Source organism: Amphiprion ocellaris, chromosome 6 (genome assembly GCF_022539595.1).
Source record: "Amphiprion ocellaris isolate individual 3 ecotype Okinawa chromosome 6, ASM2253959v1, whole genome shotgun sequence".
Taxonomy (NCBI): Eukaryota; Metazoa; Chordata; class Actinopteri; family Pomacentridae; genus Amphiprion; species Amphiprion ocellaris.
Genome location: NC_072771.1, coordinates 19,859,273 through 19,989,846, shown reverse-complemented (window position 1 = coordinate 19,989,846; position 130,574 = coordinate 19,859,273). Strand labels below are relative to the sequence as shown.

The 130,574-nt window shown below is 41.2% G+C and overlaps 3 protein-coding genes across 13 annotated transcripts; all 3 read right to left on the bottom strand.

Moving 5' to 3' along the window:
• Positions 1–16,435: 16,435 nt before the first annotated feature.
• Positions 16,436–56,426, bottom strand: adgra2 (adhesion G protein-coupled receptor A2). Its single transcript, XM_023290696.3, has 19 exons — positions 55,364–56,426; positions 37,812–37,883; positions 26,754–26,825; positions 24,908–24,979; positions 24,736–24,807; positions 24,048–24,211; positions 23,435–23,648; positions 23,165–23,329; positions 22,877–23,075; positions 22,625–22,774; positions 21,723–21,884; positions 21,318–21,518; positions 20,979–21,168; positions 20,093–20,301; positions 19,881–20,008; positions 19,678–19,801; positions 19,442–19,590; positions 18,682–18,771; positions 16,436–18,531 (listed from the first exon to the last, which is right to left on the bottom strand). The coding sequence occupies exons 1-19, from the start codon at positions 55,663–55,665 to the stop codon at positions 17,112–17,114; spliced, it is 4,155 nt and encodes a 1,384-aa protein (XP_023146464.2). The 5' UTR covers positions 55,666–56,426; the 3' UTR covers positions 16,436–17,111.
• Positions 56,427–60,530: 4,104 nt separating this feature from the next.
• Positions 60,531–98,365, bottom strand: pdlim2 (PDZ and LIM domain 2 (mystique)). 3 transcript variants are annotated; one of them, XM_035957460.2, is made up of 10 exons: positions 97,995–98,365; positions 88,764–88,893; positions 86,660–86,811; positions 83,415–83,484; positions 82,637–82,788; positions 79,596–79,659; positions 67,630–67,748; positions 62,908–63,053; positions 62,002–62,113; positions 60,531–61,672 (listed from the first exon to the last, which is right to left on the bottom strand). In XM_035957460.2, the coding sequence occupies exons 2-10, from the start codon at positions 88,854–88,856 to the stop codon at positions 61,480–61,482; spliced, it is 1,101 nt and encodes a 366-aa protein (XP_035813353.1). In that variant the 5' UTR covers positions 88,857–88,893; positions 97,995–98,365; the 3' UTR covers positions 60,531–61,479. The 3 variants fall into 3 exon arrangements, with proteins under 3 accessions (XP_035813353.1, XP_054867296.1, XP_023146460.1); XM_055011321.1 differs by having other exon boundaries at positions 62,908–63,056; positions 97,925–98,359; XM_023290692.3 differs by having other exon boundaries at positions 62,908–63,056; positions 97,995–98,357.
• A 2,736-nt stretch (positions 98,366–101,101) lies between these two features.
• sorbs3 (sorbin and SH3 domain containing 3) lies at positions 101,102–126,134 on the bottom strand. Of its 9 annotated transcripts, none has more exons than XM_055011579.1 (21): positions 126,116–126,134; positions 117,035–117,107; positions 116,098–116,286; positions 115,809–115,881; positions 114,857–114,990; positions 114,692–114,755; positions 113,653–113,691; positions 113,478–113,565; positions 111,582–111,690; positions 109,577–109,630; positions 109,309–109,419; positions 108,570–108,625; positions 107,086–107,156; positions 106,459–106,520; positions 106,241–106,287; positions 105,933–106,047; positions 105,709–105,834; positions 103,653–104,204; positions 103,417–103,520; positions 103,186–103,292; positions 101,102–102,535 (listed from the first exon to the last, which is right to left on the bottom strand). In XM_055011579.1, the coding sequence occupies exons 2-21, from the start codon at positions 117,044–117,046 to the stop codon at positions 102,474–102,476; spliced, it is 2,175 nt and encodes a 724-aa protein (XP_054867554.1). In that variant the 5' UTR covers positions 117,047–117,107; positions 126,116–126,134; the 3' UTR covers positions 101,102–102,473. The 9 variants fall into 9 exon arrangements, with proteins under 9 accessions (XP_054867554.1, XP_035813351.1, XP_035813348.2 ...); XM_035957458.2 differs by lacking the exon at positions 126,116–126,134 and adding an exon at positions 125,348–125,505 and having other exon boundaries at positions 104,103–104,204; XM_035957455.2 differs by lacking the exon at positions 126,116–126,134 and adding an exon at positions 125,348–125,504 and having other exon boundaries at positions 101,102–101,951.
• Positions 126,135–130,574: the final 4,440 nt, after the last annotated feature.

Below are 130,574 nucleotides of genomic sequence, written 5' to 3'. Positions count from 1 at the left end.
CACTAAAGTTTAACATTCAGCTGATTTGAAATAAATCGCGCTTAACTTAACATTGCGCAACATTACCTCTCTGAATCTCCATAATTTCATTAAATTCCTTCTCTCTTCCACTGCTCAAGTTCAATCCAGTATATAAAGTGACATTAATAATGAATAAACTAACAACCAGCCATTGTATTTATTTACTATTTCATTTATTTGTAGTGAAACATGAGTTGAAACATCCTACTTTTTGATCTGGAACTGCACAAGCTGTTCATTTTCAGTCACCTGACGAGTTAAACTCCCCTTTTTATGTGAGGTTGAAGCAGAAAGTCTGAGTTAATAAAGAAAGTTCTTTATAATTTGCAATACCTGTTATCTCTGACTGAGGCTTTAGTTTTAGTTGAGCCAATTTACACGTAGAAACTTTGTTCAGGAAGATTTCTCAGTAGCTCAGAGGACTGGCTGCTTTTTACACAACCTTGTAAGAGAATGTCTGTCAATGCTTTCAGCAGAATTTAGAAACACAACACTTCCTAAACAGATATTTTGAGGCTGTGAGGTTGAACGTTTGAGAGTATATCAGTGTGTTTGTTTGTGGTCTTTCTGTTTCTAGATTGAAGCTGAATTAGTGAGGATGACTCCTGCTCCTGTCATCTCTAAGCTCCTCACACATCTTTACCTGCACATGAGGAAAATCACTCCTGTAGAATGCAGGTATGTTTGTCATTATTATAAAAAGATGTTGCCTGGTGACCTGTCAGAAACCCATTATACAGAGTCAGCCAAAATAATGTTTACACACATCAGGAAAAGAAAAACTTGCATAAATATTTCAATACCAAATTTATTCAGACATCACAAGATTAATAAAAGTTATCTTTGGCCTCTACAATTACAAGAGGTGCTCAAAGTGGTGGCCACTGGCTTCCAGACATTTCTGTTGTGTTGTAGACGTCACTTGTTGATGCTCCATTCATGAGGGTAATTCTATCTGTTGGGAAAACTTCGTACAACAGGACACAGAGTTATCATGATTTGATCAAACTTAGAAAGAGGTATCTAGATGTGTAGAAGTACTTATACAAATGAAATATTTATAAAAGTTTTTCTTTTCTTGATACGTCTACATTATTTTGGCTGACTGACTCTGTGAACTTAATGAGAACAAAACTGTCATTTAATTGTTGCTCTGAAAGCTTCTTTAGTGAAAACTGGCTTGTGTTCTGCTTTGAAACAAACTGCTGTTGAGGTCTGTGTTTTTAGGTTTAACCCCACAGTTTCTGAATGAACTGATAGTTTTTTTTTCCTGATCAATGTGGACGTTATAATTGATGGTAACATTTACTGATCATATAATCAGCATGACAATATAACAATAGAACATTCTGACCACCTGACTAATACTGTGTTGGTCCCTTTATGCTGCTAAAACTCCTCTGACCCAGTGGTTCATCAGAACCTCTGGGGATGTCCTGTGGATTCTGTGGATCCTGTGGGTTGCAGGGTGGGTCCTACCTAGACCAGGCTGATCCTGGACCATCCCACAGATGCTCAATCAGATCTGGATGTGGGGAGTGTGGAACCCAGGTGAACAGCTTAGCTCTGTCGTGTTCCTCGGACCACTCCTGTAGTAGCAGTTTTAGTTTGTCCTGCTGAGGGTGGCAGCTGGCATCAAGGACTGCTGTTGCCATGGAGACTAGGGGGTTGTTTGTCCTGCAGTGTTTAGGTGGTGGTACATGTCAAACATCCACATGAACGTCAAGGTTTCCCAGCAGAATGTTGCATTAGAACAAGATGATGGATGTTGTTCTCTTCAGCTGTCAGTGGTCAGAATGTTGTGGCTGATTGGTGGATCTGTCTGCCTTTACTCTGACATCCAGAGTTATACAAAAGTGTAGTATGTGTGCAGTGCAGAAGAGATTTACTTTATTGTATACTTTTTTTTTTAAGGGAGATTTTTTTTTTTAATCCACCTGAATGAAGACCCAATCTTTCCATTCAAAGGATAGTTAATTGTTACTACGGCTTCCATAGTGGTCCCATCAGAGAAGATCATCCATATTCAGATTTTTATTAATTTCAGGGCTGGTTCAGTAAATATTATAATAATAAGTACGTCAGATAATTCTTGGTTGCAGTTGGAATTTTGCAGCCTGAGAGATGGTTGAGAAGGTTTGCAGTTCTTGTTTTAGCAAAATATGTGAGAATAGAAGATCTTTATTGTCATTGTACATGAAATTATCTGCAAAACAGCAAAGTGCATCAGTCTGAGGTATCTAAAAGTAAATAAGTAAAGAAAAATGCTTCTAAAGCCAATAATACACAGAATTTTTGAGGGAATATTCTAAAAAGGAAAGAAAAGCTCCATTCTCACTCCTCTCAGGATAAACTGTCATTAAAATTGACTTTAAATTTAGCTTCAACACGAGATAAAAACATTTACTTCCATTACTGATGTCAAGTTTTAATAAAGTTCATGCTACTTTTATAAAATGATGAAAGTGAATAAATTGTATTTCTGTGATCTGTATTTGATTTCTGTCTTTTCTCCTGTCATCCAGATGTTCAGAGGGAGATGATGCCACATCTGGTCCAGCTGATGGAAGGTCTTGAAGTTCTCTGACTGGCCTCGACTGAAGATGGTCGTCTCACTGGATTTAAGGTTCAGATGCTCAGTAACAAACTCCACCAATGAGCCAACAGGGAAGCTTTAGGTTTATTAAATGTTGCTATGAAGGTATCGCTGTTTTTCTTTGTGAATGCAATGTGCTCCAACTGAAAATTGAATTAGAACTTAGAAGTAAATCCTTCCATCTGAAAGGATTTAGTTGCATTAATAACCTCATAACATTCTAATTTTTATTCCAGTCTTGGTTGGAAATAGAATCTCTGTATTGATTCAGGTAAAAACTGAACTTCACAGCATGTTGAAGCAAAACAACCAGATGAAAACTGTGATGGTGTTGGATTGTCAGACCGTAATGTTGCAGCTCAAAGCAGCTTTTCTAGCTCAGTTCATTCTGACATTCAGCTATAAATCAACACAGCAGATGATGATCCATGCTGTGGAAGTCTCACATCTCCTGATTTAATGGAGCTGCTTTGCACTTTTTACACTGTTTATTCACCAACACTTTATTTAATAAAAGTCCCATCTAGTTTTCATGAGGAATGTGATGTTTTAATTTCTCTGTGAATAACTGCAGTCCAATGCAACAGCTGGAGTTGTAACATCTGTCCTGATATTGATCATGAAGTATTGATCAGAATATTTATGGTTAGCAGTCATCCCTGAAGTTTTACATTAAAATCTTTACTTGTGTTGTGAACTTTGGTAAGAAGCAGAAACGTTAGCGTTGCCATGGATACATGAGTGTTAAATTCTGTCCATGTTTCATTTTGGGAAATGCAGTCCATTTCCAGAATGTGGAGGAATTTAGTCTCACAATCACAGACAACAAATATTATCTGAAAGTCGGGTTATTGTTATTTATCAGCACAATACAAAAATATTAATGTTAGAAATATTCCAGTTAAGAGAATATCATGATTTATGTAAATTTACCTCAATAATATGAATGTTCAGGTTAAGATTGTACAGTAATATTTATTATGTAAGTTTAGCTGATTAAAGTTTATGACTCTGCACTAAAATACTATTCAAATTTACATCATTATAATATTTAGGGTCAGACCCTACAGTATTGAGATTAAGAAATCAAATATTCTATAAAATGTAAATACACTGAACTCATTTGGATATATTTAAGTGAGACTCTACAATATTCTTTGACACAAATCTATCTAAATCAAAATTTTAATCATTTTTACTCCAAACATTTACTGGACTGATTTAAACATTAAAATCACTCCTTTCTAATCCTCTGCTGTACGTTCAAACCTGAGGCCTTAAATAGAAACACACAAGTATCTGTTTGAAGGAACTTCTGCAGAGTCCTGGTTCCAGAACATGATGATAGAATTATAGACAAACTTTAACAAAAGCTGCCTGAGAGTTTACAGGTTTTTATGTTAGATTTCTTCAGTAATTTAATGAGTGTTATCAGCAATAATCAAGTGTTCATTTGATGAACTTCATTTCCTAAAACATCCAGAATTGGAGCTCATATCTTTTGAAGCTGTAAAGTTTCTGCTCCTTCAAAGTTAACAACACAATGAATGAATTCCTAAAACACTCTCAATGCTGGAGATGCTTTGATGCTGAAGCAGTGATCAGTTTTTCTGTTTCTTCTCTGGAGATGCACAATGAGGGACGTCTGCAGAGACTGAGAAAGAGTCTCACCACATCCTGACATGAGGAAAAAGACTTTATTGAAGACTACAATGAGAAAAACTATCAGACAGCAGACGGCTGCATTCAAGGTGAGCTCTGAACATTTGATCTGGAACAGGAATTCAATAACGGCAGCATGAGCTTCATTTCAGTCTGTAGCTGCTGAATTCATGGATGAATCATCTGGCACTAGAGAGGAAGACCATCAAACATCCACGTCAGCTGATGGAGGTCCAAGAGTCTGACCAAACAAACAACCTACAGAGTAGTGATGTTAGGAGATGTGCCGAGGCTTCGAAGCATGTGCCGAGTAATGGAGGGGGCGTTTCCACGAATCGCGTATTGAGGCTTGCTTCATTTAGGGGAGGAGCCAAAATGATGACGTCCGAAGCCTCGCTGCCTGGCTGAACCACGTGACTGCTTCGGAAAGTGGTTCAGATTTTGCCGTGAGGTTTGACAGTATTATAAACCCCCCAGGCTCCGTTCAAAATGTGGGTTTTTGATAGAGAGTTGCGATCAGTTGAGAGTTTGAATAGTTTGAATACTAGAGTTTAGAGAGTGTTGATATAGTCTGGATATTGTTTGGAGAGTTTAGAGAGTAGAAAGCTAGTTTGGAGATTTAGGAGAGTGAGGAGAGAAGGATGGGTTTTAGGAAGGAGCTGGCTAGGAAGAGGAGGATTTCCCCTGTGTGGGAACATTTTGATTTGATAATTCCTCATCAGGTAAGCTGAATCTAACATTATTACAGACTCATTAGCTTTGGTTATCAAGAACTGTATTTTTCACTGTTATTTTATTCAAAGTTGAGGTGTTTATTGTGTGTGTCAAAAAAGGAATCGTTTAAAACCAAAAACTGAGAAACTGTTATTTCTGAATGAAAAGAATAAAATGTCCCCTTTCCTGTGCATCGTTGTCCAAGTTACACAGCATATTCAGTACGGTCTTCCTAATTCCACACTTTCACTGTCCTCTGCCTGCTTAAGGCCATGGCATTTTCTTAAAGTGACAGAAAAACATTACACAACCTGCCACATTATATGATACTACCATTTTGGGGAAAATTTACACACACAGAATACATGAAAATATATTTTATTCTACACGTGAGAATTTATCTACAGAAATTATTTGGTCATACATTTTCTTGTATTTCATAGTCATTCCCAACAGCCATAACCGATAAAAATTCAGTGCATCAGACATTATGTGGTTCAGCTGCCTGTGATTATACACCTGGCCAGTAGGTGGCTTTGTGTGCTCATGAAGCTTCAAGAAATGAACCGTTTCTCGAACCAATTGGCTCAAGTGGTTCAATACCTCATGAGGCTTTATCTCACCATCACTACTACAGAGTGAAGACCTCGAATCTGATTGGACAGCCTCCTATTTAGCCACGTGTGAACAAATGCCTCTAAGTTGATTTCTAAAATCTAGTTTGAGTCCTAATCTATCCCTGTGTGTTTGCTTCTTTACGCCGCTGTTAACAGTTTAGGCTGTTAGATTGTTCCAGATAAGTACAAGATACAGAGCCGTTCTACCACGAGCCTAACAGGAAGAACTCCAACAGCTACTGAATGTTCCTGTGGTCCCCTCAAGGCTACAGGAGGAGCCCTACAAGGACGAGCTGGTCCACCTGATGGTGGCCAGTCGCTGCGGTTCAAAGCCAACACCGACTACGTGGACTTCTACTGGACCACACGGAGGCCTTCAAACCGGACCAACAAGTTCAGCGACTCCCCGACTCGTGGGTCTGAGGACGCCGCCGAGCCTCGGCCCGGCCGGCCTCCTGTCTGTGGGTGTTTGAGTGCTGAGAGGTTTGTGGATGCATGTGAACATGTCTGTGTTGAAACAGCAGCTTTGGACTCACTAACGCCAGGAAAAACCAAGAGCTCCTTTATTTGTGACTTCCACTGAAAAAACTGATGAAAATAAGTTTGCCAGGGTTCTGACTGATAACAGATTGTTGAATAATGAAAATAATCATTTAAATATTCCTTTAAACAATCCTTTTAGGTCTACATTTCCTTTACACTGACTTCTTGGTATTTTGGGTGGAATATACCATTAAGCCCAATGTTCAAGGGTTCTTCTGGGAATATACCATTAAACCAACCTTTTAGGTAAATGTTCCAAGATGTTGGGTAGAATATACCATCAGATAAACCTTTTACGTCTACATTGGAAGATTTTAGAGTAGAATATTACTCCAAACCATCCTTTAGCTCTACATTTAAGGTGGAATACTCCTTTACACCAAGATTTTTTGGTCTACATTGAAGGATTTTGGGTGGAATATTCCTTTGAATGAACTTTTTAAGTTTATGTTCAAGGATGTTGGGTGGAATATACCACCTGTTTTTGTGTTGCTCCTCGGCGACCCTAGACAGCCGGGTCCTAATGTTTTTTGAGCAACACACCATACTATGACGTTTTTACAATGATGGTTCTACTATGGAACCAGTTTGACATGTTCAGGTGTTCTTTGTGTGAAAACTCAGAGATTTCAGGTATCAGAAGGTGGTTTTCAACTTTCTTTGTTAACTTTCTGCCTCAACTTTAAACTAAATTTCCTTCACTAACCCAACCCTCTGGACTTCCAGTAAGCTGTGTTCCTATTGGCTGTCCAGGTGGCTACTTGGTGTTATCAGGAACACCTGAGCAGCTCACTATCTTCCTGCTTTATGTGGCTGCAGACAAACATTTCTTCTGCTTCCCTTCAGCACTGAACCGGGTTTGGCTCCGTTGCTTTAGTAATTTCCCCCGGGATTAATAAAGTACTTTGACCTTAACCTTGACCTTTAGTTTGTTCTTTAGGCGTTGACTTGCAGCTTCCCGCAGTAAAATCATCTTTAATGTGTTTCTTGGTGTGTTTTAGGGCTTTGTACTGGATAGTTGTCTTGGTAAATGTGGTTCTTTAGCCACAGTTAGCACATGGTGCTAATGTGTGCAGTGATTAGTGGATTTGGTGCAGGTGAGTTGTGTCTTTATCTTGGCTGTAGTGAGTCTTGAGAGGTTGTTGGTCAGACACATTCTGTATTCTTGTTTGAGAACCAACGTTGGTTGTCCAGAAGGTAAGAGTTCCTGTCCTGATTCTCTGTTCTCAGAGGTTCTCTGGTAGGCTGCAGGAGACTTTAGCATTTGAGTTGTGTTAGTTTGGTTTTTGTACGGTTTCATTTGGACGACTATCTTGAGGCCCCTCCATGTGGTTTAGTGAGGTTTTCTGGAACAGTTCTACAAAGCAGCCTGCAGCAGAAGAGACTTTGAGAGTTTGTAGGAAGTTCTGGAGACCAGACTTTAGAGCAGCAGAAACATTTGTCAGCAGTTTGAGCAGGAGAAGGTCAGCTTCAGAGTAGAAATGAGATGGAAACCTTCTTGACCCGTGTGGTGAGGTCCTGTACCAAGAGTTTGAGCAGGTTGTGAAGAGTCTGTAGTTCTTTAGTCTGGAAGCACAAGAATCGACTCATTAAAGGAGAAAACAGGAGATCTTGTTGGTTCTTCTGTCACTCTGCAGTTTCCAGTTTCCTTAGACTGAATATAAAGTTTATATTTTAAATGATTTGCCATGTGAGCCCAAGAAGACTTCAATAAAGTCCCTCCATCCCCTGGACACAACAAATTTTATTACGATGTTAAATCTTTTTTTTTTAAATATGTTTTTTGTTTTAATCATAGTTTTAGCATAGTTTTTTCTCTTTTTTCACAGTTTTGTCATCTGTGTAAAAGGTGCTGAACAAATAAAGCTCAATTGATAAACTGAATAATTGACTAACTCATGATTGTGACAACAGAAGTATTTTCATTGTGATTTAAGGGTTTGTTTCATTTCTAAGGTTGAGGTTAAAATCTTGACAGAAAAAAAAGATTAAAGAAATAAACTACATTTTAAAAAAGCAATTAAATCAAAGGAAAAAAACATTTAATACAACAAAACTTTTAAAAAGAAAATTAAACATTAAATACAATTAAATTATATTAAACAGGCAAAATAATTAAATAAACAGAAGATACAAAATGTAATTATGAAATTAAACAAAATTTATTAAACAAAAATATGAAACATTGAAGATTAAATATTTTAGATAATTAAACATTTAAAAAATAAAATTAAACAAGAATATTACACATTTTTAAAAATACAAAACATTAAATTAGATTATTAAACCTTTAAAAATACAAAACATTGAATTAAAAATTAAATGTTTAATTGGAAAATTAAATCGTAAAGACAATAAAACTTTAAATAGGAATTAAACAGAAAATACAATGAAGCATTTAAAAAGAAAATTAAACATTAAAAGGTGGTAAAACATTTAAAAAGAAAAACAAAGATTTAATTGAAAAATTAAACACGGGAAAGAAAAGGAAATTTTTCAAACAAGCCGATAAAACATTTGAAAAAACAAACATTAAAAAGACAAAACATTTGGAAATCAAATCAGACATTAGAAAAGAATACAAGGTGAGAAAAGAGCAAAACTAAACATTTAAGAAGAATCAAACTAAAGACAAAACATTTGAAAAGACACCAGTTAAACTTTAGAAGATCAAATTAAACAGAAGAAACAATAAAATGATCAAAAGAGCAAAAACATAAAGGTCTGAAAGCGTTTTCTAGTCTGAAATGAAAACATCAAGTTGTTTCTTCAAACATTTCCTCTTTCTATGTTCTTGGTTTCATCGTGGACAGATTTACTAAGAACTCATTTCAGAAAACTGCTTTCCAGATAAAGTCTACTAGTATTTGAAGGCATTGATCAAACTAATGTTACCTTCTGATCTCCACAAACTTTACTCTTCAGTGAAGAGAATCAAAGTTTGTTGAGTATTTCTAAAAAACCCACAGGTGAAGGTCTGAGAAGAACTCAGATGGATGATCTAAATGTGAAATCAAGACTCATGGTCACAAGTTTTAAGGCTTCTGTTAACCATAAAGTTCAAACTAACAGAGAAGTACTGAGAAACTTTTAAAATTTCAGTCCTCAGACTGTCTAAAGGTTCAAACTAACAGAGAACTACTCAGGAACTTAGAAGATATCAGTCCTTGGACTGTCTGAAAGTCAAATGTAACAGAGAACTACTGTGGGACTTAGAAAATTTCAGCCCTCAGACTGTCTGAAAGCTCAGGTCCTGAGGACTCGGGAGGTGTGGAGGCTTTGGAAAGTCTTGGAACTGAGGGTTCAACCCTCCAGAACAAAGGCTGAAGTCCAACCTCCTGAGAAAAACGGTCGAGTCAAGACTCGAGTTAAAAAAAAACTTGAAAACGACAAAAAGTAGATGATAAATGCGCAAAAAAAAGAAGAATTAGTATCTGAGCGAATAGCTCAGGGGATAAGAAGACAGACTACCAAGTGGAAGGTCGCAGGTTCAAGACCCACCACTGGCATTTTCTTTCTTTGTCTTTGTCAGGAATTTGATAAAAATTTAAGAAGGGTCTGGTCTTGAACCAGCGACCTGCAGCTCCACAGGCAAATCCTTAACTCACTGAGCTACAGATCAGATGAAAAGAAATAAATTCGTCGTCCCTTTGGCATCGTAGTTCCTGAAGTGACCACATGGGCAGAGCCAAGGCGGAGTCTGGGTGGAGTCAGGGCGGAGAGTAGGTGGGAAGGTGGGTGGCGGCCTCCCCCCCTCTACTTCCCCACCTCCCCCCACCACCCACCACACCTTCCCCCGCCCCACGAGTTCTTCGAGTCTCCACGAGTTCATCGAGTCTCGACAGGTTTTCCCGAGTTTCTGGAGTTTCCACGAGGTCCGAAGCAGAACAAGTTGTCATGAAGAGGTGTTGAAGTTGGCCAGGACGGACTGACTTTTTACAGCGACTAGAAGGAAGACAACTAGAAGAGCAGGTCTTTAACCACCATCCATAAAATCCATGGAGTTGCTCCAGAGAAATGAAGGAAGGTAGACTTTTATCAACCTCCATCCAGATGTTCAACTTGATATCTTTACGTTGACATTTTTAGCACCACAAACCTTTAGTATCACACTTTATCATTTATTAGGACTTTAATGGAATCCACCAGCAGATTTAGTTTTTGTTGACAAACTTTATTCTTGTCATCGTGGGACTGCAGTATTTAAACTGTTCTATTTGACCTCATGTTTATTACTTTTAGTGGAGAAAGTTATTTTAATTGTCCATTAGTCTCTTAAAAACCAAATAATAAATTGGATTAGTCAAGAGGTTTAAATTTCTTACTTTGTCATATTTTAAATATGACAAAAAAATGTAAAAATAAAGTGTCTTGAGACAATTTGACCTGTAATTGGTGTTATATAGATAAAACTGAATTAAAATTGTATGTATCTTGTAATGTTGGAGTAATTCAGCCATATATGTTGGAAAACACATTTTCTTTGTCCATTAATCTGTTGATTGTTTTCTCCAGTAATTCATTTCTTGTTTTGGTTTATAAAATGTCAAACCCAAATATATTCAGTTTACTGTCATAAAAACCAAAAAGATTTACATTCATGATGCAGGAATCAGGCAGTTTTTCACTTTTTATCTTAGTTTAGTCAGAAAGATAGTTGATAATGTGTGAATTGTTGCAGCTTGTGAGCCGTAAAAGGTTTTAATCTTTGGGGCCAAGTGTCAAAAAACATTTAGAAACCAACATCAACAAAGCACTCAACAAAGAAGGGAAATCCAACTTTTGCATGACAATGTCTAATTAAAGGACATTTATTTCCAACGTAAATGTGTGATATTCATTCTCTGGAGCTTTCTCTTCACATCGTCTTCCACCTGGACTGGTTTGGTCGGGAGCATGTGCAACAAACATTTGAAAAACTGCACTTTAACATCAATGAATGACACTTAAGTTTAATCTACATAAATGAGACTGAGTCTGGATGTGCTGCTCTTTCATTAACGCCTAAGTTTATGGAAAGTTAAAACAAAAGAGGACAGTTCAGATAAGACGTGAGAATGAGCGTATTTTGAACAAACATCTCAGACTTTCTGAGCTTCAGCAAATCTAGCAAGATATTTTAACAACAAGCAACTCAAGAGATCCAGAAGTTGGAGAGAGTTAGCTTTAGCTGAGCCAAAGAACATGTGGGACGCTGACCTAGCAAACATTTCAGACTTTTCTCTGTGAATTCTGAGAAATAATTTCCTATTTAATGACAGAGCTACACATCTTAACTCAGTCTCATTAAAACAGACTCTAATTCAGTGTCATCCATCCATATTAAAGTGCAGTTACCCAAAATGTTTGTTGCATGAGCTCCAACAAAACCTGTCCAGGTAGAAGGCCACTTTGACAAACAGGAAGTGGAAGATTCCAAGCAGATTTATAGAAGGGGGAACCGGACTGTACTAAGTGTGGTCGAGTATAAAGGGCTGTTTTGTGGGTTTTTAAGGCTGATAATGATTATTAGTGAGACATTTGGAGTATAATCATTTGGTTATTCATTTGCAGTAAATGAAAGTATTTAAAATCTTGGAGTTAAACTTACAAGAACACAAACTTAAACAGAAAACTTTGTTGATACGTTTTTGTTTTGTTTACAGATGTTGAGCTAAAGGAGTTTTATTTGTGACATATAACCAGTCAACTCACTCCAGAAGACAGAGCGACTACAGGTAGATTAAGGTTCAGAGCCAAAGTAGCGCCATTTTTAAATGGATTTATTACCGTAAATCAGTAAAAAATAAAATACTGACAATCAGTAAATCAGTCAGCCCACAATTACTACAATTCTACAATGTATGTCTCTTTCCTTTGACTTGTTATTTGTACAATATACGATGTATATGATGGGGTTTTTTCATACCAAAGGCTCTACTATGATGTTTTCTAAGAGACATACTCTTTTTTTTCTGGCCCTGCGCCGCTGCACTCCTCCTCTGTTGTTTTCTGGATTGTACTCAGCTGCATGCCTTCGTCCACCCGGCCTCCGTTGACTCGTCCCGCCTGCCGTCTCTGGAGCTGAAGCTGGATTGGAACAGACCAAAGTACAGTCCAATCACGATGCCAGCTGCCTCTCAAAAGGCTCCTTCATCTGGCAGGTGGCGGTACTTCTTCTGAGGGGAAGCTGAACTGGACCGGCAGAACTTTGGAGATGTGTTCCAGTGGTTGGTGGATGTGTGGGGAGATAGAGAGGGACCTTTGAATAGTTCAGAAAGGAAAACAGGGAACCCATTGGTAGTTTTAGTTTAGGGTGCTACTGCGGTGTGTTTTTGGGTTTTAAGAGGTGAACAGGAAGAGTTTTTTTTTCGTATTAATTATCTTTTACTTTGTTCCTGGTTGGAATGCCCATCAATGTCAACATGAAGTTCACTTTTAGTTCTGTTGATTTATTTTTATTTTACTAACACCCATTTGTTTTTAACCCCCTCACATGTTGTGTTGTTGTAAACTTACTCTTTCAAATAAATTCTCGTCTAACCCTCTGGAAACCAGCGTTTGGACTGTTTTTGTGTTGCTCCTCACCTACTTCAGACAGCCGGGACAAAACAACGTTTTGTGGACCAAAGGCTATACTATGAAGTTTTTAGAGTGACATGCTATACTATGACGTTTTTAGAGCGACATGCTATACTATGACGTTTTTAGAGCGACATGCTATACTATGACGTTTTTAGAGCGACATGCTACACGATGACGTTTTTTGGACTAAGGGCTATACTATGATGTTTTTAGAGCAACATGCTATACTATGATGTTTTCAGAGCGACATGCTATACTATGACGTTTGTTGAGCGACATGCTATACTATGACGTTTGTTGCACCAAAGGTTATACTATGACATTTTTAGAGCGACATGCTATACTATGATGTTTTTTGGATGACATGCTATGCTGTGACGTTTTTTGGACCAAAAGCTATACAATGACATTTTTAGAGCGACATGCTATACAATGACGTTTTTTGAGCGACATGCTATACTATGACATTTTTTGGACCAAAGGCTATACTATGACGTTTTTAGAGTGACATGCTATACTATGACAATTTTAGAGCAACATGCTATACTATGACAATTTTAGAGTGACATGCTATACTATGACGTTTTTTGAGCGACACGCTATACTATAGGCTTTTTAAATTCACATATTACTATGACTTTTTTGTTTTAGTTTTTTTTGTCGTTGTTTAGCAACATATTTTAAGAATTTGAACAGTTTTAAAAATTACTATACTTTTACTTGTCCAATGAAATATTATTCTATGGCATTTTTTAGACGACATATTATACTCTGATGTTTTCTTGAATAACATACTAATTTGACAATATACTGCACTATGACATTTTTTTGAACCACATATCATACATGACAATTTTAGGCAACATCCTATCATTTTGCACTTTTTGAACCACATAATTTTCTTTTTTTTTTTTTTTTGCCAAGCTATACTATGAACTACAGGCCATACTATGTTATTCTTGAAAAGTATACTATACTTTGACATTTTCTGAACTACATCCTATACTATGGCATTATATACAGAGTGCTTTGGTTACATGTTGATTTATGATCTAGATTTTTTTTCTGTTTTGTTTTTTGACAGGATTCTCACAGACGGAAACTTTACTCTCCACATCACCGACATCGTCACACTCCAAAGCAGAGCACCTGTCTGTTGAACTTTTAAAAGTGGACTATAAATGTGAAGAATGTGAGCACCAGCAGACTGTGAGCAGTGGAACAGATGTGATCAGAAAGAAGTCATTTTCTTTTTTTCTTTTCTTTCTGGCTGACTTGATGCTGTCAGATGCAGATGTTGGAGCTGATTCTGATCTTTCAGGATAAAAAGCTGCTTTTCCTTCACAGATTTTTCAGGAAATTATTCTCTCAGGTTTTCTCTGCTATTTATATTTTTATTATCTGTGATTATTTCATTATTTCTTTATTGTAAAATAAAGTTTGAGGCATAAAGACTCATTTAGTTATTTTAATCCTGAAATCTTTGATGTAGCAGAACTAAACTTCCATTTTCCTTCTTGTACTTCTGATACTAGAACTAAACGTATCTTCAACACAGATCATCTGCTTTTAATGAATCAGCAGCAACATCACAACAACAAATGAGACAATTTTCAACAAATTAATGAAACTGATGTCATTTAAAACTATCAGAGTCTGTTTTAGTGTCAAATTAAAGCTGATTACTGACAACTAGAACATTAACGTTACTGTTTTAAACACATTTAAGTTTCCTGAACATTACATTAATGTCAACCAGCCACAGTTTTATGAACTTAATGAACCACATCACAGTAACACAACACACTTCAGCTGTTTACATGAAACTCAACACATTAGCTTGATGCTACAGGCTACGACTGACGGGCTAGCTCGGTTAGCATCGCTAACATTAAAGCTAATATTTACTATGCTAACTTTCTTCTCTGGTCAACACACACTGAAACAAACTCCACCAACATCTGGAGTGCATGGCACACATTACATCTGACACTAAAGCTGCATATAAAGTACATTAAAAGCGGCACCGATACGAAAATAAACATTTACTTACCGAACTATTAGAGTCCTTTCAGTGTCTGCTGGTAGAATCAGTCAAAGGTAGAAAACTGGTTAAAACAAGCCAACGGGCAGGAAAACTGTCTGTGGAAAATGTTGTGCTGCTCCACCGATAAATAAACCAACAGTTATTATATCAGAATTAATCCAAACAAGGAGAGCAGAGTCTCTGCTGCCTCCTCCATAGGACCTGTCAATCGTTCCAGACCGGACTGTCAATCAAGTAGCCCCGCCCCCTGGCTTTGCAAAACTTTAACGCTCTATAAAAAAATCAATATTAATTTATTTTAAGATCGGCCACTTGATTTCTCATTTTGACCATGAAAACTAACGGAAAAAATTATGTACAGTCTATGCACCGTACTCTGTTTGGCTCCACACTTGCTGATGACCACTTCCGGTCTCAGAAAATGAAAAAACTGACCTTTTTTCGTTTCTGTCTCTTACTGATTTTACCTTGTTATTCTAAATATAAAACCAAAATCAAAGCATTTTAAAAAATCGTATATCCCTTTTTGATCATGAAAAGGAAAAACGCCTTGTATTTCAATTTTAATTTTTGTATTTTAAAACGAAAATCAAATAACCACTCGTTTTTTGTTTTTCAATACCCGTTTCAGAACGGAAAATCCAATTACCAGATCCGTACACGGACCAAAATCACAACATATTCATGGATTTTGTAGGCTTGCATATGTATATGCAAAACACAGTATATTCCACAAACTGAATGTTTCAGTAGGCAAAAAAAGTTCTGAGCATTTACCAAAATATAAATAAATAATAATTTCTGAATGACAGTGGCTCCAGTATTCAACAACATACCACATATTTGGCATCCATTAGAAATTTAAGTATACTATATTTTTTCTGTAAGAATTTTATCTTGCATACACTGTGCAACCTGGAAATTATTAACAAAAGCATAGTATCTGATTTGGAAGTAAAGTTAAGATTGGATCTTTAGGGAGTTATACTGAATCTTGTTCTTAGCACTTATGTTTGTTTTCCATGAGAGAATCAGTTTAAGTCCTGCTTGGTGCTGGTTAAAAAGCTCATACTGCACATAGAACATACAATAGTACACAGCACACTGATCACATTAAAATACTGAAGAGGAGTAACAATAAACAGCATGCGGCTCAGAGAACAATGGAAAAACCCATGAAAACAAGCTGCACAGTAGAAATGCTATTTCCTGTTAATGCAATTTCCTGAATTGCAGGTGTAACAAGCTGATTCAAAAAACAGAAGTACTGCTTCAGCTTTCATCAGCTGACTCATATGTTAAGGCAATTTACTGTTTGAATTTGGCTCTGAGGACACTCAATATTTTTAAATATTAAAACCTCCTCTAACATGCCAAAATTAGACTTTACCATTAAAAAAGCAGGCTTGGATAAGTGTGCTATTGTAAACCCTGTGAGATGGTTAAGGTTAATGCATTTTAATCCCTGACAATGACTGAGAAGTTTCTGTGCCATCCAGGAGAGGGCAGTCATTCAGGCATTAGGTCAGAAGATGTCTTTTGTTACAAACGAAAATTGAGAGTGGGTCTGAGTAAGCCAATTATATTTTCCCCCCTGATTTTTATTCCTTTAGAATTTATCACATAAGAGAAGCTGTGTCAGTGCTGATGGGGGAGAAATAAGGAAACATCTTCTATATTCAAAAGTCTCACATAGCGTTTTTAATTCACTCTGAGATTCTGTACAGCTGCACTCATGCAAATCCTCTCCTACAATGTATGCGTACACACACACACACACACACACACACACACACACACACACACACGCACACGCACACGTTCACACACGCTCACACACGCTCACAAACACACAGCAAACATAAGTGCATATACGAGCACACGCAAACAGTTACTTGAAGCAAACAAAAGGATGAAATGTTGTCCACAGATTAAATGCATGTAGCTGTACTTTGGAAATGGATCATCTTGCTTTCCATTTCATGCTATAGTTGATATGCATAGAAAAATCACAACTAACACAATAAAGCTTTCATTAGACATCCAAAATCAACATCATATGCCAATTTCAGAGATCTCTTGTACATTTTTTGTAAAGTGAATAAAATAAATGCGTATCTTATGTTGGAAAATGACAATACAAAAAAAAACCTGCCTTATTAATTTTCCACCATTTTCACAGCAAACTCTTACAATGCTACAGAGGCAAAAGTACCAGTTTAGGGTCCTGGGTGCCTTTGTGATATTATATCTTAAATTATATAATTATTAAGTGACCTTGAACACATAACCCTGTCATTTAAGAGCTCATTAAGGTCATGTATAAATGTTCACACGTAACTATAGTTTACACTGTGGTTTCGCTTTTCCATAAACCACTCTTCATTCCAACAGAGCTATGGGATTGGTCTGTGCCGCTCATGTCCTGCTCCAGCTCCAGCACTGAGTTTTTCAAGGTGCCATTTGGGGCGGCGGCCCCCGGCACAGTGGTGGTGACACTGTTCAAAGGGTAGGAGCAGCGCTTAGTGTCTCGCTCTGCACATGCTGCCAATTTCAAATTGTCTCTGCTGGCGCATCGTCTCTGAGCACCGTGCATGGCCGCTCTGCTGGCCATAGAGGGCAGCAGGGGGAAAGGTTTCCGGCTCCCGCTGCTGCCCCCATCGCTTCCCTCCGAGGGGCTGGTGGCGACCGACTCTCCCACACGCTTCCCGTTTGTGAGTGTGCTGGCCTGGTTCTCTGAGAGGCTGTGGTGGATGCTGCCGTTCTCACTTGTAGCCTGTTTGTAAACAGCATGTGAGGAGCTGAAGTGCTCTAAACCTGCGGGGCCTAAAGCTCCAAGGCTGCCCCCGCCTGCAGCAGTTCTTAGAGCTTTGAGGCGATAGTGACCTCTCCCCTCGCTCCGATGATAATACTGATTGCTCCCTTGTTTAGTTCTGCCGCTCACTTTCCTCCTCTGAGGATGTACTGGGGCTGCAGAGTTAATAGTGGGCAGAATATTGTTTGTTTGCTTGGTGATGTTGTCAGTACTGGTGCTTGTGTTGTTGCCTGTAGGGACACGTGAAGTGTTGTTTGAATTGTCTTGTCCCACCTGCAGCAGATTGGTGAGCTTGCAAGGCCCAGGGCCCACACTGCTGATGCCACTTGGTGTGGAGGACGACCTGGCTGATGAGGAGTTGTGAGAGTCGCCGGGCGGATGGCAGTTAATGAACAGCTGGGATCCCTGCTCTGAAGTCTGCACTCCACTCCCGGTGGTGCAGGTGTGCGTGTAAGTAGACATGGGATGTGAGCGGCGATATCCTGGACAACAGGCCAGCCACGAGGCCTGCACATCCAGCCGTCGGAAGCAGTGGTGCACCACCAGAAACACCCCCAAAACTATGGCAACCATCCCATACAAGCTACTGAACAACAAGCTAGTGTGGCCTGTTAGCCACATGGCCATGGCTCCACAACACCACAGAATCACAAACAAGAAGTGGGTGGCCACCAGCACAGAGAACTGTGTCTTCAGCGAGTACTGGTCCTCTGGAGGCACAACAGGGTTTATTGGTCCCACTGCTGAGTCTGTGGAGAGCAGGCTGCTGCTTCCTGCCAGCGCAGGATGGGTCTCGGTCACCGGAGAGGACAGGGTGGTTCCTGTGCATTCTTTGGCCACACGGTGCCTCAGGCGAAACACAGTGCACAGGAAATAGATCCAGGTCACCAACACCACTAGGCCAGCAGGGACAAAGAAAGACCCCAGGCTGGAGCGCCAAACCAGCCAGCAGCTGCAAGAGGCGGAAAAGAAGGCAGAAAAGTGAGCGCAACACAAGGATATCTTTGTGTATTCAACACATCTCACAGAAATATTCACTTCACCAAGCAAAACAACACAAAGTAAGGAGTCAAATAGCTCAAGAAAAAAGAGAAGCACTTACTAAGGGCTGTTGTCTCCGTAGTTGTTGACGTTGACGGCCGCGGTGATCCCACAAATGATAAGAGGAACTCCATCAGCTATCAAATAGAACCTTCAGTAAAGGACAAATACATATCAAACACAAGATCCCAGCAGCAGCTTCAGAAATAAAGACTTCTTGTCCGTGCCACAGTATGCCCTTTGGCTGTTACCATGTTTTCAAAGTGTGCATGACGGTGTCATTTTTCTTTTTGCGATTTAATGTCTCTCCTGTTGAGTAGAATTTGAACAGACTTGTGTGATCCTTCATTATCTTAGTGGGCAGAGTGTCACAAGGGTCAATACAGACCCCAGAAGTCTGTGATTTATTGCAGCCTGATCCCATGTGGCCGAGTGGGCAACAAAGGGTTAGCTGGAGGTCCAGTGAGGTCAGGGGCTCGGAGTATGACTGCAGCTTCAAGATCACAGGGGCAAGAAAGCGGGAAGAGAAACAGAAGAGGTACTGAAAGAGACAGTGCACCCCTTGAATCACCATGCTCAGATTTATGACAACTCCCACTGCCTCTGTTATGCTGCTTTCATACATTCCAGTTTTAGCCTGACAGCAATACTCTGCTATGTCCCCTCAAGGTTTCTTAAAAACAGAGGAGTTTTAGTTGTCGAGCACAATGACCTGCTTCGATGGTGCACAGTCTGGGTGGCCATGCAGAAGAACTCCTGCATCTGTCCACATCATAAACCGTACTGATAGCAAACAATAATCTCATAGTTGGTGAGCTGACCTGAGCATAGGTCTCTGTGTAGGTGGAGCAGGAGGCTCTCCCTCCGGCTGCCGAGGCATTCTCCACACAGTCTCTTTGTAAATGACCCTGGCACTGACTCCGATCCAGAGCAGAGTGGACAGCGAGGAGTAATGCAGGGCGATGCCCACCTGTCATGAATCAGACAGTCAGACATCAAGCTTACATGCCAGTAAAAATTAACTGAAAAAAATTAGAATGGTAAAATCAAAACTTACTGCTTGACAAACCACTGGATAGCTGGTCAGACTTATACCTCCTGCGTAGATCGCTGTTGTCATGGCGATGTGGAAGCAGGTGTTCAGCAATGTGTGCCAACTTTTTCTTGATATATGAATCGAACTGTAGGAGCACAGAGTCATATGATGAGAGTATGAAGAAAACGTACAATAACAATGAGAGATCTGTTCTAATGCAGTACCTGTGGTGTAGTATATGAGTGATGATGATGGTGAAGAGGCAAAGCAGGAGCAGCGCAGTGCAGGCGTAGACCACAGGGTGGAGCACCCTCACAGAGATGGGTGCAGGGTTGGGGAAGTCAGGCACCTCCTACAAAGAAATCACACACAACTAAATGTCTCATTCAGCCTTGGTGATCCTGGATGAACGATTGAACACTCAAGGCTGTCTTACCTGCAGCACAGCATAGTTGCTAAGCAGTGAGCAGCACATGGTGGAGGTGCTGCTGTCACTACGAACCAGCTTACAGCCCTCCTGGCTCCAGCCTCCCTGCTTCTCCAGGCCCTTCAGGCTCCACTGGGCTGCCACAGCATCAGTACCAGGGGACAAGTGGCGCAGCGACACCCAGACTGGCTCTGAGTAGTTCCACATACTGCAGCCGTCTGTTACAGAAAAGGATCAAATTATCAATACAGGACTACCCTTTGCGGATTCATTTGAAAGCATGTTTTTTTTCTTCAAATTTTAAAAATCAGTTTGTGATACCTAATGTATTCCTTCTACCATCAGTCTGACTGTTTTTAAAATTGATCAAGTAAGACAAAACATGATAAATGATTTAACATAGATATAGATGACATGAACTCAAACTGTGTGAATACATACAATGCTACAGTGAGATAAGCATTATATTAAACAGCCATTGGGCATAAGTGCAAAAGAATACACTAAATATTTCTTTTATATTGCTTCATTAGTTTCTACAGTTTCCAAAATGACTCTTGACATTTCCTGAAGGCTCTTTATATATGTGTGAAAAAAAGTAAACTGAGAATAAATTTGATCTATTTTTTATGATGTGAGCTTTTAACTTCATGTTGTGCAGTACAAATCCAAACACTGCTACTGTCTAGTGTTCGTTTCACACAAAGATTTAACCACGAGTGTTGATCTTATAGACAGGAATAGAGGAAGAGCGCTACAGTGTGACAGTGACGGGACTGAAAGTCAACATCACTACATCAACATGAAGCACGGCTTTAAAAAGGGCCAACAAATGCTAAATCTTAACCTTTTTTTGTTATTTTTTTCACTAAAATGGCCTGATGTGTTTCCTTACCTAGTCCTACAAATATGACTGGAGTGTTGACACTGCGTCTGCGGGGGTGCTCTACAGTGTTGCTCATGTTCCCTGACAAAGGGAAAAAGCTGCCTGTTCTGAAGGCCACAAACTGCAGTTTACAGTCTGCAGTCGCATCAGGAGGAAACAGACTAGCGGGAAGAGTCACCGAGGCCAAGGCTACAGAGTTCTGGAGAAAGAAACATAAACAAAACAATTTATTTAATGTTCAAATCTACCATTGCACCTTGGGAACTCTCATTACAGACACAATAGGTTACTTAAAGCTTATGTAATGGAGGAAACAAGGTGATGTAAAAATGTATGGATATGTCTCACCTTTAAGGGAAAATTGTTGAGGGAGGTGTTATGGGTGCCAGTGCTGCAGCGGAAATGAAGCTGTTGTTCATGGGTAGAATCTGGCTTTTCCATGTTCGGGTTACCTGTCGGCACCTCGCGACGCTGATATGCAGTGCAGGTTATACCAGTGAAGTGGGCAGGTCGAATTAGGTGGGCCTCCATCACAATGTTCTTAGACACCTGTACGTATCAAATGTGCCTTAGTCACATAGACAAAGCTTCAAAGTACAAACATACTGATAGGATTTAAATTTTGCTCTTATATTTTATGGACACCCCATGGTGTTTGCTGTATTACACAGTCAAAATCAGAGCAACAATATGACTAAACACATGTAATAACAACTGAGTTGAAACATGAAAACTTAAGTTGATAGTCCCCACCATGGAGAAGTCTTGAGCATGACTGTGTAGCTGAGGCCAGGCCAGTGTCTCCAGAGAGTAGACGATGGAGCTGCAGGCTCTCTTCTCTCTCTGGGCGAGAGCGAGGATCTGATCATCCACCTGCATCAGGTTACTGCCCATCTCTACCATCACCTCTGACAACTGGAGCAAACACACATTTAAAAGTTTGAACGGTTAAGAGAAGAAAATTACACAGACATACCCGTAAGAAGGCATGCTGGCAGGTATGAAAGACATGTTTATCTTGAAAAAAATCCCATTACATAATTCATCTAGGTCAGAAACGATCAGATTTTCGATTTTCCGACAGTCCTTGAACTAATCATGTGTGATGTACACTCCTGTCAGAAAAGTTTCCAATCTGAGCTTAAAATCTCATTAAAAATTTACAAAAAATACTGTAAATAAAAAAGTTTGCACCAAATAATTTTTTGTGCTTCTGTAAGTGACATAATTGCGAACATTCACATGACAAAAATTCTGTGATTTTTGTCTGAACCGCAGGATGTGTTTCCACAGAGCAGAGTGAAGACAGGAATGGAAATAAATAAAAAATGTAACCAGTAAAATATCTATAATATGTACAGTCACCATTTTTCCAGTATTGGTAGCACCTTCAGATACGTAGAAAAGATTGTAGCTACATGTTGATTCCATTTTTGTGTGTATGTAAAATAAATATTCACAGAAATTCAGCCTTAATTTTGGCATTATTACTGTCATACTGCTCAAAAGGCAATTTTGAGTTCTCTGTACTTCTGTTCTGTTTCCATAAATTATAGAAATTCATATGCTGGTGAAAAATGAGCCCACAGTGAGTAAAAATGTAACAGCAGCACAAAAATAAAGAAAAAAACTCTAAGAAGTTAGACCTTCCTCACCTCTCTCAGCTGTCTGACATATTCCATGAACTTTTCCATAATTTGCGCCACATACATCACATCTACTGAGTCAGTGAAGCCTGCAGCCTCCAGGGTGTACGTGCGCACTTGATGAGCCACGGTGACAGCATTGGATGCATTAATGGGCCTCTGTAAGGCAAGAAAAAAATATGGTGAAGACATTAGAAATCAGATCTACGTAATATTTACAGAACAGGAGCCATAAACTGTGGCACTGACAGCTGCACTGACCAGAATGAAGGTATGCAGCACACGGGTGATGCCGTTGGTGTAGTGGCAGTTTGAGTAGTCACCGTCTTGCCACTTTCCTGAGCGGTCGCAGTATCGAGAGGCTTTTTTCTGCTCCATACCCCCTTCGACAGAGAGCGAGGGGTAACGCAGCTGCAGGCAGTACTGATGGGAGGTGATGCCTGCTAGAGTTCTTGGCCACCTGTGGATTAAAACCAAACAATAACGGGAATCCTGACTCTTTAGTATGATTTATGATATATATCATATATCACTGTAACTAAAACTAACCTGAACTCCCCACGGTTGTTGACAACTTTATCTTCTGGGCAGAAGGAGGCGCTGTTCTCCAGCACCACTATCTCAACAGTGCGAGAGGTATTGCCCCGCCCAGTAGAAACCACACACTCCCACTCTCCACTGGCCTCCACATGTACGTTGAATAGAATAAGTTCACTGGGAGAAGATGATAGAGACGACTCAATATAACTCATTACCGTTTCAGCTGGAAATGATTCTTCTTTATTCACTCAGTATTTTCATGTGCGAGTGAGATGCTACCTGGTGATGAAGGTGCAGTCATGCAGCACGCTGTTCTCCAGCTGGACGCCCATTTCTGGGTCTGAGGTCACCAGCTGACCATTGTGACGCCAGTGTAAGGTGGTCATCTTGTCCACCAGCGCTGCCGTACAGTGGAATGGCAGCCGATCACCTTTGAAGACCACCTGACGCTGGGACGGCAGCAGGGACAGGGTGTGCAGCTCCAGAGGGCCGTCTGAGCAACATGGTGGGAAAAAGACGCAGATGTGACCATTACACATCACTCTGAATTATTTCTGCTGCTCTCTCATTACCCGACCTCAGCTAAATGTTTCCACAGAAGCTATTATGAGTCTGCTGTTCTAGAGCAGATTGGATGCAGACTGCAGCAATTCGTAAATGCAACCCACAGGATTAGCTGTCAACACGGCTCACTGATACTTTTAGAAATATGTCCCTGCCGGGCTGCTGGGTTACATCTTTTTCAGCCCCTTTTGGTCTATTAATTCTTAAAATAGCTGAGAAGATCTCGAGTGTAATGAGTGTACTGTCACTGTCGTTCGCAGGGCAACGTTCTCTGAAATACCGTGGTGAACCGCCTCATGCATGTGCTTCAGTGTAGCCAGGCTCTCACCACAGCTCAGCTGGCCAGCTTTCAGTCCACGCAGAGGCTTTCCCCTCAGGCTCCTAGGGTAGGCACACAGGGTTTCATCCCCCAACCGAGCCGGGCTGCTTTGAAAGAAGCCCGGGACCCAACGCAACCCGCAGTCACATGACAGGTAGTCTGAATTGAAGTTCCTGGAGATAAATAATGACCATTTAGCATCACTTCTAACCTCTAGCTGCTCATTACAGGATCAACATTCAACACATTGTTGATACTTGGTGTCTTGATGCACATTTTAATGCTATCCAGTGTTGAATTACAGCTGGTAAATATTACAGATTTGATTGTTTTCAACCTAAAATTAAATTACTCATTTAAAAAGAAAATAAAGGATTTGGCAGTAGTGTACGTAAAAAAGATTCAAAAGAAATGTTTTTAGAGAAACTTATCTTCTGATTTATGATAGCTTCAGCAAAACATTTTCAGTTACAAATCATACACAGATGGAAACATCCCAATTCAATTAAATACATGTCAAATAAATCCTTTTTGCTTATTCTCAGTTTTTTAAATACACTTGAAGTGTGAATTCTTAGCAAACAGAAGCAGAATGCATATTGACTTAGAGCAAATATTATCTTTGACTAAAATATTTAGTCAGATATAAATCGGTATGCTGCGAGAGGGAACTTGTTGGACAGAGTTTAATACTCACACTTGTTTGAGGGACGGCAGCTCATCAAACACTCCTGGATCCAGGGTCGATATGATGTTGCCAGAGAGGTTCCTAACAGGCCACAAATTCGAAAGCACCAAGTTAACTCAATAGTTTTACCGCAGCTCAGACAGTACAATATTTTTATGGAATCAGTTCATCTGTCTCTTACAATTTAGTGAGATTGGTCAGACCCTGGAACATGTCTGCAGTCAGACAGCCAATGCGGTTGTTGGAAAGGTCCCTAAAAGTGGGAAAAGACAAAGGAATGTGTCAGTTATTTCTGAGTTAAGAGAACTTGTCTCAACCAATCAACCAATCAGCAGCAGATTGTGATGTCTTGCCTCTTTTACAGCCAACAGACTGATATCCATACATCCATATAACAAATAAGGCTTTTCCCATCTCAAATCATCAGGAGCCTTTTGCTCAGCCATCTCTGACTGGCTTCAGATGTCTTAATCATGAACTATAGATATTTAAAATGGTATTTTTGAAGTACTTTCTGAAGTTTTTTTTATTATTATTTCTCATTGAAAAGCAATATTTTCTGCACCATATGTAGCTGCATGTGATAATAGTACAAAAAATGTCTAGAATACGTTGTAAAATGAAGCATCTGTCCACAAAAATAAACAGAAAATAAATTTCATTGAACTTTCATAACTGATTGAGCAGATATGACAAGGTATACCACAAAAACAAAAATATTTTTAATCTAATCTGTTCTAGAGTTTCAGAATAGTTCTTAGGCATATTTTTGCTTTTTCAAAAACTCCCCTATAATCAGAAATTATTTAATCTACTTGTTCAAAATAAATGGCACAAGGAGAAATATGACAATTTCACACTTTTATCTTCCATTGTTCCCGAGACAGTGTTCTTCAAACATAGTCTTAAATTTTAATGTGCAAAAAAAAAACATGCTGAAAGTTGGACCATTTTTAAAAAACATGTCTTGACAAGTATTTGATATATCAAGCTTGGATTTCACAGATCTCTTTACAATCCTTATTTCATGCTATTTCAAGCAACTGAGACATGTTTGAGCAGAAATTGTTAAAAAAAAATGGCTGATTTCAGATGCAATGACTCATTGTCAAAGCTGTGCAGGGCCTCCATTTCAATCTAAATCAAGAGTTTTCTTCACCTCTAGTATGCTAGGTACAGTATAAGTAGCATAGGTCTAAAATAGTACTATTACAATAAGTCTAAGTATGAGATATATCTATATAGTACATTTTACTACCATCTGCAATTTTGTTTTCCAGGCCTCAGAAAGCCAGAGATTGAAACAAGAAAGTAAACTGTCCCAGCCACTTTCCCTTATCACGACTCTGTGGGACCCGAGTAAAAGTTTATCACGATGGGGGTAAAAGCGGGGCCCCTGTTCTGCCGTCCACCTCTGAGTGTGATGTATCGCTGCAGCCAGAGAGGGATCTGCTCTGTTGCACCTCTGACACTACCCAGCAGAGAGCTGTCCAGAGCATGTGTTTATCTCCCCCTGTTTGTTTTGAGAAGCCCCAGACCTTGCAGGGAAAACACAAGTAGGGGGAGGAGGGAAGGGGAGTCACGCGGTGCAGCACAGACGACTAGTTTCGATCCCAACGCTGCGACCGGACCTCGGTGTCCCAAAAACACAATGCGTGAGCAGCGAGCGGCTGCGAACGGTCGCCTCATCGCATTCACTGACGTGTGAGGAGCCTCCGAGGGTTCCTCAGTGGTGAAGTGGGGCGTACAGTAGAGATGACATCCCAGGGCCTCCACAAACACCCACAGAAACATATAGTGAAGGAGGCCTTTATGGTCACACTAACACTGGGAGCTCATAGTAACACATGACATCTGCGATGAGCTGCCAAAACAGTATATAGGAGGGTTTGTCTCAGCTACTGTCAGTCTGGTAAACTCCCACGAACAAACTCCATCATCTCTCTCATACCAGACATCTGAAGTCAACATTTATGATCTCTGTTAATGCGTTTTTTTAAATGTGAATCATGCTAATATCTACTTACAGTTTCCGAACCTCAGACAGGCCTTGGAAGGCTCCGGGCATGATGGTGCTGATTAAGTTGTGCTTGAGATCCCTGTGGAGACAGAAAACATTAGGTCATTAAGACAATGCATGCAGGGATGATGATGCTGGTGATAGGACAGTTCTGCAGATTTTCTCTTTTGCATTTGCTTTCTTGTTGAAAATTTGATATTCAGATTGGTACCACTCTCATGTCTGTGCAATAAACATGTAGCTGGAGCCAGCAGCCAGTTAGCTTGACTTAGCATAACCAGGAACTGCTCAAATCTGTCCACTTGCACAACTTAAGTTCACTAATTGACAGGTTTTGTTGCAGTACAGACACATAGAGGAACAGTCTTTGCTGTGAGACTTCAAGAAAAGAGCATTCTCAAGTTTAAAATGAAGAATATTGTGGACACATTTCCTAAACCTGGCTCCTCCAGCAGACACAGCAGGGTAGGAAATCTTACCCCAACAGCCACCTGGGTTTGAGACTCACAGTATACAGACTCTTAACCATATAAAATAATAGTGGAATCTGCTAGCAAAGGGGTTGTGCCACTTTTCTTCTCGTTTCAAAATGGCTCTTCTCACGATAAAACTCAACCACTGCAAACCATAAATATTAATGTCTTTAACTGCCTTTGAAGATCTAATGTCATACTATCCGCTGCACTTATCTCCACCCTTTTCCCTTTCCACTCCCACACCCATGTGTTAAACTATTCCGCCAGATGCCCCCTTTGTCATCAGACAACCTGCATTTGATTTTGAATCCCTGTTTTTTCTTTACTGGCCAGGTGGGAATAGGGAGGGGAGGTTAAATCAGGTCAGGAGATGGATGGGTATTGACAGGACATGTGATCTATGCTCCTGAAGCATGAAAAATATTCCACTCCCATCGGACTAGTCACTCAGGAGGATTTCCTCATAGGAACATCAGCGTAGTGGCTGTATTTTTGTCTATTTCTCAAGATGGTATTGAGGACCTGAGGGGACTTTTATGGTCCAATTTTTCCACAGAGATTATCTGTCATCACGGTTCTTGACCATGCTGGCTCACACTATATTACAACCTCAGGCATCTCTTAACCATTGTTTTGTCCGCTTTCCAACAGATGAGCTTTTTTTGGTCAAACTAGGGCTGCGAAATTGTTTTAGAAAATGGCTTCCAGCAAAAAATTACACCGTGCGGTATGGCTAGGGATCTAGTCAGAAGATCAGGGGTTTTTACTGTTGGTCCAAGCTCTTTCTAAGCCATCGCTCATAGGAGACAGGTTATAATGATGCAGAAAAAACTGCCTGGCTTCAGACCAAAAGGCTGAAGTCTGTTGTGTTTGTCTCAAAGCACTGCCTTGGCTAGCTCAGCCTTGCTCTTTGAGTGTATGCCAGCTTGTCAGACAGAACATTTTGCAGCAATTTCATGGCTTTTTTTAAAAAAAAGTGGAGATATTTCCACCTCCATGATTCTGACTAAGAAGTTTAAAAAAAAAAAAAAAAAAAGAAAGAGACCTGATTGTTACTACGCACATTTCACCAATCAAACCACAGAGGAGTCTGTGTATTTGACTACAATACTCTTGAGTCTGTGTGTGTGGCCTTGTGGGTCTGTCACAATATATGTGGTAATCTTTGTGTGCCTGTGTCCCGCTCTGTATATACATGTGTTTCTGTGTGTCAGTAGCTGTATAGGATTTGTTGACCAGGGCGGGGGGAGAACAATACTGCTGTTTCCAGTTTGTGTGTCCCGGGGCTCATTAGTGCGGCGATGAAAGACGAGGCACTGCCCACTATTTCCTCTCTCTGAGGTCCGTCTCCCCCTCCCTGTCTGTCCTTTCACACACATACACAAGCATGCAGTTGCTGTGTAACACTGACCTCCATGTATATGCATCAGACATTCATTTACAGCTGGATTAAAATGACACAAGCACGATAGTCCCATCTAAATAATATGTGACTCATCGTTATGTATCTCATCTAATTATAGGTGATGAATCAAAAAGATGTATGCTAGTAACTTGCACTAAAACTGAAAGCTAGAGTAAAGGACTGGAGTGTATACCAGTATACACTGGGCAGAAGAAATGACAGTCCATCACAAGTTGAACAGTCTATCGTTAAGGTGTGGATTGCACAATAAAATTTGTACACATGGACATTTTTACAAGATGTCAAAATGGGAACTGGGGGCATTAAAGACCAAACAAAAACAACAAAAAAAAACCCCTCACGAATCGCAAACTTGGTTTCCATTGCAGAAAATGTAACCCGACATGAATTGAGATGATCCACGGTTAGCTGCTAGCAGTTAGCTGCTCACAAACTGCTATGATTAGCTCTAAGGTTAGCTAGGATGCTAACGTCAGCATTGACTAAAGCTACAAACATCTAAAGCTACATACTCCAAATGAACACCCGCTACCTTCAAGGCCTTGCCAAACAAGTTCACACAGTGCATGTTAAGCCTATCAGCGGCAGGTTAATCTCTACATATTTTGCAACATATCAGAGTTTCTAATTTAGTTTCTGTAGCGACAAGGATTCCAATCTAAAAAAGAATTTAACAAAAGACTGAAGCTGAGGCATACAACATAAACGTATTAACTGTGATCCTGTGATTACACTCACTGCCTGAAGGGGGAGACAAAAGTTCTACACTGCAGGCTTAATTCATTGTCATAACTTACTGATATACTATTGTACATCTCTGCTGGTGTCCTGTAGTGTATTTCAAGAGTGATTAAATCTATATACCCCAGGTGGAAATGCTGAATTTAGAAATGTTCACCTCTAGCAGCTCTTACTACATTTAATGAACTGAATTTAAACTGAAACGCACTGGTTGATTGAAAAACTTTTTAAAGCCTTTTTCTGGTGAAAATCAAGTCTTCTACCATATGTCCATATGGTGTTCTTAAAAATGCTGACAGACACATCACGAGTGAAATAAGTTGCCAAACACAGGGTCAGATGAGGAATCTTGTCGACTTGCAGATTGGGGCTTTCGTTTTCGTTCTTCAAAATCGGTTTCTGGTTCTAACATGTATGGCTGAATTAGTCCAGCGTCAGAATTTACAATTGTGTCCTGTAACAGGAGTTTTACAGTGTTACAGAGTCATGGGTGAGTTGGTGTGCTGGAGCTGCAATGACTGGGTTGCATTTAGAAAGACGTGTGGACTTCATAGTTTGGCACATTACAGAGAAAACAACAGAGCTACAGAGATACATTGCAGTTATTTAAGGTCAAGAAAAGATTTCTTCCACGGACAAAATTTCTAAATACGTAACTTTTAGACACAGAAATTATGTTTTTAGGGGTTTAATCAATGACTGAGTGAGAATTACCCGCAAATTTCCAAGAAGGAGTGTTGTTTTTTTCAGTTGAACAGCTGAAGATGTTCGTGATGTTTCAAAGAGAGACCTCAATCATGAAATTATCAAAAGAAAGTGTCTAAAACTGGACTAGACTAAACTGAATGTAACCACCCATTAAATACAAATACAGATGCAAAAGAATACAAAAATGCACCTCTTGGTTTTCCTGTTCCTCATTTTTAACTTAATGTTACATGTGCTCATCTAAACTACCAAAAAAGATAAACACACAGGCAAACAATAAGACACATGGTAATGAATCGTGCAAATATCTGCCTAATGAATCGTGCAAATATCTGCCTGAATCGTGCAAATATCTGCCTATCTGCCTCCACACTGGCAGTGTGGAGGTCGTACATCCCTTAAACTTTCTGTTCTTTTTGTGTTTCTACTTCAAACATTTGTCTTTCCTGTCGGCCTTGAAAAGGTACAGTGCTGTGTGTGCTTTGGCCCGAAGAGTATCAACAGTCCACCACCTCTGATACACTCTCTTATCACCAAGCTGGGGAATGTGAAGGAGCTCACCAGAATCAACAGGCCTTGAAGCATCAGCCAAGCGCTTTGCCTTATTGTGGCCCAAATGTCAGCTCTTGTTCACCATCATAATCCAAACTCTATCTCAGCTGCAGCCCCTCGCTGTTCGCCGCCACTGTCTGATTTGTTTCCAGCTTTATTTCAAACCTGCAAACACAAACTGCAGCTCCAGCAGGCCTCACGCTCAGGCGATGACTTGTCTGGGTGCCCTCTGGAGTAGACAGCGCCCTCTCTTACAACAGCTTCACAGCTCAGTGGCCTTGACACTGATGACAACAGCTGTCACCAAGCAAGAGGATAATAGTCGAGACAAGAAATACATCAAAGCATCACGCTTGCCGAGCTTGAAAATATTGTCTAAAATCCTACAAGTTTGAACTGTAAGCTATTATTTTTTTCATTGCCCTCCTCAGTGGCAGCATGTACTTCTTCCAAAAGCTACATGATTGGTGGTGACACATTACTATTATGACTATGGCCTTTCTTTTTGAGTTATGCTTTGTAACCTTCAGAGTGCAGTGCTTTATCCCCTTCGCCACATGTGGCCTGTATGATTGGATTGTGACAGACTCCCAGCCCAAAAGGGGCCATTGTCTGCTGCCGCTGGGCCTAACACCAGAGGCTGCCATTAAGAATGTCTTTTTTTTCCCTCGAAAACTCCTCCTGATCAATGGGGCTGGTCCTCTGCCATTCTGAAGAGTCATTGCTCTGTGGGTATAGGGGATGAGCACCTGGGCCCCCAAGCAGACTGGAGAGGAGCGACGTGCTTGTAGGGCAGCGAGAGGGTAATAATGAAGACATGGTCTGTAAAGCGCTCCAGACGTGGAGTGCTCCATTATCAGGAGCACAGCAGCAGCGACTGGAGTGCTGACATTGTTTAGGCCCCGGCCCTGGAGGGAGCTGGGAAAATGACTGAAGCCAGGGAATGGCCACTCATTATCACTAGACTGGAATCAAGAATTTCCTGTTGCTGGAATTTTTTTTAATGGAAAGACACGGAATTACAGGGCTAATTTCTATGCTCTAATCGCACTTTTTCTCTTGATGCAACTGCCTCAAGACTGAAACAAACATGTCTGTGGTTTAAAGATATGTCGGAGAAAAACAAGGGGGGGTAACTGGCACCTTGGTTCCTGACAGAGGTCAGTGGAGACCATTTTTGTGCCGCGTGTCATTTCCTGTCTGGTTGGCGTGTCTAGCAGAGGCTCGTGCTCGTTTATTTTTACAGTTTCCTTTTTCTCCTTTTTTTACTAGCTAGCTTTCCCCTGTAGGGAGGGGCAGGTGGGTTAGGGGATTCAGTATGAAGCAAAATCGTCCCTGTGTATGGCCCCGTAGACCCCACCTCCCCACTCCTCAACACACTTGCTCACAATGGGGGCTCTGTAACACCGGCCCCAAACGTACTCTTGCCTTCCCCCCGAAACAGGAAACCAGGATCTGCCGAGCTCTTGTTTTTCTACTAATTTCCTGCTTTGCTACCCCTTCCCTAGATTATTTTCTTTATTTTTTTCTGGTTCCTCTCAAATTGGATATACATGATCAACTTTATGCTCGTGTTTGGTGAAGCCAGGCAGCTAAAGGACATAGGGGATATCTTTTCTATTATATTCATAAAACATCTGTCTTTGGGATTACCCTCCACCTGATCATCCACTGCATTACTCCACTACGGTTAAAAAAGACAAGGCCCTTAGTTCTGCTCATGACTGACTGTAACATAAACCGCTGATCCAACTGCACAAGTGGGATGTACAGAAATAGCGATACACTTTTATTTGAAGTGTAAAATTTCCTTAGTTGATTATATGTTTCTATAATCTGCAGCGAGGGGAGATGGAGATTATTCTGCCAAGGAAAACTCTGGAACCACGGACTATCATTGACTCCAGTTCTGGCTTTCGGTGCGGCCCAGAAAGGGCGGCAATGCCCACTTTGGCAGCGCTGTTGATTTTCGTGAGACCTACAGGCACGCAAAGCATTGGAAACAATGGAAGTCAGTTTATGGATTTAATAATGTAAAGTCAAATTTTTTCCGAGTCGGTGGTATCAGTTTTCTGAAGAGAGAAAAAGCTGTAAAAACAACCCCAATGTTAACAATATTTATCAAATAATACTAAGACTGTTTTATTCTTTCATACTGAGTCATTCAGTCTTTAACAATAAGTTAATAAAGTCAGGGTTGAAACTATGTATAACTGGGCAGTGAACTGAGACAAGCGTCTTTCATTGGAATTATCAATAGGCTCATGTCTGTGAGTGAATTTTCAGCCAGTAGGTGGACTACAGCATGTAGAGAGTGTCAAAGGGGAGGAACAGTGAGAGACCCAGTGAGCTGGGAGATGCAAAAATAAAGCAGAAAAGGAACACAAACGGAAGTGGGGGGAAGTAAGTCCAGAGAAAGCTCAAGTTCCTCCAGAGGAAAGCGCCATTGAAACCATATCAAGTTTGCCGAAAGAGTGTGTGTGAGAGAGTTACTGGCATATAAAGCGTACGATTTGGTAATGGGCTTATGAGGGGGCTTGCTCGCTGTTTCAATAAACCCCCAGAGCCACGACTGAGCTAGGCTTGCAATACAAACACACCCCGTCCCTTCAGTTTATCTGAAAGACACATCTGGAGTCTATCAACTCCAGCAGCACCCCCTTTCTGTTTCCACTCTCCAGCACGCTTAACCCCTTCCTCACCCACTCCACCCCTTAATGTCATGCACTCTCATTAGGTGACCGTTGTCTAACCGGGAGCCACTCAATGGCGTGTGCGGGAAAACACACTAATGTTCATTTTTTTTTCTTTGAAGGGGACGCAAGCCCCATGTGCAAGTTCCACAGCTGCCCTTCACTCTCCTCAGAGTGGTGGGCTGGAACAATCTGAGCCTATTCAGACTGGACCAGACAGAAGGGCTCCTTGCCATGTATTCTCCACTGTTTCTACATGCTATGGTGCTGCCCACCTCCGCTTTGTTCCCACTCATCAAGGTAATTTGCTTAGCCTGTGTGGAAATAATGTTAATCTCCCGCTAAGGAAAACAACCTCAGATTTATATAAGACAAACTGCAGGAGTGTGCTTTCCTTCTCTCCCTCCCTCTCCCCTCCCTTTTCCCTCTCTTTCCCTCTCGCTCCAGCCACCACCATACCATCTTTAGCCATCTCGGCTCCACTTCCCCTGTGTCAGATGGTAAAGTTGTTTAAGTTGGACTTTTTCCTAACCCTAGCTGCTCAGAATGGCAGAGGCGATTTCAGGGTCGGTTACAGAGAGACTCAAGCAGAAGACTGAGCGGTCCGACTCCCCTTTTTTGCAAAACAGATACTATCAAGTCAAAAAGCAATGAACTGGCCTAGACATTCATAACCATAATGTTATAATCATGTATGCTCTATCATGCAGACATTTTTCTAAACATATCTGTACATTCTCATGGCCTGTCTGACTTCTTGGTCACAGGTTTCATTACAAACTTCCCCTAATTCTTGTAGCTCTGCAAGCATAAATCACAAGCAACTCCTTATTTCCTGCTCTTGAATGAAGCTGAAATAAGTCAGAGGGAAGATTTTGGTTATCTCACATGATTTCTTTTCTAATATTCCTCTGCGGTGCAATAAGTAAAAGCACAGTGATATTGAGCAGATTAACATTGCTGGGGTCATTTCAGACCGTTTTGTTGACAACGTCTGACGCTGTGAGCCTCTAAACAGTCCTAACCACAAGCCTCACTCCTGCCTTTCAGACCTGTCTGCTGCAAACACCCTGCTGGTCCCTCATCCATCATCATCGCTGCCCTCTGCTCTCCCTCCCTGCTCCCTCTCTACCCGTAGGGTGAACAGACCTGGTAATGAGGGCCCCTTGTGCCCTGCCTGCCTGTCCTGTGTCCCATGGTGCAGTGGGGCCCCCATTGGACAAGAGCCAGACTGCCCTGGCCCTCTTTGCTCATTATTCTCATTACCTTGCCTCAAATCAGTAGAGGACAGGCTGCTGGGATCTGTCCACAACTCATAAAGGTCCCAGCTCGTTAGTGCGGGCTGCCGGCGAAAGCTCCCATCAGAGAGGGTGTGTACACAGAGGTGGAGGTACTCAAATAGGTGCACGAGTACAGTATAAAAAGCCCCGGTGGTGTGTGTAAATGTGACTTACTCTGCACGTAGCAGGCACCACCACAGCAAGGTATGATTCAACAAGTGTGCTCATCCCAAGAGCTGGAAAGAAAGAAGGTATTCCAAGATCCAAATGTAGCTGTTGGATGGCAAGCCTATTTAAAAGAGCTACAAAAACACAGTAGTCCAGTAAGAGGGCAAAAACAAACAAGCCTAAATTGCTCCTCTGCACTTGGGTGGTTTGGCAGGTTATGAAGGCAATAGTGGCTTTGAGGAGGTTTGTCCCAATGAAAGGGCTAACTGTGTAGATTGCTGCACTGTCTGGCCCGGGCCTGGAGGAGGGTGGCCTGCCCTGGAGCTGTATTCTCCCACTAACAACAGCAGATCAGACTGCATTCAACACTGAATAGATGTCTGGCGTGAGCGTGTGGATGTGAGTGTGTGTCTGCTGAGAGAGTTACCAGACTCATTTGAAAATGACGGCAAGAAGTGAGGGTGCCCATACTAGGAAACACTCTCGAGAGTTACAGTACACAGCGAAGTCACAACAGTGATGGGCCGAGAGTGAGAGTGTGTGTGAGAGTGTGTGTGTGTGCAGTTCGGAGAGCAGACTGTGTTTATCCTTGTCACATAGGGGAAGAGATGCAGTGTAATTCCCTGATGTGTGTTTACTCAGCCCTAGTGGGCTGGCCTTTGATTACACCACTGACCGCATAATATGAGTAACTGTTCACTACTGCTGCAAATGACAAGCACATGTAGACGACAGACTGGAAACAATGAGAAGACGTGAAGAGTCATGGCGGGCCGAGGAGACAAAACAAAAGTGAAATCTCACAGTTTTGAGCATGAAGCAAACAGACGCACATCTAAACCTTGACTGTAAATTCACATCTGAATTCAGCTCTTCAAACCTTTCCATCACTGCAGCGCTGAATTTCAATGTGGCATTTTTCACAACAGACAGCAATTTTCCCATGAGCTCAGATGTAATTATAAGCTGTGCGAGGCTCAATTAAAGGTTGAAGACGCCAGAGTGAGTGAGCAGACCTCCACCGCTGTGTGTCAGAGAGCCAGCGGAGGTTGAGGCAGAGGAGTGAAATGAGGCCTGCATGATTTACGTTGTGTCCTCTCCTTACACCAGACGCCTACATCTCCCACTGTGGAGCAAAACCAAGTGTGTGTGTTAGTTTGCCTGCCTGCTCTGTGTCTTTCTCCGAGGTCTTTCAGTGAAGCCTCCGGGAGAGCTCCACCCTGCTGCCCCCTGCTAGTTTTATCACTGCTCCAGGTACAGAGGCCAGTCGGCGGGTATGCTCAGGTTACCCGACCCACCGACCCTCCAGCACCGCGGGGAGCCTTGTCCACACTTACAAAAACAAGCAACATCAGCTCATTTTACATCAAACAGTTCAAGCTGCAGATCTGCATACTTTACTTTTATATCACCCAAAACTACTCGTCCCAGGATCTTGCTGTTGCCTCTTCCTGTCAACAGCTTTATCGGCGTCCTTCACTGTTTAGGTGAGAACTGACAACTTGGCCTTGAAACTATTCACCCATGGTGTTCTCATGCCAGACATCAAGAAACAGCACTTTCAGCAAATCTCTCTTTTGTTTTCCACTGGCACGTCTGGTGTGAGCTCCGGTAGGTAGGTACTAACAAGCTAACAACTGCAGCAAATTACCATATTTTGCTTTCTTTCAACATTTTTGAGAAGCTCGTTAGCTTCATGGGTGGCAGCTCCGAGTGGCATGTGGAACTAATATCTCTCCAACATACCCACCTCCCCCCGCAAAATAAGTACGTCTGCCAGACTACAGTATCCAGACACTGAAGCTGCACCATGTGTGTTGTTGCCATAAAGCTTTACTGGGATGCTCTGTAAAACAGCACACCTTGAAAAAATTGTGTTTGGTGGGAAACACACTAGATGTGAGTGTCGGGGTAGACAGGCAGCCAGGGGTGGTAGCATGTGGGCAGCAAGCACCAATAAATGTGACTGAAAGATATATTACATTATACATACTGTAACCTTAAACTTCATCTGCTCATTTTTGTAGTTTATCCTCTGGGGAGTTTGAATGTCAGTGTAACATTTCATGAGAATCCAAAAAATAGTTAGTGAGATATTGTCGTCTGGACCAAAATGGCAGAGAAACTTACAGACAGAACTGGCCGATTTTAGCCAGCTACTGCTTATATTTTATTTTATTTTATTTATATAGAACATTTAAAGCAACAGTCATTGAGATTTCCAGTAGACAAATAAAACTGTCAATACAAATTAACCTAACAAGTTGATATATTCAGTTTAACACTCTGCAGTGGTATTATGATGTCAGTTTACCTCAGTAAATTAAACATTACAAATGAAAACCCAACAAAATAAATATCTAATAAATGTTAATGCTATGGCCCTTCAGTGTGACTGTACTTGAAAACCCAAGAAATCCAAATATTCCCTTGATTTAAAAAACATCTTTTTTTAAAAAAAAAAAAAAAATAGCCACTAGAAGTTACCCTAATGGTCTCTTTCCTGTTTGTCACCAAGACTGCTGTGCATAATGCCGTAACATCCCAGAAATTATAAATTATTTCATCTCTCACTTGTCTCACACCCCATTCAGAGAGATTACGATGCTACTAAGGAAGGCCAGACTGTCTGCAAACCACATGTGAAGCTGCCAACACGCACCTCCTGCCAGAAATCTCCCTTATCTTGTCCTGTGGAGTGGGGCTTACCTGATAATGAAGGCCTGAAGTGTAATTATGTGGAGTTTTCGACGTAACTGTGTGATAGCCAGTCTGAGTGTATCATCCTCCCAGCTGGAAAGAAGCCCACGATTGGATATATGTGCACAGAGCCGCACAGATCCGCTCAGATCTCACTGATACCCTGTATTTATATCTCACCAGAGCCCAGCCCAGAGGAAAGCCAAAAAGCAGCTCGCACAAGGATACACAACATAAATCTAATGTAAACAATAAACACCACATTATGGCATCTGCAGAAGTGCAAACCTAATCAAAGATGATACAAAATAGGATACTCACAACTTTTCCAAAGCATAAAGTCCAAAGAAGGATCCATTTTTCAGAACGCGGATTTTGTTGTGGCTCAGTATCCTGTGAAATAAAAGAGAAACACCAATATTGTTAGAAATATTCCACTGAGGCCCAATTTAATCTCAAATATCCAAAGTTACTATCTTGGATGTCAGTTTCTGTCCCCAAGGAGAGTTCAGGTTTAACTAAACACACAGTGAAGGACACAAGAGGAGGATGAAAGCCGTGGTGAAATGTCCACTTGGTTGCTGCAGTCACATGAGAGATTAGCCTGACTGGAGACATTAGCCAAAGATGTTTCCAATAAATGGTGAAACAGAATAGGACATCAAGATTAGGAGGGAAGGCTATAATCTTGATAATCATTTTGCATCATTTTTACATCAAAGGACGACTTTCCACATCAAACAAACAGCGGCACAAGCCACGTTAATTAGGCCTTTCCTTACTGGCAAATCACTTGGCTGTTGGGGCTCTTATCAGGCTAAAGGGCAGAGTGGTGGATATGAGGTTCAGATCGCTTTGTCTGACAGGGAAATAGATATTTACCTTAATAACTGTGCCCTGAGGGGTTCACTATTGTCTAAGGCATGGACTTTGGTGTAGACTTTTAACCTCTTTTTTCGATACAATGTTCATGTCTGTATGCTGAATATGAGTTAGCGTTAGCAGTTAGCATAGCTTAGTCACAAGTTGCTCAATTCTCTCTGAATCCTTGATGATACTAATTTTTTCATCAGAGAGTTGTTTGCACATTAGCAAAAGTGTTTCCAGCACTGTGGATGACTGTATATTTAGAGAGATATTATATACTAGTTGACTTTTTTTTGAAGACACAAAACTGCAGGGAGAAGTCATGGAGAGAAGATGCATTAAAAGCCTTTCCTGAGTCAGGTATTAGTTAGAAGTCTTTGCTGGAGCAGAAGCTTTGGAAACAAACCTGCTGCCGTACTGGATTACAGTCACTGCAGCGGTTTTTCCAATTAAGGAAGTGCAACGTTCCTATAGTGCATAAAAGTTAGGGAGGAGGTCTGGGTGGAAGAGTGGGCTTGTAAAGCAAAACAGTCTGACACCAGAGAACAGCAGCAACACTCACAACAGATTCGAGTAAAAGTCAGGGCCGACTTTTCAATATTCAACCAAGACAAGACCAAGAAAATCTGTGCTGTTAGAAACTTTTCAGGAGCCATATTTCAGCCTTGTGTTTACTGTTTCTGGCCCTGTGGATCCACCGACCGGCCCAATGCCCACTCAGCAAGAGCTCAGCATACAGCAGGGGCCCTGCGCTGGCGACAGCCTGCCATCATTAACACACCCTTCAGTTTCACATCATCTTCGCCCCTACCACATGGCGCTTAATGGGCTGTTTGCGACATTAAGTGCATTCTTAATCGAGAGAGTGGAGCTGTGTGTGTGCCTTTAAAAGAGGGAGCTGACTGTGAACAGTCTGTGAGATTTACAGATTCAGCAGCAGCAGTCAGCCCCCCTGTTTCCTGCCACATCAATAAAAACACTGCCTTCAGCTCTGCGCCTTCCAACTCAGTTAATGACCAGATTTAATCGTCCAATCTTCTTATACAAGAATAAACTGCCCTGATGTACTTCTTCACTCCAGTAACTTTACTGACAGTCACAATATCAGGACGATTTGAAGACAGGAAAGTTAAGGAGCAAACAAAGGAAAAGGAAAAGTGGAAAGTAACTTTTGCTCCAGTTATCCTGGACGCCTCGGTCAATATCTTCCTACAATTATCTACCAAAATTAGATACCAGAGAAATGTATTTTTAAACTGGGCTGCAATCAAGAAACCAGAAAAACGAATAATCACTGTAGTACTGAAAGTGACTGCCCTCAGCTTCAAAGTTAAAATCATCTTCATTTTAAGCTGCTATATTCATCGAATTATTATCCACAATTCCCCCTTTATTTCAAAAGCCAAAGCCTCAGAAAGTGACGTCAGAGCTTCATTTTTAGCTTTGGGTAAAAAAAATAACATGTCATGTTCATAAACCCACACAGAACTGTTGAAACAAGTCACACTTATTAAATCAAGACATTTTAGAGTACATGCTAGACGAGAGCAGTTCTCTCGTGGCGTAGCCTGAATTTGAACCTATGACTCCTGGGCCTTGAGGTCTCTTGCTTAACTTTGGGCACAGAATCTCTCTTATAAATGGATGCAGGCCTAAGATGAAAGCTACAGAAGATCCGGAACTGCCTGAATAATTCAATACAGATAGCAGAGGAGAAAGTCACATCTGGAAAAGAAACAAGCCATTTAATACAACACAGACAGTTTAGATACAGATAGTTCCTTTCTGACTAAGCTTATTAGGCAGGAAAAAAAAAACGATTAGTCAGAGGATCATGCACGTTTGTTGTTGGTGGGCTCGAACGCCCATATGTGTGCAGGTCTGCAAACTTGTAAGAACAACTTATTGCAGTATGACTCACGAGCATTCATTCTACAAACCTGCGCAGATGTGTTTATTTGTATGTTGTGTTCATGTGAACTTGGGGAGAAAAATACACTTTGCACGAGTCATCCCATCATGAAAATTCTCATATTAAGACATTTTAGCACACAATATTTCAATTAGGTTGCTCCTCTGGTCACCGGGACTTAAAAGCTGACTTTCCTAAGCAAACAAAGACCTCAAAATGAGCTAACTGAATTCCTCCTACAGGCAACAAAAGGCACAGATTTCCAGGAACGCAGGGGAGTACACAGACTGGACACTACTGTATAATCCCCAAAGCCTGATGTTTGGAGCACAGTTGTAGTGAAGGACATTGTTCTTTGATAAACAATACAGGGAGTACAACTCTGAGAAAGAGAGAGAGGCAGAATTGTGTAAACAGACAGAAATAGTCAGCGTTCCCATCAGGCTAAACAGGAAACCCAGCCAATTAGCTGTTTATTCAGAACCCGGTTACAGGGGTCAGGGGTTGCAGAGAGAGCACTTCCTGGACAGCCATCAGACAGACGGAGCAGTGTCCGGAGGCAGGTGACAGCTGAGGCAAACGAGAGTGCATCCCTTCATCACTGGAGCAGACAAAGGTTAACAGAGCTTTACAAGCAAAGAAGATGAGTAGCTTCTTGCTCACACAGGCCTCGGTGCTGCTCTGCTACTGAGGCTCAACTGCACACGAGTGGCTTCTTTCCGCTCGATAAGTGACAGATCAGATGGCAGATTGAGTTAATCTGCTTTCAGATGCTATAAGCTGTAATGGTACATGGCACGACAGTGTGCTAACTCAGTCCAGACCGTGGATGGTATCTCAGAGCAGCGTTTACCATCTCTCATTCACTTAACCCTTTCAGACCACAAAGGCCACCGAGGAATCAGATGAGCTAATTGAATCCATCTAATCTGAAAAAGATGAAGAAGAAAAGAACAGAGCCACATGTCAGGCTTCGGGATCTTGTTCAGCCGTTTCATGTAATTCATTTACATCAAGATCAAAAAGCAGGAGGTCAAACAGAAGCACAGACACCAGCTTTACTTCTGCAGCGTCCTCATGTAGGTCTAAACATTGTCAGGAAAACTGCAGCAGACACAAACAGTACAGATACACTCAACTGCGCAACTTCATGTTTCACTGTTTTCTGTTGTCTAAAAGTATGAAACAAGAGTCAGTACATTATTTTCTTCGAGTGCGTTGCTGAACTGGAACCTGTTGAAACTGGCTGAAAGTTGTTCTGTGTTCAAGAAAAGTGAAGGTGTATCTTTGCAGGATGCTACAAACCCTGTATATTGTACATTTTGGTTCATACGCAAGGGCCTAAAATGTCCACAAGAAGCTTAAATAAGCAAATATTTAAAAAGAATGTGCATGATTGTATTAAATAGGCCCAGAACTTTCCATCACAGCTGGCTTTAGTTAATAGTAGTGAGCTTTCTAGGACACATGCCAGACTATGGACTTATTACTGTAAATAATTTAACATGATAATGTCCAAAGTATTAGTTGCACAATGTGTGAATTTATCAAAATATATACCGGCATCCTTGGTCTTCCAGGATCGAGTGCCACAGCGCTCTGTTAGCTCAGGGTTGTCTTGTTGCATGATGGCGTGTGAAAAAGTAAAAACCATACAAAGAGTCTTGTCTAGTAAACCGCAGCAGCTCCTCCCTGCACCATGCCACTCACTTTGTTGGTTTGTTCAATTTGCTTCCTAAACCCACAAAGCCTTTGAGGGCCACACAGGGGCATGACAGCATGTTGCAAATCGTATTTGCTCACTGATTTACTTCCGTTCTTAAGTGGTTGTCTCACTGTCACATACTGCTGCAGGCCTGGTGGATCAGACCTCATATATATGTACGTGTGTATATACCTGTGTGTGCTGTAAACTCTAACTGCCTGTCAAACGCCTCCTACAGCTGCTTTTGGTTTTGGGTCGTTGTCAGCCAATCAGCTGGCTGAGGAATCGTGTGTGTGGTGGAGCTGTGGACAACACAGGGAGCGGCTGAACACAGTCCCTTGAGCTTTCCAGCTCACAACCTGGTGCAGACGGACCAAGAGGGAAAACACATCCTTCCATCTCGTGGCCTAGCCGCAGCGAAGACGCTGTAAACTCCAACACAACAGGATGTCCTGTTTGCTGTCGCTTGCTGCTGAGAGTCTGGTGTCAATACGGTGTCACTCTTCATCCTGCCTCTCTGCTAGACACACTTAAAACGTCTGTTTTTTAGAAGCTGGAAGAATACACAGGAAATACTCCAGCCTGGTTTGGCATTTAGACATGAATGAGATGCACTTGAGTAAAAAGCGCTGATTTCAATTGGCCCCTGTTGGCCTCTAAATATTTAGAGCTGGACTCAGACAGTGATCTCTGTGTAGCTGCAGGCCTCCACGGCAAACCACAAGCAGAAAAAGGATCTCAAGAAGGGCTTTATATTTAAGAAGAATTCATCTGCAGGCTAAGCTGCCCGCTCTCATTACCTATGTATTACTCTTTACAGTCCTTGAATAATATTATGTTGAATACACAACTCTGCTGGAATAAAACATATCGAGCTGCAGCAGTATGATCAATGATAAAACGACATGATTAGATCCTGGTCCCACCACAAGCATTGATCCAGGCCAAGAAAGAGACAGAGGAGCACAGGTTAGGCGTTAATAAAGAGTTAAAACGACCCAGTGGGCCACTTTGTAAACATAATTTAACTCTGGATTGGTCTCTTACCCTCGAGGACCACACGCGAGGTGAAAGACAAGAACCCTTGAAAGAGATTGTAACGTGGCATAAATCCAGTCCTAATTCAGAGACCAATGGGAGCCAGATAATGAGAGTGATTTTTAAATGAGAGTCTCGGAGCGTCATTATTGAATTAAGCCCGGTTTAATTAGCATGCTGATTTGATAATGCGCATGCTGGTCTGTGTCACAGCAGTGCTTAAGTTCACATAAATAAAAATTAATAAGAACTTCTCCTTGAGGGATCTGAACTCTGCTGACAGCAATACGATTATCCACTTTCACACTAAGAGCCCAGCATTGCGTGAGCACTTTAATTTGTGTGTCTTACAGCTGAAAACATTCTAAACCATCAGGGGTTTTATTTTTTTTACTGCATTTTCCCCCTTTGGCTTTCCATTTGAGTAGCTTTTCCTTGCCAGAGCTGCATTTCAAGAATATGGTTGGTTCACAGAGGAGAACTAAGTGGACATGGCAGCGTTTCTCTTTACATTCACATCACACACATATCACTCACAGTAATGTGGACAGACGGTGTGGATCAACACAGTATTGTGGTCAAACCAAGAGATAGATTAAAAACCGTATTACTTAATTTGGCTGTTAGCAGTTTTTCCAGTGCTGCTTATTCCATCTACATGCCAGCTCTAAGTGATCAAACGCCAGTACAGATTTAGATCACACTGCAGTTTAACTTAATAAACAAAGAGCTGGTCTGAATAAATGATTTTCACTTCTGCTGTCCGTGAGGAGGGATAATATGATCATACCTGTGTCATAGGAGATCAATTGTACAGCTGGTGAAGAGGTTTCAGTGATAGACTGGATGGAATTTTACTCACAACCTCTTGCTGAGAAGGAGGCTCCAGTAGGGATGAACTTACAGCAGTAATTGTTGTGGACCTTCATTAGTGGCTGAGAATTCTGAGTCGCGACGTGTGTCCATGGTCGCTGGTACAATGGGTTTGCACACGTGTTAATGATAATATTAATAATTGCCTGCATTGTATTCATTCTGAAAATATAATGTTTGATTGATTAAAACATTTCTGTGCAGAATTTAAAAGTATGACCCCTGATGCTTCAGTACTACGTGCCTGGAAACTAAAGCAGCTTAATCATTCATAATTTTATCATTTCATCCATGGTTTTCCTTATCTAATATGACAGAATGTGTGCATCTATGTTTTAACAACAAAGGTACCCTATTCTAGTTCATTTAAAGAACTGTGTCATTGAAGTTACAATTGAAAATATTATAATTTTATCATTTTTGTATGTTTCTAGTTGTGTCATTGCTGATGCTTTGACCACAACGCAAAGAAAACAATAAGACTAAAGAGGAAAAAGTAAGATAAAGGCTTTTAGGGATTGTGAGTATTTGGACTTTTCAAAATAAACCTGCAACACAGTATCTTTTCTATTACTTCTCTTTCTAGTAAACAGGTTTATAAAAGCGATTGTTCTGTGTAAAGACCAAGAAAGCTAAAAAGTATAGAGAATCTGATGTGTTATTGTTTTGTTTTTTTGCCAGTGTACCAAAACCAAATACTGGCAATTCTCACACTGACAAAATTACAAATTTTATGAAGCAAATGGTATAAAATTGCTAAATTTAAGAAAATTGCTTCTAGTATGAAACTGTCTCTCTCCTGATTTATTATAGTAATTTCTTTTCCTCTTTCTTTTTTCATTTAACTTCAGTGGTATTTCTGTATTTGGAAAGGCAATAAGTAATCTGCAGTTTCATGTAGCTGGAAGATAACATGTTTTGAGTAAAATGTTTAATTTTGTCTCTGATGTCTGAGGTTTGGCTAGACTAAGTGTGGCCTTTTTCGTGGTTATAGTTTTGGGAAAGTAAATTGTCATTTCAGGAATGTGTGTAAGTGCACTGTGGAAAAAATAAAACTGTAAAAAATTCATGTTGGCCAGTCTGTGTCAACCAACCCCGGGATAATGAATATGGTGCAGATGGTTTGATTATGTTTGGATTGTATTTTATAGATTTGCTACTGTGCTGGCCATGCAGAACTGTAGCAAAATCCAGTCTTGAGCAAAATATAATTATTATGATTTATTTTACAGAATGAAAACTATTCAGTTCAGTGACGGTTTCGGCGACTCTTCACACGTCCGTGACGCTTCAAAAAGCTGCATCAGCCAAACCCAACTCAGCCTCTTTCTTGCTAATGGACACTTTTACAGAGACAAGAAGAGGAAGGTGGAGGGAGGAGGAATAAAAGAGAGCATAAGCAGAGAGATCTCTCAGACTGGGAGGTGGTTGTGTCATCTTTGTTACAATAAGTACTTTATAAGAGGCCTCCAGACTGCGCTGAGTATTCAGTCCTCGGGTCCATCCAAATAGCTTAACCCTTTCGTTGTAGAAAGACGAAGAGCCACCTCAGCCAGCGGTCCCAGGAGCCCCTTGCACCCTGAGCCCATCCTAAGAGAGTCACGGCACTGAATGTAATAGAGAGACTAAATGCCCTCGAGCACAACAGGCACTTTAGCAGCAAATGCATGTCAAGATGTGAATGTGCCCATTGTGCATGACCCACCAGAGAGCTTGTAGCAGCCACCGGGGAACGCTGCCAAGCTCCGAGCCCACATTCATCGCCTGTCGTGGAAAGGAGCATCCGTGTAATTGCATGCAAAATATTTTTTGTGAAATCATTTTTCAGAGTCTGATTGAGTAATTCAAGCATCAAACAGCGAGATGAGGGCGAGAGAAGCCGCATTAAGGAGTGGAGCGGATTCTTGCCGTATGTCTGTGTGACTAAATATATGAGTTGGATGGTTTATAGTGTGTAAGTAACCTTGCATCAGTTAGTTCTATTATCATGCTTTTGTGCCTCGAGGCTCAACATGGGGAGTGAGCTCCTGCATCTGATATGTGCAACTACTTATTATAGAGCAAACTGCGTTGTGCCTGGGCTAGCAGGCTAGGCCAGGGAGTTCAGCTTTGTGGTTTGTGGCTGTGTGTGTATGTGTGTGTGTGCATGGATTTAGATGCATAAGTGTGTAACCTATCAGATTTATTTATATGGAAAGTGTGTATGTTTAACTTCATATGTGTGTGTGTGTGTGTGTGTGTGCATAAGTGGTCCAGAAGCTACTAGTCTAAAATTAAAATCTGGGTTTTTGAAATGTCTCTAATTAGAGAGGGGAGGACTGAAGCCTATTTTGAGAGCTGTGGCCACGCACGCCCTTCCCATATGTGTGTGTGCACAGGCAAACAGACTGACAGACACACAATACACACTTTGGAGAGGAAGGTCCCCCACTTGGAGTGAGTCTTATTAGACAATTCATCGAGTTTTGCTAACAGGAACTGTCCATGAAGCGTGTTTCTATAAACAGTTTACTAAAGCTGAGCAACCAGTGAACTTTAAAGACATAAACATGTAGCTGTTATAAATATTAACAGCCAGGGAGCACAAGCTGAAACACAAGCGCCTCACTATAAAGCTGCAATAAATTATTGCAATATTTAGAGTCAAAGACTCGTCAAGACAAACCAAATTGGAAAGTTTATGGCTGCAGAGCAGGAACACAATAGTCAGTTTAATCACTGTCTAAAGTGTTTTTACACTTTTAATGAGGCAATTTAGTGAATTTAGCCGTTTGAGACAGTGAGTGGAATGTGGTGTATGCCTGGCTAACATTGTCTCATTGTTCTGCCTCATAACCAGCCTCTGTTTTCAGCTTCTGAGCAAAGACTGCTGGGAAATGAGGCTGCTTTTACAAAAGGTCGGCTAAAATCGTTCTGCCCCAGATACTCAGTGTCTTTAGAGGCATCTGTGAGAAGGATGCATTTTTGTTTGGAGAGTTGTTGTTTTTCTTTTCTTTTTTTCATCTGTGTGGCCGCAGTGTTTTTCAAATCGCAATCAGAGTTCATCGCCCCAGTCCCACTCAATGCACGCAGTTTCAACACCAGAATTTACCACAATTTATTAAACAATCATAAGGCATGTGTTGTAAAAACATGCTCGACCAACATGGTTTCCAAAGAGCGATTTGATTTCAGCTGAAGGGGCACGCATTCATGGCGTATCCTTAAACAGTGGTTTTGTCCATCAACAAAGATTTTAATAAAAGCTTACTGCTTTATTTCATAACTTGTTCTGTCGCTTTGACAGGAGCCGTAAACAAATCATACTGACAGGAGGAGCAGTGGATAAAAGAGTTGAAGTGACAGATTTTTAATATATTTACCATATTTTTTTTATATGGTTCTATATCTTCAGTAAAACAATGGTTTGGGGTGATGACAGAGTAATTATAAAGATGAGGTGCTAGTTAGTTTTACATATCTGAGTATCTTATCTAGTCTGACCTGGCTAAAGATAAAAAAATACTTCCCTAAAAGTGCCTATGATTGTTCTTTTAATTATTAACTTCTTGTATCTTGTACAAAATAATTTTCGCATGGAGTTCTATCTGGACAGAGCCAGGCTACCTACTGCTAATGCTGCAGAAACCCTCCATAATATATAGATATATAGTTATCTTCCTGGCTAAGTCTTGGCAAAAAAGCAAATTGAATCGAAGTGAAACCAAATCTTCAGAATTCCCTTTCAAAGATAAAGGAATCTCTTTAAAAATCCCATTTGTAGCAACACAAACATCTAACAACCCAGCTGTGTGTCAAAAACTTATTCAACATGATGTTCAGTGGTGGAGTTTTAAATTGTTGTGTCTTTCCAATATCAATGTTTACTCAACATTTTTGTCTAACAGCATCTTTTATAAGGTCTGTGCAACACAGCTGGACAAGAACACTTGGACAAGAGTCTATGGACAAGTCAAGCAGCCGCTCTTTGATCAGACATGTCAGGGCTAGTAGTGGGACAGAACAGCATGGAAATCTTTACACAGCAGAGATTACAGCTAAAAAGTTTGGAAAATGACGTACATAAAATGATGTAATACCTGCATTGCTGCACTGGTACATTTTTCATGGGAGTTGTAGTTAAATATATTGTTAACCGTGTTCATTTTAAACATGAAATCGTGTAGTTCTGTAGTGCTGTAGTGTGTTAACATATGGATATCAAGTTCTAGGAATATGGTTCATGTTTTCAGAAGAAAAAATAAATGTGAAATTGCAATAGTTATTTAAACTGATGTCATGATTTTGTCTTTCAATAGTTGTATTGAGATCCAGATAGGTTCCAAAAGGTAGCCATGGTGCTATCTGTTCGGCTTTGTCGTATTGTTTCAGTTATTCATGCAGCACTACTCAACCTCTGAAAGTACAGTTTTATTTTCACATTGATGTTATGCTACTGTAGGTGAATACGTTGACTCAATCTCTTTCACTCAAGAGAGAGGGAAAAAACTAACACATGAGTATCGCATTACATTAGTGAGGCCTTGAAATCCAGTCATTGACTGTGCTATTGCTGTGGATTAGTTCTCAAGAATAAGCATATCAGAAACTCGAACACACACACGCACACACACCAGCCACAGGCATTTCCACTGTAGACACCCATTATCTCCCTCTGTATCCATGTGTTGTCGACCCAGAGCAGGAACTTTGGGGGCCGCTGTGGTCGGACACGGGGAGAGGGAAGTTAGCACTGGCAAAGAAAAGTCAAAGTCAGGGATTTTTGGAGTAAGATAAGAAGAGAGCGGCGAGAAAGGAAAAACTAAAACAACAAAAAGCCACTTGGGGGTATGAGATTACTATGACAACACATCACTGTTTTTGCCAAGTTTTGAAATATCGCTGCCTTTTAATCAACAAACACAACAAGGTGATAAGTGAAATCCGTATTCATCATTCAAAAAGGCGGGTAGCTACAGAATAACACAGACGGTGTGTGGAGATGTCCCACTCTGGTTACCTTGATCTGCGAGGGCACGATTGAAATCCACGGCTTGCGTGGCATTAGCAGGTGCTGCAGCTGCAGTTTAATGCTCTGGGTATCCAGTGTCAGGCCTTTGTTTGCTTTTTTGATTTATCGCTGACCACTGCCCCACCTAACATGTGTGGAGGAGAGCCTGCTCCCCCTCCTCTCAACACCTTTCCCCACATAAATAAACCCTATCGCAGCAGGAATGCCTGGGGTCCAGCGCTCTCCCTGCTATTGGAATTCTCCCCGCTGATAAGACGACGGTTTGGGACGTCTTGTCGACATACTCCCGTCTCAACACATACTGACTCACAGACCCAACATAAACCACCAACACATCTGCTGGCCCTTCGATATCCGTCCACACATGGGCCACAAGCGGGGCCACAAGTGAGAGACCTACACTGTGACTCAGAAGGCGAAATGGTGATTAAAGGCCACGGATTCATAGTGTAGCCAATCCATGATACTATGGAGGTGAGTTGGCTTCAAGAGAGCAGAAAGTCAGAGGACACATCAGATGCAGTAAACGATAACAGACTCCATGATGGTCAGCTAAGCAGAGCCAGAAACGCATCAAGAGAAATCAGACCAATGTGGGATTGAGCGTAACCACAGGGCTGTCTTCTCCAGCAGGAGCTACTTTCCAGTGGCAGATTAAAGGTTAAATGTTGGTGTAGGTTTATTTTAGCCAGCAACAAGAAAAGATAAAGTGTAGTTACATCTGGAGTTAAATGCTTTACAAACATTCTCAGGAGTCATTCTGTCTTTTGGGCTTCCTGGATAACCTCATGCTGAGGGAATAGTTTCAAGGAATAAGCTAAAAGCCTGTGGCTGGTTAGTTTAGCACAAATACCGGAAACAGAGTAAACAACCAACAGAATCTGCCCACCAGCACCTCTACAGCTCAATTAACATGCTATTTTCCACACGTTTAATCCAAATGAAAACATCTGTACGTAACTTGCTGAAGCAGCAGTGAGAGATAAGCCCAAAATGTCAAACTAGTCCCTTATTTAAGTGTCACCCAGTAAAAAGAAAATGTCAATAAAGCAGGCTAATAACAGAGTAATATTAAAAAATAATAATAAAGTGGTAACCATAGCTGCAAATAATATAGCATCTAATAAAATGTTTTATTGATGTAAATCGAGCTCCCAGTTGTCTTTTATTATTCAGATAATAAAATGAAACTGGCAATAATCTATTACTGTTGTCCGGGTTTGTAATACTACTGTAAACAGACATTACCAAACATCTTTTTCTAGAGCAGCTGCAATTGAAAGTTCATTCTTAAATTTTGTAGCAGAAGGTAGACAGATGTCCACAGGCATCTTATTTAATTTTTCTCCCTAATTTCCTTTAAGGTACAAGTTTGATCTTAACCACTGGGGACTGTTTGAGTGACATAATAATCTAAACTCAGATGAAGTCAAAGCAAAATCTAAGCTAAAGTCCAAATAGTTGTTTTTTTTTTTACAGCTTTTTACTAGGGCTGAATGGTTTAAGAAAATACAGATTTTTCTGACAGATACTGGGACTTGATTTGCGCTAAAAAAAATTTGATGTCTAGCTTTAGTTCGATATTCGCTGATAAAAACATGCGGTCGATCATTATTACCTGATGAGATACAATCAAAAGTGTGACTGTCACACAATGAAGACGGGATGCACATGTAGTTTAAGGCCTGGATCAAACACTGTGCATAATGTAGGCCTATTTCTGAAACTGCAGCCTTTGCGATTTGTAGTTGCATTTTTTCAAATTGCAATTCTGGTTAGAAATTGATTCATTGTTCAGATCTATTTTGTAGTGCCATTATAATGCCAATGCTATTAGCTGGCGAAGAAAGCATTAAAATGGCCTTTAAAACGCTAATAAGGAAAACGTTAGTTATTTGTATTATAAATAAAAACAATTAAAGCTAAACAAGACTTTGACCAAGATCAAGCCACAAAGGAACAGTTTGAGACTTTGGGAAATACTCATAGGCCTCTATTTGTTTTCCTGCTAATTGTCAGATCCTGCTACTGCTAGCAGTCGTTTAACTCAGCTTGGCAGAAAGACAAGAAATGGCAATGTTACGGCCAGCGCCTCCTACCCCGGGTGTGTGTGTTAACTAAATATTGTGGCTTATGCAAATAGGGCTGTGTGATCCCCACTCCCTGGTTGGACCACGACGACGGAGGCGTGGCTGCGGCCGGGAGTCCCAGTGATTGGTGCGGCGCTTACCAGGCTGTCCAACCGAAAACTGCCAACTCCTTTAAAAGAGTTGGCAGTTCCACTGAATGGGGCAGCTGACGGCCAGCGTGCCGTTTTGTGTTACTGTGTTGTTACTGTGTGGTCGAGGCAAGATTGTCTGTGTGTGCTAGGAATTGGGCCAGGCCTAGAATTAAAAACTGATACAGCCTCACTTCATTCCAGGTAGTTCCTTCTGTTTAGGTTTCACCAGGATTAGGGGTGCTGACTCCTGTGTAAGTTTTGTTTTGCCAGTTCCTCTTTAGTGAGCCTTTTTGTTCCGTTTTTCTTTTGTCCACCGCGATGGTAGCGTTAAGTTCTCCTTATGAGAACTCTTTTTGTGTTTTGATGTTTTCTTTGATTTGAGCAGCACCCACCAGCCCTCTTCCTCAGTTCTGCCTCAGTTTGTATAGTATTTTGCACATTTTCTGTCCAACCTTTTCTGTAATAAATAATTAGATTTTTTTTACCATCTACAACTGTTTATGTTGCTTCCCCCCCCCCCCACCCCCCACCCCCCCCCAGGCAAGAAACAGGCTAGTTTTTGTAGATTTTAAAGGCTGTAATGTGTTAACTATTGAGCTTCACTGGTGCTTGTAAGTAGATGTTAGCTTTGGACAGAGTAATTACAGTCATAAGAGCGGTATCAAGAAAATTAGCATATTAACTCCCGTTTTAGGGAGTCATTTAAGACTGTGGTTAATATCCAACCTTGGCCATCTCAAAAGAAATGTTTTAGCCTAGCCTCCATGAGAGCATCTGATGAAGTTCTCTAATGAAGGCCACTAGGCCGAGACATAAACATGTTTTTGTTTATTTTTGACACGGCTGGAATAAATTGGTGAAATTGAGATTAGTCACCTTAGCCCTGAGGCTCTGCCTTTACAATCCAGTGTAGGAATTAGATGACTTTGGTTTAACACTATAAACAAATACACTAAGATCTAATTTAAAACTACGATCAGGCCGTCGTTCAGGATCAGCCTCACCAGCAGCCATAAACTGGAGGCGTGTGTTACAGCTGTTCATTTACAACCATGACCGTCACTGATAAAATATTGTTGCCCTTGCTGGAATATTTTTATCTTAAACCCCCGACCACAGACCAGCAACACTGACATACTGGGCTCAGGTTCAGACATGCAGGGAGCAACTGCAGCTGTCTTGGGTGAGGGGGCATCAGGCCAGGGATGGGCATGCTGACCCCACACCCTGAGCATCTGTGCCCACTCATTCAGACTGGGACCCACTGAGCCGAAGCCATCAGTCACTGACAACGACGACAGCAAAATATATTGAGGAGGGTTCTAACTTGGGCAAATAAACCACAAGCTCTGGAGCACCAGCACATTCACACATTAACTGCCATTGTACGTTCTCTTCATTTGTCTGTTCTCCATTAAAACATTAAAACAAACACAGCTGCCACCACGCAGCACTGAGAGAGGAGCCATTGCTCTGTGTGTTTGTGGGCTATAGACTGAATGTGCAGCCTATGATATGTATCCATCTCCAGGCGCAGTTTTTTCATCCCCAGAATAACAAATGTCCTGCCTTCTCACTCTTCAAAAGACTAATAATAATAGAGACATGGAGCAAAACATTGGAAGTGAAGCTATGCAGCCACATCGAGGAACCCGGCCTCCTCCTCCGTCTCACCCCAGTGTCGAAGATCTGTTAGTCAGGGGCTGGGGAGTTTTCAGTCTCCAGGGGCACATCCCTCTGAACCGCCTGCCAAGCTTCTCCCCTCTCTCCTCCATCCTCCTCCTTTCTTTGTTCCCCTCTTCCCACTTCTTCTGCTCCTGGCGCTCAACTTTCTCCTCCATTACAGCCTCTTTTCAGCTTCCCTCATTCACTCCTACTTTCTATCTCAACAACGGCACTTTTCACTTTCACACTCTTATCTATTTTCCTCCTCTCTACCCTTCCACTCCTCTTCCTCTCCCAGTGATCTGGCTCCTTTGCAGCCGTGCATAATTAGGCCTAAACACAAGCCTGCGCAGGCTCACATCTGGAAGGAGTTTGGACATGGCAGTTTCCTACCAAGACGACTAAATATTTAGGTTGAGAGTTACTGCATGTGGATGAACTCATGATAGAAGGGGGTGGGAAGAGGAGAGAAATGGGGAGCTGGAGATAAAGAAAAAGAGGGAAAGTGGGACAGACGACTGGAGCTCAAAGCAGAAAGTTGAGAGGAGAATTATGCATCATTACACTGGTGATAAGTGTCCGTTTATAGTAATACTGCAGTGTATAATCCGACACACAGCGCGGGAAGTGGAGAGCCAAAGGAGGAGGTGATAATATTGGGGCAACTGTTTGCTCCTTTATGGCTGGCAGGAACAACAAACAGCCAACTAATAGTTTTAATAAACAAATCCCCGTTGGGATTTCCCATGAGGTTGAGGGGCCTCAGCTGGAATGTTCACAGGGGCCAGCTGTTGTGCATTACACGTAGCAGTCGGCCCCGGAAGCCCTGGGCCTGGAGTTCTCCAGCCTCTGCCTGCTCAGCATGGAGGAGAGCATTCCTCCAGACTGCCCCAGGAGAGAGGGCAGCGGGGCTGGATCTCAGACCCTCCGATTGCGGGCCTGGACCGAGGTGGTGCAGGGTTTGGAGAAAGCTCCCCTGCCTGCACCTGGGATACTGTCTGCAGTCTCAGAGCAGACTGAGGAATGTCAGGAATAACACGAATATCAACACAACTTCTCACATTCCACATCTGGAGCTAATGTCATGTGCAACGATGGGAACGCAGGCGCTTGAACAACTCACCGAATCTTCAGGAAAACAAAGTTTCCACACGCCAAAAAAATTCCCCTGGAAAGGTAAAGAAAATGGCGGATCGAGAGTGGAATTGTTTTCTTCTTGTTCGGAGCCTCACAAAAGTGTCACAGAATGCAAAACATCTGCATAGAAACAACTCAACCTAAATTAGTAGGTGTGGGGATAAAAGATTATCTTCAGTCACCTCGATCGCTGCCACCCTAGCCATTTTTTTTCCTCCAGTTCTCAGCAATGTGTTCCCCAGATGTTTATCCGGCCTTTATTAAACAAGAAACATAAGGCCCTATAAATGGACTGCTGGCTGGCTTTTAGCTCTCCTGGGGCATAAATCCCCTTACTTTACCTCATATGCTTGCAGTGGGGCAGTTGAACATGTTTTTTTTTTCACTGTGCCCATGTGCAACTAGCATTTCTCCCACTGGGTTGGAGCACACAGACAGAAACATAGTGTGGGAACAAGCAATGTCTTCAGAAAAGTCTTAGCAGCTGTGAAAAAAGTGCTGCAATACAGAAAAACAGAAACACCACCCAAAAAGTGTGTGGCTAATAGAATGCAGGGTCATCTATCATCGATAGTGTGTTTTGGCCCGTGATGTGACCCTTTCAAGTTTGGCCCAAACAGACCACACAAATAACTGCTCCATAATTAAAACATATCAAACTGAACTGGCCTAGAATGTGTGGTGTCCAGCTCTCACCAGATGTTTTTTTTTATCTTCACCAGAAGGCGACGGTTGACACTGGGTGTTGCAGTACTTAAAGTAGGAGCCGGCCCACCAGTAAAGTAAAAGTGTCTGATATAAAATGTGTTTTTGTTTATTCTAGTTTTGCAAGGCCAAGTCAGCTGGACCATGTGTACAGGGTGGTGGTGGTGGTGGTGGTGGTGGAGGGAGAAGGAGTGAGAAGAAACACTGGGCGCCTGGCTGAGTCAAATTTAAAGTGACAGAGTTGTGTCAGAGAGGCAGGGCCAGATGATGGCTGCAGTCTTAATGCTTTACAGAGAGGCGATGCTCAGCCCTCCACGACAGAGTCAAAGTAGATCAAGATGTAAACTTATGACCTAACAAGCCTTATTACTGCAGCAAGTCCTCAATACAGTTAAAACCGAGGTCACGGGGTCATGAGTGTGTGGGCCTGATCAGGACACTGAACTCTTAGAGGCCATTCATGTTGTGATTATGTCAGTTACACAACTAAAACTGATTCTCTCAATCAAATGACATGGGAACACTGTGGCTCCTGCTTAATGTAACTATGGAAAAAGCTGACACATGTTCTTCCTAAAATGCTTGTATGGCATTACAGGAAGACCACAAGAAAAGTGGAGTGACACTAGAAGACAAAAATAGCACCATAATGTAAATTCTGACTGGCGCGACCTCCAACAGGCCACAGGAGGATGATCATAGTAGTAATGCAAGAGTCCAGTAAACTTTTCCAACTCACAGGGTGACGGTCCTGTTGGGCAGCAAACTGGCATCTGGAAGTTCAGTCAGCTCCTCCTTGCTGCAGCTGACCCTTCTCCCCACAGCCTGGACTCCGTGCGCTTTGGAGCGGTCGTCCGTGCAGCTGCAGCCGCTGGTGGAGGCGAGCAGCCCGGGACAAGCCTGGGAGAGCCGCGGCTCGGTGGCGCACAACAGGAGCAGCATCAGTACCAAACGCCCCGGCAGCAGAGGGATGCCAACGCCGGACGCAAACATTGTCCTTCGGCTGGATCTCACCTCAGCTGCACCCCCGCCTCCAGTCATCCCATATCTCCACCATGAAGCGCTCAGAGGGGGCGTAAGGAGGGCGAGAGGAGACAAAAATGATCTTTCAGGCCTTGAATGAATGGTAAAAAAAAAAAAGAAGTTGAGGGCGCTCTGCTCAACAGTGAACGCACATCATCCGGTCATTCCAGAAATATTCAGCACCGTTGATTTTCCAAGTGTCCCGTTATGTCATGGCAGCCCAGGGCGCACGACTCCGTTTGGTCCAAATGGCTGATAAATCCAAGAGATCAATCCAAGTGTCCATCCAAACGTCTAGAACAGCCGCAAACAGGCGCAAAACTCTGTCTTCAAAAGTTGTAAGTTGAATTAATTACCTCAAGAGACTCGCATCTCCTTCAGGCTTCTTTGGGAGTGTCTAGATCACCGTTATCTCGCCCTCTAAAAGTTAATCCAGAGGTTGATGAGATCCACGACTGAGCGTCACAGCCGGAGCCATACTGTCATTTATAGGAAGAAGTAAAGAAAAAAGTATATTCTCTAACTTTTGCCAGTTGTTTCGCTGCTTTTAAAAGTTTCCTTCAGAGTTTGTTTCCCCGATCCAGGTCTCTCCCGTACTTTCGTGCGCAACTTGGATTAAATTTAGAAAAAGGTGGGAAAAACTATTAGTTCGGACAAGAAGTGAGCTGGTCTGGGTCGACTCTTGTATAATTCCCAAAATCTAGCGGTTTTGCCTGCTTGAGTCTGTCACACTCAAACTCACTTAGTTACAACCCCAAGTGCGCCCATTCCGTCTGCGTCTGCGCTCTGGTCCCCGCGGTCCTAGCGCATCCAGCTCACAGACACAGAGGGGAGGACTCACATGTGACCAGGACTAAACCCACCTGGAGCCTCTGAACACACCTTCACCCAAACTCACAACACACTTCAGTTGGTGTATTTTACTTTATCTAAATGATATAGACCCAAAACAACAGAAATCAACACGTATAAGGAATTGGAATCCTCACCTCTTTTATAAGCAGCTTATTTAGATGTAGGGCAAAGGGATCATCAATAATCAATTACTAACTCAAGTTTTTCTGTCAGTAATTAAAACAATAAGTCCAAGCTAGAATGTAATAAAGAATAAAATGCTATAGAAAATAACAATCATGATGGAAAAGAGGAGCTCATTTGCTTCAAAATAAAGGTCCAGTACAGTTGACATGCCATGCTGCTGTTGTTTGGCTCCTTTTTAGTTTGTATTTGCTGCTTCCATTAAGAGTTGTAGCAGACGGGAAGGTCTCGCCTGCAGTGGGAGCGCAAACTCAAGTTATGAATGAATGCTGAAAGTCCCTTGTGTGTCGTGTGTTTCAGCGGATCAAAGACTTTTCATTCAATCAGCGGGAAGCAAAGGAAGCAAAGACTTTTGCAGATACACTTCAGCAAATTCTATACTGTTGTTGCAGAGAGTTGAGTAGAGTTTGATCTCGAGAATGTACAGAGACTGAGGTGTCATATTGTAGATGATAACTTCATGACAGGAGTTCATGATAGATTTTTTTGTTGTGGTTGATGTTCTCCACTTGGAGGCAACAGAGTACAGCAATTTACCCAAAAAACATTGCAATGATGGGTACTTTAATCCAGATTTTGTGCAGTTAAGGCCACACATATGAGTCCCTGGTAGAAAGAAATAGAACAAAAAACAGAAATAGAAACAGAAAGCCTTTGTTCTTTGTCACTGTATGGAATTAAGAGCACAACTCCTGAGTGGCGCATTAAGAGAGACATATGCAAATCAACCTCAAAAACACACAAATGATTGATAAAGTTAAATAACTAATGAAAGTTAAAATCTAACACTATAGTTAATGTCATTTTGCGCCATTATAAAACTTGCTGATTACACTACAAATTGGTGCAATAAAACTGACATTGGCTCCGAATACAGAATCATTTTTAAATTACTAACAGGCCAAACTAACCTGTCAAGTTAACTGAGATTAAGAGTGTCGTTCTTTGCATACCATATGTTGTTTACGTTGTCTGAGTAGATACAATTTACAGGCTAACAGATCAACTTGCACAGCCAAATGCTTTGATTTAGCTTTGAGATGAAAACCATATATTCCACAAACTCCAATCGTTTGTTGAAAGAATTATATTTTTGAAATATGACATTTTCCCCCTCTGAAGCTATCCTTCCTCAAGGCCTCTTGTTCACGTTTTTGGCTGTGTGTGTGGAAAGCTCCCAAAATATAGTAACAGATTTCTGTTTTAAAAATACTTTTTGATATACGAGAGGCCCGGGAGGATGGAGACCGTGGCGATTCAAATCTGGAGAGCATTTCAGAATATGAGAAGGTGAACCGGGAGAGCTTTTGAAAAGGGATTTTGTGCAATTGGGCTTGACATGTATTCACTGACATACCCGAACTGCAGGCACCTCAGTCATGCAAGCAGCCTGGCAGTATAATGGCGCTCTGTGCTCTGACCTGCACAGTGGACCCCTGGTTTGTTATTCCTGTATATGATACTGTACACTGGAGCGCGCTCAGAAAGTCTGCATGATTATTGGAAGAAAGCACAAGGAGTAGATGGGCGCCTGCTCAGCTCTGAAACAGAGGGCTGTTTATCCAAGCTGTTAAATAAGGCTTCAAGTACAACACCCCCCTCCAGCTCCACAAAGCCCAAATCTCTCTCATCTGGAGAGCACAGTTTCCATTTTAAATGTCACGTCCCAAACTGCACATTACATCAAATTGTACTTAATGGCATCCAGACAAACTTTAATGTCGTTCCAACATTTTCTCTCTATGCACTCCACAGCCCCCTCACTCCTTATAGCAAAGCAAGCAATCTCTCCTTCTCCCTGTTCCACATCTGGACTCCATTCCAGGTGGGGTATTGGGAAAGAGGAGAACATCGGGAAGGAAAAGGTGGAAAGCGGAGAAGCTCGGAAGCTGAAAAGCAGAACTGAAATAGCGTCTTAGTGTGGATTATGGTGGAAGCTGCGCAAGCTTTTGGGATGTATGACAGACGATATGAGATGTTTGAGTGGTTCCCCCTGGGTACGTCCTTCTAATCTCACGCAGAAACATCTAGAAACACAGGGGTTTTCAGTGCAATCACAGGGCCAGACCGAGTGCCTGCTGAGACCGAGGCAAAGCTCAGGATCGTGATTCTGCCAATGCATAAACAAAAGAAAACTTCCAGCATCCCTGTAAGGCCCTCAGCAGTCTTTCCTGGGGAGTTCATGACATCTAGTGGTGGGATTAGCAGCACAGAGAGTCCACCTTCTCCCAGCTCCTCTGTCACTCCCGCTGTTCTGGGCATTTCCTGCATGAATGGTTTTAATCAGCAGTTTATGGTGGCTGCTTCTACATTTTTATGAGGTTTTCAAATAATACTGTGGTGATATATTTCCACATTAAATATCTTTGTTGAGCATGAAGGGTTATTATTGGTAGCAGTAGGTGAAACAGAGGTAGTGCTCATTTCAATGGTTTGCCTTTTAATGCGTGATAATATTGCAAAAACAGGTTGATGTTTGCACAATATTCTGTTATTTCTAAACAATTCATATCTAATAACTTGTCATCCATTTATAAGGGGGCACTAAACACTATTTTAAGTAACCCGTCTTCACATTTCTCATTAGTAGTGATTAAACTGCCTAAACTTTAATTATAATATTGTAGAAAGATGCTTGGAAACAAAGTTAAGTTTTCTATAATGGTTTGACTTTTCCTCCCTTTCAAAGTTCAGAAAGTCTTTTTGAAACTGTAGTAATGCTGCCTTCTTCTGGTTAGAAGTCTGAATTACAGGACAGTTATTTAAAATGAGCTTTCTCTCATGGATGTATTATTTTTACCAACTCTACAAAAGAAGAAAAACAATACAGGTTTAAATCCTAGGTATTTTAGGGGTGAGAACAGTTGCTGTTTGCTTATGTCAGCTTCATACTTCAGATTAAAAAGTTCTCAAAGGCTGCTCAAGTTATAAATCACTCTGCTCTGGCACATGTGGCTAACACCCTGCTTGCCAAACCTGTCCTTTGCAACTGGGATGTGTCTTCTCTTCTTTTTTTTTAAATTGCTATAAGCTTATCCCAGTAATTATTTTTTATTCAAACGTGCAGTCTGAACGACAAGTCGGCTCATGGGAATCTGAACAGAAGCAGACCGACGGCTTTCTGCACAACTCCTGCTCAGTCGAAGAGAAATCTGTGCAGTTTGTTTTATGTATCGAGTCTCTCGGCGTTTGTGCCGTCTGTAAACATGTGGTCAAACTGAGGTCATGAGTTATCTCTACAGCAGTGTTGCCAAAACAAGTACCAGTAAGGCAGCAGCTATAAAATGTCGATTTTCCATGTTACGTTTGTTATACATCTCCTAACATTACCAGTGAAGATTAAACTGCTCACCTATTTTTAGCCCAAATAGAGATGGTAAATCCTGCTTTATACCCATTTTTAGATTCAACTTGGGGATTTTTCGCTTTAGACATTTTGTCAAGTCATAGCAGGAAAAGCAGAGGTGTAATTAAGAATGCCACATGGAATGGCTGCATCATTAATGTAATTGACTACATCTGTTTTACTGCCAACACACACAAAATGTTAGCCATGAAAAAAGCTTTGTTGAAGTTAAAGACAAAATCTTGTAATTTTACTTTTTACAGCATCATTATTAACAAGTAATTATTTTTACTAGGTATTACTATGTTGCTTTTTACGAGGTAAAAAAGGCCATTACCGAATGCCAAAGAGACAAAAAAACAACTCGTTTGAACCCTTTCTGGTCCTAGTAATGTAAAGTTTACTTGTGTTGTTGGAGATAATGAAATCATAATGATGAAGGAAAAGTTTACTCTCTAAACGCTTACTATTCCATCACAATCATCATCACTGAAGAAGCTTCAGGTTGTGCGATTTTATTAAGTGCCACATGAAATGTGAACATTATAGTGTATCTCTGAGTACTGCTGTAACTGGACAAGTGTAGTATCATCAATTGTTTACACACTAAATGTCCTGTGCATACATGATGCTTTTTAAATGATCGATATTATAGAATACAGTTCAATCACAAAAACATCAAAAGTATTTGTGTACTGAATGAATCTTTAGTCCCTCAAAATCAACCAAACAATTCAGCAAATATGTATTTTTTTTTTCCATTATTTCTACTCATAAATTCAGCTTACAAAAGAAATACAGAAAAACTTAAGGGCTTTTGGCCTGACTCTAGCGCAAAATTCACAAACTCCTTTGTGTCTGTAACAACTTGGACCCCCTTCCTCTTTCTCGCTCATGCACACACACAGTCACACACACAGGCATGCAGAAGCCACCACACTTCTGCATGCGAAAGCAAGCACCCATACACACCCACACAGCACTGTCTGTGTACAGTACATTGTTAAAATGGCATGCAGTGTAAATTAGATTTTGGTCCCTTTGTGCCAGCAGGAGATTCAAATGATAATCCTGATCCTCAGAGTCAATCCTGTTGAGTTTGTCTAAAGCGTCAGTGTTACGTAAATCTGGCCTTAGTACAATGCGATGTGGCTTGAGTCCATGGCAGCTGTAAATCATTAGAGCTAAGAATAACCTAAAGAGACCGTGCAGGCTGGGCTATATGAAAAAACAAAGCCCAAATTCTCATACAAGGAAGGCAAGAAAGTGTATCATAATATTGCAAGAATGATTAAATGTGATCAGAAAGAACATCCTCTGCCATATCATTGAGCAGTGTCCACCTCTGTGCATCATTCCAAGGTCTATAAGTGAGTCAGATGAGGAGGAGTTTCAGGCAGACAAGCAGCACTCCACGTCCAGAGTGGGGCAGGTGTGGAGTGGAGGACTCATTGGCGAGGGGACACGGTGGCTCGAGGGGAACTGCCTGGGCCCTGGTACCTCTCTTTGGCATGCTTCTCACAGTACATCACATCTCCAACCCAAAAGTGACCTCTCATCCTGAGGTTAAGGCCACAGTCCGTGCAAGTGTAGCACTCTGGGTGGCGGTATCGGTCGTCTGTGATTCGCACGGCCTGCGTGCTGTGGAAAGATGAGGGCAGTCAGACACCAGACAAACACAGCACTCCATCTGACAGCAGGGTGAAACGATTTTCCTCATTTCCCATGCAAATCAACTCAAGAGCTGCAAAGGTCAGCACAGATAAACAGCATTGTTTGCTTACTGATTATCTTCAAGAGCAACATTGTCTCTTAATGATTCTGATATCTAAGCTAAGACTGATAACTCATCATATGTAAATCTTTTCTTTTTAATTAATACTTTCATTAAAACCAGTAATCAGATGGAGCAGGCAGCCTGTAACGGGTACTACACTGGAGCATGTAGCTGCAGGCGACCATACACTTACACAATGTTGGTGCCACACTTCTCACAGGTGTGGTATTTGCTGACTCCTGCCACTGCTGTGCTCGGTTTGGGGACATTTGGCGAAAGTTTCCCTGGAAACCGCAGAGCAGCCTCTGTGGACAAACGCATACACACACATGAACAGAGCTGCTCATAAGGATGTTTCAACACGCTTGTGTTTGCTGTTCATCGCATCAACACTCTGTTTGTCTTCGCTGCCCTCTGACAGTGGAGTTTGTTTGTGTTTCCCATCAGTCATCACCAACTCATCGCTCACAGGACACGCTTTTAGAGATGGGTTTCCAAACATTGGTCATTATCACGTCATAAAGGAATGTTATCACTATCTGGATTTATTTTTGCCCCCATTTATCAAAGCATAGGGGTAAAAGGAGGACACACGCATTCCATGATATGATGTTCACAATATGAACTGCATGCTGGAGGGCTGTTCTCTTCATCCAGCCCAGGTGATGACCATATGTAAGTCAGTAACTCACACTCCCTTGTTCTGCATGATGCACATCTGACAGAGATGGCTTCAAGATGGAGATGCAGTTAGCAAACAGGAGGAGGAGGGGGTGCAAATTATGCTGCATTTGATATAATGGACAGATCCTGAAGATAGGGGATAAGACTTATGGAAATAAACCACCAGTTCAAATTCCTAAAATACATGCTATCTAATTTCTTTTGTGACTCCATTGAAAGCATTTTTTTACATATGCTTATCTTCAACAAATTTCATTTTAATATAATCTATTTTGCATCACTTGTGCTTTAAAATTGATTCATATTCCTTGAAGAAGCAAAACTGTATGCACTTCAGTTATGACAGGTAGAAGAAACATGCATTCCTTCTCTTTTCCATGGAGCACTTTCATCTGTAATGGATCGTGCTTCTCACCTTTCTCATCAGCCTCCAGAACCTCTTGCAGCATTTTAAAAGTGTTAGACTGACGAGGCGCTGTGCGTAGCTCCTTATTCTCCTGGATCATCTTGTACACCTCTGAGTCCTTGTCGAACCTCTGCATGGCAAAGTCAGAACTAGAACTGCTGCAGAGGGAACCAAATAAAAACACACATCCAATCACACACCAAAATCTCAACTGGATTTTCGAGACAAAAACAAAGAGGATGTATGGCTAGGAGTTGAAACTATATAGTGTTTGAAGTAAATCTTTCCTGACGCAAAAAAATGTGATCATATCCTTAAAGCAATTGTGTAATTCGTGTAAATGAAGTCCTTGTCTGATCTGAAGGCAGGTAGAAAATAACAGATGTGAACTTTGTACTAACAGTCCATAAACAGGCAACAAAAACAAGATAAATTTCCTCTAACTTTGCATCTTGTGGCTATCAGTGCAGTCAAAGCACTGGACAGGAGCAGGAGGGGAGAGGAATCTTTAACCTCAGGGGAGTAGACACTGTCAGCTAATTGATAAATTAGCACAAAGAACAGTGGCTCCTTTTACAAGCAAATTCTTTACTCCTACTGTGGGGGAAAAGCGGTTACTTTTTATGACTTCTTTTACTGATGTGTGGTTGAATACCAGTCCGCCACTCCACCTCTGCTGAACAAACACACGCATTAAGATCTAGACTGACAGATGTACTTGTAAGAAAGTAAAGAATGCAACAAGGTAAAAGATGTAGAAAGACACAAAGTTCTGTTGCCATGTCAGTGTATTTGTCTTGAGGGAACTGTGAGTGTTTGCTGTCAGTTGGAACCGGTTGGCCAGGTACACGCCATCAGGCCAGGTGTGGTTTGATGCATTCAACCTGTTACCAACTTGTCAGCTTGAATCAGTCAACTTAACGTGACTGCCTGTCCTGCCTATTGTCACGTACAGCGAGATGACCAAATATGTGCTCTTTAACTAGCACCTGTGGTGTGAAGAGTCCAGCCTTGCTGTGATTTAACATACACAGCATAACCCATGAGGCCTTGTGTGTAGTTATGCTGCTGTACAAGGACATAATGACAGTCCATGAGTAGGTGGGCAGAAACACATTTGCAATAAACACTCCTCCACACTAGGTCTGACATAAAACAATCATAGTGATTTCAAAATGCCTACTTTTTAAGTCATAGTTTGGGCAAAATGTGCAGTGATTGTATTGTTTTATAGACACTCGTTTACTTAATGGTCATACAGATTAATAAACTTTGTTGAAGTCATCTCACATTTTTGGTGTAAAACTCTTTATGGTCCATAGTAATTTTGAGCCTCAGACATTAGCAAATACTTGCTTGTGTCAGACTTTTGCCTTCAGTCTGTGAAACTGGAGTTGGACTAAGGTCAGGTGACAGACTTGGCCGGTCAAACACATTTCACTGTTCAGCCAGAACAAATTCCTTGGTCGCTTGGATTTTTTGTTTAGGATCACTGTTCAGTTGAATTGTCCTAAAACTGGTGCACTGTAAATGAAGAGAGATTTTGAATGCTGCTTTTAAATTGTCAGTGTGCTGCAGAGAGAACTACTCTGGGGGGTGTTCTCAGCTTTATTCATGCCTGTGTATGTTTGTTGTATATTTATTGCTCTTAAATGTATTTCAGCTGCAGGATTATGTTTCCCGCTACATGAACATGGCTGCAACAGGACGTGGGGCAAACAGACAAAGCAGCAAAAATGTGACCAAGCTAATGCTGCAATCCTTTGCCCTGCATCAATGAACATGGTTCAAATTGAAAACAGACCTCTAAAGTACACTCTCCAAGTTTTCCACATGCTCAGCTCCACCCTCAGCAATCCGTTTCCCCTTTTTGTCTCACCATCCCTTCTGACATGCAATCTCAAACAGATGGAAAGTTGAGGGCAAACGGGAAGAAAACAAACAAGAGAACTGAGGGTGAGAGAGGATGACATGCATCTGAACAAGCAGTTCAGTGCATGGACTTATGAGGAAGTATAGATTTCATCAAGTATCAAAACTTTAGACTAGTTCCTGGAGACTCATAGTAATTGTGGTTTCAAATCTTCTCACATCTGTACAGTGACTACAAATGTGTTGCTGGTTTCCATACCCAGATTTGGCTCAGGGAGCAAAGATAACAACTTAGTCATAACAGGAATTCAAAATGCATGTAGCCAAAACACATCTAAGATCACAAAGTCAAATTGCAACCACATTTCTGAAACTGGTTTCCTTGAAGGACAACATCAAACCCAAAGGCAGACCGCTTGGACCAAATGTCAAAACTCAAAATGACAGGACTCACCTCAGAGAGAAAAGAAAGAGGCAACAAAGCACGACAGCGCAACTCCAGTAACAGTTCTGGTATTTCTAAAACTGCTAGAGCACCTCAGAACATACAAGAGAAAAAAAACATTGATAGCACACAGGCAGATGCAAAACACACACCTCTATCTAAACCAGACGAGACAGAAAAACAAGAGTCTGACTGAAAGGTGTGCCCTTGGGCTGAAACTCATTGGCCACGCGACATGAAGGGGTGGGTAAATGGGTGTCACTGGATCTGTGATTGGCTGGAAGGCAGCAGGGAGAGGCTTGTTGTCCAGGCTGGGGGCTCCAGACTGGGGGCCAATCAGGGGGAGAAGCAAAATCAGTCTTTTTTGGGAATACAGGGGGTTCGGATATGACTACAGCTGCTGACACGTCATATCACTAGCTACAGTTTATCCAGGGGGAAACTGGGGCCAAAGTCAACCATTCTGCACTGTGAAAACACAGGCTCAAAGTTATCCAGCAGAGTATGGACACAAAGAATTACACCACAGACTAAAAGAAAAATGTTCATTTCTGCTGGGACAAAAAAACATTCCAGACAATGTTCGGAGAGCAGCACCTGCATGCTGGGATATGAGTCAAAATACAGCTACATCACTTCATCAGACAGGTGCGAGGCAGGAAAAAGCAAACAGCAGTGCTGGTGAGGGACACATGTTTCCCAAAGGCTGAAAATAAATATGCAGTCATCAAGTCCAAATGCATCTGCAAACAGCTGTGAGCTATTCTTCATCCACCCTACTGTTCTCTGTTTACAAAATATGCAACAGCTCCAAAATGCACTTTACTAGTGAGTATGCTGTAGTGGAGACACAGATACAGAGACATTGTTGCATCTATGCAGACACATAACTGATGATCACACATCTAATCTTAACAAGAAAAACATTTTAATGCATATGACTCCAAAATCCATCGTGTAAGTGTTTCTCTCATTTACATCAGGTGATGATGGAATCATATAGTTTAGAGGTGCCCGATGAAGTGACTGAAGAAAGTACAGGGTGTGTGTTAGCATTTTGGCAAAGCTGCATGCTTTGATGCACTTGGCAACCATCTGAAACTAAACGTGAGCATCATATCTTCAGCTCTGAGTTCTGAGGGTTTGGGCATGTGGTAATGTGAAAATATTTAAAATAGAGAGGTTTTTATGGCATAATTCGTGCCCTACTACAAGCACAAAAGCAAGATTCCACCACTAGTCTGAATCTTTTTGACACTGTGGATGCATCAGTACTACCTTGCTGTAAAGTTAAATATATATGAGGGATTATTATAAGATCTGATAATAAATAATTAATTAAATTCACTACTTCACTATCTGTGTTGCCAATTTCTCAAACCTCCAAAATGTTTGCATTTGTGCGTCAGAGTTTCCGTACAGGTACGCATATCATCATGTGAAGTATGTTCTGGTCACATTTTTAAGTTCTATTTTCTCTTAACACACTGCTTTAAATGAGGCCCTAAGTGAATGATTTGATTTCAGAGGGTGTAGCCCTGCAGGCCTACAGGTGACACTGAATGACTGCCTCTACATTGTACACACTGCAGTTAGGACACCAATCTGTTAATGCAAAAATAGATGTTTTAGACTGCGTTGTGTACTCAAATCTCTGAAGAGGAATTAGCTTGCAGAGTACAAAGATGGACTGGAGCACACTGCTTAATTCACAGTTTGTTATTGTGCAGTACGCGAACGTCACTGTGTCTTCAATGGAGTCAAAAGTATCTGAATTTAACTTTGAGGTTCAGTCACCACCCAGCATGCAGGAGCAGTACAGCAGAGGAAGCTCTCTGGTCTCTGGCTACAAAGATGCTAATTCAAGTCCAATACTTAGATGAATAAGCACAGTTATTCTGGCATCGACCTTTGTTTCTGTTTCCTTTTTTAACTGTTCTGTGTGGTGGAATCTAATGCTGCAGTCAGTCCCTGTTCTACATGAATATTCGTAAGAACATGTATGGAAAGTGAACATTACAAATCAACACAAAAAATAACCTTGTAAAAGCAGGAGGAAATCCTTAGGACCAAGTTACACCTCTGTGGTTCCAATCAAACTCTAAACCTCATGATTACCTTCTGTCTGAGCTACTTCTTAATCAGTCTGACTTGGTCTTTGATGAAGACACAGTAGTACTGAAACATTAATCTGTTTTCAAAATAAAAGGCTGTGCATTAGGTAATGTGTTCCAGCCACCTGTTGTACTCTAACCGGAAGATGTCCATGAAACCCTCTTAATTCTTGTTGTTTTCCAGACCTGAGAAACTAGTTTCCTAACCTATTAAAACTGTGACATATTCAACATAATGTTATTAAAGCTTTTACCTTTGCGTATATATTTACAACTATAAAAGGAAAAAGCAGTCTTTACCTGCGACGAGGGGACATGGGTACATCCCGATCGATGGGGCTATGAGGTGAGTAGCGTCCCGGAGGAGTTGGGGTTCTGCTGGACACAGAGTTATTTCTGTAGTCCGAAGGGGAGAACTCCTGTAGAGGAAAAGGAAAGCAACATTGAATGTTATGAAAATCAAACTTTCTGCAACAGCTGAGACCAACTTTGCAGCCCAGAGGGATCTATGGAGACAGTGTCCAAGTGTGTAGACCATGATGCAATGTGACTATTAAAGAGACACAAAAAGGGCTATGTTCAGCTCAGAGGCAGGAACTCACTGCCTGATTTTCTGGATCACTGCTCCACGAAGCACTGTTTTGGTGATGAACACATGTAGCATCCTAATTTTAGGAAGCTCTACATCTGAAGCGTCTACTATAAGGAATAAAACAAAGACTGACACACTGTCATGTAAGATACACTCAGTCAAGATCAAAACAGCTTCATCAATGAGCTCCAGATGAATAAACACCATGTATAGAACACAGATAATTCGATACACTTCTTCACATTTGAGTGAAACCTGGAGAAGTTCTTTTAGTTTCAAGTACCTACTGAACAGCATCCTTAGTCACCGTTTTATTGTCTGTGGTACCCCGTGCTCTCAAACAAAGTTACTATTGCATGACTCACACCAAGTCTCTTCCTGGTTGTTCCTGCTATCAGTCTTAATCACGGCAACCAACATTAACATTTCTTATCTTGATTGCCGTTTATAAACAGGGCTGTACTTCAGTCTCTTAGCTGATAGATGATAAATAGCGTGGCAACAGATGTTTGGCAGAAACTGCAGCGCTAGCTTGATGGGAAACGCAGAGCAGGCATGTACTTCTATAAGCCCCAGATGCTGTGCAAATCTCAGTTATTTATGGTGGTTATGAAGACTGTCCATCACTAAATGAAAGAAAGCATTGCATATACTGTGTCATACAGAACGCTTACTGTACAAATATGGCAATTCAGGAACAAAACTGAGAAGCCTCCCCTTAGTGAGTAATATTTGAGTTGTGACAGAAGAGGGCGCTATATACCTACAGAATACAATAAGCTCATAAACTAAGGTCTTGGCAGTGACTTATCTGTTCTCTGCAGAAACCAAAGTTAGAATCACAGTTACATCAATATGTACAAATGTTGATGTATTTAATTTTAATTCTGACTTTTGAGAGCATGACTGAGCCACTTGGTGAAACTGACACCAGGCACGTGTCCACATTAAAACCTCAGCACACCTGGACTAAGTTTGCACAGCACATAAATCATCCCAGACACTTTTACTGTCAGGAATCCCAACAGGCAAATTGTTTTAACCACAACACTGTCTGCTACCTAACATCTCCTCCTGTAATACTGACCACTTACTGATCACAAAAAGCTCACTCATGCACTGCGATGTTCAAACTAGCAAAATGACTTGTTTTTCCAAAAAAGGAACAAGTCTTCAGTTTCACAACTTTAGCTTTGCTGAGGAAATAAAGCCATTACTTCATTTCAGGTCTGTGCGCAGTCCAGGAAAATTTACTCTGTGAATCAAACAGCCCACGGACAGCTCAAAACTACAGCTTTCACAACTCAGTTTTTCTCCCTCGACTGTCACCAGCTGGCATCAGAGTTTCACAGGCTCCATCCAAGAGAGAAATGACTCCACCCAACTCTTTGAACCGGTACATGTCTCAGACTCAAGTTGGAGCTGATGCTGGAGCTCAGCGCTGACACAGTGGCATGGATGGAGTCAAAGATTTGTGTGTCCAGTGCCAGCAGCCGCTTCCAATTCAGCAACTCTTTGAACAATGTCTCTGTTCTCAATTGAGTCCAATTTTCCTCTTCTTTTTCCTTAGTGAGTGGGTAGATTAGTGGTGCATGCCAGGAAGCCTTTACCAGAAACGATCATTGGGACGTCTCCCTGTGATTCCTCCCAGAATAAACCCAGCATAATAACTAAAGGCTCATAAGATCACATATTTCATATCATCAGAGCACAAGAATAGACGTCCATGTCCTCTCCTGCTGTGAACCAATCTAAAGGGCATATACCTGATGGACACAGATACTTTAGAGATTCTTTCAAGACCAAGCGAAGCCACACAGTATGTGTATATGAATCCATGCTAATGCAAACCAAGCATATGTTATATAAGTCTCTGGCTACTGAATGTGGATCTTCATGCTTTCTAATAGCATAAGAATTTACGGATAAAATCACAACTCTGATCTATGAGACTCAAGAGGAATGCAGTGAAGTGAAGAAAAACAAAAGGAAGAGGGAGAGAGAGTAAAAGCAAGCACTCTGCTGTGACAGGGAGCATGCAGCTGTGATTGAGTTTGACCTTAGAAAGTTTTAAAAAAAAAAAATAACTTTGTCTGCACAACCAGAGCAGTTCTCCCATCACCATCATCCATTCTGCTCTATCCAATGCCAGGAGGTTATTGCAGTAACCATGGCACAACTGGCAATGGCCCTAAACTAGCCTTGACACAACATCTTTGTTCTGAAATCATCACCGTTTCACAGTAAGCCATCAAGCCATTACACACGGTTGATCTCAGAGCTACAATGCATTTGATAAACTGCACCACAGCAGTGCCAACAATGCCCCCATGTTTTATGCACCACCGATCTCAGGGTGGGACACAGGCGAGCTGAGGGAAGCCTATTATTTTGTCTTGGATGGGAGCATGGTCAGAGATGGGAGAGACCACTGGAGAAAATCATCAGCCAGTTTTTTGTGGTTCCTGCGGCTGGCGAGAGGAGGAAGCTCTGATTAAAGCTGCACTGAACTGTAATCAGGAGTTCATAGTCAACAAACCCAAGATCATTAGGGCAAGTCATTGGTATGCTGCGCTGGCCTGAAGCTGCCTATACAATAACACATTCACTTTACAATCTGTAAGTCTGCCACTTAAAGATTTTTGCTGAGGGGGTTGTGTGAGTGCATGCGAACACAAACTCTCACTTTAAGTTTTAAAAACTGACCTTATATCAGCTTTTTATGAGCAGCAGAGTTCTACACAAACACAATATTTTCTTACAGTCACGAGAGGTTTCAGTGTTTGTGTTTTTGTCTGTTGTTTTTTTTCCACTGGGTCAAAGTGGGTCAGGTTTGTAAAAAGGTGACGTCACCTCTCTCCATACATCAGTTCAAACTGAGCACCACCAAAATCAAAATGTAATGGCAACTAAAGGTTGTTTGCTCACATCACTAGGCTAATGCCAAACAAATCTGATCAAACCACAACCCCACAGTCTTGAGAGAGCATATTAGCATATATTAAAAACTGAATATTTTAGTGTTTTATATTTGATTACTGCCTATTAAGTGATGTATATTTTATACTACAAAAATGTAAGAGATAAAACCTACTAAAAGGCTTTTAGGGGCTTTAATTTTGAAATTTCTAACTTTGGTCCCCCAGTAGCAGTACGCCAGCTGCAGAAAAGATGACAGTCTAGTTGTAGAAGGTTGGAGCCCGATATTTATTTGAATCAGCCATCCATTTTGTATACTCGTCTCATCCGTGACCGGGTGAGGGGGCTGGAGTCTATCTGATCATGCCTCAAGAGAGAGAGACACCCTTGTGTGTCAGCAAAAAAGAGGCCTGGCATTAATGGGATTCAGCTTCATTTCAGTATTTACTAATGAAAGCATAATGTGGCACTTTTGAAGTGTTTGCTGTCTTCTGAATGTACTTTGCTGCTAGTATCAGTCCAGACACGTGTGACGAACTGTGGTAACCACATTTTCTAAGGCATAAAGAGTCCAACTGTAGGAACGTGTTTTACGTCGTTCTGTCAGTTTAATATAATGAGCTCATCTCCTCTCTTTCCTGTACAAACCACTACTGCATTAACTTTGTGTCTTCTCTGTCTGGTAGTTTGTACCTCATCTTCTCTGTGCTCTCTCTCTACCTGTAACGAGCTTGTGGTATTTTTTCCCTGGAGCTGCATATTTCTGCCATTCCTGGCCTCACCAACCTGCCTATTGTTTATTGCTATAGTCCATGTTGCTTCTTGCTGTTCACCTTTCGTCTCTTCTTTCTCCTCTTACCCCAAACAGTCAAGGCAGATGGTGGCCCATCTTGAGTCTGGTTCTGCCAGAGGTTTTTTCTTTGCTAAAAGGGAGCCTTTTCTCCCCATTGTTGCGAAGTTGGGTTTAATTTAATACATATGTTGTGATTTGGCAATTTCAGAAATCATCGGAAATAAATATCTGTTTTTAAATTAGTTTCTATAATCTGATTTTTTTTAAAGTATTTTGTTGCTCCCAAGAGCACTTGTTTTTCTGATTTAAGTGAATAAATGACCAACTCTGTGGCTTATGTTCAGAAAAGCCTCAGTAGAGTAGAAAAAAAATAATGGAAAAAAAAACTGTCAAAAATGTACGAAATTCATTGCAAAACACAAACAACGAATTGTCTATGATTGGCCACTTCAAAACATAAACAAACAGGAAATAGCAAACTCAAGTGAGGGCAGCTGTTTCAGATCAAGACCCATGGGAGACATCGGGGACAGTGCCAGCAGAGGAGTCTTCCGTCTGGCTCCAAGCAAGCCACTCTGCATCATCATTACCACCCTGCAACTTCAATTACAGGGCATTGGCCAGCAGCACATAGGAGCGATGCTTGGAGGAGCTTATATTTTGGGAAGCCTGGTGCTGCTGTAAGAAAGTGCTGTAACTGCTCATTCACTGTCTCCACCACAGACATGAGTGCTGCAGTACAATGAGGTGGGGGACACCAGACATCCTGGGCTGGGTAATAATCAGAGCGGTGTACAGTGTTTCCTATCCAGCAGTGTGCACTAGTGGAGGTCCTGAGCAAAGGCCTTAGGCTGACAGTAACCTACTCGTTATCCACTGTCACTGATGGACCATACCTTGTAATTATGTCTGAGCAATGGTGCATTACTGGGCCTGTATTCTGTAACAAATAAAGACAATATGTGATTGGACATAGTCTGATATCAAAATTCATGCCATTAACATTCTTTGCCTTTTTTATTACATCAGTTCCCACGGCTGCTGCTTCATGTAGGTCTGAGGTCTCAGACTGTAGTTCTGATCACAACATTGATACAATTAAAACAGTCGGCTGATGGTGCATAGTGACAGCTCCTATACAAAGTGCTTCAAGTGATGAAAGCAGCATGTACCATAAATAAACTGTAGAGAGGATCTGATTTTCAAATCTTAAGGCATGCTGCGTTATCCGTTTCCAAAATAGTGATTTAAATCTCTCGTATACCCAGTCCATGCTGCATTACTTGGAGAAGGCTTTATAAGTCAAGCTCATTCCTCTCAATCATCTATAATGCTTTCTACATATACATTCTTGGCATAGGCTTACACAGCGCAGCATTCAATAACATGGAATAAAGTGACAGATCTTTGTGACTGCTGTGCTAATACCTCCTTCTCTCTCCATTCGCTCACTGCGGCCACACACTATTAGTCTGCTTCAGATATAAACCATATGTACAAGATTAGAAAAGCAGAAAGCAGAAGACAACAGGATGACTGTGAACATACAGTAATAGAGTCTGTGCACCGCTGCTGATGTCAGCAACAACAGAGCCACATTTAGTTTTTTAACTTTCTGCCTGTGAGTCTTTTATTTCCAGTCTCCAGTCCTGATTCTGTGCCAAAGTAAACTCTTCTGGTACACCTATGAATGTACAAGCATATGCTCTCAGACAAGGTGGACAACAAGAACATCAGGAACAGTTATTCTGTGCTGTAGTTTTATTTCCTGAAGCTCAGCACATGATAAATATGGATGAACCTGAATGTGTGAATTCTGAAGGAAGTAACAGCACAGTGAATACTTTTAGAGAGGGGCCAAAGCAGTCTCATGTGATCATAGTGTAGGTGGTCTGAGGCACTCACCCACACTGCCACCAAAACTCAGAGACACAATGAGGGATGAATACGCGTCTGAGTGTTTATTTATACATGAAGAGTGCTATGAGCAACACATTTTTTCATCCCTATTAAATTCCCCACAAGGCTCCGACTGGAGCTGCATATCAAGCTCATTAGACATCTGGAGTTCATTATGGTCGGACTAAAAATCGGTGGACTTCTTGATACTTCTAAATTATGGTTGCCCAGATGCCTCTCTTCACATGTATCAAAAGAAGGGCAGTAACAATCTAGACAAACTGAGTTCAAGCCAAGTGTGCTGATCGAAATTATCATACTGAGCTTATAGGTCTAGATATGGTCTCTTATTTATTTACAATTGACCAGTGCACGTCTGACAGCATCACAACATGTCTCACTCTGGTTTCACACAGTCATACCGTAATGCTAGTGTATAAATAATACTGTGTACTAAAATGCAATACAGTGTGATGGAGGACTGCCTATTACTTATATTTCAACAGGAATCCCCACAAATACCTAAAACATAAATCTAAAATGTCAACAAGGTGTGAGTTTACAGTGTCTCAGTGTAGCAGAAATATTCTCCCATGTTAACTGAAGATGTCATTTTACCAGCTTAACAATTATGATTTATGGCCAACAAATGAAGCCCAAGTAACCATTACCCCACAGTGTAGGTGTTGTCCCATGTAAAACTGGGGGAATATATGCTAACATGTCTATTTTTGTTGGCATGAATATACTGAGGGGCTGTTATTCACGTCATTCCCCTGACAACAACTTCTGGAATGCTGACATACCACGTAACCACCTTCGTAAACAGCACCAACTAGTAAAAAGGCCCATCTCTCCAAGCCAACATTTCCCCATAAAACTCGCAGGGGCAACTGTCCCCATGAGTGCACCCAGAGGCCTGGAAAGCACGGGGAATCAAAAGTGCCCCAGTTTGCTTTTCCACTCCAGGGGAAAGAAAAACAGGCACGCTGATCAATCAGTGGGGATGAGGAGAGGCATGCTGCCCATGGAGTGGCCACAATGGACCCCAAGCTTAACGGCTATGCGTCCACGTGAAAAGGCTTCACACTGTCCAGTCACAGAGCTCACTGTGCAGAGAAGAAGAAGAAAACATCCCTCCACCATAGCCGCAGCCAGCACTACTCCCCGGACACTGGCTTAGCTTAGCACAGCATGGACATGCCAAACCAAACAAGAGGCCCACTCATGTCAGACCTGAAATAGTGCATCATTCTAAGCCATCATCGTCAAGTATAAGATATGCATGTCAGTACTTGAGTGCTGGAGGAGGCACTGTAGGTGAGGTGAAATTTCATCTACACGTTTCCACTCTTGATGGCAAAGATGTTCTAACAACTTCAGTTGTCAACCAGAGAGTGCAACATAAAATTTTACATTTTGACTTCATTTAAAATGACAGGAAGTTTTGTTCTATTCCTGAATGCGAAGTCTTTATTTCTGTTCCAAAGCGATGACCGCAGCTTTGCACTCCAGTCCACCACAGCCTCCAGAAAAGAGCAGCATAAAGTCTTCCACTGGTGTGCAGACCGGCCCGCTGTGATGGATAGAAATGTATGGAAAAGAGGATGTATGGATGAATATCTGCTCTCCCCTCCCTGGATAAAGAGCTTAGTGACATATGTCATTCAGCCAAGGCCATTCTACCCAATGTACCATAGAGGGGAGAAGTTCGGTCTGCACTGGCTCAAAACTGCGTGTCACCCTGCTGTAGCCGGCCATCCTGCACTAGGAGGGATATTTATAAAGCCACCTCCCTGTCCCAGCACAGGATCATGCAGCCCACAAAGGCAACCCTCAGGAACCTCAAAGTGCAGCAACTGCAAACCCAGACACGGAGCCTGGTCTTAATGGCCGAGTGACGGGTCATGTCTCATAAAAAGTAGTTTGGTTTTGGCCCTGTGCAGTGCAACAGAGATCCCGTTGTGGTCACTTCTTGATGATATAAACAGATGCTCTGAATCATGACAGTGGCCGGCAAGCCCAGATACAATCTCATCCACGGCTTCCAGGAATCTAGGATGCATTTGCTTCATTTGTCACGGTCTTTAGATAGTAGATATCAAAGGGAACCCAGCCATGACAACACAAAACGAAACTACAGGGTACAATGTTACACTTATTAAAACATCAATGTAATATCAGAGTAGCAAACTTCACTCCCTTCTTCCTACAGGGGATTCAACAGAACAATTCAAAGGATTCAACATACAGACTATATGCACATAGTAACAATGTGATGAAGTGCACGGTCCTTTCTAAAACATTCTATTCTAATCTTTGCACATTATCATACATTACATTTGTTGTGTGTGGTGACTAAGGCAGTGTGCACTGCATGATGAGGCATTAAAGACACTGCTCTATCTGGACACTCTAGAGTGGTGTGATGGCTTAAGTACAGTCTGGGAATGTCAGCCGACTCCCTGGTGTCCACTCCGCTCCACCCCATCCCCCCGCTGCTCCAGCTCCCATCACATAACAACATGCCTTGTGAAACGAGGGAAAAAGCAGCACCAGCCTTCCACTGCATCTGCCATCACAGCGACTATTGTGCACAGGCTTTTTCTCAGGACATCCAACACCCTGGAAAATGGGGGATCCTGTTGCGCATCCCACTCTCTGCACTCAGGGAGCCAAAACAGGAGTGGAAAAGCCTTTTAGGAGCTTTTCAGTGAGGTTGATCACCTGATACAGCAGCTCTCTGCACCTCTCAGGCAGCACAGAGGCCCTTGTCATGAAGGCCCCACGTCTCAACGCTCACTGGGATGCTGTGTTACTGCCAGCCCGAGCAGCATAATGCACAATGTACCCATGGCAGGCCTCTTCCCAGCCATTTCTCTGCCGAGTACTCTGAAAGAACTCAACTCACTAATCACAGCGTTGTGGTGGGAGGCTCATCACTACTTTAAAACCAGGGTAGACATCCTTTGAAGGAATGGGTCAGCCAAAGCCCAAAACTCTCATCTACTAGGCTGATTAAACTAAAAAATACAGACAAAAACAGATTAAAAATAGCCACAAAAAAGCCTCTCAGATGATACAAAACAATACAGATTCCAACAAAAGAAAAATGAGAGAAAGAATCCATTTTAAATTGGCAATGAGAATGGGAGAACAGGAAACTCCTCATATACCACAAACATGCAAGGTCATCCCGACAGGAGCACATTTATTTCTAAGGGCTGCTGATTGAGCTCTCAGCCACAACACACCCCTTAATGTGTTTTTGGGTAGACCAACTTCCAGTTTGCTCCACCATGGTTTCAGGCCACCACACTAAAGCTCTGTAGTTGGTTTTGGAATGTGGTTTCAGATGTTGAAAATTTGCAATCTTTATGTCACAGCGACTTACACTGCCTTCAGTAGGAGATAACACACTGATAAACCTTCAAGGTAACATTAGTAAGCCTCAGTGTGCATGAGTAAGCTAAAGGACAGGATGTGACAAGTCAGCAGCAAATAAAGACTGTTCTAGGAACTGTCTTTAGTAGCTGCAGAGATGAAGATATCCTGACTTTCAGTCCCTAGATTGGGTTAAACTCCAAGAACAATTAATACTAAAATTCCCACATTGCACCTCACCAATAGCTTCTGTTAGACTGTTCCCGGTCAGTGTTCATATTATTTAAACTCAATCCCAATGTTAGCTGAATCGGAGACTATTTCAAATAAACCTGATTATATAATCTGGATAATTTTCTCAGACTTTTAAAAACTGACATCTGTTTTCACAGTTTGAGTCGTATTCTTTATGACAAGATGAACTTTATGTTCAAAATCAGTAGACCGCTAGTTTTCAAAGCTCCAACATTCACAATTTAGATTTGAACAAATAAACATTCCACAGAGCTGGACATTAACTAACTTTGACTTCAATAACATGCTCTGGGAAAGTTCATGATGAGCTATTTCAGCTATACCAACATACTCAGTCACATGCATGGGCAATTCTTTTATATGTTTTCGTGTTTTTTTTTTTGTTTGTTTGTTTTTTGTTTGTTTTTAGAAACAAGGGATTCATGGCACAGAATTCACTTTCAAGTGTACTTGATACAAAACAGCTTTATCAGTTCCAGTTCCTTCTACTGTCTGCCTCAGGTGTTATTTGCCCAAGGGATCATCACATATCTCACTTCTGTCAGTTGCAGAGTGATATGATACAATCAGAAAGCTGATGCATGCCTGCATTTTTAACTTTGTATGATCTGATTGATGATTAAAATATTAACGCCTGGCAACTCTCTGGTTACTGCATGTAGTCTGGTTCAATGTCCAGCTCAGAGCATGAACATACTCTGTCAACAACAACATTACTTTGAATGGCAGCTTTTGGTTATCATGTTAGTACCTAAGAGTCGCATACTTTTAACACAAAATGTTACATAGCCTGCAAAAGTAAATCACATCAAGATGTCAGGTACTGTATTTGTCTCCTACCATAAGCTCTAAAAAACCCAACATATCCATATACTGTCTTCAGAAACAGAAGTCCTGCTCAGCCTTCATGCCCTTAAACAAGTTGGAAAGAGACAACATGCCATGTGGTTTCACATTAGTTATTAAAAAGGATTCTGTCTTGCATGCCTAACAGCTAAACTTTAATGGGACCCAATTTTACGGTTGCTATGAATGGCAGAAGCATTATATTGCAGCGACGAATGGTCAAAGATTTATGGAAAAAAGTAATGACAGTATCCTCAAAATACCACTTGAACCCGAGGAGGAAGTGGCTCATCTTCCTCCCACTGTGTAAAAGATAAGTGACAGAGCACCTGAACCCCATTTAACATTTAATAACACAAATAATCCCAAACTCGAAGCAAAGTCTTAAACTGGACCTTCTCAGCCAGCTGCCTCTTAGAAGGAATGCTTGAAGGTTTTCAAGTTCAGACCTCTGCGTATTTATCTAACTTTATGTAATGTCCAAAGTTATAAAAATGGCTGGAATTCTTTGTGTCGCTACAAAAGGTCTTGGATGTTTTTTCCTGTTCTGTCATCCCACATGTTCTCTCTTCAGTGGGACCCATGCATGAGACTGAGTATGTAGGCATAGCTGAAATAGCTCATGATGAACTTTCCCACAACATTTTCTCTCTTTAACTCACTGAAGTCTTTCCAGACGCCTCAGTTCCCCTCTTGGTTTTGTTGCTGGAATGGTAAATAGACACTGCATAGCTTAGCTGTAGTCTTATGATAACCCCAAGTCTATATTTTACTTCTTTCCATAGTTTACTGCCTAGTGAGACTAATGAGGCTCCATTCAGACAACTAAATGTTAAGGGCATTGTTCTGATGGAAAGAAATCATTTTTTTCTTGGAACAAGCTCTGAATGAGACAGTTCCAGACTTTTGTTCAACTTAATGTCAGATATTCTCAAAGACTGACCTTTGTAGTTTATACACTCCCTGCTATAAAAATGTCAAACCCTGTCTGTATCCTGCCTTTACTGTAAAGTGCACATTCAGTACAATGTCCACAAACCCTTTCTAGGGCACCCGCTCTGGCATCAAGAGGGAAGGCTAAGAATTCAAATATGTTATTCTTACAGACTGGACCAGTGCAGTCAAAACAAACTCCACAGAGCAATGCAGAGAGGACAAAAACCATCAGCTGTACTCTCTTAGTGAACCGCAGCCTTAAACTCCAACTACAAGTGAATGACAGATTTACTTTGTGAGGATTTTCCATATATTTGACCAGTACAGGCTCAATGCACCCAGACTATGATCATTATATTTGAATATCATGAAACATAAACCATAAAACAATTGTTTGTACATTCAAACAATGACGCCAACAAACTGGCTGGAGGAGACAATAATTTTACGCTAGTTAGAAACCAATTGTCTCCATCAAATTAAAGACATTTTATAGCTGGAGTACAGCAGCTTTTTGCAAAGTGGAACAGTATTGTTTAATAAAATGGAGGACAACGCTTGCCTTCAAATCTTACACAGCTGAAAACCTGCTACTGAAGTAGTAGTTACATAGAAAAAAAAGAAGATTTGACTGAAACCAACCTGCGACAGGGGTCTGGAAAGTCTGTTGCTCCTCTCCTCTGGTGACCATGAGCGCATCTGGAAACTAACATATGGACAAAAACAAGTCACTGACACACGTGTACGCTTGTGAGTTGGGCAATAATTAAACATACAAAACAACAAACACAATTTCAATAAACTTTTTAAAATTTATACATATTGATATTTTGCTATTCCATGACACTGGCCTTTAGGCGTAGTCCCCACTTCTAGAGTCATATATTATATAGAAATTACATGCAATAATTTAGACATTGTCACATAATCTAATCTCAACAGTGTTTTTTTCTGTCACGGTACGGATGCTACACTTCAGTCGAACGGAGAATAAGTGACAATTGATGAATGTAATCGGGAAGCAGTGGAGGGGTGCGAGTCCCACATGGACATCTTCAGCTGTAAGCCATTATTAGCAAGTTAGCAATATGCTATGCAGAGCTTAGCGCAAGGTTGGCTGCCTGAGTTGGTCACACTGTGACGAATGACAGTCAGGAGCTCGACGACACATCTGCTTCTCTCAAAACAGCAGCAATAAAGAAGCATTACATTTGATCAGATATTGACAGAAAGCGACAGGCAGTGGTACTTTGTGCAATACGTTGTGCAATTTTTAAGGCAGAAATTTGATTGCACTTGGCCAAATGGACATTTTTTCCACAGTATTTATTTGACACTGAAGAGCAAACAGTTCAGAGTCTTTTCTTATGCAGGATGTGCACTCCTTAGGTGTTTTTAAAAAAAAAAAAAAAAAAAAAAGGTCAACAGGCACTTTTAAATTTTTCATTTTTGGAAAATAAGTAAAAGAAATGTTATTTGATTCTTTTTGTTCTCTGTGACGTTCTGTAAACATATTGAACTGTCCTTTTAAAACTCAGGTTCATACAAAACTGTGTCCTGTTCCACCCCTACTAGTCCCACAGGCTGCATGTGGGTAATAATGCAAACGTTACTGTAAACGTCTTTGTTAAGAGAACCACTCAATTCTCAAAATAACTGTTAAAAAATTATAATACTGATGAAATATGAATTGTAACTACACTATATTGCCAAAAGTATTCGCTCACCTGCCTTGACTCGCATATGAACGTAAGTGACATCCCATTCCTAATCCATAGGGTTCAATATGACGTCGGTCCACCCTTTGCAGCTATAACAGCTTCAACTCTTCTGGGAAGGCTGTCCACAAGGTTTAGGAGTGTGTTTATGGGAATTTTTGACCATTCTTCCAGAAGTGCATTTGTGAGGTCACGCACTGATGTTGGACCAGAAGGTCTGGCTCTCAGTCTCTGCTCTAATTCATCCCAAAGGTGTTCTATGGGGTTGAGGTCAGGACTCTGTGCAGGCCAGTCAAGTTCATCCACACCAGACTCTGTCATCCATGTCTTTATGGACCTTGCTTTGTGCACTGGTGCACAGTCATGTTGGAAGAGGAAGGGGCCAGCTCCAAACTGTTCCCACAAAGTTGGGAGCATGGAATTGTCCAAAATGTCTTGGTATGCTGAAGCATTCAGAGTTCCTTTCACTGGAACTAAGGGGCCAAGCCCAGCTCCTGAAAAACAACCCCACACCATAATCCCCCCTCCACCAAACTTTACACTTGGCACAATGCAGTCTGACAAGTATCGTTCTCCTGACAACCACCAAACCCAGACTCGTCCATCAGATTGCCAGATGGAGAAGCATGATTCATCACTCCAGAGAAGGCGTCTCCACTGCTCTAGAGTCCAGTGGCGGCGTGCTTTACACCACTGCATCCCACGCTTTGCATTGCACTTGGTGATGTATGGCTTGGATGCAGCTGCTCTGCCATGGAAACCAATTCCATGAAGCTCTCTGCTGAAGCACTGTTCTTGAGCTAATCTGATGGCCACATGAAGTTTGAAGGTCTGTAGCAACTGACTTTGCAGAAAGTTGGCGACCTCTTGGCACTATGCTCCTCAGCATCCATCAGTTTATGTGGCCTACCACTTGGTGGCTGAGTTGCTGTCGTTCCCACACACTTCCACTTTCTTATCATACAGCTGACAGTTGACTGTGGAATATTTAGGAGTGAGGAAATGTCACCACTGGATTTGTTGCACAGGTGGCATCCTATCACAGTTCCACGCTGGAATTCACTGAGCTCCTGAGAGCGACCCATTCTTTCACAAATGTTTGTAAAAGCTGTCTGCATGCCTAGATGCTTGATTTTATACACCTGTGGCCATGGAAGTGATTGGAACACCTGATTCTGATTATTTGGATGGGTGAGCAAATACTTTTGGCAATATAGTGTATGTCATGTTTTAAACAAAACAGAGTGTTGGGCGGGAGACTTCATCAATCCAGGCAAATTTGGTTTGAACTGTGGCCTACTAAATGTTGTCCAGGAGAGAGAACAAATGTTCAAGCAAAGAGAAACTGTGGTGAATGTTCCACATTCTGCCTTTTGTTAAAGTGAATGCAAACGGAGGAATGTGATATCCTGTGCATATCCTTTGTTACTACAGTACAATCCCATGGCTCCACTTTCTGTGCACTATTCCCATACCTATTGACTCGCCTGTTGTGGAGTCAAGAGAGCACTTGCTGCAGTCTTTTGTCCAGATACAAACCTATTTAGGCAGTGAATGGTTGGGCTTCTGAAAAAGACTAAAAGACTGTCCATCTGAAATGTGGGACACTAAAATGTCTTTTCTTTTTTTTTTTTTAAACCATCGTCAAAGAATTTCTTTCAGGCTGATTGTCCAAACAGTAATTTACAAGTTACCAGACTCCATGTTTATGACTTCAGAGAATGTAATTGTGGCAAACAACAAAAATACAGAGGATTTCTCAAACTATACAATGTTGCTGTTGCACAGGAGGAGGGAGGTATCTGTTGGAAGCCTTCTACTTATACCCTTAAGCTTCAATAGCATTACATGGAGTCTGTAAAATCTAATTTCCACCAAATACGCAATAAAATCAAATTTGATCTACATGCTTGAACATGGTACAGCATTACACTGCTGTGAAAAGCATCCGGTGGGGGGAACTACCTCTTGTTGGTGGTCGGTGTCAGCCTCTCTCTCTTTCCATCAGGGCTGGAAGGAGGATATGGTGAGTAGGGTCCTGGGGACAGTGATGCAGGACTGGAGATGGTGTACTCTCTGTAGTTCTGGTTCTCATCTCGACTCACTATTACTGAATCCTGGAAAACATCACATCAGAGGAAGGATATTGCATTAGTGTCTCTTGCATCTAAGTTCCTTTTTACTGCTGCATTTTGGCCATACAAATAGTAAAAGCTTCAACTGAGATGCATATGGATGCCTGTGGGAACCGACACACACACAAAGAGCAAAAAGGTAAATGTTGTATCAGGTTGAAAAACTTTGCATTCACTATCACAGTGTATTGTAAGAGTTGCTTTGGCGGTCATTACGACCTAAAAAAAAAAGAACAGGAACAAGTACTAAATTACTATAATGTCTTGTACCGCTTCTATCTTGAGGGCAGTAAAATAAATACGATATGTAATAAACAGATGTGTGATGCAGGTATTAGCAGAAATGAAGCAGTGCATCTTGGATAGTAAAAACAATCTGATAAACAGATGTGTTCTACATGCAGTAGTAGAAAAGAAGCAGCAAACAGTGCGTAGTCAAAACCATCTATTACACAAATTAAATAGACATTTTTGAGCAATGTTACATCAGAAATAAAAAATAAATGTGAGAAATACAGTTAGGGACATTAATTTGACTGGACATTTGATATTGTGTAATCAAGGCAACTATAGATGGGTTAAGTCTCTATCGGAGCTGCAGCACTGACCTGGAAGCGTCCAGTGAGCTGTTCAGGGCTGCTGATGCCATTGGTCTGTCCAGGACTGGAAGGATCAGGTCTTGAAAGGCAGAAAACCACAGAGATCAACTGACTGTAAATACTAACAATATCTGACTACTCAAACTTTTCAACATCCAGCTGTGCGCCTTACATAAATTCTGATACCACTGCTGCTAATTTTCAGAAACAAGGTTATGTTAAACAAATAAGCAAAGTATTTAAAACTAGTATAAGTGATATTCTGGATAGGTTGATGTACTCAGTATGGAATATAATGTTCACAAATTTGCAAGGAAAATGATGAGTAAAGAAAAAGTAATTTATTTTCTTAAGGTCACAAGTGTACGTGAACTTTATTTTAAGTGCAGACAAGTAAAATAAAAATAATCTTTGAAATGTATTTTGTCAATGCGCCCACCGTTATATTGTCATGATTCTTAGAGTTACTGCAGAAGATGGGTCCTGCAGACTTCGTCCCCTGACTTTGAAAATATTCGCTCAATCTCTCCTGTCTTTCTAACTTTTGCTTTTCTTTCTTAAATAGAAAACACATTCTAAGCAATTCCATGATTGAATTTGGAGGGGAAAATATGGCCAGTGTACGCGCCAATGCAAACACACAGTGCCCCCCTGGCTGCAAGGGCCAGAGGCTGACTGCCTCTTGGTTGAGCCCGAGGTAATGAGGCACACAGGAAGGCCTGGATGCCTGTGGTAAATCACCCAGAAACACACCTCTAGTGGCCTCAGGTCCACATACGGCATATGCATACTGCAGGAGAGAGATGGCGAGAAGCTGAAAACTGATACAGCATCCATAAGACATGTCTTCCCATAGGAAGAATATTAGGGTTCCAGGCCTGAAAAATTAATTGCTTTGAATGAGGAACAGCACAGCTAAAAAATGCCCCCATTTGCTTTAAGCCTCCACTTTGAACCACGTACATTCAGGTACAATAATTCTGCTTTGCTTTTTTCAGCCTAATGATTGTCTCCTTCGCTTCCATTGACACATTTTGGACCACATATTGTGAGTTCAACACTTGCAATCAATTGCAGCCTTTTATCTCCTCAATTTGTCGTGAAATAATGAGCAAACAGGCCACATTAGCTATAAAACTTCTCATCAGCCAATTTTCCAATTGCTTTCAAGCCTGTGAAAATGGAAGGACTATATTAAATAAAATGGCTGCAATTCCAAAGCAGTCAATACAATATTTTTGTTACACTTCTTGAATTACAGCTGAAATCTACCACTTCATTTCATATCCATTGTGGTGGTGGACAGAGGCAAAGATATGAGAACTGTGTCTCTGTTCAAATACTTAAAGACCCAGCAGCATGTCAGAACATCAGAGGATGTTTGGGTCTTTAGGCAGCAAGAAATATTTTGGGTCAGTGATCAGATCAGTGTCTAGACTATAACCAATGACCTGAGGTTACAGATCTCATTTACAGAAGAAGAATTAGTGGTAAAAATGCTAACAGTGACTTCAAACCACAGACATGGGAGACTGACATAAATCAGCATTTAAAACAACTACTATACTAATCTAGCTGTTCACAGCCGTTATTGAGTAACCTGCCTACAAGAATGTGCATTGTACGACTATCATTCCATTCTCAGAGTGAAATAAAACACTGCAACCAGGGTTGCAGGAGGTTTAAATTCACAAGAAACAAAGGTAGATACCAATATTTAGGGTGAGGCTAATCCCTGCAATATTAGACTGGCTCATTAAAACACGTTTGATAATTGTGTTGGTATGACATCTGAGTTTCATTAATGTTGAATTGATTGGATTTAGATTTTTCAATATACAAAAACTCCACTTTAATAGAAATGGCAAAACTTTAATTAAAAATCATGAACTTTCAAATGAGAGTATAATTAAACAAAACTACAAGTATAACCAGAATGTTAGCATCAGTTTTCTCAGTAACAAAACACATTACACAGTGCTAGCATATCTGTTCCAACTAATACCCTGGAGTTCTTCTAAAGGCTTCATTAGAGAAGGCAACAAGATCACAGGGCGGGACGCGCTTGGGTCAACATGACCTCACCCACAAAGCATCAATGAACAATGAAGTCCAAACAAGAACTTGTAAACAAAAGCAAATAGTGAGGTTTGCTGACATTTGAAAGTATATTTAGTCAGCAAAGGCTGGGATGAATAAATTGTTGGACACAGCAACAATAAAACACCACTTCAGTAATAAAGTCTCTGATACAGCTAAAAAACAACCCTTTTTTATTCTGAGGATCGGCTGATGCCAGCTTCCTCCAGTGGGCAACACCATCTGTATGACGACAGTCAGTACCCACATCACTGTTGGTTTGATGAGGACAAACTGCCAACCAGATGTTGAGCTGAAAAAAGCTCTCCCAACTAAGCGAAGACCAAATTAAACGTTACAGATCTGTGCTACCATCCTCTTGAGCGCTTAAACATAATTCAAGTAGTTACTATGCTTGATGAATAGCATTAAGTTGGGAGCCTGTGAGATAAGTAAGAGTGTTGGTGATGAAAACCACTGACAGTGAACAGAGTGAGATTAAAAACCTGATAGAGCTACACAGTGGCATTGTCCTGGGCAGGCAAGCAGTAATGGAGTTGTTTCTGGCTTGGATGGAGACGTGAGGTCAGAAGGGAAAAATTCACTCACAAGGACGTTGGACATCTAAGGAGGAAGTATGTGCAAGTGTGTGTGTGTGTGAGGGTGTTTGTGTGTGGTCTGTCTGTAATAAGACAAAAAGACTAACAAAAAAACATGATGGGGGACAACAGTGACAAGAATTAAGGGAGGAGTTTTAATCAAAATGCCAGCCAAGAGCAGTCCTGACATAAAGGAAAAGCTTTACAGTGGCCAACTCCCTGTCATCCAAACAAGGTCTTGGCAGATCTCAAAACAAGGTTCATTAAGGAGGACCAGGGAAAGGAACAGTGTGGCTCTCATACGTGCTGGCATTTCCCCTGATTACAATCACTTGTTTTGTTTGTACAGTGCTTGCATGGTGGAGTTAAAAACAGTGCAAAGAGAGATGGAAGCTGCGGCGACTGTGGTCTTGGCACAGACACAGAAAATTAGGGACATGTAAGATATTCATCTAGGAGACTATAATGCCTTGTATATATTTAAAGTTTGTAAGTCCAGACAGACACAAATCTCTCAAAATAAAACTAAGTATCATTGTAGTATTAGTTTAACATTAGAACTGCATGCCAGTATACCTCTCCACCGCCAGCTGCAGATGAGTTGTTGAGTTCTTGATCTTGTTCTGGGCCTCCACATTCAGCATGTCAGCCGTGTTTTCCCCATTGATCTCCAAGATAATGTCACCAGGTTGCAGGTCCGCCTTCTCTGCCTTGCTGCCCCCGTTGACCTGTTAAACAGAAGAATGAGCTGCAGTTAGGTCCTACTGGCCCCAGGTCCTGAAAATAACAATTTGTGGAGACGATCCATCTAACAAGCACAGACTCTTCGGTATCTTATGACTGTGTCGACAATTTGTCAGTGATTGACATTCGGTATTAACAAATGTGTAAATGAGAAAAGGTGTTGAATCTTTTGATCTTTTGTCACTTTCTTCATGTGAATCTTTTTCACTAAAACTCAGAGTACTTATAGTAAACACCAACAGACACCACAGGATTTCTGTCTTACAGACACATGGAACAAGGCAGTCTCGGTCAACAGCGGACAGATTCATGACACCCTTGGGGAAAAATCATTAGTGTGACAATACTTGATGGTTTGACTGGGTCTGACCTTTGCAACTAGCCTCACCACATGTCAAAGCCAATGCTATACCACCACATCAGAGGGAATTCCACACTAATGGGTCCAAACATAACGTCCACACCACCACTCTGTGTCTCAAGCATACACGCCCAACACACAGGCCTACTAAAGAGAAGCCAAAATAACGAGGTTGATGCTGCAACTGCTAAAACTTTAGAGGGAAGTATGACATTTGCCACAAACATTGCTCGCCTCACAATTAAAACCAGAGAGGGGCAATAAAACAAAGAATGCAAAACAAAATACATAGAGCCAATCAGTGGGGATGAAATCTCTTTCCTGCTCTTTGAGAGGAAAATGGATGCAAAGCCAGTCAACAGGCTGTTTGTGAGTCAGCTTAGCCAAGCAAGAGGGCAGAGGTACCATGTCTGTGGGCCCACTTGAGAGGCAATTAAGGGTTGCTGTGGTGACTCACAATAGTGCATGCCTTTTCTGATCAGGACACGCCTGGTTTCACATCAACTAAGATCAGTTAGGGTTCTATCGCAAGGATCTGTGCCCAATAGAAACAAGCACAAGCTATCTTTCAGGCCAACAGGAATAAAAGAGGGCATCCATGTCATCTCCATGCCAAGCGCCAGCCACTTCAGATGGTTCAACCCTACAGCTGCTAAACTGCCAGGGGAGATGGCGCCGAGGTGAGACAAGCTGAGAGTGATGAAGTTTCTGCTTCAGCAGGGATCGCTGCTACCTCACAGAACCTATTTGATATATGACACATGCAAACATGCTGGTTTTGTTTATTAGACAGCAGTAACAAAATCAGACTTAAGTCCATTATTCATGAGCAGACCTGTTTTTCTAGTGGTAGCTGTACGTAGGTTGATACAATAAAGTCTTTTGAAGTTGAAGAAGCTTAAAACTCCAGCAGTTTGAAGCATTGGTACCCTGCCATGGCTTTGCTGTAATTTATTCTTTATGGTCTGAGGAGCTACTGGAGGAATCTCACTGAAAAGGAAAAAAACCCCAGCTTGAGATGGTGATGTAGGACCAGGATGTGAAGTAGGCAGAACAGGGTGTCTCTGGCATGCAGAAGTTAGTCTCAGCAAGGTTTCCTGGTGTTTACTGCACACTGTCTGCTGACAGTGGTAACATTTCTGTTTCTTCAATTCCCTCTCGCTCTTTTTTTAAACTATGACTGGGAAAATGTGGTCAGTAAAACAACATGCACGTGCTAAAGTACAAATTTTACTGATGCACGTGGTAATGCACGGGCTGCAGTGTAGAAACACAAAGCTACACTCACATATTGCACTCAGGAACCCCTAACCTCCCACCTCAACTTCCACTGTTACTGTAATCAGTGGTTTCCTTCTAATGCAGTATACTTCCACTCTATTCTAATGGGTTCAGTAGTCAAGGAAATAGGTATGAAGCAGCAGCGAACATAAACAAAGACAAGAAGAAAGAGATGCAGTGAGTGGGAAGTTGACTTTACATGACAATCCATTACAGACTGTGTTTTGACAAAAACAGAGGATACAGTGTTAAGGTGTGACAAGGTTGAGCAGCAGGGCTGCTGTTGATGACTACCTTTGATACAGTTATGGCTTTCTTGAAGTCCCTTCCTCCATATATTCTGAAGCCCCATGGTGAAGGACCAATCAGGTTCACTATTAGCGCCATCAGAGTGATCAGATCAGCACACACTCTCGTCAAAACCCTGAAAAAAAAGAAACACAGGGAACGTAACATTAATTAAAAGTAATATGTTGGACCTAAACGTGTGTATGGCTGAATGTTTTCATCAAAGTCACATGTTTCTGCTAGCCTGGGTTGATATTAGATCAATAGGCGAAGACAGTGAACATTTGCATAAGCTGCCTTTCATCTCCAGCAACACTTCACTTCCACTGGCCTAAGTCCCTTTGACATGGATTGTGCAACCACATCAAATAGGAATGGGAAGAATCTGAAACCAAAGACACATGACTAACATTGCTAAAGTGCCTGCAGAGCTGACAAGTTTCATTAAATCCAAATGCTCTTTCAAGACAAGGGAAACAAAAACAAACAAAAATTCGGGCAACTACAGTGTACAAGAAGCTAAACATTTCACTGTGGTTAACTGTAACTACTGAGTTTAATGTATATGTATAAGGTATACAGTGTGATATGATATCCAATATGGTAGGCCTTTAGGACATGAATATGAGAGCCGACTACATAAATAAACTTGTGTAACCGATTTGTTTAGTAATCTGCAGCTCTATAGTGGATATTTTATATTTGTATAGTTACAGTTTGCATGACTATTTACATATTCTGCTCTCCACAAAGTCTGTTGTGAATTTTAAAATCTAATACTGCAAGTCTAGTGTTGAAATTCAAAACTGTGGAGATGCCAAAGTATAATGAAGCCATGTCACAGCTTTTCCATAAATGCAATACTAAAAGACGAACAAATCAAAAAGTAACACCAGACACCAGTTATTTTCTGATCTCATTTACCTATTTGCAACAAATTCCTGAATATGATTAATGTTGTTGTTTTGATAGTGAGCATTGACTATTATGTTGCATAATGAGCCATAAGATTTTAAGCCTTTTATCTGTCACAAATCTAAACAGCTAGATGACAGGATGGATGAGAAACAGATCCACAAGATACAAAGATTTAACTACTTAGTTACTCTGTGATTTATTTCAGTGCATGTTGTTGAGAGGATGATAAAGTGGTAAGATGGTAAAGTCCTTATCAGCAAGACACTAAAGGGCCATAAGATGAGTTACACAACATGGCTCTGATGTTATATCTATAAAATACGTTCTCAATAATCATTTATCTATTGGGAGGGACAAGGATACAACCCTAGCAGAGCAGTTTTTAAAGCATTAAAATAGCCATGATGTTTCTTTAGATTTTAACAGTAACGTGTGATCTCAAGCGACCCCATTCAGACTTTTTAATAGTTGTAGACACACCTCATCTGTTGCACGACTGCAAGTGGAGACACAGAGCTCTGTGGTGTGATGATGTGATGAAGAGATAAGCGCTTCCAGGTTCATAAACACATCAACACCTGCACAATGCACACAGACATTCACACACATGGAGAGAGCTGCTGCAAGAAAAGCAGCATTTATTTAGATGATGACATAAGCTATTTTAAGTATAGACTGCTACTCCAAAAAAAGGTGAAAAACATCTTCACCAAGACTATTTTCATCTGTTGCATAACTCATAACAAACAAAGCTGAGTGTTGCATCAGCCTTTGAAAGTAAATGCAGAACTTCCACCTTGCAGTTGACTGTAAACTTTTCTTAGCAAAACTATGGATCTGTTTTTCAGGACAAACTATATATCAGTTTGTGTGCAACCATAACTTTACTTTAGTTCAGAGAAAATCAAAGACATTGAAGCAGAAAGAAGTTAAGCAGATAAGCATATATTGTCAGTCAGTCTTTCACACCTCGGATTAAAGACCGAGTATATCAGTTAATTAAGGGTTAATGGGTAATGATAAATACAAAGTTTGCTACATTATACGACACTGTACACACCTTGATACACACTGGCCAGCCAAGTGGAATGTAAATGATGATGACTCAATATCTCCATAAATTAAGTGATAAATTCCTGTCACTGATTACATAATTGCATATTATAGTTATCAATGATCTTGAAAATGTAATGAGCATTTGGGACAAACAGAAATGTAAATGATCAACTTATTTAGCATCTCTATAAATGAAGCAACACATTCCTGTCAATGATTACATAATCATATAATGCAGTTATCAAAGACCCTGATGAGGATCAAGTGGGACAAACAGAAATCACAGACCAAGCAGAGTGAATCTAGGACAGCAGCCATGCTACTCCCCTGAATCCCTCCAAACACTGGCCCATTTCATCGTCTGCACATTCCACAAGCATTTGAAACAATCAGTGCAGACCGATCCACTCATTAACAGTCTGGGCCAATTAGCAGGGTTACTGGGCCTACCATCATTAGGGTCTCTTAATTGCTGTGGCCTCCAGAAATAAGTGCAGTTGTGATAATGACAGGGAGTAGCTGCCCAAAACTTTCCCAGCCTCTGGGGGTGTCAATTAGTTCCATGAGCCTCAGCAGCTTCTCCTATAGAGCGACTATTATCGGCTGAGCACCCTGCTAATTCCCTGTGTAAAGATTCACCATTAGCATCATAAAAATGCTACTGGTGGTGGATAACGTCAGAGAGAAAGGATGCTGAACGTATGCAGCAGAGAACAAACAGTGGAGAAGAAAAACAAGTCATTGTGGTTGTGAGGATAAGTGGCACACTCATGTTCTGCCTTTAATTGGCCACTGATGAGCTGTTAAGAGACTGCACTGCTGTTCACATAAAGCAAAGTGCTGAACACAGTTTGATGGGACTTCCCTATCCCACAAACACACTGCTGGGCAGGTGCCAATATACATAAAAGGTGAATTCTGTTCTGGTGACATCTAGCTGCTTTACCCGCCACTCCAATTTGGCAGCACAATTCAACACGCCCAGCACAATGAGAGGAATTCTAGTCATGAAGTCATTTCTATGGCTTGCATTCAGCATCAGCCGCACAGCAGGAGGTCAGCATGAGGAGGATGGAGCTGTAGCTACGGTGAAATACGCTCACTTCCAACTAACACAACAGACAGGTTTATGACTTACCTGCATACTAACGACCAGCAAAGTGTCAAGTGTGTAATACTACAAGAGGTAGCATCATTCCAAGACAGGTTTCTCTATTAGCTAGCATACACAGTTGCGGATTTACTATATCCACTTACAGATGCACAAAAAAGTTTGTAAAACCTTTGAAATTACCAGGATTTTTCCACTGATTATAAAAATATGATCTGATCAAAGTCACAATCTGACTAAACTAATACTCTTTACTGAACACTCAGAATAATTATTAACATCCCAGCTGAAAAAAGGTGGGTAAAGAGCTGTGCAAACAACTTCTCTAAAAGCTGCTTGATATAGTGTGTTCCAATTAAGTGCATGAGATTGGAATTGTAGGTTATACAGACGGAATTTCCTATGAAATAAAAGCATTCAAAGGCCAGTTTAGATCCAGCCTCAATCACAAAAGAATTCACAGAACCTAAGAAAAAGCACTAAAGAGATGCACAAAGGCTACAAAAGCATTTCTAAAGACCTGGATGTTCATCAGCCCATAATAAGACAAACAAAGGAATTCAGCAAAGATTTTGAAAGCATTGAAAGAAGTCAAAAAACTCAAGGGTAACAGACAAACATCTAAAGAAATCTCTACAACTTGCTAAAATCTTCATTCATGTGTCCTGGATAAGAATTGTGTTAAAGGATGGAAAACCCTGCTCTCCAAAAATACCATGTGTATGTTTGGAGGAGAGGAAAGTATTGCACATCAGCTCCAAAACCTCACCTTAGCTGCAACGCATGGTGGAGAGAACAATATGATTTGGGGCTGCTCTGAACCTGTGGACCCGGATGCTTGAATACAAGATATTTTACAGGATGATGTCAAGGCAGCAGTCCATGGCCTGAAGCTTAGGAGAGGCTGACTGATGCAACAAGACAATGACGCAAAACACACAAGTAAACAAAAAAGAGCCTGATTGAAAAAGAAGAAAATTCATGTTCATGTTTAGAGTCCTGAATGTAATCCAACTGAGATACTGTAGTATGACCAGAAGAAGGCTGTTTAGTTAAGATATCCAAGAAATATTTAGGAACTAGAAAAGTTCTGCAGGGAAGAATGGCTAAATAATGAGGGTGATTTTGGACCAATCTCATAAGCAGCTACAGAAAACATCTGACGGAGGCTGTTACTGCTAAAGCAGTTTCTAAGAGTTACTGAATTCAAAACTTGACTTACTATTTATAGTCTGTACTGAGAGTCATTGCTCAGTGTTTTCAATAAAGGCATAAAAAGTGCAAAAAATTTTGTGTGGAGACAATGACAGTAAAGTAAAGTCAGATTGTGTCTGTCTATAACCGACTTTGATAAATTCTGATCCCATTTTAGGAGGAATCAATGCAGAAATACTGGCAATTCCAAAAGGCTAACAAAATCATTTTTGCAACTGTAATAGAAGTTGTTGATTCAACTAAGGTTGACTCATCAAGGGTTTTTTTTTTAGCTTGCTTATAACAATTTGTAAAATTGCACAGCAAGCTCCATATGAGTTTGTCAGGTGTTTCATGACTGAAAGAGGTACTGACTTGACTGGGGAGAACTGAGCAGTCTAAGATATCATAGTTTTATAAGTTTATCTGCTCATTCAACAGGTGTTTGACAAATTGCTCTTGTCACGGTTACTGGAGAATTATGCTGCACATATGAATAATGAGCACTCTCATCATCAACTCAAGCATAGTCTGTTTTATTAATCACATTTGGTCTGTTCTCTATGTGTGTGGAAGAACTCAGCAATGCTGTTGCGCAAAACCATGGCAACACAGGAAGGAAAGACTGTAAACCAGGTTTTAAGTGGTGTCTATGTTCCATCAATGGCTCTATTAATATTTTTTAATCACTAAAATGATTAGTTGATTAATCAACTAGTTACTCTAAATAAATAATCAGCAACTATCTGAATGATTAATTAATTGCTATGATTATTTTAAACACAAAAAACATCAAACATTGCCTAACTCCAGCTCATAAAACTCAATGAAATTTACAGCTGTTCCATTTTTCTTTGTCTTCTATGACAGTGAAACAAATATCTTGAAGTTTATGACTGTTGTTCAGACAAAACATCCGTCAGTAACTTAGGCTTAAGGAAATGTGATGTGGTTTTTCCCCATCAATCAAGAATTTTTTCAACTGATTACTCAATAATGAAATTAACTGTGGGCTGTTCCTCAAGATCTCATCCATCCCATTACATCAAAAGCTTTATCAATAAAGTATCAAGTATTCATGGGTGACTGTCGTTCTGGTATTTAACAGTGTTGATACCAGGTGTGGACAGGACCCTTAAGCTCTAAAAGATCGCTAAGTTCCCTGCACCACAGAATCGGAGCGGTAGATCGATCTGTCTTTCATAGCTGCTAAACCTCAAACACATTATTACTGTTTCAACAAAAAGCTGTAGTATTATATGAAAGACTACACTGAATGTCCAGCAAATCAAAAATCTAATTAGGAAGTCCACTGCCTTCAAATGTTATGTACCGGCACAAAATATTAGTAGCATTAGACGAACAAAAATTAAGATTAATTTTGCTGGGAGACTCAAATCTCAGTACTGCTGTTGTGCACATGAAGCACAGTTTGGGGTGGCAAGGTTGATGAGAAAAACATAACGAACTCAGGAATTACTTCATTGTATTTCAGTTTCCACAGCGACATTCTTGTGCTCTGGGGGAAGTTCCAACCTGCCATGTACACACTATAAGTTAAGGGCCTTTTGGCACTTGTCACATCTTTGAGAGATGATACCTACAGGCAAAAGCAGATAGGAGAGGTATGAAGGGGGAGAACCGGCCCGCCGTCATATTATAGTTAACACTCACTGCTCCAACTTGCAGAGAGCTTGTCAAGTTTAATTGATAAAATGGCTTTTAAACGTGCAGTTCGTACTCCATGTAGAACATGTAATACCAGACATCATTGTTATTAGCAAAATTAACACGATTTTGATTCTCTACAAATTTCTGATATAACCACTAGTTGATGCTATTTTTTAAAGATTGAATAAAGTTTAAAATAGTAGTATAGCAGAAGTTTCAAAACTTCTTTCATTCATACAAATAAGCTGCAGTGATCACACAATAACTCCAAAACAATGTGCAATCTTCCCTTTTAGCATGTTTGCCATAACGTGCAGTTATGGGTAACTGTAGACTTAATGAGTGAAACTTGCTAACACAAGTCTGAAATTGTATGTGTAAATTCACTAGAGTGTCAAAAGAATTATGATGACTCATTCTTGATGAGTCATTACCACTGATCTGCATGTCACCACAACACCGTTGTGGCAACCAGCAGTATTTAATACTTACAAGATGTATTTTACGAAAACAACACTGAAAAGAAATGCTGATAAAGTGCAAGTTGTGAAATGGCCAACCTGTAAATATATGCTGGAACCCACCATTAAAGCTATTCCTGAGAATTAGCACCTCATTTATTCTAGGCAATGAAACATTCAGAAAAACAAGCTGTTACCACAAGTACTGCATTGGAAATCAAATATTCATGTCAACTGTATGACATTAGATGAGCTAAGTAGGTCTATCTCTATCTAATAAAACGTCTGGCAGGAATACCTGGCCATCTAGATCAGCTCTTCACTTCTCTCTGAATCACTGGAGTGCTTAACAGACTGTTTTTCTTCTCCTTGAACTCTGTGCCAAGATCCACTGGATCAAAATGAACAAGCACTGGCTCTCCAACATGCTGATACTGAACGAATGGCTGATGTACATAGCAGACACATTCAGTCAATTGAAAGTTCTGGCTGAGCTTAGATGAACCACTCTCTTAGATAAACCACTGTGGCTTCAGGGGAATATTCCTGGTATGAATCACACACAGGAGGCTCTCACTGGTCGCCATACACCAGTGTGAAGTTTCCACAGTACTGTGTGAGTGATGCAGTCTGCTGTTGACTTTAACCTGTGTGTCACGCAGTGCACTGACAGGTCGGCACCTACATGGACAGACACACACACACACACACACACACACACACACACCCACTGATTAAAAAGGAGAGGAATGCAATAGAAAGCCTCTCCCTGGATTGAGTGGAGGGAAATCACATTCTGTACACTCTCCAAATCACACCCATTTGGTCAGATATAGCTGCAGTCACTAGGGAGATGAAAAATATCAAACAACAACAAATGTCAAAGAGGGTGTTGGTTGTAGAGCTTCTGTATTGTTGCACATGGGCACTGGCTCTATTAACTCGTGTCATCAAAATAATTATGGACTGAAACATACCTGTAATTTTTGTGGGTTACTCCCTTTTTGGTGAGAACGTTTTAAAGGGTGTATACTCACACTGAGTTTCATCCTAATCTTAATAGCATTGTGTAATCTTATGTAATGCAGTAGAAAAAAGGCAGTCTAACATTGCCCATCATCCCTTTCTGAAATTCCTTCATCAGTTTGCTGCAGCACTGCTACATCAGAGTCCACTGTTCAGTCAGGTTCACAAAAAGACAAGGACGCTGTTACTGGCTCCACTTATCCCTCTTTGCACTATCACTGGGTGATCATGTTACTAATGTTCACACTTACCAGATTCAACAGTCAGATCAGTGCACCACATCCCCTGACACACTCAGAATACACTGTTGCAAGCATGCACCTTTCAGAAACTGTTTTGAGGCTTGAGGAAAGTTTTTGGTAAAGTTAGAAACACCCTTTGCTGCACAATCTTTCAGCAAAGCTTGATGCAAAGCGAGAGAAACAACAGTCAAATCCTCCTTTCAAAGGCTTTGCCTCAGCTAAAACTGAAAACCACACTTCTGTGAGACTGGATCCAAAAAAAACACTTTCATCTTTCAGACAACCAGATAATGCTGACTTCCTGCATGTGTGTTTGTGACAGAGAAAAGCTGCTAGGAGCTGAACAAAATACAAAACATTACAGCAACACAGTAGTATTTAGCAGAAAGACTAAAATATTCAAATGCTCCAGTTAAAACCTCAATGCAATTGTAAAACAAACACAAATATCCTTCTGAGGTAGAGCGTAACGAGCTGGCCTTTTCTCTGTTTTCTTGAAGAGCTACTGCTTTGCTCTGTCCAAAATTACAGTGGTCTGTTTTTGGTTCATGGACGATTTTTATCCTGCTTGAGTGTTCTCTCGAAAGGAAACAAACACAAAGAATAAGAGAAGGGTAGGTAGAGCAAACACATGAAAGGCAGCTGGGCACAATCACAATGGAAAATGCATACAAACAGCAGGCATTTGAGATTTGAGAACATGATGGTTTCACTGTGACTGTTCTAGATTATCCTTTGTCAAGTAGTTTCACATCTGTTAGACTCACAGCCAGGTTGATTTATCTCTAACACTCTAGGTGAAGTGAAGGAATTAGTTGCTGAGTCTAGATTTCTTAAAAAGAAACAGAGAGCTGAACTTGAACTTAAGTGGACATGTCAATGCAGAGCCATCACCCTGAACGGGACACTTTAAGAGGAGAGACAAGATAACAGCCTCAGCAGTTGGACTAACGTGACATAAGACTTCGAGCTTCCTGAAGCTGCACCTGGTCCAGCTCCTCCACAAATCACAATGACCGTTTCATGTGCAAAAAAAAAACCTTCTCTGCTCTCCTGAATAGAGGAGGGATGGAAAGTCGACTGTAGGAGCTGGAAACTGCTCCCTGTGTGGGCTTTAGTTGTTCTACTCTGTTAGACTGACGTCCAATTTCCACTTCTATCACGGACCATTAGTCAGAACAGCTTATATCAGGGTGGTGCACACTATAACTGCACACGTCTAGCATAAACCATAGTTTTGCAAGACAGTTACCACACTTTTAATGAACTGGACTCTCAATAAAACTATAAACTTACGATGACTCACAGTATCCGTCATTAAAACAATACACAAACAGAAAGGTGTGCTGTCACCCCCAACAAAAAGTCACCAATGAAGAGGATTTTTGATTAACTGAGGTGTGTGAAGATAATCAAACACACACTTCTGAGTTAGCAAAGGAGCTTTACGTGAGTCGAGACACTTCAAATGATTTTATCTTCACTTACCAAGGTGAGGACACCTGTTAAGTCTCTGCGCGCCATTCGAGACACTTCAAATGATTTTATCTTCACTTACCAAGGTGAGGACACCTGTTAAGTCTCTGCGCGCCCTTCGACAAAAACACTGCTCCCACACCCAGCAGGTCTTAGTTCAGCTCAGCCTGAAGCAGCAGAATCCAAAACACAGTAGAAAGCAGCTTTACAGGTTGCTTCTGTCAGTGCAGCAGCAGTGAAGTAAAGCGGTGGCGGAGCTCTGCTAGTCCCTGTCGTTTCCTCTGGTGTGGCAGATGTTAAGATGGCACGCATGAACACCACCTGTGGCTGCGCGCGCAGTGCTAGCACCGGGACGAGCTCGCGGTGCCATGTGCCGTTACCAAAATAAAGAAAAAAATAATGAGGGGGAGGTTGACAGAAGCAGCAAACCGGGGCGTGTCAGAGGAGGGAGGAGAGGAAAGGAGAGGAAAGGAGGGGTGAGGAACGGAGGGTGCCGCGGTGATAATTGAGCCATTTATCCAAAAAAAAAAAGACACAGTGCGGCTGCTCTGTGTGTCCACGCGCCACCTGCTGACGGAAACGGAGTGAAGCGGCTCCACGCAGAGGACTGATTAAGGTACGTGCACGTGCAGCACAGGTGTTATCAGGTAGCTAATTAGACATCTGGTTTGTATCCAATAAACTTCAGTGTCAGTTTGATTAAACTCAGAGGAGCCTCTAGAAGTGCTGAAAATCTTATTTTAGGAATACTGTCATGCTGTTGTAGCATAGAAGCAAGCTGACAACTGTGCAAACATGAGACATCACATAGAGGAAGAAGCTTTTATTTATAAAAATACATTACAGCACCTCATATCCCATTTGGGGTCAGCCATGGTGGCAGATAGGATTAGATTGCTCATAGGACCGCTGACCTGCTCAGTATCCCTCAGCCTCAACCATCAAGCCACCACTGCAGATGCTGACAAACTATGGTTCTTATTTTACAGTGTAGTGCATAAACTAATTACAGGGACAGTTAACAAGTTTAACATACTATAGCTACATACATAACATACTATACAAATGGAAAATCTCACCCACAGGAAAGACTGATGATACTTTATCAACGTACAACAATTTAGGATATAAAATGTTTTTAATGATACCCAACTGTGTGATGACATATTTTAGTTTATTTTATTCTGCTGATTGGAGAGACTATGTTTTGTAATGCATCCAAAAATGCAATCATTTAAAAAAAATTCATTTTATCACATCACCCCCATCCTACAGCAACTCCACTGGCTCCTTGTCAAATTCAGAATTGATTTCAAAATCCTCCTGTATACATTCAAGGCCATCCACAACCTCACCCCTCCCTATATATCTGATCTCCTTTGCATCGCCTCTTTCACCCCTCTCTCAGATCCTCTTCCACCATCCACCTCACGGTGCCCTCCTCAACTCAGAACTCACCTGTTCAAGACGGCCTACTCTCTGTAAATGACATTTTTCTGTATGTGTAGTTTTTATGTATTCTATTTTATTTGTTTCCTTTGTAAAGTGTCCTTGGGTGTCAAGAAAGGTATTTATAACTAAAATGTATTATTATTATTATTATTATTATTATTATTATTATTATTATTATTATTATTATTATTATTATTATTAATAATAATAATAATAATAATTTCACTCTTGCAAATGCCCTGCAGCAAAATGGCAAAATCTCCCAAACAAGAAAACTTGATGTAACAGAAAAATATTTTGACTTTAAGATCAGACTTCTGTGGTACAAAAATAATAATACAACTGTGATTGGGTTCAGGATTCAGGACTGCTTTATCTCCAGCTGATGGACTGTTACTCTGTGTGTGACAGCTCTCCCGTCTGATGTAAAGAAAAGTACACAGTGTGACTTACTCTTAGATCATTGCTGATCCTGTCTCCATATTGGGGATTATTTATAATTTTAAGTAATTTATTAAATTACTGTTTTGTTGTGTTGTACGTAAACGTGTGCACCTCTCTGTCTCTCTGTGGAGACACTTATATGGATTTTGCTGCTATCTGATCCTGCAGGTATTGAATAGAATATAAACAGAGAAAAACTCCTACAAGCTACTGGAAGCAACAAATGAAAACTTTACTTCAATGTTTAGAGATCTGTGTGTGTCCCTTCATCGATTAAAGCCATAATCTGTGATTGGATGTTCATCGATGGCTGTACAGCCATGGCTGCTGTCACTGACTGTATGGCTGCTGCCTTTTCAATGCTGCTTTCACTTGCACTCAGACACCATAGCTGCACTCACTGATATGTGGACTTTGAAGTTTCAGTGAATGAACTTGACCAATCAGATCTGGGATGATCAGTGAGCTTTCAGGGCTCTCCATGGCCCCCGACCACACTTTGGAGGGGCCTCTGAGAAGGTCACAGATGAGACAGCTGGTTGGTATCATATACATGCAACGCTGCGAAAATTAGCATTCAGTAACCTGACCAGCCAATGTCCCTCTAAAAACAGTAAAGACTACAAAAAATGGACAGCAGAAGACATGATATCACTATTTGCAACTAAATTAGCCTGTTGTCAACCACACAAACAAAAAGCACAATTTTTTACAGTTCTTAAAAGAAGCTAAAAAAGGGTAAACTTCGATGTTGTTAGTTCACTAGTTCATTTCATTTAAATAGAGGAGGCCTTTCAGACTTTTTTCTTCTCCTTCACTGAAATCACTTGGTTCTTTATGTGTGTATTTGTATGTTTTTCTTTTGCTGTGCAAAACTAGTGTAGTCTCAGTTCTTAATCACTTAAAATCAATGTGACTATTCGCAGTAAGGATCTTTATTCATCTTAAACCTAAACCCATGAAATACTAACAGCTAATACAGTTTTGTTAACACTTCTGATATTTATTCATGGCAATAAGAAATAGATTGTAGCTTGGCTTGTGCACCTTTGTGTAGCTCTGCTACACATTTACATTATATTTAGGGGAATATGAGCATGTGTATGTACTATTTTTGTGAAATTCCATATTTTAGTAAAACATCAGTATAACATACACAACTATTTATACTAGTGTTACCTTTATTAGGTGTACCTATAAAGTCCAGTGTAATGCAACGTAACTATTCAGTCTGCTTTTGTGATGCTGACAATATCATCACATGTTGAAAAATAGCACACAAACACAAGTTACTTTCAGTATCACTCTGTAATGTTTAATAGATTTTTTAAAAAACTGCGTACCATACATTTGTAGCACATTGTTTTTTCAGCAAATATATATTATACTTTCAGTTTGATAAATGGTAACAGCCTGTACAATCATCTCTTGTGTTTACTAAATACGATTATTTATTTATTTTTTTTTTTTTTTTTACAGTGAAATCATGAATATATCATATAAAATAACTTCATGATAAGGAGTTTTTAATTAGTCTTACAAACTCGTCAAATGTTTCTCTGGCAAAAACATAAGTGATATTTCTGAATACTGTTATCAAAGTGAGGATGTTAACTTCATAAGCAGCAAAAACATTGTAAAGCAGTAGTAGCAAACGTAGCAGAAACGAAGTGAGCCGGGAGCATTCAGTGGAGAGTTTAACAGAAGCATGTCATTAAAGATTAGTTTTGGCACATATAGAACTGATTCAAATGCTTAAAAAGATAATTCAACCAATGCTGTGGAGTTGTTTTCTAGCTTTTCAACACAGCTGATCTTATACAACTTATAGATGTTGGATAATTAACTTCAAAGCAGAGAAGCTACTATTACAGCACAGAACATGATCTCTCTTTAATTTCACTTTTGGCATTCCACTCTGTTGATTAACAGGGACAAACATACAAAAATCCAACCAATCTATCATGAATAACTTCCTTAAGTCACCAGTTTGTGCATTACTTCTGTTTTTTTTTCTGCATATCCTTGTGAAAGGCTGTAAACTTATCTTGATATGTCTGAGCCCATAATGTGCTTTACTCTGAGCACAATTTACAGATGTTCATGTTGTTTCCTCAAAACCTGTCCCAGGTATTTTCCGGATCTGGGGAAAATATTTGAAGGAAATATTAATAATCCAACAAAATGCTCGAAAAATCCTTATCTACATTCCAAATAATCAGCAGTGGTTTGTGATGGCACTGTGGTGAACGCAGCTGAACGCAGCATCGCACTGTATCAGGACTTCAGAGGGAACAGTGCTGCTCAGTGGGAAGGAATGCAAATTTCCTGCAGCTGCAAATAGCTGCGGAACAAAAAAGTCCATTCTTTGCATCTGAAACAGTATCATCAGCATTCATTCTTTCCTCTCAAGTGATGCGTGTGAAAACACTCTCCAAGTCTCTGTGCAACACACACGGACACACTCATGTGCGCACACATGCAGGGAGGTGAGGTGAGAAACTGCAGAATGTCCCTCCCATCACCTCTCTCCCGGGAAACACAGTGAACATGCAGATTTTACTAAACCAGGACTGGGAGTGTGGTGGGTGATTGGACTGTTAAATTATTATTAGCTGGTCTCTTGTGAGTCCCAGCAGATGTGTGCAAGCAGTCAGTGAGGAAGTCAAACCGGTGCCACGTAATTCCCAGGAAAAGTCCCAAAAGCATGAGTCCGTTCTGACGTACCTACAGAGAGCAGAGCATATACTGTGGTCACGCAACAGAAACAAACAAATTAGGGATTTAGTTTTTTTTTTTTTAAATAGCAAAACAGTGTACAGTTTAGGTTAATTGTGTCAGTGGCATTTGTAGTGTTTGCTGATGTCCACTAGAGGGGGGCATCACCCTGCAGAATGTTTTGAAATTGGTCACAAGGACATTAAAATATTGCTTTTACATGTATAAAAAGGCAGCCATATAACAAACTGAAAGCAAGTAAAAACCCCAAAATGGATAATTTGGGCTATTTAGGGATAGTGACAAAATTAATGTGGATGCTTAAATACAAGCCAAGAGCACTTTGAGGTATTAAGAAACAAAATATCACCTCTCTTTGCATAATGTCTGTATTCATTGTTGCATTTCATATGTTAAAATAATTTTTTGGCCTTTTATTTATTATATGGGACAGTGCGGAGGCCCTACAGCAAAGGGCTAGACTCAAACCCATGACCGCTTCGTCGGGGACTATAGCCCCGTGTGTGGCTCAATCACTTGAGCTACTGGGATGCCCTATTGTTGCATTTCTAAAATACATACACTAAAAGAGTGTACATTGAAAATGGCACTTCTTGATCATCTTTAAATAAAACACAACACAAAACAAAATGTCTTACCTACAAACCAGCCATCATCACATTTCTCCATCACTTGCACAATGTCTCCTTCTCTGAGCTCCAACTCGTCCGAATTCTGTGGCTTGTAGTTGTACACAGCTTTATATCTAAAATGGAGAACATGGGCAAAACAAACAAATCTTCTGAGTCACAAATTCACTTCAGCCACAACACTTGGTCTGCACTCTACTTGTTTGTGAATAAATCAAAACATTTCATTTGAAGACGTACGGTTGGCGTTGCACCACTGTGGAACCAGGGATGTTTGGTGCTTGTCTTTGCGGCAGGGAGTTGACATGTGGATTAGACGAAGCAGTCTGGTTTGGTATTGCACCCTGGGAAAAATAGAAACCTCATGTCAGGCATTATGAAATAAGAAATGACGAGCCACATTCCTGTCAGCGCAAACAATAACAGCACGGGTGTGGACATGCTGTGACTCTCTTAGGGAGGCAGTGAGAGCAGACCTGTGAGGGGTCAGGGTATCTGGGAGTGCTCGCTGTGGAAGCTCCGGCTCTTTGTACAGACGCTGACGACTGAGTGGAAGGTGAAACCGTTCTAGGTGAGGAGTTCTGGTTAGCTGAGTGCGTCCCGGACCAGGGGCTGTTCTGTTTGGTGGGGGAGCCGGTTTTGGAGATGCTGTGGGGTAAACGATTAGCCGTTTCTTTGAACGCGAGTGTCTGGGTGGGGGAGCGTGACTGTGAAGCCGGGCTGCCGTATGGTACAGGTGAGGACGGCATCACGGGGGAGTGCTCAGGTTTGGGGCTCAGTGAAGGGGGCGTGAAAGGGGACAGCGGTGACCGCGAGCAGGGGGAGTGGAGTGGACGTCCTGGACTTTGGGGTCCAGGGGAGATGGGGGACATGGGGCCCGGTGAGTAGTCATCCGTGGAGTATTTGGTGCGGGGCATCTTGTTGACCTGGACGTAACTGGCCGGGAAGATGCCACTCCGACTTGTTCCTGAGATCCTGCCTTCCAGCCACTTATCGTCAACACGTCTGGTTATGCTGATCAGCTCACCCTAAAGAACAGAATAGAATATATATGTTGGATATTAGACTGTAAGCAACCGAGCACATTTAATATAGAATAAGAACTGACCGATAAGTCTATTAAGGCTGTTTTTGTGCTATGGACTGCTCTGGAGCCCCTAGAGTTTGTTGTAGAGAGAGGGATGCTAAACAAGCTGCCCATCAAGGACAACACTGCACAAGACCACAGAGTGTCCTCAGCAGGAGGCTCCTTCAACTCCACTGCAATAATGACAAAAACACATATAGGAGGTCATTCCTGTTGACTGCAACAGCCATTTCCAATGACTCCACACTGTGCTCCCTCTTCAGGTTTGCACATTAAAAGTAAATCTATTTTTTATTCTTTTTCTAATTATTTTATCTATTATAGTAGTTGTATATGTACATTTTTGACATTTTTTGTCTTTCATGTGTTTGAATTGCTGCTGCAACACTGTATTTTCCCCTTGGGAAATTTAAGTTTTGTTTGAGTAAAATAATAGTTATAAACACTCTTTCAATGAGGCTCAGTGGCTTGGTGGTTAGCACATTCGCCTTGCAGCTTGAAGATCCCCCGGTTTGCATCCTGGCCTTTCCGGGATCTTTCTGTAGGGAGTTTGCATGTTCTCTCTGTGCATGCGTGGGCTTCCTCCCACAGTCTAAAAACATGCTGAGGTTAATTGGTGATTCTAAATTGTCTGTAGGTGTGAATGTGAGTGTGATTATTTGTCTGTATGTGTAGCCTTGTGATAGACTGGTGATCTGTCCAGGGTGTCCCCAGCCTTTGCTCTAAGTCAGCTGAGATAGAGTCCAGCCCCTCGCGACCCTAATGAGGATTAAGCAGTGTGTAGATAAAGGATGGATGGACTCGTTCAATGTAAAGTCTTTGTCATTACAGTATAGATGGTAGAGAATGGAGCACATTCAGTTATCTTGAAATGTTAGCAAGTTTTGTGAATATATTTTTAAAGCAATAGTTTGGGAAATAGGTTTATTGTCTTTGTTGCATAGCATTAGTTGATCAAAATTCAGTTTAATGACTGTACATTAAGGCTTAGCTGAACTCATAATTGGTATTACATTCAGTCAAGAAATAGACTGGCCCTATATAACAAGTATTTTAGATTCTTCAGTTTTTGAGCAGATCAAATAAACTCATGACTTGTTAATTAGTGAGTTTTGGCAGTGCACGTACACGGTTTGATCTTTTTTCCAGATTTTATCCTGAGAAAAGCTAACTAGCAGCTCCTTATTTACCAAACGGACATGATAGCAGTACCAATCTTCTCATTTAACTCCTGGCAAGAAGGGAAAGAGTTAGGAATGTTTCCCAGAACATGAATCTGTCTTCAAATTCCAGTAAGACCTAGTCAGAGACTAGTGTGATGTGTTTTATGGCAAAAATGTAAAGAGATTTAGAGGGACAGCATCATCCTCTCTGATACCACTCTATGTCTCAGCTTAGATCTTCCCTTGTGCAGCAAAGACACATGCAAAACATGAACAACTCACTTTACGAAAAGAAAGTTCAACAGGTAGATCAGCATTGAAGTTATAGAGAGCCACAGCTTCCCCGTAGTCCAACACCTGAAGAGTGGGGGACTTTATAGGTGTTGGCTTCTCTGTAGGAGGCAGAATCTGTGAAGGACAAGAGTTTTTAGCCAGTATCACACAGTGTTATAATATAAGCACAGTACAGACAAATGGCTTCAAATGAGAGACATGAAGAGGTTTACCTCCACATAAGTTGTGGGGAAAATGCCAGCTCTTCCATGATGTTCTCCTTCAAACCAGTTGGCATCTACCTGCCTGTGGATGTAAACAATGTCGCCTTTCTGCAGCGTGAGCTCCCTGAAGAAAGAAATGACAATAAGGAGACACAACAAAGGAACGGCCTTTCATCAGAAGAGAATTCACACCTCAGGTTTGATGCATAACTTTAAAATCTGATATTGCTATAATTTCATGTTCTCTTTCAGAGATATGAAGGACCATGAAGGACAGAAACTGCACATGTATTGTATCACCTCACACTGTAACTCACTTGGGTGACTGAGCCTGGAAATTAAATTTGGCTCGCGCTGCTTTCATCTGAAAAAACAAAGCAATCATTCAGGGTTTTGAGAACATTTGTACAGAAGTAGTAATCATGTGAAGAATTTAGAATATATTCAGATCACAAAAACAAAATGTCACAACCTAAAACCACATAACTAAAGGTACTTGGTGAGAGTTTATGATGTGAAAGTTTTAGAAACATACCTTCTTGTCCTCTTTTTTAGATGGGAGCTCCATGGTTTCATATGCAGGAGAAAGACGTTCTACTGTGGAGAGGTCAAGGCACAAAGCTATAAGTAGAGTCTAATACGTGCACTCTTTTGTTCAGCAGACAATGTTTTTGTATGTGTTCCCATGTACAAGCATGATTGCCGTAACAACTCCATAAGTTCAAAAAGGGATCGTGAGTTTCCAGGAAAAACAATTGGATAAAGCTAATCTTTAATCAGGTCTTCCGAGGTTCACTTCCTATTTTTGTGCTCTTCCTCCCCGCCCATTTAGAGCAGTTTGTAAAGGAAAATACTGCAAAGACTTTCCATGTTCGTGCAGCCTAATCTGAAAAGTGAAACACCAGAGCAGGCAACAGTGTAGGCAATGAAAGAGAATCATGAGACCATCACAATTTAATATATTAGTTCAAGTTTTTATACTCCCTGAATAAAGGAGATGCCTGTTTTCTAAAAGTGGATTTAAGGAGGTAGAACAGAACAGTTTGTATCAGAAAATACATTCATTATACACATTCTTATCAAAGCCATTATATAGTTCATGAGAAAATCTCAGTGTGCCTGTTGTGTTACTGGACCAAAAGGGAATAAACTCTGTGTTTACCATATGTGGGAGCAGATGCTGCTGATGTGCCAACAGGGCGACGGACAGGCTGCTTTGATGCTGATGAATTGCTGAAAAAGTGGAGAAAATATGAGCTTTTAATGTTTATATTACTGTCACTGTGTCTCCCAATCAGGGTGAAGGTTTCTAATGACATCAAAGGACAGACAACACACGGCTGAATGCAGCTGTGTGGTGTTTCCCTGTAGATTTACTGTACAGAACATCTGTTTGCAGCTGGTTCTCATACACTGGATGGAGATGAGACAAATAATCACACAGCTAGGAGGGCGAGCGGATGATACTGTGTGACTCTTTGTTGTCCTTCAACTGAAAATCTGGTTTCAATTTAAGTGCAGGGATTCAACTATCTTTACCGCCTTTAACACTGCAGTCATGATCAGAATCACAAGTCTGTGTGTTCTGGGGTTAAGAATTAATCCAAAACCCACAGCATCCTGACCGGCTCCCTCTGAGCTCATCTGCATATTTCCAGACAGTGTAGTTTTGTATTCAAGTGTTTGCAGCTGGACCAGCTAAACAGCTAAACAACATGTCTAGATAACAGAGAGCAGTTTTAAGCTGACATATTCCGGCTGCTGTATGTTTTAAATTTACACGTCCTCAGCAAAACCCCCTCGGACTGGAAAAGGTCACAAACCGTGAACTCAACTTAGCAATCAACAGCGAGAATTCTCCAGGAAGGAATTACACACATGGTGAGAAATGTGGAATGCTGTCTGCCGTTTGAACTAACAAATACTGTACTTGAACTCGTTGAAGTAACAGCTTTCTTCACAGTGTGTCCTGCACAGAAAGTCACCTGATCCAGTATTACAGGTACCCTGCTAAAGTACTAATGGTTGCTCTGTGCAATCGCAGCGGTTTGATTCCTGATGTAGCATGAAGAAAGAGGCTGAAACTGCACAGCAGTGATGCAACATCAAAGTGGATTAAGGTGGAGGGGAGTTGCACTCAGAGGAGGTCTGCAGTGGTTGACCCTGGATTTTCTATTAACCTGTCCTTGGTGTGAGTCTATGATACAATCCACACAGTGACAATAAAATCATTTTAAGAAATGCTAAACATGATTTATAGCTACTTTCGCTACTTTCTTAAATAGTCTGACACACTGTTTATCGGTGTGAAATTTAAATGTTGACCACGAACAGAAAACAAACACAGTGGCACAACTTTGTAAGCCCTGAATCTACTTTAACACTCTTACTGATGTGAGATACGTTTCAGCAAAGTTGTAGATCTGAGTGAAATACATGTGCATGTCATGCCATTTAACAGAACATATAAATTACATTACAATGCAGACAAATCTATTGTTAATAAATACATGTCAAATTATAAAACTGAGGCTAAAAGGTCAGTAAACCGCTATCACAGCCAGCTGTCAACATTTGGAGTAATCACTTTTATAGCTGCCCTCACTGTAACCGTATAACAGCACTGTACTGTCGTCATTGACTAACCTGTAGTTTGTGTTGCCAGTCTTTGGAGCAGCTACTGGATCCCTGCCTCTTTCCTCCTGCAAGCAGAGTGAACATTAATGCCAGTCTGCTCCCTGCAGCACCACTCAGCCTTCTGTTTCACACAACAACTCACACACAGTTGGAGGAAATCTCACAACAACTCAGACAAAGTGGAGGTGCTGACCACTCCCAAAGGAGCAAGAAATCCCCTGGGTCCTATCCTCCTCGGGCTACAAACAACACCACTCATGATCTGTCTGAGTTGTCTGTGATTCCAAGCAAATTACAGCCTATGAAGCTGATTCAATCACACAGGAATCAGGAGAAGCATGAGAATCCACATTTTTTTTTTTGGCAAGTCCCTGAGGAACTCCAAAGGGAATTTCTAAATTACATGATTAAAAAAAATGGATTTCAAGAAAACTGATTTGGATTTTTATTTTTTATTTTGGCAGCCAGGTCTACATCATTTGCTGTGGGGGGAATTTGCAGGCAGGTGATAAACAAAGCAGATCAATCCGAATGCAAGGCAGGCAGGCAAATCCGAGGCTGTCATCCAGGTCACAGAGGAATAAAAAAAAAATGTACGTGTTCAAAGGTAGCAAGCAGAGGAATCTCACTGACACGCAGCCTTCATTGGGAGTGTGGGGAGCAAGAGTGGGGCGGGTGGGGATTCTGCTAGATTGTGAAGGGAGGAAGGGATGCTTCAGCAGAGAGAGTCAGGACGGGGGCTCAGTACCTCACCCCAGCCTCGACGCTGCTGCTTCTTCTGGGAAAGTCTCCTCTCCAGGCCCAGAATGTCCGAGTCCAGCTCAGCCTCAAATCGACTCAGCTCAGATACCAGACTGGCCTGAGCCCGAGCAGTTATGGAGTTGGAATGGCAAGATTAAAACACTGATACAGAGGCTGATTTTTGGACCTAATGATGTTCCTTCTCAACTTTCAATAAACTAAATCTTGATAGAGTGAATACAGAAAGAATTTCAAATTTAGGCAGAAATGCTCACCTCGATTGAAGGGGACTTTGGTTTCTCAGGTTGTTTCTTTGCAGACAGATAAGCCTATAGGCAGAGAGAAAAAAAACAGAAGTGTACAAACTGTTGCTAAACTTATCTTGTTTGTGCATCTACCGTGCAAGGCTGAACTGGCCAACAAAGGTAGGCAACTGTCCCAGAGTCACAAATACCCAGAGACCTTGTAAATACATAATAAGTGGCTATATGGCTGTTTAACTGTAATTTTGCTGAACAATATTATCACATTCTTGTCATTGGTGCTACTTGAATTTCCCAGGATTAATAAAGTATCTATCTGTCTGTCTGTCTGTCTGTCTGTCTGTCTGTCTGTCTGTCTGTCTGTCTGTCTGTCTGTCTGTCTGTCTGTCTGTCTGTCTGTCTGTCTGTCTGTCTGTCTGTCTGTCTGTCTGTCTGTCTGTCTGTCTGTCTGTCTGTCTGTCTGTCTAACCTTGTAATTCAGTAATAATCTAAGTTTATTAGTTATTTGAGTCAGTAATGCTAATTACTGACTAGCAGTTTTGATAGTTCTGGAGAAATAATTGATTTACAATGAGGGTTAATCCAGTCCTTCTACCACAACAAGTAAATTCTACCTTACAGCTGGTATGCATGAGCATTTTAACCTAATAAGAGTTAGGCAACTTGGCACTCAATTTCATTCACATTAGATGTGTGAACAAGAAAGCTAACCAACAGTCTGCTGTACTTAGACGTGTGACGAATCAGCTTATTTGACAACATAGAGGCATTTTTGCTTGTGTGGAAACAGGTTAAAGACAAAAATCTCACAACTTTATATTTTAGATATAATTTGAATGGTTTTCAGGGGAAAGACTGAACCACAACAGACACATTTCTATTAACATACACTTAAGAGGACTCAAAATGCAGTGAAGTCAATACAAAATTTACACCTGGACACTGTGGATGTCAGGATGCTGGCACAGGCATTCTCTTTACAAGATCTAACACTGCTAGCAGCTGATTCTATCAAACATTACTTTAAAAGGCTTCACTGTTGAGATCCACAGAGTAATGCTCTATTTTTTTTGTAAAACCTTGGCTGAACATGTCTCTCTGAAGGCCAAGCTTTTCCTTTCAGCTGGGAGTCATCCTCACTGCGATCACAGACTGTAATGTCACCATGAAGCAGCGCAACACCTGATATGGTCTGTGATCTGCTCTTCTAAACGCCGTCCAGGGCATACAACATTGACTGCCGTCATAAAGAGGAAATGAAATAAGTCTCCATGCTGTGAGCCATTATACACCACAAGAGGTTAACACCATAATACGGATCACAAGACACCTCGGCTCCTGTGGGAGAGTGGAAACAAAGATTTCTTTTCTTCACGAGTGCAGACACAGGGCACAATATGCAGCAGATCTGGGACATTGTTGCAAGAGGCATTTAAAAAAAAAAACTGAGACACCTCTGTGTAAGTCACCAGGGGTGTTTAAATGCTCAGACACACACAGAGTATACAAAGGACTACACACTCAATTACAGCAGCACTAAGACGGTGCAGCATACACAAGGTAATAAATTACAGCCCCTGTGGAGTCAAACTTCTCCCACTTGTAAATCACCAGCTTTCAGTGCAGAACCATATAGACACCAGCATAAATACTTGGATCATGTCTTTTCTTGTCTGGAAAGCTAAATGAATGAATGCCCTATGGTTCTCTGAATAATAGAAGGGAGCACATCTGGTGGTAAGCAGCAGGTTCTGTTCACTGTGGACTGACCACACTCACAAGTTATTGGATACCTCGCGTGAGAAGATGAAATACAAGGACTTAGACTGTAATCCTTAAAGAAAAGATGACCAACTTGCTGTTGAGCTGCATGGGAAAACAGACTACACAAAGAATTCCAGTCATTAGAACCAACAACAATGCTGGATGAGTCTGGTTAAAGAATCACACAGGAGCTCTCTTTATGCTGGAATGAGGCTGATATCGGAGCCGATTTTTAAACTCTGACCGCTCGTACCTGGCTGTGGCTTTCTGAGGTGGTGCTTTTTCCAGGCTCGAAGTCGAATATGCTTTTCGGCTGACGGTGCTGCTTTCCTGGGTCTGACAGCTTATCTACATCCTCGCTCCTGAAACATAACACCACGACACACACACACGCACACGCACACACACACCGTGGACAGCAACTTAATCATGGCTTCATTGTGAGCGCCTGTAACAACAAATCCAAACTTGTCTGTCCCGCACATTTTCTCTGCGCTGCTCTTGGCACGAGGTTTTAGTTGGTATTCACATAAGATGTCATCTGTAGTCTGTCTGATGTGAGGAATAAATTCCTACTGGTGTGTATTCCCCTAGAAGGTAAAAAAAGCCTACAATTTTTATAAGATTTATAAATTTAGTAATACAAAAGGGAAAAAAGAATTAAACTTTTGGTCAGATCTAGATTTAATCAAATGGAGGCAACTATAGCAAGAGCAGTTTGATGTTTTAGGAAATACACAGATGTTACTTTTCAGCAGAAAGCAGAGGTAGAAGATGTATTCAGATCCTTTCTTTAAATAAAAGTATTGCTACCCACTGTAACAATGCTTCACTACAAGTAAAAGTCTTGTTTTCAAAACCTTACCTGAGGAAAAGTTCTTAAGTGGCCTATTTACTAAATTTACTTTAGCTATTAAAAGTAGAAGTAGTCATTGTGCAGTAAAATGAGTGTTTTGCTCTGATATACAGTGTTTATAGATTATTATCACTGCTGCATTAATGTGTAGTTGCATTTTTACTGTTGTAGATGTTTATGGTTGAGAACCTTTTAACTATTTTACATACTGTTGCATAGTTCAGTCTACAGTAAAGCATCACATTCAATTGGATCATCTAATATCTGTGGCATCGCTGCCCTGAAAAATTCATGTATCTCTAAAAAGTCAGCTTTTCATGAGCTCAGAAAAACAGCCCTGTCTCACATGGCAATGTTGTTTTCAGCTAATACAAGACTGTTATTAAATATCTTATTTTTATGAAGGAGAAAACTCTTGACCCAAAAAGGAATGCCTAATCTTACAGTTTATTATTATTAACAACTATTTAGAAACACCAAATTTGGAAATGTGCAGTTTTCACTAGACAGGAAGGGTATTAAGAAATGTGATCTGGGTTCAAGCTGCCAGGCAAATATAGTGGAGTGAAGAGTACAATGTTTTCTTCTGGGATATGGTGGAGTACAAGTAAAAAGTTGCAGAAAATACAAAGTGCAAGTACCTCAAATTTGTACTTGGGCACACTAATTGAATAATTGTATTGAGCTACATTCCATCCCTGGCAGAGAGTTAGATGATAGACGTATCTGTAGACTTATCAGAGCCAGAACACAGTTACTCTAACTTTGTTAGCTTAGCTCAAATAGTCAAGACAGTGGAAAATTGTTTGTCTGCTTTTGTCTAAAAGTAACAAAAACACTCATAATTATTTTTAAAGCCAACTAATTCACACGCCGTCCCTAATTTCTTTAAACCTTTTTTCATTGTAAGGTTGCAAGTAGAAAGCCAGACTGTTAGTAGTTGTTTGCAGATATTAAGCTAAGCTAACTATCTGTAACTTAGATGTATTTAGACCGGTGGAAATGGTATTTTTAAAACAGCAAATCAGTCAGCGTATTCACAAAAATGTGAAACTAGTCCGTTAAGTTTGATTCCTGCCTGAGGCCCTTCCTGTGTCCGTGCTATGGGCCCCGAGTGAAAACAACTTGCATGACAGGTTGACTAAAGGCTTCATTAAATTGCTCAGGGTGTAAAGTGAGTGACTGTCAATTTGTCTCCGAGAGTCTTGGGATGGTCCTGTCTTCCTTCCACTGCATGCTGGGATACGAAGAGCCAATAACTGACCCTGAAGCATGAAATCGGCGTAAACTCACCAGTCTGGTAGAGCTCCATAAGGTGTTAGTCTGAAGAGATCCTTGTCTGCTTCATTACTTTGCTCTGTGTTGGCAGATAACCCGAGTCCTGTGGATCAGTGCAGATCAGTCTTAAGTAAAAACTGCTTATATAACCGCGCAGGACAACCATGTGGAATTTGGTGGATTCACTTACGTTCAGCTGACCACCGCTCTGAATCCTCCAGCTCAGGTTCTGGTAAACAGAAAGATCAGTTTTAGACTTCATAACACTGTCACACATGTACTATATGCATTATAAAACAGATACATTACTCACTTTACTTATGGTTTTATTATATTTCAGTGAACTATACCTCCCTTAGTTCAGTAGAAAAATATTGCATTAATGGAGAAGTTTTTTTTTTAAATGGCTATTTATTTTTAAATACTTCACAGAATGCTATATATTATATATATTATTGATTGTATTTACAGATACATTAATGCTGATGTTTAAAATTGGTCAAATTGTGATTAAAACTATCTTTAAAATATGAAACAGAACATTTAAAGAAATTTTACTATATGTTGTACATTGAACTTCAATCTACATGAGCAGCTGTCGAATTATAGAGTAGTTTTCTAAAATATGTGACGCGACGTAAATCATTGTGTCAGCAAGTTTAAATACCTAGAAGCTTCCATAGAGTATAACTACTATTTAGAACTGTGTATTCTAGCATCAATCTCATTAACTCTGATTCTGTTATGTCAAAGCTCATCAGCAGCACCTCGGTGTGTTTGGGGAAAATTATCAGGCGTCACAACATGATAAATTTCTCTAAAGTGTTTCTCTTCAGCGGTTTGAATTCTAATCCTTTTGATAAGACAAAGCACCTGCAGAAATGTTTCATCTAACAGAAAATGGTTTCGAAAATGTTCCACAAAACCACAACAGCACTGCAACGGTGCCTTTTACACACAAATAACAGGGAATGTGTCTCCATTACGCAACCCATAATAGAGACAAACGAGCAGCTAGATTTGGGAGGAGCTCAGATAAGAAGCTGGATTATTGTCAGAGCTAATAAAAAAGACATGATATAAGACTTTAGGGCTCTTTCATCATGTCCTATTTTGCCTCTGCAATAATCTGTTTGCTGGATCACCTCCTGGTAGCTGACGCTCTGACAGGGAGGAATTCACTCTGGAGCTGAGTGTGAGAAGACGAGGAGGTGGAGGAGTGTCCTTACCCTCTGGCTTTTTGTGAATCTGTCTGAACATGCTCTTGTACCAGTCTCTGGGTTTGTTCACACTCTGGTGCAGGAAGAGAGGGGAGGTGCAGAAAGTAAACAAACCTGGTGAATAAAGCCACGGTGAAATACAACGCATGAGACGCAGAGTTGTGTTTGTCTTACTGATCTGGAGGCGATGGGCATCCCGGTCTCATCCACCGGACCGATTCCTGAGAACTTGATCAGCCTCTCCTCCCTGGTGGGAGCCCAGCTGCGTGGTAAAGTGGAAGAGCCCTGAACGCCATTGGACAGCCCACCTAAGTTACAGACACATCAGAAAGATTTTAGTAAATATGTTGTTTTGAGTCACTGTAGCATTGATGCTACGTCACAAAAAGTCCAAACTTTTTTTTTCTCTTACATATTAAGTGATGTTCACCTGCATCTGTCTTTAAGTCATCAACTGCTTGCATTTCTTACTTATACTTCTAATCCTTTTAGATCTAAAGGCCTTCCTTTAAAAATGAAATTCAACTTCTTCAGTATTTTTTAACTCCCCCAACTCTAACCAGTTATTAGCCTTGAGAAGTTTTCTTTCAGTGAAATATATATAACAAAGTTAACTAAGGCATCTTAGCAAAGTTTTGCATTGGAGTTGTAGACCAAGATATTTATTTTCTCCACAAAAATATATCACTGACAAATAATGATTACTGGTCTCCTTGGTTACTAACAACAGGTGTCAGTTTAGGCCCTCAAGAAGTCAAATCAGTCGACCCCTAATACACAGTTTACTGCACCAGAATCTTGATCTACTTTCTATACTTTTGTTTCAATTTCTCAACCTTGACTCTTAAACTGATACTTAATTCAGTTTTTTTGCCACTTCAAATTTCTAAGCAGCTACATTTTAGCTGCAAGCACACGCTGATTTTCTTCTGAAAATTTCCAACCTCACATCGATTTTAAAAAAACAAAACAAGTCCAACATCACGTCTCTGCGATGCATACGGTTTTCCTTTAAGTTTATCATAATTTAAGTTTATCATAATAAATACCAATTTCCTGAGAACTTATTTTGACTTTAACAGCAAATTCTGATGTTATGCACAGATTTAAAATTTCACAATCTTACCGTACGACTGTGAGGGTCCATAGTACGATCCAAAGCTGGGAGTCCCTGGACCTCCTCCATTCACTTCTGACACCTTGAGAGTAGCATACATGTATAAATCAGTCCAGATACAAACATCACCATGGAATGTAAATGGAAACTGCAACAGTAACGCTTTCAAAACATGTCCATAGTTGGATGTGTAGCATGTGATGCTTCATTTTTCCACAGGGAGGAGCACTTGTTTACTGAATTCCACTCACTCAACCTCAGTACTTTTTATTAACACAGCCTCCAGGCCATCACATACCTTGAACTCTCCGGATGGCAGCCTCGCAGAGCGATAAGGGCTCAGAGGAGGAGTAGGGAGTCCAGGAGAGATGACCACCTCAACGTTCAGATCTGGAGCAGTTAGTATGTGCTGACTTGAGGAAACTCCGGACTCCCCAGAGAAAGCAATCTGGGAGCCATTCGGGTCGCCAACCACTTCCGCACTTTGCTAAACAAAGAGGAAATGAGAAATATGGATGAAAAAAAAAACAATGTGTGAACTTTGCTCCTGTCATGTCCCTGTGTTGGCCCTGGGTAAACTACGCTCTGTATGGGATGTCATGTGAACTTGTTAGTGGTGCAGCTGTTCTCCAGAGAATTACTGGTCTCTGTGGGGGAGCCTGTGATGAAAAGGCCCCTAATTTATTTAAAGTACGACCAGTGGGAAGTGGCGTTCCTCCCACTTCATCATTTCTCTTGCCTCGGCTGCAGAAAGGCTTCATTCAAGGTGCAGAGAGGGGGCACTGAAACAGGAGAGGACCATTATGAGCCCATTAACTCCACATTCACCAGTCCTCCTTTATCTCCAGCCAGGGGGTGTGGCTGGGCCACGGAGGTTGGGGAGGGGTCGTCGAAGTCAACCTCAAAGTCCTGCAGTGCCGGCAGTGGTCATTCTGGTCTCCATAGTGATCTTTTAACTTCACGGGCCCATCACGGTCAATCTACCTCCACTATTGGAGCACTATGTATTTGAATCAGGTGCTTTGGTCCTCTCTGTGTGGTTGTAAGGGGTCATGGGAAAAGCCCCTGTGTTCATGGAAACGGTTCAACTGTTATCTGTACCAAAGGCATGTTGTTGTGACACCAGACTGGACCGACTCCTGCCACACCAATAACTGTTATTCCTGGATTTTTCCAGTTTAAATATGCTTATTTAAGACAGTATCATTTGTTAAACAAATGGAAAATGGCTTTACCTGCGACTGCATGTGATCTGCTGTGATCTTTGTGTGACAGATATCAGATTCTTGTGCCCCGCATCAAAAAGAACTGCAAAGACATAAAAACATGATATGAAATGACGCTTGTTCAAGCTCATTTAAATGTTTTCCAAACATCCTTATAAGGGGTATAGGCCACAGAATGTTTTATTCATGTTTCTGTCGACTTTTTGTGCATTGTCTCATTGCTGGAACAAACTACTATGGCAGACTATAAATCCAGTTGGCTTCTTTTATCAGATCCTTGTTTTCATATTTCAATTTCATAATTGCTCTACGTCAAGGATAAACACATTAAAGCCCCTGAGAGCTTTGTTTTTAATTTTTAGCATTTTGCATATAAAATTATCACCAAATAAGCAATAATAGCAGTTAAAGAAAAAAAAAAACAAAACAAAAATATTTAGATAATTTGCATTAGTGCTGATAAAACTCACAATTGTGATTCAAAACATTTCTGAATTATTTTAGTTGAACAGAAAGATCATCTTTTTCCCACTGACCATCAAATATATATTAAATCAGTGAGTGGAGCAGAAAGACAAATGCAATCTCTCAAAGCAGTTCTAGCTGAAGCCTGAAGGACTTTGCTGAATCAGAAAACAGGCTTAGTTTTTAGGTCAGTTACATGTTGCATATCTGTTTTTTTCCCTATTGGAAATATCTGATCAGTGTCTGTGAAAATACTTGCAATGAAGAGATTGTGTCTTGTTAATTCTTATTCTGAATTGTGTCCTTTTTAACCCTTTGTATCATTATTCGTGCAGGGTGACACAAAGCCTCCCTGTCATAAATTCACATTCTACATCCAGGCAGACCTGACAGCTGTTCCATTATCCCATCCCACCAGTATTCCAAAGAGAGGGAAAGTTCACGTCACCCATTTTTCCCCGTTACTAAGGAAAACCCACCCAAAACAATGAGTGTGACTCACATGCCTGCCTCATTCTTCCCGGTCAGACAATGCTGTAATAAGCTGGGCTTGAAGGGGCTGGATGATGGAGAAGGTCGGCTTCTGAAAGCAGAGACCGGCTCCTAATCAACTACTCAGCAGACTACCAGATTAAACCTGCTGCTTCAACATCAAAGGCATGTTGAGAATGAGGGGGAGGCCATTTCCGCTCCTGAATGAGGCAGGCACCTATAGTCACTAAATGGTCCATAATAACCGTGTAGACATAGAAACCACAGCCTCCCCAGGTCCCTGCAACCCTGACCTCTGCAACAGCAAGTAGTTAATTGATTCTAAACCTTTGTGTGCTCAGACTGAAGTCAAAGCCAGTCTTATCTTGGAAGAAACACACAATGGATAGTAGCCATTGAAGCAAACAATAAGGATTTTTTTGCTGTCAAAAGCTATTGCTTCGTAGCTCGATGAGAAAGTAATGATCTAGTGTGAGCCAGACTACTACAGCCTGCAAGCAGCTCGAACACAATTTGCACTAATGAGTTTTCCATGTGGCGTTTGCAGCTGAACATTAGAGTCTATAATGATTGTGGTGAAGACCAAGAAAACTGGAAGCATTCTGTGTCTCTGTGGACGAGGATAGGAGGCAGCACAGAGCCCATGCACTGATAGAATCAACGTTCCAGTTACCAGACAACAACGTCACTCATGTGAGTCATCATCTCCCAGTAAACTGCGTTACATAACAGGAAAAAGATGGGAACCGGAGGATTGTGTCTGCGACAATACCATTAATGCTCAAGCATGACAGATGACCCATCATCCTCCACAGCAATCACAGCCAGCTGATTATCCATCCCACAATAGCAAACACTGCGAGCAAGCTCTGCATCCTAACAATGGTTTAAAGTAATCTCATTTACAGTGTGTTTGACATGCTGGTCTGTATTTACTCCTGAGCTGCCCTAAGCAGGCGGCTACTTACTTGGAAGGCCAATCCCACTGATGAACAAATAACTAGATGAGTAATTTTCAACAGAACTTCTTAAGAGGGAAGAAAGGAGCTCTTTTGTCTCCTCACTGCTGCCACTTAAGTAGAAACTAGTCCATGATGGCTGCTTTCTGTCACATTCATGCATTTCATTTTAGGTTTTTCTTGAAAAATATTTCCAAGCTAATGTAGAAACAGTCAACCAAATTAATACTGCACCTCAGTAAAGGTCCATAAGAGATCAACATCCTGACTTTTGACGCCAAATCACTAGAGTCCACATTTCCCATATATGAATAGCAATCAGCAGCAATATCATATTTCATGAGGCCTTTCCTGCCTCTTAAGAGTAGAGTCTGCAATTCTATAAATTGTTGCTATTTAGCTAGCTAGCATATGAACATAGTTAGCATATGCCAGATTTCCCATCCCACTCGCTCCCACTGCTTCACACTGTCTTGTGCATGAGCAAAAATGTGCACAAGCATGAACGTACACTGGACACACTGGAATAGTGTTGTGTGGATGAGCCAGAGTCACTTTGTTTGTTTCCCATGTACAAAGCCAGCACTGTATACAAACAGCAGATTTTTCTTTTTTTGCAGTATGCACATAGACAGACAGCAGATCGTGAGGAGACATACACTGAATTTGACAAAAATCATACTGGATTAGAATCAGAACCCTTGTTTTTACACTTTCAAGCTCAAGCCAAGATAACCTTGGGGACATAAGAAATCATTAATGTTCCATCAACTATACAGATTTTGCACCTCTTGTTATTGCACTGTGGGACTGGATTGTTGGTGATTTTTCAAGAAACCAATACAATTTTAATTTACCATAGTATCAATAAGAACATGGAGCACTTTTTGTTTTTACATTATTGAACAGTTGACATCCCTCCACTCAGAAGTTGGAGAGCTCAAGTATTCTGCAGCTTCCTGATGAGTAAACTCATGTCATAACAGTGGCTGCATCCCATTCCTCTGGGGAGCAAAATCCAACACAGAAATCCTGCAGCAGTGCTCGCATTCCCCCTCTGAGAGCACCAAACACAATCCTACCTAAAAAGGAAAAATCTGTGTCGATATCAAGCAAGAAAATCCCTGTCCAAAAGCCTGGCTCTCCTTGGGTTTGCTCTGAACGCCCGGTGCATTCTTATGTAATTACTGACACTCAGCACAGGAGGCAGCTACAACATTTCACAATGAGTCAGAGTTTTAGAATTGCTGGTGTCTGAGCGCACTGATGCTATCTTGATGTGAATTACGTGTAACTTTATAGCCCACACATTTACAAGCTAGAACCCCCTGCCAGGTGAGAGGTCCATTATCACTGCTGGATCAAATTTAGGATGGAAGAAAAACAGAACCATAAAAGGCCCGTGTGCATCTCAGACGAAGGTATGATGTCGTGCTTTGGAAATGCCTTTGCAACTCCAGGATTTCATATTATCAAGCTTCCTGCAAATGCATCACTTCTGATTTACTCTTTGTTTACATTCAGTCCAGCACAGGGGTAGCTGAGGACACATAAAATGACAATCAGGGGATTTTGGTATGAAAAATTTCTGCCTCCGTCCCCAGGAAGCTCATCCGGTCTCACAAAAAACACTGAGCCAGATGTGAAACTCGAACTGTATACAAATCCAAAAAACAGAAGTCTATGCGCCCTGTCAAGTATATTAAATTAAAAGTGTTGTGATATTCTTAACAAGTCACTTCAGTGTAGCAGAAGGATCACATCTCCTTTATATTCAAAGGGAGTGAATGAAAAACACAGCTATTATCTGAAGTTGCTGAGCCAGAGCAGACCTGCTCAGCAGCTACAAGGTCAGTGAACTTCACCACACCCCTGTGATCCCTGTGAATCACAATAGCCAGTAATAGCAGCAGTATTGCAATAGTAACAGTTTTGCAGAAAAAAAGACAAACCCATTCATAGAGAGGCTAACTGATGACAAGCAAACACTCATTAGTCATCAAACTTCCCAAATTTCTCGATCTTCCGTTGAAGGATGCGACCAGTTCTTTCTGAGAAGACGCTGACCTACGGTGACCTCCGTCTCCACCACACACAGAGAGAAGTTCTTGCATTGTTCTCACTCAAAACAAGGCTGTCAAGGTGACCACACATGAGCAAATGAAAAACTGTCCAGGCGCTGACCCATGAACTCCCGTGATCACCAGCAGGAACATGTAAATCAAAGGGAAAGATGGACTTTAATAAAACTAATAAAACAGTTACGTGTGAATTGATCTCCATTCATTAACACAAGACTTGTTGCCTGCTTCTGTGTGGAGGCTGGTGAGCAGAAAGTTAATCATTAACAAAATGAGAACTGCTCCATACAATCTGAAGAGTGGATCTAAGTCCTGCTTACGAAACTACCAATATAAGCTTAAGGTGGTCGTTTCTTTTGCTTGAGGGCTGGTTTGCAGTACCCTTAAACACACAAAATGCAATCTTGAAAAAACGTTGATACGCCCTGATCCTCTAATGAAGTGTTTATTTCCTGGATATTACTGCAGCCTCAGCTCTGAATTGATAGAAAGGTAAACTCTTATCACCCATTTGCTTGTACACAATGTTACTGGCGTCCAACAGGTTACATAACAGGGTTGTAAAAACCGAAGAAATCCTGCCTTAAATAGTGGTGAGATGGTAATTACAAGCACATTTGCTGAGTAAATAAAACAGACATTTACTTCTAAACACACTGAATGAGTCAGCTGCAGCTACGTGAGAGATCGGTCCAGAGAGGTTGATCACACAACCTTGCTGCCCGTCTGCAACTCAGCAGATGTGCACACGGAGCCCATACAAGGTCCTGGAGCTGCAAGTTTATGATATGCAGTTATTGGGGGGATACACACATTTATCAGGAGGGAAGTGTTTCACCTCCTTGTATGGTACTCCTCCAGTCTCACTAACAGGAGGAGTCTGCGTGCTTCTTGTCAATGGAGAGGCAATGTGTTCCCAGGACGAGATAAATCACAACCTCCCACTCCAAGAGGAGCCCAACACCGAGTCAGAGAAGTTTAGTTTTTATCTGATTTGTTCTTACAACAAACACGCCTCACATCATTCAAGATAATTCCTTACATGAGCGTGTGCACAATCTCTCAGATCCGAGCATGAGAAAATACACCCTCAGAGCCCACTAGCTGGAGAAAAATGTCACAAATCCTCATGCCTGTCATTTTGCATCTTCAGAGCTGAGTGCAGGCTGGTGGATATGAGCTCTGACAGCTGGACCCTCACTGATATCACAAAGGCAATCAGAGCCGGCTGTGGAAATCACCCCGACAGCAAGGAGAGCCTCCAGTGATGCCTGGACAGTCCTGGGGCCATTAGGGTTGATATCTGTGGCAGGATGGGAGAGTATTCTGACAGCATGGAGCTCACCTGGCAGTTGCCAACAAACACTTACCCACTGAGCAGAGCAATGAGGAATGACATGTTGGGAAACAAAACCCACAGTTCTCTCTCTCACTCTGTGCGCTCCAGCTGTAAGTCCAGCTGTTCTCTCCTGCACTTGCTCAGAAGCTCCTGTTGTCTATTTCAACATCAGAACTACAGTGATTACATGGGTTAACTTGTTTTCAGGTACTCTGCAAAGACACTAAACCCCTCTACTTTAATCCTACGGAGCAGCATGTAATCCCAGAGCAGTCAGAAAGGTTACTCAACCTTAAACAACACACCAGCAACACAGTAGACATACATTTCTATACAGCTACAGTGGGAATAAGTGTACTCACCTTGAAAGTGGCACCAAGAGGTAAACTCACGCCTCTTTCTGTCGGCCTGCGTGGAAACCACGCTGCAGACCTTCACTGCACTTTCTCTGTCTGACTCTTGAGACTAGCCAGGACACACAATCTCTCTCTCTCTCTCTCCCTCCCAGCCCTCGCTCTGCCTGCCTCCACGAAGGACTTCCCGGTTGACAGGCATCGCCATAGCAACCCACTCCAGCCCCCGTTCAAAAGGCACCCTGCTCTTGGCTTGTCAGTTCGGGGCACCTCCTTCAGTGAAGCAGCCCTATTGTTGTGATAAGGTGATATTTCACAGTGCAGGGTTAACCAAAGGGGAACGCAAATAGTTCATCACCTCCACCTCCCAGACAGACACTGCCCAGTGACTCCATGATGTCCCCTCCTAACTTTATCTCTCCCATGCCTTCCTCTCCTTTTGTGTGTGTGTATGTGTGTCTTTATATGTGTTGGAGAGTGTGTGCAAAGGCCAGGTCTCTGGCTTGCTAAAGGCATGAAGGGAGAATAAGAGCTCTTTCTGTTCCTGCAGCCCTGGAAGTGTTTCAGAGTCATTACTCTACGCCATGTAGTCAACCACTGACAGCACAAATCCTTCTGACTTTTCTCCCATGATCACACACAAACACGCACGCACGCACATGCACACACACACACGCACACACACACGCACACACGCAAAGCTGTACGTTTGGACGTCAAGGTTAAAGGAAATAACCAAACAATGTTTTTGTCTTTTTTCATGCCAAATTATTCAAATCAGGGGATGTATTATGCGCACAGATAAGTCAGTCAAATTCTAGTCGGATGTCTGATCAAACCGCAGAACCAACAACAGTCATAAAAGAATGAACACATTCTCAAATCCTTGCACACAGTTCTTGCCCAAATAAAACCAGGATTTCCAGTTTGTCCGCAGTTCTTGCCAATAATGACAAACAGTGCAAAACCTGAATTCTATCATGCTGACAGGCTGGTTTTGGCACTGACAGTGCAGCAGGTAAACTGAGTTACAAGGTCCGCGTTGCAGGTCACTCGCTGACAAACGCAATCCACTTTCACATGCACATTGTGTTCTGGCCATAAACTGAAAGTATTACAAAGAATAACATGTAACAGAGTCTGATCAGTGGTCCGTTCATTTGTTTAAACGTGCGTGTCTCCGTGTATGTGCTGGCCAATTTCAACTTGAAACTGAAGGACTCAGCTCTTTTTAATAATTCAGTGGTCTGGCCTGGTAGAGCAAAACTTCAGGCAGATATCCATTTACTGAGCCTGTACTTCTCACAGGGCTGTTTTTGCCAAACAGTTGAGCTGCTGAACCTGAGTGGCAGGCTGGGCAGTGCAGGCTTCCTAGCTGAGGCTCCCCTGATAATCTGTGTCCCACTGGAGCAGACTTTCACCCTGCTGAGACCACATCTGATACCCTGCCACTCCGCAGCCAAATGAGGTAATCACGCAAGAGGCAATTGCAAGGTTTGGCCCGGGACTCGACACCTCTCTTACACCAGATCCTTGTTCACTGTGTGTCTTCGCTAAACAAACATGAGGGTTCTTCATTCCCTGCTCCACTTTTATTGAGATAATCTGAACTGGAAGGAAGACGTGTGATCTTTTTGCTCCCTTCTTTCACTGCAGTGGATGGATTCCAGCAGACCTTTTACAGTCCTGTAAAGACCAGTCATTGCCCTTTCACACAGTGCCAGTATGTTACTACAGAAGCTCATTAAAAGGATGACAGCCAAGGATTCCAGTGAGTGAACAAACCATGACATAAATGGGTTATATAATCAAAATTGATAGCTCAACATTTAACTGCCAGCGTGTGACGAAACAAGACGTGACAGGTCTGTGAAAATCACAAGCTTAAATTATCATGAAATGATGAAATAACCGCAGAGATACGAGCCGACAGGTAAACAAGCATCACCATGATAGTTGAGGGCAGATAAGGAACCTCTGGACGTGATACACTGCTGTGAGAGTCATACCTCAGGTTGTGCTCTGAGGAAGCTCTTGTGGTATGTCTCTGGGAACAAACACAAAACATGCGGGTTTATTTTAGCAGTAAACAACATTTTTGTGTCCTAGGACTCCCAGTCAAGTCACACTGTTGACTGACGAGGACAAAACCTCTCTAATAAACTCATAAATCCTCACAGATTCTTGTGTTTCTTGATGCTCAATTTCAGAATTTAGAATAAAAACACAATTAAAGATGGAAGCAGACACACAAACTACAATATTCCAACAAGTAAAGCCTCTACAGGAGGTAACTTTTGAATGGAGGTCTGGTGACAGAACCACAGAGACTAATACAGTACTGTGTAATGTCATAAAGTCTTCCTCATGTACTCCCTTTTCCATATAATTGCTTCCTAGTTGCTCAACAACACACTGAACAAAACTGAAAGGGGTTTGGTAAGCAGAGTAATGAATGGGACGAACGCAGACAATCCCTCCTCAATGAGAATTTAAATCAAACTACTAAAACGATCACATGACAGTCAGTGACAGAGGCTGGAAAAACTCTCTTCTGTTTGCATTGTGACTATTTAGTTTGTTGTGACACCAAACCCGGTGAGAAGTGGAGGCACAAGTTGTTCAGTACTTACAGGCGAGTGCAGGCTGAGCAGAGGTCTCTTCAGTACAGAAGGAGAGAGGAAGTGAATGGAAAAGAAGGAGGGAACCACTGCTGATCTTCTCTCTCTCTCTTTCTCTCTCTCTTTCTAAGGCCAACAGCGTGTCTTTTATCTTCGGTGAATGATTCAGCATGGCTCTGAATGTTTGACTGGGTTTCCGTAGGCGTGTTCGTATATGTGTGCAAGGCTGATGTGTGTGTGTGTGTGTGTGTGTGTGTGTGTGTGTGTGTGTGTGTGTGTGTGTGTGTGTGTGTGTGTGTGTGTGTGTGTGTGTATGTGTGTGTATGTGTGTGTTTGTGTGTTAACATGCACTTTAAAGCTCATCAGGGGCTCAGTAATAGTTTCCATCCACAGCTGGAAATAATAGAGATTCCCATCCAGGCACAGGCTCAGTGGAACCTCCCTCTAGTGTTTTACGTGGAGGAGGAGGCGATTTCCAACTCAATAAATAGTCCTGACTGGCACACATTATAACAGCACTTTACTGTCTATAGGTGTTGCGCCTGTCACATGAGAATCAAGCAAAAAAAGACACTTTCTTTCTAGATTAACACGGACTCAGTTGACCTCCACACCTGTCATCCTGCAAGGTCTATGTGTGCATCCAGGAAAGAGCATTTATCAGTGAATTCCAAGTGCAAATGCATTCACACATACATGCTGAAGCCCCCGCATGTGCAAACACTGAATCAGTGTCAGTGTTTCCATGTTCTGTTCCAGTACCAGGCCCGACTTACTCACCCTGTATGAGAAAACCAGGAGAGCCAAGCTAAAAGTAGGAGTGCCACCACTTTGCACAGTGTGATCACACAGATCAGCTGTACTTCTGTGTGAATGCGAAGCTTCCGTTGAGCTCCTGAGGGGTTTTATCTCTCGGCTCTCACTCCCAAGTTTCCTCGCTGTGAGAAATTAGCAACCAGGCGCCTGGAGGATTCCTGCACCCAGAGTTCAGAAACAGCTCAGCTCTGCCATCCAAGATAAATATTTAACAGGTTGGCTGTGAGATCAGAAATCAAAGGTCGCACCTTTGTCTTTTCCTCTGCAGTCCGTCCTCCCTGACAGGAGACAACTGTGTTACCCAACAGCTCCACAGTGGCCCTTAATTATTTTGACTGGGTGCACAGTGCAGATTAGCAGAAAAATATTTAGAAAAAGGGAGCACTTTCTAAGTTCATGATACACACTTCATCTTTGCAAATGAGAAACAAGTAGCAGTTGTAGCTGTCAAATAATGGAAGCTGTCTGTACTGTGAATGAATGGAGTCTTTATGACAAAATTCTACAAAACTAGAAATCATTGCCCTGCATCAAATTTAACTTTCCGAACAGCAATAAACAAAAATGCTTTTGCCAACAATATCCTCTTGCTTCACTTTGACAGACTTTGTTTTGAGTGGACATTTTCATGATAAATAACAGCACACTGCCTCTTGGTGGTTCTAAAGAAAACTGTCGGGTTTATATTTTGTTATAAGAAGCATCAACAGATGTCGCTAGAGTCTGGAACTTATCTATCTGTAGAAAGAGTTTCAAAGCACAGAATCTGATAAAGCACTGAATTAAAAATATGCCCCCCCCCCCACACACATTTCATTTCAATAACTATAATAAATCTTCTTATATTTGCATTTAACAGTGAGGCTGCTGTAAGACTGACACTGAATTGGGGCAAAAATATACAGAATAAATACTTTTATGAGGAAAGAAGAAAAGCACAACTATGTAGGAGAAAAAATAATATAATTTTGTCACACCAGATTCAGTTACAAATGTGGAGCATCATAAACATTTATTTAACTATAATTATTCTATTTAGCTGGAATGTACACTCCATGAGGGTTTCAACGGAATGAAAATATGATTGTTTGGAGTGGATCATGTAGATTAATATCTGTAAATCACAGAAATGATAACAAGAGTAGGTCAATAAATACTTTTTGTTTATTTTAAGTGCAAGTTGCAAACTAAGGTTACACTACAAGAGAATCATCTTTGACAGCAAATGCTGCCAACAATTATCATCTAAGATGAATATAATATAATGAATATTGTTTGTTTATCAAGACTCTCTCAGTTTGAGTGAACATTCAAAGTGGGAGTATTTGGATTCACCTGTTGAGCTTCCAGAGACAGCATCATGGATTGTTTTTTTGTTTTTTGGGGGGTTTTTTTTGGTGTCAAATATTTGTTTTTGCCTTTATTTTTAGCCAGTATTTTGGATTTATTGATGGTTTATGAACATTTTGTGAAGTTATTTCACATATGGCACGTATGCTTTTAGATGAGCACATGAACAACTTCAGGTTATTCTTTTTTAAAATGTATTCCTACTATCTATAGCAATTGATCCTCAGTAAGAGTGTAACAGGTCACAGGGAATTTTTACAGTAACTTAAAAAAGTAAACATATATTTTTTGGCTTATTTCTTACAGCTTGTTCATCTATCGAACTCTGTTCTGTTCTTTTGTTAGATATCTTCTGAACATGCTCACCGTTTAAACTTTGTATTCCAAACTAGTTATATTTCTTACACGTGTGTGTGTGTGTGTGTGTGTGTGTGTGTGTGCCAAAGCGCTCTTCTTCCTCCACTTGATGTGTCAGTTCTGAAACCACACCTGAAACACAGCGGGACTTTTTTTTGGTCTGTGGGTGTGACTCATGATGAATGAAACTGTGATGCTTAACGAGGTGCATCTTGATTACTCACATTGCAAAAGCTGAGGAGGTATGACAACAATCCGTGACCTAATTTTTGCATGAGGGGTAAATGTGCAGTCAAACAACTCACACGACAAGATTGTATCTCTGCACATGTCCTAAATAAAGAAGTCAGCCGAGTTTCTGCTGCATATTTCAAGTTTACCCTCGTGTTGTCTTCAGATCCTGTGCACTCCCCTTGTCCTCAGGGTCAAAAATGACCCTCCTCCACTGAGTCTCTAAAATAGAGCAGCTTAATTGAATTTTCAACCAAAAATCTATTTTACATGAAGAAATAACTTGTGGGCTGCACAGTGGCGTAGTGGTTAGCACTTTCGCCTTGCAGCAAGAAGGTCCCTGGTTCGCGTCCCGGCTTTCCCGGGATCTTTCTGCATGGAGTTTGCATGTTCTCTCTGTGCATGCGTGGGTTTTCTCCGGGTACTCCGGCTTCCTCCCACAGTCCAAAAAATATGCTGAGGTTAATTGATTATTCTAAATTGCCCGTAGGTGTGAATGTGTGAGTGCTTGTTTGTCTATATATGTGGCCCTGCGACAGACTGGCGACCTGTCTAGGGTGTCCCCTGCCTTCGCCCGAGTCAGCTGGGATAGGCTCCAGCCCCCCCCCCCGCGACCCTAGTGAGGATTAAGCGGTGTATAGATAATGGATGGAATGGATGGATGGAAATAACTTGTCATGCATCACACATTTTGTGAATGTCTGAGTTTTTCCCAGAAAGACTGTATTTAATCAGTGGACACCACTCAATTAATTACATCACACATTATAACTGTTTTCTTTACTAAAGTAGAGCTTTATCATCACTATTATTGTTGCTAAAGGTACTGCATAGGTGTAAACATTATTTTTTTCGCAAAAGGTAGTACTTCTATATCCTAAGAAAGTGCCCGAAATGTGCAGAAAGTAGCTTTAAATGCATTTTTGAAGAGAAACAAGTGTACGGTATACTGTACAATAGAATAGAAAACCACAAAACTCAACTACAAAATACTAGTCTTCTCACATCTTTTGAATCATTGCTCCCACCCGTAAGGTGCATAACCTACAACAATAATAAGAATAAAAGAAAATAATAGATGCAAAACAAAAATATGAACGTATTAAACTCTAATTAGCTTATGTAGGACAGTATGCAAGTGTGTGTGCATGGGGTTTGCAAATGTATTTCTCACATGTGCAGCACACAGTATTTGTTTTACAGCCCTTCTTGTTACTCCTGGATGTCTGAAAAAAAATCTAATGACTTGCTGGGTACTGAAAACTGAAAACTGCACCTCATGGCTTCAGCAAAGAGAGAACTGGTGGAGCTGTCACCTGCAGCACCTTTATAGCCTCTGAACACATTCCCTGCTAGTAAACGATGCATAATCTAAATTTTTCTGTGTGTGTGTGTGCGTGTGTGTGTGTGTGTGTGTGTGTACATGTGCATGTGAATCTGCATGCATGTGTCTGTGTATGTCGTTGTGGTTTTAGACGTGTGTGTTATGTGGGTGTGTGTTTTAGTCCACTATGACAAAAAACAATCTTTGTACACTGTTGATGTACAGCTTTGATGAAAATATAAACAAAAACACTGTTTCACTTTTTTTAATGTTGGGGTCATTTTAGGGAAAAGTCAGCAAATTTCAAGTTGAAAAAAAAGGTAATTTAAGGGGTTTTCTATGCTATTAAACATAGTGGCTAGCTAACCACTTCCGGTTATGGCGAGGTGCTAGGTAGTCACGACTTTTTGAGCTCTGCTGCTAGCTTGTAACAAATCCTATAAAACAAACCAGAACTCGACTTCAATTAAAGCAACACAAGTATCAGAGTACCTGGACGTAAAAATACTATCAAAGGGTAACAAAAAAGACAAACAGAAGCCACGACATGAAGACAAACATTCAGAGGGATAAGAAACGAGTGACGCCATGCCACTCGTGGAGGAGGACGTCGAGGAAGAAGACGCCGGCGAAACACCTAACCCAGGCGAGAAAACTAATGAAGATATCATGAAAGCCATCATCTCATTAAAAAGTGGTCTTTACAAGAAAATCGACGTGCAACAAACAATTACCGATGTGAAAAAGCAGGCGCAAGAATGCACGGGGCGCATTGCACATGCTGAGCAACGAATTTCGGATGCGGAAGATAACGTTAATGAGCTACTAACCAAAGTCAGCACACTGGAAAACACCTTGAAAACTCTCACCGATTAAGTTGATGACTTGGAATGTAGAAACAGGCGCAACAATGTGAGACTGGTGGGCCTACCGGAGAAAGCAGAGAGCCAAGATGCCGCAGCATTTCTGGAGAGGTCGTTGCCAGGAGCCCTTGGGCTGGAGCCACGGAAGGTTCCGGTAATCGAACGGGCGCACAGAATCGGCACTCCTCTTGCTAACTCAAGTACGTGACGTCCAGTGACTCTCATAATGAAATGTTTGAACTTTAGAGACAAGGAGCGAGTGCTGAAGGCAGCACGAATTAAAGTAAAAATCCTTTAC

Bases quoted from the DNA above. Each gene is read 5' to 3' on its own strand.
- adgra2 (XM_023290696.3), bottom strand. From the start codon at position 55,665: ATGACTGGAGGCGGGGGTGCAGCTGAGGTGAGATCCAGCCGAAGGACA. The intron at 24,212-24,735 runs GTGAGTATTAAA...ATTTATCTCCAG, and splicing joins CTGCCGTCCCTCAAACAAGT to GAACTTCAATTCAGACTACC. The intron at 20,009-20,092 runs GTAAGACAGCCT...ATTTCTTTGTAG, and splicing joins GCAACTATGCTGTGCTGCAG to GAGGTGCCTGACTTCCCCAA.
- pdlim2 (XM_055011321.1), bottom strand. From the start codon at position 88,856: ATGGCGCTAATAGTGAACCTGATTGGTCCTTCACCATGGGGCTTCAGA. The intron at 67,749-79,595 runs GTTGGTTTCAGT...TTTCCTCTACAG, and splicing joins TTTCCAGACCCCTGTCGCAG to GAGTTCTCCCCTTCGGACTA. The intron at 61,673-62,001 runs GTAAGTGTATGG...ATCTTTCCACAG, and splicing joins AAGTGTGGCACCAACATTGT to CACGCAGGCCGTGCGAATCA.
- sorbs3 (XM_055011579.1), bottom strand. The intron at 114,991-115,808 runs GTAAGATTGTGA...TCTGTAACTTAG, and splicing joins TGGACCCTCACAGTCGTACG to GTGGGCTGTCCAATGGCGTT. The intron at 108,626-109,308 runs GTACTGAGCCCC...CTCTGCTTGCAG, and splicing joins AGCGTCGAGGCTGGGGTGAG to GAGGAAAGAGGCAGGGATCC.